The following is a 127,572-nucleotide window of genomic DNA, read 5'->3' as shown; positions in this document are numbered from 1 at the left end:
CGCGGTAAGAGATTCCTCCGTTATCTGCGGAAACCGAACGTATTCTAAAAGGACGTCCCCCCGCACCAACTCCAAATAAGAAGATGCGTTTCACTGTTTCACACAATGACAGCAAAATCTACAGTGTAAGGCACGATGTTTAATTAAGTGAATAGAGTAGGTCTATTGCTCGGCTTGTCTTTATTCATTAATCGCTATTCTCAGAATTCACCTTACAGCCTATGTTTTGGTTACGCAGCAAATGTGCAATTTTACTTTCAACAGGTTCTCTGGTTCTTAGTTATTAACATTTATTGTATGCAGTTGTTAGAAAAAAAATCTAAATATATTTTAGCTGCTTTTCCTTTAAGATTTTAAAGCGCATATTGACCCTCTGACCCGCGTCTGAATGCCCAGTCAATGGGGAAAATATTAAAATGCGGAATATATATATAATATATATAATAATATATATAATATATATATATATATATATATATATATATATATATATATATATATATATATATATATATATATATATATATATATTACAAATCTTAGAAATGTGTAATTTGTAGCCTAAATCGACTCTCTGTTTTCCTACAACAATGACTTCTACATCCTGAAGAGTTTAATCAAACAAGTTCATACAGATAAAAGCTTAAACTGAAGACTAGCCTATAATGTAAAACATTGTGCGTATATTCAATTAGTTTTTAAAATCATCAACATGTTTAATGACAAGTTTACATTTAGGTTGGAAATGAAAATGGGAGTGATATTGGTGACTTCGTTCAAAAATCACAAAAGAACCGAGAGAAGCGATAGTCTATCTTTGTTCCAGATACGTTTACACGGTTACGATTTTCATTAAAAGAAAGACGCATGAATCAGACTCCTGAGACTTAACCTATAACTGTAAATGTTTCTCACGACGGAGCGTAAAGAACGTAAATCAAAAGAACGATTCAATGAACAGACCAAGGCGAAATCGCGTTTGATTCAATCACGGAAACAGTTCGTGATCGGTTTATTTCTTTCCTTTTAAAGATCGGCCGCCGCACTATAGGCTACTCAGGCGAGGCACGTTCTAATTAAAGTGTTAAATATCGTTTCATCTGCCGAAATAATTAGCGATGTTAGTAAAATACTGCTCAAACGAATCATTAGACCCGGTTCTGTCCCGAGCGACGTTTCTTTCAGGAGCACGTGTGAAAACAAGTCACTTAACAGTTCAATTAGATGTCGTGCGTCTTTCATAACACTGCTGAAAAATGTGCTGCGGGTCAGTGATATATTCTGAGCCTGCCTAACAATTGTGAGCCTTCTGAACAGGCCACGCGTTAGAAACCGTAAGGAATTAGCGGTTTAAGCGCACTAAGAGGGTTTAAGCACACTGATATACATACAACGTACACTTACATAACCGTAGAACCCGATCACCCGTAGTCCCTTGAATTCAATCAATTACGGAAGATCTGTTTAAACAGTCGCTTTAAGTGAGACGTGGAGCATTATTTGCCCATGCCTAGAGCGTCGAAGGGGATTTGCATGTTTAAAAGGTAACTCTTTCTAAATAAAACAGACCAGGCTTTCCCACAGAAAATATCACCTGTCCTGGGTGCGAAAAGTTCAATAAACGAAGCACTTAAACGATCGCATTTTACGCTGGTTCTGAACCGTCGGCGCAGGTGTATTTGCATTGTCGGAGAGCAACTTTGCTTTGGTCGTTTAAAAAAAGAAATAAATTAAAAAATCAAGCAAAAGGAAAAGCAAAAACGTAGCCCGATGCAAGTCTGCCTCGGCAGCCACATGGTCAAGTCGTTTCCCGCACAGCAGGGTTCGGCAAAATAGCTTTTATTCCGTTAATTTCTCTCGGTCTGTGCGTCCTTGGGCAGATATTTAAAGCGTGGTTGAAGAAGGCTTGGATGCATTTAACGCGTACGGTCTGATTTTAAAAGCTTTCGCCAGCCACGACCACGGCGATATTATATTACTGAATTAATTTTATAATCATTATTGTATCGACCGACGTTGAAAACCCTAACCGCATGTCTCTGAACTACGCGAGAGGAGCGAAGAACGAAAATTTCCAAATTTACAGGCTTGTTTTTTTTTTTTTCTTTTCGCTGAGGAATTTTGTGACAACGAGCCATTTTATATGTATATAAACGACGGGCCACTTGTCGAGCGTCCTCCCCGCTGACCACGGCTATTAACGTCTTGATCAAAAATCGACTAAATTGAGCTATAACCAAGAAGTAAACAGGTAAGAACGCGAGCAGTTGGGCAAAAGCCGATGCCGCGAAAAAGACGAAATGCGAGGGGTGTAGGTGAGGGTAGAAAACCTCCCCAATAAAACAACACCCTCAGGCATGAAACTCATTTTGCCGACCGCGCTGCGTGCTACATAACAGCCGCGTGGACGTAAACGACAAAACACCGGAGATATCTCGACGTGTTTGAGTAAGAACAGAAGCGTGAGTGACAGCTCTTAAAAATATGGCTCGCGAGCGTCTCGTCATTGCACGTGCTATTGGCGCCCCCGCTCGGGCGGGAAAGTGAGGAGAATTTTCTCTTAAAGGGGAGGACGCGAGGATTTAAGGTGGAATGAAGAAATAGCGCCCAGCGATCTTGACCCCCCCGGTAGACAATGGTCGTAATTTAATAATGAATTAATATTACGTCTACTTCCCCCAAGGCCGAGATGAGCTTCATTTTGGGCGATGGTAAAAAGTTAGCTTTCCGTAAAACTGCAAAATATACTCTTGCTTTGTCGTAAAGGCAGCGTTGGGAAAACGCTCTCTTCTTTCTCGTGTTTTATGTTATAGGCCTTATAAAATGTGATAAAACAAAATAGGTTTTAATAAGGATGAGGTTTCCGAGGGGCGTGCTTGTAAATGTTATATTGTATAAAATATGCTCGGCTGAAATGAGGAAATCGTAGAAACTGAGGTTTGTGTTTTCGGCGTATAATTTATTAAATCTATTTATTTGTTCAATTTTCATACCTGGTGTTTTCTTCTGTTATTTAATTTATTAGGTAATTGACCTATGGGACGCGTTTCGTATCGTGGGCTACTGGTGTGGTTAACTGACTTTGGGCTTCTTGAAGAGAAGACGCTCAACAAAAATTAAGTGAAAACAGTAAATTCCCGATTATTATAATAAGGTCGGCGGGCTTTTGATGGTGATTGTTCTTCTCACAGAATGGGATCATGTGAAGGTTGCTGAAGAGGTGACATTATCCCTCACAGTACTGTGGGGGAAAAAATAAGCATGCAAGTCATTTTAAAGAGCTGAAGAAAATGGCGAGTGATGGAGGAGACGTATAGCATTAATGCTTTCATCCGAGAAGAATAAATAAACTTTGTGTGTGTGTGTGTGTGTTTGGTGTGCAAGTCCTCCAAGTCCTCCAGAAATACAATGGCCTACAGAACAACGTTAATTAAGAATGAAGCCTGGCCTATCTGATATTTTCTATTCCCCTACAGTCCTTGTGGGCCGTTCATCCGAACGTTGGTATCTGCCGGTCAGTGCCTACTATTATTTAATGAAGACAATGCATCAAGGAAGAGGAAAGAGTCGTCACGAGACCGGAAGCTAATGTGTGTGAAATCGATATTTTAACAGTGGTTATTGAGCACTGGAACAAAGCTAAAGAAAGAAAGACTAAATAGATAAATAAATAGAAACGAGTGTAGCAATAAAACATAGCTATATTAAACGGTTCGTGTTAGTATATAAATTCGATTTAATTCATTGCAGCTTATTTACGCAGGATTTAACTTGTCACGCCAATAAAGATCGAGGTGAAGGCCTCAAAATTTAAGTAACGAGGGTGCAAGTTAACGATGCTTTAACGTTTTGAGCACTTAACTGTTTCCGAAACTGTGTATTTAGACATTAGAAGAACTCGTCTATTATCTGTCAAACGGGCGTGGATGTGACTTTTGACCCTGGCCTTTAAAAACCGCAAAATCTACGTTATATCGTTGAATTTTACGCTCTCGACTTCCAATTTAGCGAACAATTTATTTTAATTATCTCCGTAACCGCATATAAGCTGCTTACCAGGCTCTGAATATGTGATTTCGGTTGAGAAACTCTATCTGTTTCCTTCTTAAACACATTGCTAACCTCCAAGACGCTCCAGAAGAGTATATATATATATATATATATATATATATATATATATATATATATATATATATATATATGACCGCATACATTTGCGGATGATTGGTGTTACTATGAGTTCAGATTACCTCATTAAATTATTTACAGTGAATGTTCAACATGCTTTAGAAGACAACATTTAAAATATACAAACGAACCGGCAACAGGATTTTTATTTGAACCATCAATGGGCAGCCAGCCCAAGTCGCTGAACAGGCCTGTGCAGGCAGACGCCCTATATATTGTTTTTAGCGAATGAAAGATAAACATACAAACCACTCAACGAGCTGAACTGCGTAAAGCCCCCCCACATGACGTCCGGTTCACAGCGTATTTCCCGGAAATTTAACCACAGTTTTTTTAGGATGCATTTTTACGTTACCAGTCGCGCCCCAGGTAGATCCCGAGCGCGTTACTTCTCCATCGAGAATAAATTAAATATGGCGTCTCTGCTGCGTAGGGTCAATTAAGCTACAAACTCCTTCATTTATTAAACGTAACAACAATTTGCTAATACGTGCAGGTTTTTGTCAGACTTGTGTATTTAATTTCATAATTGGTTTGTTCAATGCGGTTTTTGTACTTGTCTTTAACTGCGTCTATTCTGAGTCCAGAAAGCAAACGCTTTTTTTTTTTTTTTTTGTGAGCGTCTGACATTCAGGCAATAAATGCGTGAGCAAAATGTAAAATAGCACGCATTCTAACGCTTAAGCTTTTATAAAATGAAAGCCTGCCCTCTGCGTGATTTATCCAGGACCACGTATTAAAAGTGCAGAAAACACGACGAGACGTTGCACCGTAAATTGCAGACAAAGTGCTTTATTGTTTTGAGCAATGCTTATGGAATGGAGTGTATATCGGTTTACATCATAACACATGATACAGCCTCCCCCGTGGTTACTCTGAAAGACAACTTTTATACTTACTCATGTCTGTGAGTGCGATGCAGGTAACCAGCGCTTCCCCATCAGTCCTGTTACCTTCACTACCTAGATTAAACGAGGGGATTTTTTTTTCCTCAGTAAGCACGTGAACCTGCATATTCAAATAAAAACCATCCGTTCGTAAATTCATAAATGTTTAGAAAACAAAAATCGAATTGCTAAAAGTACATTACCCCCCACCGCTTACGTGATGAGTTAACCATCAGTGAACACATTGAGCAAAAATGCTTTTGGCAAATGAAGAACATGGTGGAGGGCTTTTTTTTTTTGATTTGTTTTTTTAAGAAGGCGCAAAGTGAAGCTGTATCTTACTGTAGCACTTTTCACGTTTAGTGAAATTCACATATACATCGCCGCGTGTAAATCCAGTATCAGAAGCTGAAGCGATGCTCTGATGACACGGTCAAAGTCAGCCTCTTTTGTCATGCCCGTGGAGCTGATTTTTGTTGTTGTGAATATTACAACCAATAAAAGACCAGAGTGCGTTTTCATCCCAACGAGAACAATAAAAAAATGCTTCTTTTCCCATTGTGCAACGGTTTCCCAAGGGCACAAGCAGCGCTCAGTTTATTAAGAAAATGAAACACTAACCAAAGACGCTGTAACATCGGTGCCGGATAATACTTCCAGATAAAAATGCTCGGAGAAAGCCTGAACACAATTTACAATTAACACTATAACAAGAGCCACACCTACTCATATCAACAAATTCACAATGCACACTCTTGTCCAAAAGGCTTTGCACATAGAATTAGCCAGTCGAGGAGAAATTGTGATCTTTTCAGTGTCGTGTCGTTTTGAACAGAAGATGCGATGTCTTGAATCCGTTTGAAGCAACAGCACATTTTGAAACATCAAAACACCCCAAAAAAAAAAAAAAAAAAAAATTTTTTTTTTTTTTTTTCAACAACCACCCTTATTAGAAAATAACGTTTTACTTCTGTTCGGAGGGGAGGAAAAAAAAAGTAAAAATAAGGAATTAAATAATTTGGAGTAAAAAGGCACGACTCTTGCACAGTGTATACATTGAAAACACAGTATAAAGCAGGTATGGGACCATCTTAAAAAAATAGACCTGGGATGGGGGTGGGGGTGTAGGGCAGGGGATTTGGGGGAAATAAGCATGGAATATAGACCATCTCTGGACTAAACCAGACCGAACACTAAAAATAATGCAACATGCATCTTTTTCTCCTTTTCCTTTCTTTTTTTTTTTTCTTTTTTTTTTTTTTTTTTAACACAGTACTCGTATGATTTAAAACAGTAACATTCTTCATTTATCAGAACACTTTTACCGAATCACGGAGCGGTGCTTTAAAATTCCGGTGGCTTAAAATTCAATGAAAAAATATGTGCAAGTGATCAAAAAGTCTAAACCAACGTAGGATGAGGCGGCGTTTTTCGCTGAATTAGAAAAGTTAAGAAACAAACGTTAATCTCTAAAGTCATATTACCTGCTTCTAACTCAATGCCATTTACAAAAATTATTCGCCTCTGTTACAGGTATTATGTTTCCCTTGTAAATACCACTGCTGAACCAACAGGATTCCATGAACATTTTGGTTCCATTCATCATGTGCAAAATATACAACGTATTTATCTATTTTGCTGCCAATTTGAACGTTCAATTTTTTTTTGAACAAAACGCACGAGACATATACACAATTTCTTGTTTTAAAATGAATAAAAAAAAAAAAAAATTAAACAAAGCACCCCTTCCCCAAACCTCCGTGGAATACTGAAACAACACAAATCGGTGTGTCCTGGTACGATGCAAGAGGTAAACTATGTTTTTGTCTGTTGAGAACAAGCGTATGCGTGAGAACACGTGAAACGGCAAGGCTGCGTTGAACAGTGCCTCATAGTGCTATCGTTGCAGCTTGTAACAGACCGAGTGATCCTAATAAAAAGTGCAACAGTTTAAGGTGCTGATGGCAACTGAATCACTAATGTAACAGAATTCACTGATGACCGAAGAGAAACCACTGATCCTGCTGCCTCAGTGTCTTCATTCTCCCTCCTGTCAAGTTGCTGCAAAACAAAACTCAACTTAAACAAACTAAAAAAATAAACTAAAAAATAAAAATACCTACGAGAACCTTCGGCCACCGTTTCGGACGCGTTTGCCTCAGAACACTGAAGGAACATGCAAAACAGTCAGATTCGGTTGTCTGTCCACACAAGGCAAGTTAGGGTCCTCCTTTTTGTAAATGGCTCAAAGAGCGTTTCTGGTTAAGTCTGTCCAGAGAATGAAGAGGACCGCGCGAGTAAGGAGAGTTGTCAAGTGCTTCAGGTGCCTCTCCGTGGAGCTGTTGACCCCCGGTGGAGTAAAGCGGAGCGGGGCAGCCGAGGGTTTGCGTGAAGTGAGATCGGCTAGGGATTCGATGAATGATTCAGTGAGAGAACGCTTACAAGTTGCGTTTCGGGCCTCTTTTTTTTTCCTCTCTCTTTTCAGAGGCCTGATTCTACTAACTGAGCCACAGACCAGCACATGAGCTCTCTTTCCTCTCTCCGTCCTCTTCCGCTTTAAAAAGGCAAGAAAAATATCAAATGGAACAAACAAGATTAAGGGGCATGCATAAGAAAGCGGTAAAAAGCCCTATCCCCACCCCACCCCCCGAAAAAAAGTCTGAACTGTTGTCCTTTTCCATCACTCTCATGGTCCCACAAAACAGAAAGACGAGTAAATGAAAATCAAAATGTAAACGAATGGTGGTTGTAGCTGCTGTAGGGGTGCCCCCCTGTGGCAGAGCGGGCGAGCGAGTGTTCAACACCCCTCTGCTGGCGTCCCTCTTCATCCCCCGTGGACTGAGCTCGGCTGCCTCGGACTAGGGCAGAATGGTAGTGATGAAATCATAGAATCTCTTCGAGTACTGCTCTGGGTTCACCGTGGAAATCTCTGCCCCTGCCTAAGATGAAAAAAGCACGAGGTCGATGCCTTGATAAAAGCTATAAAAGGTTTCAGTCATGCATACGCTTCAGAGCATAAATGATGAATGAGATGCTCGGGAGAAATAGGTAAAGCGGTCCTCTGTACCGTACTCCTGGTACAACTAGTATTTTTTTAAAAACGTGTCTTCTATTCAGCCATACACTGACAAAAATCACAAATTCATTTTTCAAGCCGTGTTTTTGGCTTGTCCTGAATCGCTTTTAATAAGCGTTTATATTAGAGCTATTTAGATTGGTTTGGGTAGGTACAAGACAGAGTGGCAAAAGTTATGGACTGCAGCTTAAACCAAATATACAAAACTGTACGTGGTTTAACATCACAAAAGAAAATAAAATTTGTGTTTTTGGAAGTAAAAGTATTTCATATTGTTATATGGTTTATGTTGAATATTGAAAGGACATGCCAGGAAGTCACATCACATATGATTATATTTTATAAGTATTTTTGTTAGCATTCATGTGCATCAGAGTTTTTCATATTACAATTTCTGTTACTTGGTTTATATTTATTGTATTGTGTGTTTTGAGTTACATTTATTTAGTTTATTTGATTATTTTTAAATTGTGTGTGTTTTTGTTTTTGAGTGTATGGATCATATTCATCATGTGGCTTTGTATTTTACAACCTACATTATAATGGTAGTTATTGGTACACTGTAAAGAACAGAGCAGGTTTTGGTAGTTCAAGTACATTGATGTATTAACACTATATAGCTTTGAAGTTATAATGTATACGTTTATATATTAAAGTTACATGATAATAAGATGCATTTAGGCACGAATATGCCATGCACTGATATTGAAAACACTGTAATAGTATTTTAATGGTGAATTATATTTATTATATTACATTGCTAGAATATTAAGAAAAATGACGTTTAAATGTAAAAGTCGAAGAACTCACCCCATGCTTTACTGTCTTGGCTGCATGAGCGGCCTTTTTCTTGGCATCATAATGCTGCAGAATGTCAATAACAGCCATAAAATAGACCTCCTTTCTGGGAGAGTCTGGAGGAAAAACATACATTCATCATTTATGAAAAAAGAACTTGCAACACATTTTCATAATGTGACATATCGCTGAAAAAGTAGGATGGCTCTTAGCTTATACATTAAAAACTGACTGGATTGTGGAAGGCGCCAGAATCGAGGCTAAACTAAACGTTTGACCGTGAAAATTATTTCCACCACCTTCCTACCTTGATGGCATCTCTCAACCAGGAAACGTATTAAATTTTAATAAACGCTTTTATTTTAAAAATGCATGCATGGATGAATTGTTCACAACAACCACAGGGACATGCATGAAGAGAGGAAACGGGGTCAGTTTTGATTTTGTGCTGACTTTAAGGTCTGGTGTACAGTACGTGCGTTTAAAATTGTATTTATCATAAACAGAACCCATTTCAATAAGAGAACGCATATGCTTCCTGCTCCACTCACTGTCATGGCTTTTGATGGCATAGACGTCAATACTAGGGTCGAAGTCTCCCGGTGAGAGTGGTTTAGCGCTGTCCAGAGTGTTACTGGGGCTGTCAGGAGGAGTGCCGATAATGCCTCCATCACTCTCTCCTTCCTCTTCTCCCTCATTATCCTCGCTCTCCACCTCCTCTTGCTCTGCCCTTTCCACATCATGGATCCCAACCAGAAGGCTGTAGTCCATCAACTTCAGCAAAGCAAGGAACTAGACCGAGAGATGAGGGAGGAAAAACAACAACAGATTGATAGTAGGGAAAAAGAGGAAGTGACAAACTGAGTATTCGAGATAAATGAGTCATTGTATCCGTAGCAGGCAGACAGAGCGAAAAAGCTAATTGTTCTGAACCATTTACCTCCACGTCCTTTCGTAGTTTATCGAGGAACATTTTCTTACTCTCTTCATCGATGTATATTTTCTGTCCATCGTTGATGAAATCATTGTCTTTGTATGTGGGGAGTTCTTTAGCCTGGTGGAAAAGAGGGAAACAACATTTGGTGTAGTGTAAAGATGCTCACTTGCCGAGTCTTTTGAGAGCTTATTAACATTATTATTAACATTAAAACGAAATCAGGTTCTGGCATGCTGGTCATGTCATGTAAATATCACAAGGCGCAGCAGGGGGTGCTCTAGTTTCATTAGAAACTTCCAGTCCGGCATGTTTAGCTGCATGTAGTGTCAAGGGACCCTCAAATGAACAAATGAGGCAAACGCCTAACTAGTAGCTGATCTACATTTGTGTTTAGAGATATTCAGAATGGCCTACAAATGAAATGAGCTTTCATATACAGCATAAATGATGCTGCTTTGACGTCACAAAAATCAATATGAACTCAGCTGTAAGTAATTACTCATTATTCAATAATTAAGTAATACATTTTTACGGCTCGCTCGCACTATTTCCTCTAGGGTGATTTAAACCTGCGAAATGAACCGACTCCAGCAATTCTGTGTAATTAGCTCATATGGTATCCTTGCTCCAGACTCCAGTAAAACCTTATTAACGGACTTTAACAACCTCTACCATTTGCAGATTTCCCAACGTTCAAAAGCAAACATACACCTAGCCTATTATTGTGAAATCTAAGGCATAGATAGCCGAAGTGTGCCCTTTTGGTGGGTTAAAGGGCATTAGGAACAATTTGAGGAAAGCACTAGTAACAGTGAATAGACATCTATGCAAAGGCGTTGATGAAACGGTCTGCATACATTAAAGGATAATACACATTCATTTTTTAACCTCTATCCTCTAAACACCTGTCAAATAGATATTTTTCATTTCCTACACTGAATGTCCTGTTTCACAGAAAAGTCACATGATAAAATAAAACTTGTTAATGCCCAATTGAAGGCTTACTGCCTTTTTTTCAAAGAGTGTAAGCAGGCACGGAGCAAAATAAGACATTTTAACCTGCTGGAGGACTAAATCACATAGTATACGCCAGCTTAGTTCATTTGTTTGTTTCTTAATATCATGCGGATGAAAAAAAAAAAACATAGACTTAACCTCAAAAACAAACAAACAACTAAAACGTAGTTAAAATGTTTTCTAGATTGACTGTTAGAATACCATGGCTTGAGATGAGAACTCTAAACCTGAGAAAGAGGATAATCCGATGTGTGTTTAGTGAAAAACGGCTTAAGCTTGTTTTACAAGAGCGTCTGACTAATGTTTAAAGTGGAAAAAGAGTATTTGTGGCTGTGTCTCAATGATACCAGTCGTTGTGAGAATAAAAAAAAGTTACGCATTTAAGCAAAACCAGAACAAAGTAATATTTGATTTGCAAATATTTCAGAGAAAGCTACTTCAAAGTCCACATTTGTACCGGCAAGTACAAGCACGATTTAAAAAAAAAAAGGCTATTCTTAGAAAACTAGCTCTAGAAAATGAGCTCTTCTTTCTACTCCTTTGTTTTTATGTAAAGCTACATTTGGCCTGAAACAGAACAGAAACAGGGTCAACATTTACTCAGACATTCGAGAGAAAAATGGGGAAAAACATTATACGTATGTGGAAAGCACTGTTAATCAAACAACTGCCCGTAAATCTGCGACAGAGATGGGCTGCAAAATTATTATAGCATCATTTCTCTAATCAGAATTTTGGTCTTATTTTTTCAGTAGAAATGTCTACAAACCTTTAACAACAAGAAGAATTTGAAAAATTGCGTCATGCAAGTAAGACTAGTTTTCGGGTTAATCATAATTAATTATATAATATGTAATTTTTTTTGCAGTGTAATCTCTGGAGAAAAAAAATGTGCTTCTAAAAAACTCGAGTGCAGTTCAAAGCTGGTGATTTTTTTCCCCTGTATGCAGCTATGAATGGAGAAAATGTGAGAATTTCCCCTTTGATCCCCTCCAAAAAAAAAAAAAAAGAAAAAGGAAAAAAAAGAAAACCAAAAACAAGGAGGGCTTTACACACCCTAGAAAGTGTCCAAGGATATGCCAGTGATTAGGGTCTATGGCCCTGTGACAGAATAAAAGGATTAAACAGGAGTCGGGTAACCTTATGCCCCTCAGACCACCAGTGGACCACCTGTTATTTTAACTCTGAGCTGCCTTTGGACTGGATTTATACAGAGAACTTTAACTAGGCATAGTAGGATTACTTACTTATATATATATATATATATATATATATATATATATATATATATATATATATATATATATATATATATATATATATATATATATATATATATATATATATACACACACCCATATATACACACGAACACAAACCATGCATGACTAAGCAAACTAATAATAGAGAGACATGTTTAATTACGTACATACGTGACATATTTCTCCTTTGTTACATTCTAGTACCTTGTGAACAGGCACACAGCCCAATCTCTGACATTAAATCATCCGTTTTATTTTCAGTACCAGAGTAGATGCTACTGAAGCTTAGACTCTTGCTTTAATCTCCATAGCTTAAAAAAGCACCATGGACTCTGCTTCACCTTGACATCCTAAGTATAGGATAGATCTACATCTGTGCACCCGATAATCACACAGACGCTCTAAAACCAGCTCGCCTCACTCTCATACGCTCTGCTCCACAGCAAATTAAGGTGCTTGAAGTGACAAACGATTAGCCGCTACAGAAAAAGCGAAGAGACCTGAACTACAATACACTCTACACAAAAAAACAACAACAAAAATCGAAATATTAAAGTCGAAAAATAAAAAACACTGAGGTTGAAACTGACCTTTTCTTTGTCACTTGCCTCTCTGGCAACAGTAGATCCCTACAGAAAAGAAAAATTGAAACGTCAAACCGTATCATAACTGTCATCTGGTTTTGACTTGGCCAGTCATTTTTCATAATCCATACCTTCAGGTCATATTTCTTATACACAGACAACCGGTGACTGAAAACGTTGCGCGTGACTATCATATAAGTCTCATCTCCGTCTACAGTGAGGCGGTACATGCCTAGAAACTGTGGCAGCAGTGTGGTACCATGACATTCCACAATATACTGCGGTGAAAAAAAGACATGAAAAAGACGTTATTCCCTAGCTCAGGAGAAATGTGTGTAAATGTACAAATTACTGGTAAAACATGGGGAATGCTTGAGTGTGTTCGCACCTGGTGGTACTTTTTGAGGATGTTGTGCATCTCAGCCACGTCCTCGCTGCTTATGGTTTTGATGACGTACCTCTTGTCGTAGGACGTGTGGAAGCGAGCACCACTACGACCCTGAGCTTCACTGATGAGGGGCGCGCTGCGGGTCAAAGAGTTCTGCAAACGCACATGGGAAAGAGGTCTTAGCACGCACGATAAACACACAAAGCGATACTTTTTAACACTTATTTCATTCTGTGCTGGGACCGTCTTGCACTCATTTACACACAGAAGTGAGATTTCTTCACCTTCATCACACTGAATTAGAAATGAGTGGAAATTTAAAGCAGAAAACTTGAAACAGCTGTTATTATTTTTTAAATTTGCAAACGTATACTCGTTTTCTTTGAGCGCGCCAATGTTTATAGCAATTGATTAATGGATTTAAAAAGAATCATTTTTTTCCCCTTTTCCACCCAATCTAGCACTGTTACATATGCTAATGTAAAAGGCTGTTCTGAGCCAGAAAATCTGCCTGCACCTGCCCCTTGAACCTGCTGGATTCAATCCAGGAACCAATAATGTCATTATCATGGAAGCATGACCAATGTAGTTCGAAACAAAAACAACTCGATTTGGTTAATCCAATGCAACAAAACTAAGTTCCTATCAATACCGAAGGTGTTCTATATATATATTTTATCTCAGATATATATATTTTTTTAGATTTGAGGTCAGAAGGTTTCGTGTTTTTAGAGGAAGCAGTTAAAGCTCACTAAGACTATACATGTTTGATCAAAAAATACAGAAAAAAAACGAATACTGTGAAATATTACAATCTAAAACGACCATTTTTAAATTTAATATGTACATTTTTAATGTGATGGTAGAACATCATTACTTCAGTTTTCAGTTTCACGTGATCTTTCAGATAACGTTCTAATATGCTGATCTGGTGCTCAAGAAATAATTTCTAATAAAGTTGAAAAGCTATTGTGCTGCTCAATCATTTTTTGCAGAACGTTTGTGAGCAGGTTAAGCAGCAAGCAGTAATCAGTTATGCCATGGTTTAAGTAATTGGTAAAGATGGATGTGAATCTGAAGTTCTAGTTCTGAAAGAGGTTCACAGATCTCATGACTGAGTACTCGTGCGAAAGGTAATGCGAGTTACTAATGATCCGGTGTGCAAATCACTACCGTCATTTCCCTGCCCACAAACACGACAACTGACATGCAGACACTGTGTAATTTCCAACCATTTTCCTCGCCGACTGAAGTGGTCTGCCCTTCTGTCTGTTCCAGTTTATATTTATATATATATATATATATATATATATATATATATATATATATATATATAAAAAGCTCATGGTGGACCCATGATGCACTCAAAAGGACCGGAGGGTCTCTACTCCGTGAGGGTGATTGAAGGACACAGCTGCACCGAGCAGCTCTGACCACTTTACATACATTCCCGAGGTCTGCTACCTCAAGCACATAAACACCCACACGTTTCCCTACCACCTTCCTCGGCTGAAGTATCAGAGCCTCCTTCTGCATGGATTTCCTAACCATATTCAACGAGCGTAGCCATTAAACACTAAGCCAAAAGCAGGATATGAAATTTCTAAAGGTTTCACAGCCTGAGTCATGCAGGTTCGGGCTTGTAGCCGTTCAGCTGACGGCTCGTTCCGCGGGGAAGTATGTGCACAGATGGGCTGAAAATAGTGATGATGAGGCAGAGAATGCAGGGTGGACTGAGGAACCACAACTTTAGGAAGTCATAGCGGGACTACACTAGATCTGTATTACAAAACAGCTTTGTTATTATGCAGGTGGACATTTGACTTGCGGCATAATGTCTGGTCCCGAGTACAGCCCGCATTTGAAAACCAACATGAAAACAAACCAACATGAAAAGCAGTCCTTTAAACTAGCATAATTATATAGGGCAGGGGTTCTCAACCTTTTCTTTTTTTATAGCTGTTATTGACTGTCCACAATCATATTCAAAGGCCTCATGATGACTCTTAGTAGTAATTATAGAATCAAGGGTAAGGATTTCAATATAATTTTTTCTTTTAATCTTAGAGTTTCTATAAAAATTACGGATAATATTATAGAGCATGGCATAGCATTTTTTTCTCCAATGTGGTTATTGGGCTTTTCTTGTTTTATAAACACGCATCGATTAAGCATATAGCAACTTTCAAAAGAACAGAACAAATATACAAACATACATCCTTATAAGTTGGCATTTACAAAAAAAAATTTAACAATAATAATAAACGCATACAAATTTATTATTTAATTAATTACATAAATTACATATTCACAAATTTCTTTCCAATAAGGTGTACATTTTGTTTTACATAATATTTATGCACGGTTCGCAAAGCTATCTAAAGTCTTTAAAGTCTTCCGATACAGTTTGGTTTTTTTTTGCTAATTTAATTTTCAAACTTTTACATAGCACAGGATATTTTGTCAATTCCCTACTGTAAGAATATCAAAACCTAATTTTTGTTTAGTAATATGTAGGGCTGCCCCCTAATAGTCAACCAAAACTGTTTTAGCCACTTAGTTACAGGAATATTGCCATCTGCAAATATGCAATATTAATTTAAAATGCATAGCTATCGAAAACGAAATGTCTACTTTCAAATAAACCAATACAAATGGAAAACAAATATCCACTGTATCGAGATGACGAGTCAGTGTTGACGACTTTGTCTTCATCTCTCACTAAAAAAATTAATGAAATCTTAATATAGCCTCTTTACTGTTTCTTCCTGAAATTCATTATTACTTCTGCTGATGTGCTGTGACAAGCTTTATGCGTGTGCTTGAGCGTTTATAGACTATGTAGGCAATTAAAGGCACATTATAATGATGTTTAATAATAAAGGTGTGATTAGTTGCCAAAAGCTTAAAATGAACAACTTTTAGTTGAGTTTAGTTTAGGGCAGACCTAGTAATATGCATAGCTAAGAACTTCACTTGGACAACTTTAAAGGCAATTTTTTACCAAGATTCTTTTGCACCCTCAGATGCATATTTGTTAAAATAGTTGTATCTCAGCCAAATATTGTCCTAACAATCTATACATCAATGGAAAGCCTATTTATCCAGCAAATAGGTTGTTGCAAAGATGTTTCAATAATAATGCTGATTCGTAATCTCAGAGCTCGCAACAACTTCATCTTTAAAGTTTTATATACATCCCTTGCATGTTTTCTGAGCACCAGTCCCCATACATAAGCTTCCTTAACAATGACTATTCTATTTTGAAGATACCAAGTTATTCACACTTTGAAATTTGCAAAACCAAGCTTGTGCAATACTTCTTTCCTTGATGTAGAGCATAGGAAGCCTAGACAACGGTAAACAGCTCATACTGAACTTCTCTAATCAAGAGCATAAAATGAGCAGCTAATCCTGGGAAGCTGATGTTTTTGCAGACGTGTAAGGTTTACACGCAACCCCTTTTAAACCCACATAAGCAGACAGGGAGCTCTAACCGAGACCCTGAGCTCTTCCTGATCACAGTGAGAAGCGAAAGGCATATCTTCCTCATTAACCAAAATAAAAAATGTTGAGAAAAGCCTTTCCATCTAATGCGCACTGATTGCGAGTATTCTTGCAAAAAAAAAAAAAAAAAAAAGATATTTTCTTCCATGAAAGGGATATAAGGAAAGGAATATGAGGGCAATTAAGAACGTTTGTAAGTGGGAAGCTGAAGGATGCAAGGACAGCGTCGACATTACTGTGTTATTATGGGGAATAATGGTCTTCATTACGACAGCAAATTGAGTGGTTAATGGCTAAATTACCTCTTGGTAATCATGGGCTTTTCTCACAGAGACTTGAATCTCTTTTGCATTGTTTAGTAGTGAGTACACAAGTGTGCTTCAACTGCAGTAATATGCTGTGGTTTTAAGACGCACTAAATGTGACACCATGGATCATTTCTCTCTTTCACAAAGCCTACCTGGAAGTCCTGGTCGTCGATGCTGAACCTCTCTCTCAGATTACGGAAAACAAGAGGGCAATACTCTTTAAACTTAAAATGGCTTGGCATATTCTCTCTGAAAAGCAAAAAAGAAAAGAGGAAAAGTGAAACTCGAGAGCTGTCCAGTTGAATGCAACAAAGAAAAGTCTGTCAGTTAAATAATAACCATGCTTTTTTTGCTGAGGCTTAACTTGGTGTAATTTAAATACTATTGACCTATCAACATTTTAATTTAAAATGAACTGCTTTTTTTAATAAAACATGATTCAGATATGTTCTTGACAGGTTTCATAAGATTCAGATCTCTGATATGATTAAAAGATTAAAACATAAGCACTCACTTGTTGAAAAGGTGGTTGTCCACCTTAATCTTCGAGTAGGCTTTGAAGTCATCAGGCATAAGCATGATGGGGATCTGAACATGGCTCAACTCGTTTATCTAGAGAGGAGGCGGAAGAGAGAGAGGGAGAAAGAGGAGAGAGATTTAGTTACTGGTTACTTGCTCAGGGTTCGGGTCTTCAAATGAGAGTCAAACGTAGTGGTCACCCGATATGGGCATGGAAACGTGTGACCAGCACCAATACCTTAAAAGCAAGGTGGCGTACATAAATATATACATATAACACAATTTAAATAGCAAATGAAATGTAGAAATATGTTGAAAATGAATATACTAATTGAATTATTTGAAAGAATATTTACTCAAAATCTACCTACAAGACTCAACAGCACGTCGGCTTAAATAATTCAAACTGAAATTGCTACCAATCAGAACTACAAATATTCGTTAAAGGGACAGTTCACACAAAAATTTAAATATGATCTGTTTACCCCCAGGGCATCCAAAATGTAGATGACTTTGTTTCTTCAGCAAAACACAAAGAATTGAGTAATGCACTCTATGTATGTGTGTGTGTGTGTGTGTGTATAGAGGTATACATACATAGATCCTTTATTGCAGCTTATAGAAGCAGTCGCTAACTAGGCATCTATGAATATCTATGTATATATTTATATCTTTACCTATGTGCCAGAGCGTTAACTATTGTGCATGATTCGGACATCGTGGTGTATCAGACAAAAAAAAATATTATAAATACAGCTCAGTTTCTTGTACAAACCGATCATTTCATGTCTTAGGCCATCAATGTATTGTCACGAGCTGCAGGGTTTCATTTTTTACTCTCAAACATTGTGTGCCCATTGACTCGCATTATATGACTGACAGACTGCAACGGTTTGAGTTTGTGTTCACATCTCGGATGCCCTGGGGTAAGCAGACAAACATCAAATGTTCATTTGTGGGCGAACTATCTCTTTAACAGCTACAGCAACATTTTTTGACATAATTATTTATGTGACAGTGAACCAATCAAAGCACACAAACAGGAGGTGCTGAGATGTGCTGGGTACAGAAAGCCAGCCGTGTGAGTGATGTGTTCTGCTCATCAGAGGGCGATATCTCTGTGCCACAATGCTCTGCTTTGCTCCGGTCAGGGTCTGAAACAATGCGCTACATTCAACGGTCATCAGTTCCTGCTTTGCACAGTTTGCTCTTGTGAAAACAACACTGCAGCGTTTTTGTAATAAAGCCGTAATAACGGAAATTACTGCTGTACTCAAGAGAAGTGGGAATTTAAAACTCCTGTGGACAGTTTTCATTCCAACAAAGAGATCTGGTGACTCATAGGTTCTTTCCCTCCATTAAAAAAATAAATAAATAACAATAGCGCTAACTAAACTCAAGAGGACTGCAGAAGGCCTTAATTACTGTGATATATTTGTTTGTTTGAGGATGTGCATGCACCAGGATAATTATAAGCAATCAAGCAGGCATGGAGCACCATGGGAGATCAAAGATTTTATTTTTGACACTCGGCAGCAACAGACAATAAATGTACAAAGTATTTGAAAAGTATGAATAAATAAGGATGCACTGAAATGAAAATTGTGGCTGTGGTGGTAGGTATTAGAATCTGATGCAATTTGGTCTAAATAAATTAAAAACACTAAAACTACAGTCAATCGTTGTAAAGTGAATTCAGTCATCACAATATTCTAATTTACAGTATGATTAGGATATGATTTGCCACGGATTAAATCTAACATTGTTATTAAATGACTATAGATGATTTTTAGATGAGCATTAGATAGCGGACAAGATAACCACAAAAAATAATAATAATCGTTTTAAATGCTAGTAAATTTGAGCATCATAAAAGAACAATTATTCGATATACCGTAAAAAGTATGAACATGTACGGTATCATTTAGGTTGGTTAATAACTGGAATATTAGTATATTGTGCATTATTGTAAATAATATGTACATTTGCATGCTTAATATAATTAGAATATTATTAAATTTTAAAAATCCATTAAAATAAATGCATAAACGCATATATAGGGCATGAAAAATTGTGCAACCAAACTGTGATACCTGCTATTCACAGAAGACAACAGTCATTTAGGATTTTAAATAATCAGATCTACTCAGTAAGAAACACCACGTTTAATCAAGGAGAAAGTTACTTAATTTTCACTGAAAAAACATGATAATAAGTGGTCAAAGGTCAAATGTGTTACATTCAGGGAATCCCTGCCTGTCAATCACACCAGCTTCACAGGAAGCTGGAGACAGGTTGTCTTCCTAAGACATGGAGGAGATATTGCATCGACCCACTGCAATGTGACCTCTTAGAGAATGGAGAGCACTGTGATCTCTAGAGACTTTCCTATTGGCTGGTCAAATGCCAGGCTTCTGGATTGAAGGGCGTCTCAGAGCCCGGTTCACTGTGAGTAAGCAGTGCTACCTACTGTCAGAAACGTGATTATATCTCATCTGTTCTGCACGACAGCCTCTTTAAAACATGACATCCCAGAGTCTATTATTTAGCTTCCCTTGTGTACAATTAGCTTGTTCTAACATATTAAAATCTTTCAGTAATGTGAAATTAATTCAATCTGCATTGTGTTATATGATGTATATATAAGTAAAATTCATGATTGATACTTGCTATTTCATATTATTTCATGGTTTCATAGTCAAATGGTTGATGTTTAATCTAAATAAATAAATAAATAAATTTGTAATAAAATAAACATAAGTTATAATAAATAACATTTTATTTAATACATTTTTTCAAGATTAAAGTGCCCCTATTATATGAAAAGTTATGAAAGGTTCTTATTTTGGTTTTGGGAGTCCCCAACAACAGGTTGACATGCATGAAAGATCAAAAACACTTTCATTGTCTTATCATTTAAATTTTCTTAAGTCATTTAACAATTAAATTTCCCGAACCCCTCGTTTGCGAAGCTCCTCTGCGGTGATTGATCCGATTTATCTCATTTTCATTTTTGAGTGCAGTTCCATTTTTTGTACAGCGTCACTGGGGAAGCACCTATTTTACCGCTCCATAAGTGGCACCAAGTGGAAAAGAGTGAATTTGTGGTTTTTATTCAGACCAAGATGAAAATGATAACAAGTGGGCGGGCGGTATTCTAATGTTTCATATTGAGGTCAACGTGAGAGCTTGGGATTTGTTTACGACTCGTTTCAATCATGCGGGATCGACTCTTTTGAGAGATAATATCTTTATACATGGTGCCATTTCAGATTAAAAACTTAATTAGAGCCATGCACAAAAGGACCATTTTCAAAAATCCATAATAGGGGTACTTTAACATTAAATGAGTATTAGACGGGGGCCAAAGATATTCTGAATAAAATATACATATGAGCATGAAAACTTAAATATACTATTATCAATGGATTATTTACAAACTTTTTTTTAACCTTTGACCCAAAAATAAAAACTACTCTCAGGCCATCCAAAAAGTTGATGAGTTTGTTTATTCTTCAAAACACTTTTGGAGAAAGGTAGCGTTAGTCACTTGAGAGCTCACTTCAGAGAACGAGAGCTCAATTCACATCTTGAACAGCTTTAAAGTAATTTTTTTTTCAAAGCTGCATTATTGGAAAAAATATATATACCTAAATCGACCTTTAAAGGGACAGTTGACCCTAAAATTTCATTTCTGTCATAAATTACACAACCTCAAGTCGTTCTTTTTTTAAATTTTTAGGTGAACTATTATTATTCCAATGAGTTTTACTCATCATTGCCGTCAAGAAGACATCAGTGCAGTTCTCTTCTGCTCAATGAGAAACCTGTGGGCCAAACCGAGCAGCCTTTGGGTTACCGAAGCCCTTCACGAGAATGCAAATTGTGAAAGGAAGTCAGGCATTTTAAACAAGGTCACTTGAAACCCTTTAAAACACCTCTCTCCTGACACAAGCAAGTGTAAGGAGGCTGTAATGTATGCTGTGGTTACTGCTTAGTGAGTTCTCATCTTTCACATGGTGGTCAGAAAATTAGACGACTGTTGAGCGCTAAGTATGATTTTTATTTGTAACACTGCGTACAAGTCAATCTCGCATATTAGGTAGAGTTCAACAAAAATGCTATGCTTGGACTGTAAATATGATTCATCTTTTTTTCATACTGTTCAAGGAAATTAAATGTCACATGAGGAAGCCAGCGTTTATGTACATCGGAAGCAAATTTCATAAAAGTTTATGCCCACTCATCACTAAAACTGAAACAAGATTGTGCTGACACAAACCGTTCATCCTTTTTATAGAATAAATGGGCTGTCTGACCAGAAGACACATAACTGCTCTTTGGGCCTCCGCCAGGCAGTTGTACACACTATTTATCAAAGATCAACAGAGCTACAGGCAGAGCGCTGCTGCAAATGACATACAAGCATTCAGAGATGAAGCCACACGAACATGACGCCAAATTACCCACAAACCAAAAGAGTGCAAACCAAATGGGCACAAAAATCTCCATCTCAACACCTTTATGTTCTAAATAACATGTGAAATACTGTGGCACGGTGACACATTAAATCCACTGTTTTCTTCCCCCTGCAGGAGGGGATTAATGCAGTGTTTATTTGAAATGTAATTAAAGCTAAACGGTAATGTGAGGGGTTAAGAGGCAACGGGCGCTTGCAGAAACATGTGCGAGCAGGATGAGGTATGAGCTGTGCTTTCTCGAGGACTAAAGTCTGTCTACTGGCAATGGTGGAGCAACAGCGAGCACAGAGGGAAACTGCTCCCTGTGACCCCCCCCCCTCGTCAGCTACGGCAGGGGGCCCTCTCAGTAGCTAGATACAGCCTATTTTGGAGACCAAACCTAAGCCTTTTAAGGACTCAGTACCACGTGGACAAAAAGGGAACTATGTAGGTTCCTTATTTTATAAAACAAAATATATCTGACACCTTGGTCCATGAATAACCAGGGCTAAAAGAAAAAATGACGCAGATTTCTTCACCGTTTGAATTAGGCTAATTTATTGGAAGTATGTAGTTAATAAATGCAATTTCACAATTTCATAATTTCATTCGGTCCAATGTAGGCTACTGTGATTCGCTGACAGCAAGTGTTGTTATTTTTAATAACACTTAAAATATCATTTGAATTAATTGAAATAGAACAGAAATAAAAAATAAATGCGCAAAATTGAAAATACTAAAGATATTTTGTCTGTGTGTGTGTGTGTGTGTGTGTGTGTGTGCGTGAGAATGTGGGCCTTTTGACCATATAATGGAAATCAATAACTATGTCTGTCTGGTTATCAAAAATAAGAGCCAGAAAGAGAACAAGAAAATCAGGATGGAAAAAAAAAAGGCAACTTTAATTTTAGGTTGAATAATCCCTTTAACACAATTAAACGTGTTCAATTTTATAAATTAATGAAAGAAAATATACTTTACCCTTTCATTTATATGCTACTACACAAAACACATAAATAAGAGCTTATACTGATTTAAAACAAATGTGTCTTCTAAATGAAAAAAGTTAGCAATCAGAGCTGGTAAACTTGATCCAATAAACTACTCAGTGAGCCGGTGACGGAGCGTGAGCAGTTTTAGAGACGTTGCACTGCACAAGATTAGAAACTGTGAGAAACTGGAGTAGACAACATACTCCACTGTCCCAGTTTCCACCTACATGCTAGATCCTTTGAGGATCCAGGGATGGTGGCCTAACGTTTTCAACAAAGCTAGGGGCAGCTGCACAGGATCTCCTCGACTTGTTCTCTCATACTTATATAAATACAAATAAAGCAACTGCTAAAGTCTAGGCCATGTTATAGGTGTTTTAACAGGTTGGCAGTGACGGTTTTTATTTGTTTGAGAACTAAGCACTTATCTCTGTGCACCCATCTCATCGGCCAAGTTTCACACTACCACTTCCTGTTTGTCTCCATGGTAGCGAAGTCAGGTTTTCCGCTACAGAGCTGACAAGCTTGCACTACATCAGTGCAGGAAGCCTAGTTCAGAGAATGCTCATCCTCCTACCAGATGTTTATAAAGCTCTTTGTTTCTAAGCAGTGCAGTCATATCTAGCAGTCTTAGTGGGGTGTTTGGCATTTCGTCCCCGATGTCAACAATGCCTTCATTTATTACATATGTGCCCTAGAGTCGAAAAACAAAAGCAACAGTAAAATCTAACAGGTTAAGATTATATTCTGGCAAATTCAACAAAAGTGTTCATTTGTAAATTTACTCACCGTCATGTCAAACCTGACTTCTGTAGAACACAAAAAAAATACATTTTGAATATTGTTTTAACATTGTGTTCAACAGAAAAAAGGTTTCGGAAAATAAATATGAGTAAAAATAACAAACATTTCAACTAGGGATGCATCGATCTTATACTCAGAATTGATATTGGGTCTGAAACGGTTATTTTTTGCGGATCAGATATTGATCAGACGAGATCTAAATCCAATATTGTGCTTACTATTCTGTTATTGTCGACCCTCACAAAAGGCACAAAAACATTATAAAGCACCATAAAGTTTCTTGACCTACATTTCAAGTGTTCTGAAGCTGTTCGACAGTTCAATGTGTGGTAAAGATGAATATTTAAGTCATTTAATTCAAATTCACATAAGCCCTTCTGTCAGTCATCCTCCGTTCAGCATCCAAACTGCGTGTAGCATTCGGTTACTACAGTCTAAACGATTAAACTCTCTTGAACAGGACTCAATAAGAGATTTAATGCTGTCAAGAGAAATGCTCAATATAGCATCACACAGATTTAATATAATAGGCATCAATATCTATTCCCTGTTAAACTTTTCTATCCAGACTCGAAAGGCTGATGATAGGGTCAAAACAGAGAAGTAAAGAAATTCTACACTGATTAAAAAAAAAAAAAAAAAAAAATCGGCAGATACTCAAAATGTTCATGTATCATTGCATCCCTAACTTCAACACATTACCAGTATCAGCGGACTTCATTTCGAATACCTATTTAGTCTTTAACACAAAGAAAAAGTGTTGCGGAAATCAGGAAGGAATTTATCTAACCAAATTCTCATTCAAATTCTTGAGGAAGGCTAAAGAAAACGCCCTGAAGGTCACAAATGAAGCTATTCATAGTTTGCCCACATGCATTAAAGCCATTTCATTTACGCTGTAAAAAAATAGTTCATCAGCTGCGAATACTGATACTGAGCTGCTATATTAATGACGGTGTTTAAAAATGTCTCGCAATGTTAGTCAGCAAATGCATAGCAACAGCAACAAGAATAACTGTATTAAAAAAAACATATATTGTAGAAGCTTTTAGACAGAGCAGTCACCCGCAATCTATAAGTTTGTTTCAAAGACAGCTTGTGTGTGATTAAAAGGCACATGTTGATCTTTGACTGCTCAAGGTTGAGGTAAATCCGTTATGCAGGTCATTCACCTGTGCTGACCTCACGAATAACAAACTTGCTGTCATGCTAAATTTGTGGAGACGTCATTGGGTAAGCCTCGCACATAAAGAGAATGAAGCGTCTATGAATGAACTAACTATAAATGCCGTTAGATTCGATTTGTCTTTCCTTACGGTACAGATTGAATTGGCTAAGCAGATAAGTAGTGGCATGTTGATTAGCAAATTTCTTTTTGTTGAACCTGATACGCCTACAACAAAGTAAATGGCAAATAGCATCCCACATGCACTTCGGCAGAAATGCGTTTTACTGAGAAGAGCATGTGAAAATGATCTACAGATGTACCGCTAATCAAAGCGTTCTGATCAAGCTTTAAAGACTTTGAAGATCATCAGCATTTGCCTTAGGCGGTTTAAAAATAAAATAGTGTGTCTATTTTCCCAATGCCACAGATCGGCTGCTGTATCTTGCGTATTTTTAGAAGCTCCTTATGCAATCCAGACACAGACAGAGAAACTCTTGGTCAGGGAGGGAGAGTCTGGGAAGCATGGAGGGCTTAACAAAGAGAAAAGTAAGAGATAAAGAGATTAAGAGAGTGAAGACCTGTACGGAGTAAGCAGAAAGGGGAGGACAGAGAAACAGCCACGAGTGACTAAAACTACCACTTCCCACAGTGTTTGGTTTCATAATCATCTAAACTGAATATCCGCCTTATTAGCATTAATTCTCATATCAATTTCTATGCATATACAAATTAGTCTTTAGTACACGCACAAAAACCGACAGCTTGAGAGCACAAAAGCTGAGATGCTCCTTGATACGAGACAGAATAAGGTTACATTATTTTCCCCATTCACTGGTTTGCTAATCAAATTCAAGCACCATGGTCCTTAGTGGTCAAGAGCTGCTGCTTTTCTGTTTAGTAGTCTGAGCTCAGTGAGGGCCTGCAGCTGCATGCATGATTCATTAGCAGTGGAGGCACCACAGAGAGCTGCACCAACTACTCCACCCTCAACTTTCTTGACCACAAGCTGCTTGATATCTAAAATATCCAACACTAAATATCCACTCGCAGTCTACAGAATGTAGTAATGCTGCTTAGCTCCAGTGAGTAGCGGCCAATGTATTTATTAAACTGATGGGGCTGTCACAGATAAGGAGGGATCTGTTCTCTGCTTCTCTCTTGTGATTTTTGGCCTCCCCCTCTCTCCAATTCCATTCCTGCCCTGCAAGACCTGACCTCCACTTTGACCTATGGTACGAAGCACCAAAGCTCTCTGTTGATGTTTACAGCATGCAAAACAACTGAACAAATGGTTGTAATTTAACATTATGAATGTAAAACAACATTGAAGTCAGCATAAAATTTTTTTATTTTATTTTTTAGAAACGCATGAATCTTCAATGCAATGTTTTTGTCAGCTTGTTTTCTTTCCATTAGCAGCTTTTGTATTTCTTTTTTGTAACTGACAAGTGAAATATTCAGATCTGTTAGTCTTACTCTCTTCAGTTTCACAAAAATGTGTCACAAAACAGAAAAAAAAAATATTTTGCTACTTTTGTTACATTGTAACATTATATATATATATATATATATATATATATATATATATATATATATATATATATATATATATATATATATATATACACACACACACACACACACACACACACACACACACACTATATATTAGTAATTTTAATTTAAACGAACAATTAGTTAAATAATAATAAAAACTCAAATGTATTTTTTAAAACTAGGTTAAACAACGGAAACAAATATATATATTTTTGAACATGAACACATACGCATGTGAATTTTCGCATTTCTTTTCATAAATGTTCAGTGTGTTTTTAAAATTATGATGGAATTATTTTTGACAAAATGAAGATGTTCTTTTACAAAAGGCCACGAGTACAATACAAATAGCTACATTATTTTTATGCTTTTTCTACTGGAACATTTTCTTAAATGTCAACCGTCCATGCAGGCTACATTTATCCACTATAAATATACAAATAAATCAGAAAAATTACACTTGAGGATGGTATGCGTGACTGGAAAATAACAAAACTTTAATATGTCTCAGACAACTAAACACGGCTACCATTTGGAAAATGTCACCCGACAGTGTAGAAAAAAGAAGAAACAGAAAACAAGCTGCAACTCATTAAAAGACGTTAAAAGAATGACATTTTAAGACACTTTCGTGTAGAATGCTAAAGGAATGCTGCATGTTTGGTCTGTGACAGTCCATTCACAGAGAAACCTCTAACAAACAGCTAATACACATAAATGCATAGAAATCTGAATGATTTTGTTATCTGTACAGCAAATGCTGCCATTTTTCATCTCAAAACAAAACCCACGCGTACATAAACATGAACCACTTCCAACTGAAATGCGTAGACCTAGAAGAGAAACACATCAGCACAACTTTCCTCACCAAAGACAGACAATAGCGCAAGCAGTAACAGTCAGTAGTCAGCTGAGATGAGTCTTGCTTCAGCTAACCTCTAAGCTTATCATCGCAACCAAAACTTCCAACAGGAAATGATTAGTCACCCACAACTCCACTACTCACACAGATATTATTTTGCAACCTCTTTGCATGCACAACATTTTTTTTTTTTTTTTTACAGAGGCTCGCACTTAAGATCTGTTACTGTATAAGTCTACAATTAAGGTTTTACACTCATTTCCAATAATTTGATCGCGTTTGCAGGGATTTTCTGACAGGCACAGCAACCTTAAGCGAACAATTATTTTTATAAACACTGACAGGTTTTGTTCTCATGCTATAAGAAAAGCATTAATATGCGACTGCAAGAGTCTGAAGAGGCAAAACAGAATGTTGTCCATTAAACTGAAGGTTAGGCAAAATCAAAGCAGACCTCTGATGGTCATGAAGTGCATGTACCCAACAGATGGTGCCAATTGTCGGTTGCGAGACATGCTGAACTTCTTTTTTCTCGTTAACTCTAATGCACTGATCAATAACGGACACAAACAAAGAAAAAAAAACTGTAGATTTCTGACTCACCGAATGATTTATTCCCCACATGAGAACACTGAGGAGAGGGTCGCTGGCACGAAACAGCTTCACTTTTTGAGCCACGAAGTGTTTCTTCTTCGTTTTTGTTTTGCTCGCAAACGATGAGACAGTGTTACCAGCCGAGGCCATTGTTTGTTGTATAACAATAAATTAACTATCACACAGTGACAAGTGTTTTATTCAAGCTAGTGGGGTCCTAACTGTCTCTAAGTAAAATATAATTTGGCATAACGTTCAGTTAGCTAACCGCAGCCAGCTAGCTGTACCAACTTAACTATTAGCTCGCTAGACAGATTAATACCTCGCCAAATGTGCTAAAACAGTCTGCTGTTACATATAACATTAAAGTTAGGAGCAAAAGCCGTATTATTTAAGTTCTCGTCCGTAAACTGCAAAAGCTCCTTAAGACTTCATTAGTAAGCCCTCCTTACTTGCTAACTAGCTAGCCTGCCAAGCCAGTCTCCCCTCGGGAGCTTTTCTTACACTTCGCTCAAAGAAAAAACAAACCAGATACTGACCGATACCTCAGAAAATGAAGAATAAAATGCAATTTGAGCGGCGTCAGTCTAATTTGAGGAAATAAGAGCAGGTGGACAGACTTCCACTGCGGCGCTGCTCCGTTAGCATGCTAACTCACCCCAGCCAGGCTAAGCCAACAACCCTTCAAATGTGTCTCAAGCAAAATCCCACTCCCACTTTCTTTCTTTGTCGTTTGTCTGCCCCGAAAAGGTGTTTGTGTTTAGGCGCAGCCAGTATTCCGAGCGCGGAACGTGTCCGAGTCTGAAGTCGGTGTGAATTTTGTCAGCTTTATTGCTTGAAGTTGGCGTATCCGGCTCATCCGCACTGCTATGCCAGACTGACGGACTGACAGCTACACACACGCGCGAGCGCACGCGCGCATGTACACACACACATACACACACACGCACACGCAAACGCGCGCGCACACGCACACGCTTTGATTTATAAAGCAAATATTTATTTTCATTGAGGTCGAGCTTGATTCAGAGGGAAAAAGGATGAATGGCTGGAAAAGCCGAGCACAAAGAAAATTTGATTTGGCACTAAGGTAAAAAGCGCTGATAGATAGATAGATAGATAGATAGATAGATAGATAGATAGATAGATAGATAGATAGATAGATAGATAGATAGATAGGTGTGCATTTTAACTGTACTTTAGAAACGCATTAACCACCAAATTCCACGGAGCCTCTGGATGTGTTTGTTGTATAGTCTTATGGTACGGATGACTTTGTATGGCGCTGCCTGTTACACCCAGGCGGGATCAGCCTACTGCTGAACATGCTCCTCATTCCAGCAAGCAAACATGGAGTGGGTGGGTGAGTCTGGACATGATTCTCATCCGAAGGTCCTGATCCAGTGACAGCTAATGTCATCTTAGATGGAGGAAATATGAGATCGACACATTTATTTTCCAACAGCATTGTCAACAACGGCATCTGCAAGATTATCGAATGGTCTAATAGCTCAATTTGTTAAATAAAATTGTATTGACATGTAATGAAATGATGACATGAATATGTATTTCTTTAATGCATAGCGCTTTCGGAAAATAACTTTTTAAATCCAAAACTTTAGTTTTAGTGGTTATTACATCTTTTATGGGGATGACGTTTACTGCTGTTTGTGTTACTAGTTATAGAAAAGCTGGGTTACGCTGGGTTCTTGTTGCAGTGTAATTATACATTTAAGTGTGCTTAAATGTGCTTACTACATGGTTATGGTTAGGATTAGGGGTACTTCAATGTAATATTTTACTGTTATAATAGTAAGTACCTGTAACGTGTAACAAGGACACCGTCAAATAAAATGTTATTTCAGATTTTTTTCTTGTGATAATTTATTATTTTGCGTATAATTTAAAAAAACGGTTACGTCAGAGCCACCTAACGGTTCATGACCGACATATTTGAAACAAACAAATAAATAAATGACCAAACGTGTTTGGGAGGGATTTTGCCCCACCTACAGGTGAAATGGAGAATTACACCTGTCACCTAGCAACAGCAGCAAGCTAAACAGAAACCCAAACACACACAGCTTTCAGCGTTGCTGGTATTTTATGTGTTTTTTGGACGTTGCTTATTATTAAATTTTGTAGGAAGCAAATTCTAGACTGTTCAATGATAATATTCATCTTGTTGAAATGCGTTCTGTATTCGTTTTTAAATGTTTTTTTTTTTTTGTATATAGGCTAGATGGGGAAAAAAGTCAAGAAAGAGGCAGAGTCATTCTCGAAAGATGTGGTGAGAGAAATTTTTACCAAGGCTTTCCTGAAACATTTCACAACTTTTCAATAACTTTAATTTACGCCTATTCTTTCAGTTCGACCCTTTACCTATCGAGAGCAAGACAGCAGCGACGGCGGTGCTTATGCTTAGCTCTCCCGAAGAAGAGGTGCTGGCAAAAGCCTGTGAGGCCCTCCACAAATTCGCTGAAAAAGGTAACAGTGTCATCTAATCTCGTAGTCATCGTCTTAAGGTCACTGAGAATTTTGCAGAGGTAAGTGCTCGCTATATTCCCTTGTGTGGTTCTCCTTTATCGATCGATGTGTGTTTCGCTGCTGTGTTGATATTTTTAGGTGATGAGAATAAGAGTTCTTTGATGTGCTTGGGAGCGATTGAACCGCTTTCTCGTCTCATATCTCACGAGGACAAGACTGTGCGCAAGAATGCTGTCATGGCTCTGGGCGTCGTGGCTTCTAACGGTACGTAGGGTATAAAAATAGGAGCTGCTGGTAAATCAAAGGATGCTCGGCAACGGAGTTTTTATTTTAGCTGTCATATTTAAACAGATGAAGTTAAAAAGCGTTTGAAGAAGCTGGATGTAATACCTGCAGTCATCAGCAAACTATCACCTGAGGGTAATGGCACATTTTATCCTTTCATTTTCAATTTTAGTACACACCCACACCCACATATAGATAGATGGAAAGAGAGAAGGACGGATAAATACATAGATAGAAAGAGAGAAAAAAGAGCCTTTATTACTTTACTATTCATTTGACATAAACTTGCTGAACCAAAAAAAAAAAAAAAAAAAAAAAAAATGGGCAGAGCAGCAGTTTAAAAAAAGGCATCATTTGACACTAAATACTGCAATCATGAAAATGCAGATATATGTGAACAAATATATTTTAAAGTACATTAAACAGAAAACCTTTTTATTGTAAAAATTTCACAATATTTCTGCTTGCACTGTATTTTTGATCTTTATTTGATTTGGTTATTAAATAAACTGACTGACTTTATATATATATATATATATATATATATATATATATATATATATATATATATATATATATATATATAAAGTACATAAAGTTTTTTTTAGGATTTATTTTTATTTATTTATTTTTTGTACAAACCTCACCTTTCACTTTCTGTTCCTCAGAGAATGTTGTGGTCCATGAGTTTGCCACTTTGTGTCTGGCATCATTGTCAGTGGACTTTTGCTACAAGGTCCAGATCTTTGAGCACAATGGGCTTGAACCACTCATTCAGCTCTTATACAGCCCGGACCCTGATGTGAAGAAAAATTCAGTGGAGTGCATCTTTAATCTTGTACAAGTAAGACAACAGATGTCCGAGTCGGACAGAAGGTCTGTTGTGAATTAGACTAAAAGGCATCGGTCAGGGTGGTATTTTACAGCACTAACAAAACAAAATTGTTAGACCAAAATTGGATTTGAAATGATTAGCATTTTGAACGATGCCATAGATATTCGATCATCCTTAAAACACAACTCTTTGACTAGCAGAAGGATACAGTTAAAATCAATTATTTGTGCTCTTTTCTTCTTTGTGCACACTCAGGATTTTCAAAATCGAGCAGCCGTACAGCAACTAAATGGACTCCCCCCACTTCTAGAACTGCTACACTCAGAGTTCCCAGTTATTCAACAACTTGCCCTGCGCACCATAGAGAACATCACCACTGACAGTGAAACCCGCCTGGCCTTTAGGAATGGACAGGGCTTTGACAGAATCCTGGAGATCCTTGGGGCCAAAGTAGACTAATTATTCTCCCGTCTGAATTATTCATGAGCACTTTTAGAAACTGCTCCTTAGTCACCTTAATTACAAGCAATCAAACTTTCCATCAAGCAAAAAAATCAAGCAACATGTGATTGAGCAGTAATAGCAGCCGTGTCTTCTCCCCAGGAGTTTAGTGACCTGCACGAGGGGGCTCTCAGGGTTATCTCGAACTGTCTGGAAGACAGCGAGTCCATGCAGCTTATTCAGACGATGGGTGGTCTGGAACAGCTACTACAGTTTGTTGGCACATCCACACTGCCTGAAGCGCAGGCTAATGCAGTTAAAGCCATAGCCAGGATGGCACAGAGCGGTATGGAAAAAAACCCTCAGTTCTCTGTTCTTTTTTGACTAAATTTGCAAAAACAGCTTGTCAATCAATTGATTGAGGAACCTGGAAGAAGATATTATGTGTGTTTTATTAGTCAGACAAGTTTGGACAACATGAACAACATGTGGGTGAGAAAATGTTGAAAGAATCAAAAAATGTTTTAGTGAGAGTACATTAGTACTTTAACGGTGACTGTTATGTAAATGGAGGACATATTAGCAGTTCTTAAGAAGATATATTACTAATATACAAATGAGTGCCTTAATATATATATATATATATATATATATATATATATATATATATATATATATATATATATATATATATATATATATATATTTAAAGGTTGCATTGTCATACATATTTGTACTTTTAGTGCTTTAGGAGGACATTTTTAGAACTTTAAGTCTGCATATTAGTGCCTTAGGGATCTATAGTTGTATTTGGAAATTATTAATACTTTTAATGTCTATATAAGTACCTTAAGAGGACCTATTGTATTTTAAGTACCTTTATAGGACATTAGGAGGACAAATTAGTGTTTAGAGGATACATGTAGGTTTAGCTTTCAGGTGTAGTTCTACAGTGAAATTTATTTTGTCTAATAGTGTCTACTGGTAGAAACTGAAATAAAGCATAGACAGAACAGGATTTTCTTTTACAATACAATTGTATAACAATCCAAGTTTTTTATTGTGTTTTTGCTCTCCATAAAGGTGAGAACAGAAAAATTCTGCGTGAACAAAATGTAGAAAAGACCCTCGCTGACCTTCTCATGCAGGAGAATGAAAGCGTACGCACTGCTGCATGCCAGGCTGTGGGAACAGTGAGCAAAAACCCTTCCAGCAGAGATACGTTCAGAAATCTGGGTAATCTCACTGACATTAAGCATTTTTTTTCCCTTTTTAATTTAATTTGACTTTAGTTTTGTCAAAATGATCACTCTTTTCCTTTCGTGTCATTAAAGCTCTGATGTGTCTGTACATTTCAGATGCGATCAAGCCCATTGAGCAGCTGCTGAACAGTGAAGGAAGTGAACTGAGAATGGCTGCAGCAGAGGCCCTGTCCAGCTTGACCAACGACAGCAATCTCAATGCTTAGTGAGTCAAAACTTGGAAATGCAACAAGATTATGTGGTTAATACAGTATTGCACAACTCTATAGTAATGCACCTTTCTTTTTGATTTTTTCAGTGCTGTACATGATGCAGAGGGTGACAAGCTCTTGGTGCGACAGCTGCGGGACAGCTGCATAGGAGCAGCTGTGTATGCGGCATCAGTCTTGACAAACATGGCATCGCAGGAGGAGCTGCGCAGAAGCATTTTGGCCCATGAAGCTATGCCAGCACTAGTGGAGCTGCTACACTCCACTGATAATAACATACTCATCAGTGCAACGCAGGCTGTGGCTTCACTGGCCTGTGATGCAGAGGCCAGGATGGAGGTAACAGTGCACTACAAGTCAAATTCAAAGGTCTACACAATCGCCACAGCTTATCATCAAACTAAGTGTAGAAAAAATAAACTTTTTTCTGGATCAGTGGGTGTGAAGGATGAATATTGATATTTTTGTACTTTCATGTGCAGTTTCTGATAATAGTTTTTTTTTGCTTGTTGTTTTTTTTAATGCAGTTGAGAAATGTTGGAGGCCTGTCCCCTTTAGTTCAACTGCTCAAATCTGTCAATGCTGAAATTCGGAGAAATGCTTCCTGGGCAATTAATGTGTGTGCAAATGATGAAATAACAGCTCTAGAACTGTGTAATGCTGGGTAAGCATGTTTTATGCTTAATACTCTAAATGTCCCACAATAAAAATCACATTTCAAAGTATATGAATATAATATATGAACATATATCAAAATATATGAACATAATATAGAAGACAACTTTCCATTTCTCAAACTTATGAGCCTTGTATTTAGGGAAAATAAATACATTAATAAAAATATTAAAAATAAATAAATAATTGACTTGCAAAGATTTTAATAGCCTCGAAATGTTTGTAGCATTTGTGAAATTAACTGTTAAAGTAAAAAACAAAAACCAATAGATGGCAGTAAATCCCAAGTATCAGATATATAGATGAGAATGAAGCCTTTTTTGGGAAAAGATTTTGCACTTGTGATTATTTTCTATGACAATTACACATATTTTCCTCCAAACGTTTAATTCCTGCATATGATCACAGTATTCTCATTAACAAATTTCCATTATATTCCAATGACAGTATTTTTGTAATCAATTAAATTTAAATACATTTTTAGATTTTTTTATATTACATTTTTTAGATTTATATGCTTTAATAATAAATCAGCATCTTAACATTTTTCACCATATTATATCAGAATCAAGATAATCAATTTTTTTTTATAAAAAATAATATCACAAAGAAATACTAATATTGATGAAATCCTAATGGTGCTATAATAGGGCTTTTTAATGTATTGAATTCTTAATGTATTTCTTTTGAATTGAGGATGAAATAAGACCAGTGCGTGTTCCTGAGAGACTGATTCAGATGTTTTGGCTGGTTAAGGGCCTCTTCATTGATTGTTCAGTCATTTAGATTTGTTGCTATCAATCTTACAGAGCTCTGGAGATACTCCAGGAAATCAACCTGTCACCAAATCGTAACAACAAATTTAGTGAACTGGCACTACAGAAGCTTCTGGACAATAATCTATCATTGAAGTATAGTCTGACAGGACACCTGTCAGCCAGCGATATAACAACAGATGGCTTCTACGACCCTGGACAGGTCCAAATACGAATGTTTTTCAAGACCCAAAATAAATCCCCACTCCCTGAAGTTGCACACATCAGCCAATCTCTCCTTGCCTTTGCTTTCTTTTCTTCCTTCTACAGATAAGAATGGGTCATCAGGTTCTTACCTTGGAAGAAATATCAAAACAAGTTGTCAACAGACGTCGAGCCACTATAGCAGTGAATGGGAAATCCCCGGATCAGTATGTTAAGGCCAAGGGTCATGTTTTTAAATTACTGCCACATGATTCTGCCCAAACATTGTATCAAACAGCTCTACACATAATAATTTCCTCACTGATTTAGTGCATTAGTAGTCATTTTAATGGCACATTTAATCAAATGCACGCTAAACGCGCTTTTCACTAGTATTTAGATCTCTTTTCGCTTCAGAGAGAAAACAAGCTCTTTGTAGAGAATAAAGACTTTCAGAGCCTGCCCTCTTCCACACCATTAGTTCTACAGCAGCACACTTGAATATTAAATACCTCTGTTGCACAACAGATAGATGTAGATAGATGAATTTCCCCAGGGGAATTCTTTTGCATGCATTGGCTCGGGAATCTGGCCCACAGATCCCACAGGATAAATGGGAATTGTGCCACTGAGGCCCAAGCAACACAATCTATGCTCGGTTCAAGTTAATTACATTCAAAGATTCTAAATTACAAACAGAACATTGCTTGACAGCTTTAAATGTTTGTTTTTGTGTTTGTTCTGATGCACTAATGTTGGGGTTTGTGGATTCAGATCTATCACCCAAATTTGTCAAATGCCAAATTAGCACAAAGGTTATTTGATCTACAGCTCTAGGAAATGTTGTGATGGATTTGCATAGTGAATGTTAACGGCATAGCCCACCCAAAAATTAAAATTCGTTGAAAATGTACTCACCCTCAGGCTCTAAAAGATTTAGATTAGCTTCATCACCTGAAGAAATGTATAGATATATAGCGTTATATGACTTGCTCATAATGGATCCTTTGCATTGAATGGATGGCGTTAGAATCCAAACACCTAATAAAAACGTTACAATAATACACCAGTATAAATCCATAATAATGCTTCCACCAATAAAAGTCTGTTTTGCACTGTTTTAGATTGTGAATGGTGCTTGATCTGTGCATATTTCTTTCATGATTCAGCTACAACTTAAGCCTTCAAAATATTTGAATGATGAATTGGTCTTTTCCAAACATAAAGCCTGTGTATTATTGGGATCTGGACTGTGTTTGGATGCTTACGGCAAACATTTTCTGCAGAGGATCTATTTATGAGCAAGTGATGTAATACGAAACTTCTCCAAATATGATATGATGAATAAACACACTCTTCTACATCTTGGAGGGCCTGAGCAAATTTTCATTACTGGGTGAACTGATCATTTATGGTTTAAAAAAATACAAATTCTTTCCACCTTTTCTGTCAGATTCATTACCAAGGAACCAGATGATCGTAAGCAAGATAGTCCAACAGAAACTACTGCCTCATCTGTTTTGAGCAGCAAAAGGAGCAGCAAAACACCAAGGTGTGTGTGCGTAAGTTGTTTTTACTAAAAGACAGGCTTTTTGTAAACCATCTTTCTCACTCTCATTTCTCTTTCTAAAGTAAAATGAAGGGAAAGGGTCACAAAGACGATGAGAAAAGAAAGGATGAGGATGAGTATAAGCCACAGCCAGAGATGGCGGTGGATGAAGCATGGAGCTTACCGTATGACGCTGCTTTTTATAACCTTGTCAAAGAGGCAGTTAAATCCATCTCACCACTTCAGGATGTGGTCAAAATGTATACGGCTTTGGCCAAGTGAGTTTTTTTTCTTATTGTCATCCCTTATTCCACATTGCTTAAAAACAACAAGTGATGCGATTTTTTTCACAGGTTAGTGTGTGATGCAATGGGCGGCCAGGTTCAGCCAGAGAAGCTTCATGACTTTCTGTGGGAACTACACATAAGCGAGTTGAAATTTGAAGCCTGTTCCAACATCGTTCCCATTGGAAAAATAAAAAAAGGCACCTACTTTCATAGAGCGTTGCTTTACAAGGTAATTTATGCATCCTTATGTGCTCCAGAGACCCTGTGCCATTGGCAGAACCCTTTTTCTTCTTGACTATCTTAAAAATATGGTCTGACAGTATCTTTGTGAAACCCAGGATGTAACCACATATCCAACAATAACAATAATATATTGAAAAGACTAAATCAACCACTAAGGTGATTATTTGCCATCGATTTTAGGTTCTTGCAGACCGAGTTGGGCTGAACTGCAGTCTCGTAAGAGGAGAATACAACCGTGCCTGGAACGAAATCTTCATTACCAGTCCAAAGAAAACTTATGGTTACTCTCAGCCCGAATGTTATATCATAGATCTCATGCATCAACCTGGAAATCTCATGAAAAGCAACTCACCAGCGGCTCTAGCATATCAGACCATTTAATAGCAATATTGTGTTATGTATACACACATACAGACACACGCGTACATATAGTTCAGATTATTAATATTTGTTTTTTTTTACATTCATTTTGATGTTAGGGTCAGCTGGTTAATGCATCACTTTATATTTTATTATAGCCAACTCTGTCAAAAGTGAAATGAATTGAATTCTAATAAAGCATTATGAAAATGATGTGAATTCTGGTCAAATCTCAGTTACATTGCATTATATCCGATTGTAATAAACGGTTGACGTTTCACTCCAGCATGAAGTTCAAAGTCTGAGATGAAATATGATAAGAGCGAAAACGTTCCGATAAGACAAAAAACAAGGAACACAAAAATCACATTTTTAAAAACGTCGACGCGCACGAGGCGGTCGGTTCAGTGACAAGAGGTGCAAAGTTGAATCGGTTTCAGTCAGTCGACCGTGACCCATACAGTCCGAGCAGTGACCGGTTTCCGCTGCTCGAGCTGTGAGGGGGGGAATGCGGACCACTCAGCTCCATTCAGCTTCTTTTCAGTCTTTTGGGGCAGCTTATGTGAACTAATAGTGGAGAAAGTCAGGTCACCGGATGAAATCATACGTCGACAAAAATGTCGCGTTTTCTAATTCGCTTCTCCTCTATCGTTTCCAACGGAGCGACTGTCAAATCAATTTTACCTCATAAGAGGATATTTGTAGGGATTCGGCTGGTGTCTACTTCAACGGGTAGGGATTTGTATCCTCGATATATTGTTTCTACGAATTAAGTACCTCAGGATATTCTTTATATTGTAATTGTATTAAGTGCTATTTAAATTTTGCGCAGTTCGTTATCTTGTAAGTCGGTGCAAAGTGCAGTTATTCTAGTCATGTAGCTCAGAACATGCATGCGTGACCTGATTATTCAAACTGTGTTGGCTTTTGAGAATGGCCTCCAAAATGTCTGTGGTGCATGTTCACATAAATAAGTAAAAAATAAAGAAATGACAATCTTACCATTAACGCTGGAAATGACTCAAAATAAAAAGAAATGCATGTGTACAAGTTTAGACGTAGTATATTTGACCTTATTATATACATTTTAATATTATTACGATATGCTATAATACTGAGAAATCTCTTCAAATTCATGTTTGAGTTGTTTGCAGAAATGATGTCACTGCTTAGCCAATGATGTCATAAACAAACTAACTTTGATCGTTAAAGGGATACTAGAAGACCAATATGATATAATGTCACATTGTTACTAAATAAAACACTATTTTTTTGTTTTGTTTTTTATATTATCCATTATTAAGACTTAAGCTTTGGAACAAAACATATTGCGTTTATGGCTGTTAATACAGGTCTGCAGTCCCTGACCCGCTATGACCAGTCCACAGACTGGCAGAGGAAGCTGACTCCAGAACAGTATGTTGTTACAAGAGAAAAAGGCACAGAGGTGGTAAGTCAACAAAGCAATAATAACGTTTAAAGTAGCTCATTTGGGAACTCCAAAAATCTTCTGGATACTTTGATACATAGACTACATAATAAGTAGCTACACTTTTTTATTTTATAGCCATTCAGTGGTATATACTTGAATCACAATGAGGTTGGCATGTACCACTGTGTTTGCTGTGACTCCCCTCTTTTTAGGTAAGATGTGTTTTTAAGAAAACCTAAATGAAAATACAAATAAAATTGTGTCATTCTCCTCAAAGGCACTTTACATTTATGCAGAGTAACAAAATGACATAAAACGAATATGAAATAAATAATACACATTACAAATCTATTATCATAAATGATCAATTAAAACCCGCAAATTATGAATACGATTTTGCTCCAACAGCTCAGAGGCGAAATATGATTCAGGAACTGGTTGGCCGTCCTTCTGCGAGGCTCATGGGACATGGGAAAAAGACGAGAGTCACGCCAACATCGTCCGTCGCCCTGACAACTCACTCGGTAGCACGGGAACGGAGGTTATCTGCAAACATGTGAGTACAGGACAATAATGTCAGTCCATAACCCTGCTCTGTGTTGTTTGCTAACATGCGATGTAAATAGGAAAAATTCCACTCTTCTTTTCAGCTTGTCGGACACCATTATAACATGTCATTTTATTTTATAGTGTGATGCCCATCTCGGGCACGTCTTTGAAGATGGTCCAGATCCGACTGGCCAGCGTTTCTGCATCAACAGCGTTGCTCTAAACTTTAAACCCAGAGAGAAATAATGTAGAGACATCCAGCAGAAAACTCTGCATTTACAGTTATTCCATGCAAATGAAGAAAACAAATAGCATTTGAATAACATGCTCACTGTGGTATGCTATGAGTTACAGTTTACAATGTTTATGGTGGAAAAAACATTTGGAGATTGTGTTTTATGAAGAGCACTCTTAAAAATGAAGGTTTAATTTTTTTTTTTTTTGCAGCAGCAGCAGTGGCAGTTTAATTAATTATAGAACCTTTCAATGAATAATTCTTAAAAGAACAATTTGTTTTAGTGCAAAGAGCATTTTAAAATTCTGAAGAATTCTTTCCAGTGTAAAGAACCTGTTGGAAAAGATGTTAAAGTATCTTATTGGAACCAGATGGCAATAAAAATCTTTGTGTTTAAGAGTGAGCTTGACTAAACATCTCGCACGAAAGTGTGATTAAGTTCTTGTGCACTGTAATGTTGCATTATATCATGTATTTTTAAATACATTAAAATCAGATGATGCGCACTTTATAACAACAACAACAACAAAAGATTGTAAATCAGGTTGCATTAAAATGAACATTGTCAGAAATGTGTGTTTGTGTGTGTTTGTTGACGGGTTAATGATAAACCTGAGTAGAGGGTCATCATCCTAAACTCTATTTGGCAACACTGGACAGCTGACTTGCTCTCATTAGCAAACTTCCAACAGAGCTGTTTTGGAGGACTGGTTATAAAGAGTTTTAGTGGTTAAAAAAGAAAAAAAGATTTCATGATTCGCTTCTGGCTGCGTTTGTTCTTTATGCTCGCGTGGCTCGGTTTCTGGGAGCCTGCCGAGGCACGAAGAGCGCGCTTTAAACCAACACCACCGAGGCCAAAAAAATCCGAGGCAGAACAGGCTATTGATAAACTAGCTCCGGCTCAGAACTTCAACATTAAGCAGGTACATTTCAACATCCTTCATGTCATAGCAATCAAGTTAATTCGTTTTGGCACACTGAATGAAAAAAACTAATAGTAGGCTACGAGTGAACTTGTATTGTTCATACCGAAAGGCCGTTAATCTTGCCCAGTGCTGTTTCAACAGATGGCAGACCACGCTTTGTGATTTTACACTGATTAAAAACCCATTGTCTCTAGATGGATGGGAAGTGGTATCTTCTTACTGTGGCCTCACGGTGTAAGAATCTCCAGGAGAGCGGCTTCAAGGTGGAGAGCACGACTGTCACTTGGAGTGGGACTAGTGATAGGGTGTCAGTGAGCACTGTGAGGAAACTGTGAGTACTGTTTCAGACACAAGGGGGAGCATTTTACTCACTGGCCAGCTGACGCTTTAGATCTTAAGAGGGCAGAAGTCCTGAGTTGAAAATCACAGATATCACCATACTTCCTTGGTTATTGATTACATTAAGAACTGCAATGCTGGGTATAATTCTAGAACAACAATCTGAACATTGGATAAAGCCAGATTTTAAGGACACCAGACAGTTTAGTGGGTAAAAGTTTATCTCTTTTTATTGCTCTTTTACAGCCATGGAAAAAAATATAAAATAATAATAAATGTTGTTTAAAATCAAGCAAAACATTCGAACATCCCCTCTGTAAAAACCTTCTAATCAAAAAAGTTTGGTGCAGGTGCTACTGAAGTGGAGATGGGCTCAGTTTAGGAGAAAAATAGGAAAACGGCCTTTAAACATATCAATAGTAATCTACAGTGGTGAAAATCTACAGACAAACAGATAAAGCACTTAAAAGTGTTGTTTGTCTAAATCTACATGGAAAGACAGCTTTTTTTTGTCAAGATTCAAGATTTTTTTTGAGGAATTACAAGTTCAGTAAAATGGCAGTAAAAAGCTAATAAATCAATCGTTCTGAAACAGTATGTTGAGTTTTTATGAAATATGACGATGGTATACCATATTGTGAGCGTTTGCCTAATAAACTGCACAGACCATGATTTCTTATGCAACTTTAGGAAAATCCCCTTTGGCAAATTGTATAAGCTCATATAACTACAGCTGATGTTTGCAAAAGCATTGAATGGTCAAGATACAGCTTGCTGTATATTTTTTATGTGAACATTTCCACTTATATTTAAATCAGAAATATATATATATATAATGCTTTTTATTTTGTCTGCTTATCTATTGTGCTTCATCCCAATGTTAGCAATTTTGAATGCTGGGAAATCAAGCAGAGCTACATGAGAACAAATACCCCGGGTCTACTGTTTCTCAAAGGTAGGTATCTGGTGCCAACGGAGCCGCACTGACCAACAGACAATATGTAGAACAGAATAATACAATTAGAGGGTTGAAAGTCATTCAAACCATCTAACAATCAATACATTTCATATCTTCACAAGTCATTTTAAAGACTTAATTAAACAAAAGGTTTGAAAAGCTAAAAAATCCTGAGTAATATTAAATATACAATGGCTTCTCTAAACACTCAGTTCTGATGGCAAGTATGCATTAAAACAGTTTAATAGCTCAAATAGTCGTGCCCCTTACTTATAGGCATATGATTATGACAAGTTTTAGTAAGGGTAAAATTTATAGATATAGATATTTATAAATATAGATATTAAAGATATAGCACTTTCAGTGCTCTGTGATATCATATCTTTTGTAGCATAAATAAACTGCTGCAGAAAATCTAGGTGTAACTGCAGCACTTATTTCAAAAGTAGTGGAGTAAAGAATAGATACTCATTCAGAAATGCAGTGAAGTAGAGAGTAAAAGTTGCTAATGTTTTTGATACCGGAAAAGATACTTTGTAATATAGTATTTAGTCACATTTACTCAAGTACTTTACACCTCTGCTAGAATGGCAGGCTGAAGGGGTCGTTAAAGGAAACTCATGTTATTCACAGCGTTAAACTACTTGGCACAAACCGATTATAAGCTTGCTTTACATTTAAAAGGCTGCTTGGCATTCACTAGAGTTCATCTAAAACGCTCCACCTTCCCCAGCTCCACCTGTTAGTCTAGCTCAGTGTTTAATCTGACTCCAGTTTTAAGTCATCATTAAATTTAGATTGCATTTCTAATTAAGACTGATCATTCCATACTCTCAAGTATTCGTTCATTAGGGACCCAGTGTCACTTAGGGTCCTGCATGACCAGCACCGTTCTCTCAATCACAAAATCGCCAGATCCGAGTTTAGTCAGAGAATGCAGAGTGAAATAATATTAAGTCAGTTGCCACTTACTCACTCATACAATATTTTCCTTAGTCACACAGCTGCAACTTGTCATAGACAGAAATCAAAAGGTCCCACATGTGCTGCATGCTCATTTATTTAAGCCTATTTTTTGACCTATTCTCAACACAGGCTTGTGGTAAGACTCCATAATACCAGGCTCTTATAGTCAAGAAGAAATGCATTGACATTGTCATATCTATTAACGTGCTAAAAGTGTTATTACTTAAATTAATGTAAATTAATTTGAAGGACACTAAAATAAAGTGGTTCTATTGACAAACACATTTGAAACGCACTTAGAATATGTATAACATTGCATATACAGCAACATATTTGCAGATGAGTCTATAAATGTTGCTATATAGATAATATTTTTTATTTTCATCAAGATCACTCAGGTGTCATAAGAGAGCGCCACTAAGTTTGACAACCATATTTATTACTATAATTGCATTTTATTGTTTATAATATAAAACATATTCTTAAACATATGTTCATCTTTGTATTCAGTATTATCAAATTCCTTATGCAGGTAAGAGACCTGCTGAGAATGTGGACATAATGGTGCTCGAGACAGACTACAGCTCCTATGCTACCCTGGTTTTTAAAAGAGCAGGGAAAATTACCATGAAACTGTATGGTAGGTGTTCTAGTGTCTATTTTAAACTTCTCAAGCCCATTCTTTAGTGTCACAACAGCACCATGGTGGAAAAGTGCAGTGTTTTCATCGATTTTATTGTTTCAAAGGACGTTCCAGTGAAGTGCCTGATAATATAGTGGATAAATTTGAGCTTCGTGCAAAGACATTTAATTTGGGATTGGACGTCATTTTCCAGTATCCTGACTATGGTGAGACAATGCACACATTTAACACAGCTGATAAATACTATTTTTATTATTATTATAATTTTAACTCGACACTCTTTTCCAGGGTTTTGCGAGTCCACAGAAAAGGTCCTGGGTAAGCGCTAGTTACATTCGTTTGTTTATACATGGGCTTAATGTTTCATGAACTGCCGTTTACAGAACTACATGTACATTGTGAAGTAATTTAATAACATTCTAAACATCGCACAGCTGATTCTAATGACATATTGACGCACGAGTCATTTTGTAACCGTACCTTTTAATGATTCAAATGAACCGATTCGCTAAGTCAGTAATAGAAAACACTGGCACAACATAAAAAGTGTTCGAATACAGAATCGTAAAATGTTCAACTGATTACTTATTTCACTATGTGCAATAACACGTAAAATTCCAAGCGAAAAGTTCTACGAACTGAATCATGTGAATCGTTTAGCGGAACCGATTCTCTAATAGATCGGATTTTCCCGTGCCGTTGCTTGGTGTTAAAGGCAACATTACGTGATTGGCTGACAAACTTTTTTCATCCTACAAAAAGAGCCAATCCGGCCATTTGTGCGTCTCACGCTTTTATTAGAATCACGTTTTCTGTTTTAAAGGCATGTGTTGCTAAACTTGCATAACTTAAATTAGGTTTTGTAATACAAAGAAACTGTATATTTTGTAATATTTTATTAATATATATTTGCCCAACTACCTAACAGCACTATCTGTCTTTGTCTTTGTCCACCAGATCTAACCTAAGACTGACTGGCCAGCATCTTGTGAGCGCTGTGAGAAAGCTCTGTTCTAAAAATGCACCAATAAAGTTATTTAGTAATTTTCAGGTTTCGTGTGTTTAATTTTAAAGTTTTGTTTTACAAATTACATTTTCTTTTGATCAAGAACAATAGCATCGCATGTCCTTTACCAACAGGTATTGAAGAAAGCACATCGATCTTTTATTTATTTGGGTATTGAAAGTATTGAAAGTGGTGATTTTCCTCAAGCAATTCTGGATGTGACAAAAATAAAAGGCAAAGGCATCTTCATGAAGTTAGCGTGGTTTGTGATGTAACTCTCAAAACAAGACTCTGCCTGCCCACCCCTTTCAGAGTTACACAACACAAGGGGTAAACATGTTATATATGCAACATTCCACAAAATACCCTAAAAAAAGTGCCTCATGGAAAAACATCTAACACAGAAACGAAAGGCTGCACAAGAGCTTAAAACATTTCTGTTTCAAAAGAATGCTGTTCTCTTGAACTTTCTATTCATCAAGGGCTCTTATATTTAGTGTTGAGTTAAGAGACTCTAAGAATGAAAATGCAGCCTTGCCATCACAGGTAAAAAAGAAAAAAAGCGATTTTAAGGTATATTAAAATACAAAACAGTTGCTTTGAATCGTTATATTTTACAGCATTGCTGTAATTTGGTCGAATAAATGCAGCATGGATGAGCAATAATAAAAATGTATTTCATGAAGGCCAAACAGGGACATCAGGGTCATTAAAAGCATCAAAAAATACCCTCAAACACCCACATATACCTGGAAAAAACCACACGCGCATGTTGCAAGTTGTGTAACGGCTGTAATTATCATTCTTGCTGACTTCCAAGGTGGGAGGGACTCAAGGAAGGAGGGTTTGGGGGGAGCTCAAATTTGAGGATAAAATAGGGGCTGCCTTTGTCTCCTCTACACAGCCAACTTTGCCTTTTGAACTGCATACAGAGAGAGAACCTACACTTCTACAGCCATGACGACCGTCGTATTGAAGATGCTGTGCGTTCTGCTCTGTGCAGTATTCGCTTCTGCTGATGTCATGCCCATGACAGACTTCGACCTGGAAAAGGTAAAAATCTAAAATCTAAGGCACTTACCTTGGAGTTTTACAGTAAAATATTAAAGCATCTATGCGTTATCAGTTAGTTTTATGAATATTCTTGGAATATTTAATGCCATTAATGGTTTCATGATGATCCTTACATGGAACCTTTTCATTCTTCATTGTAGAAATATCTTCTTTCGATGATTAATATGTTTTTTACAGTAGGAAATAAGTGAAGGCTCTTTCGGGAACCAAATATGTACTTCTTTGGCACATTTTGAACAGTTCAAGACCATTTTGAAATTGTTTTTTAAGAGCTTTGGTCAAAAATTGTTATTTTCTTTGCAGATGGGAGGAAAGTGGTATCTCATTGGCTTCGCTACAAATGCAAAATGGTTTGCCAGTCACAAGGATGACATGAAGATGGGAACTGCCATGATAGTGCCTACCGAGGCAGGAGACCTTGATCTTAGTTATACCAATCTCAAGTAAGCTCAAGCTAGCTTTAATGTCAATAGAGAAGAGTTTTGATAAATGTTCTCATAATAACAAAATAATAACTTTAATTGCTTCATTGGTTTCTCAGGAGTGATGGTTCCTGCTGGAGAATGACGCACCTTGCCAAGAAAACCGAGACTCCAGGACGTTTTGTCTTCCACAGCCAGCGTAAGTCATCTTGCTTTTTTTTTTTGATTATTGTTGCTTTGGCCTAAATGTACTCGATTGTTTTCAGGTTGGGGAAATGATAACGACATGCGTGTGGTTGATGCCAAGTTTGATGAGTATGCTCTCATTCACACCATCAAGACCAAGGGAGATGTTTCTGAGGTTCTCAACAAACTCTACAGTAAGAGCTCGATTTGTCCAAATACCACAATTTAACTGAAACGTTTGGATGAAAAACACTAAATGTGTCGTTACCAGGTCGTACCACAGAAATCTCTGATGACTTGAAGGAGAAGTTCAGGACGTTTTCTGTGGATTCCGGCATCCTTGAGGAAAACATTGCCATGCTGCCACCAAATGGTACATTGAAAGGTTTTATTAATCGTCAATGTCACTTATATTGGTGAAATTTTTGCTAACTTTATACTTGCTTTTCTACAGGAGAATGCTCAGTGGCCTAAGCATCTCGACCAAAAAAAAGACCAAGAAAGACAGACACCATCAGCTCATCCGATCATTTCACCTAAAACAGATGTGAATGGCCTTCTGTCTGCTTCATTTTCTTTGCATGGAAACAGTTTTTCTTCTTGCCTTACAGTTATGTTGTGCTCATGATGACAAACCTATTTGCGACTACAGAGCTTATTCAATGAATCTCTCAAAACAGCAGACAAAATGGCAAAGTATTACCTAATCCAAATAATGCATAAAAAAAAAAATCAACTCTGTATTGATGCAAGGTTTGTTTTTCCTGTAAATGTCAAACGCCTTTCATGACTGATTTGGCATTCTTGTGAACTAATTTTTATGAACAGCGCTTCCATTTTGTTGGTGGTTTTGTTTACTGCTGTTAGATTAAAATTGGTTTACAAATGACAAATGTTGGTGTGATTTATTCAGATTATCCGTTTGCATTTCATCAAAAAATATAATAAAAAAAACATTTTGGACACAAAATACTGTTTATTACTTCTGTATTTACAAATATTTCATATACACATAACATAACTTTTTTTAGAATCTCTTTATTCCAAATTATACATTTTCAGTATCTGTGTAAAAAATAAAATTTACCCTAAATGTCTCAATAATAATAATAATAATAATAATAATTCATGGGTGAGTTTTACAACAAGCAGACCAAAAGCCAGCTGGACACATTCAAGAAATACACAATCATACTAGAGTCTAAATTAAAATTAATTTAGATTATCCCGACTTTTGGCCTGATTTAATGTCGGCACACTCGGATTAAACCTCTAGATCTGTTGCGAGTTGAGTACGTTTTGCAATATGATTTTTTCATTGGAAATATTACCAAGAAACCATGTCCCACATTATATTAAATTTCCTTATTAAACAACAGCTTATATTAGCAAATTAATGCACCACTGTTGTTTATGCATTTCATTCAGAGAAACAAAATCAAAGATGGGTTTCCCAAAAGCCTATATCTGGTCTGAACAGCAATTTTAGTTTTTTTCCCTCAAATGAAAACAAATTTTAGCAGTCATGGCATTTTCCAGTTCACTTTAATTAGACATTCTGCTCATCTGAAGCTGGTCAATAAAGCATTAGCACCGTAGTTTAATGACAACGGACGTCTCGAAGGCCTTACCCATATACCCAAAATGTTTGCACTTGTAAACACATGTGCACAAACACGCAACAATCACCGAAGCTGTTCAAACATGTTTCGTGTAACATGTAATAAAGGAGTCATAATTCAAATTTATAACCAGATGCTCCAACATAAATCTTCACGGCACGTCATCCACCTTTGATGGATTAGTATCTATTTTTGCATTGGTCAGCTGATCAAGAATGGTTAATTAAACTTAAGAAAAAAACAAAAACTGGTGTCTTTAGAACATAGATGAGCAGTGTAACTTGCAACTGGACACATTAGATGGTTGTTTTTCCTCTCTATTTTCTTGTACTTTCAGCTTGTCTGTACTATCAAGAATCCAAAAGGCCTTGGCTTTCCAAGGGCCACAGCTACATCAGAACAGAGCTTTTCTGATTGCAAAGGTCACATGGGAGGCATTAGGTCTTTATGATGCCTCATTATATGCTGATTCTTCTCCGACGGTCTACGGAAGCCTTTCGAGCAGAAGTCACATCGGTGAGGATAGTCTTTGGTGTGAATGGAGATCACATGCCTCTTGAAACCAGACGCGTCGCCCGTGCTGTAGTTGCAATACTGGCATTGGTACACCCGCCGCTCCCGGTGACCCTTGGACAAACTGGCACCTCCCAAAATTTTCTTACCTCCATGAGCCCCGAGTCCGAAAGTCTTCTTAAGAGACTTTTTGTCAGGAAAGGCCTGCTGCTCCTTGGTGTGCACTGACAAAATATGCCGACTGAGAACAAACGGATCAGCGATTTTGAAATTGCAATGCCTGCACTGGTGTAACTTCTTCGCCTTGTGAGCGGCCGAGTGCTTTTTGAGCTCAGACGGCCGGTGGAAGCCTTTTCCACAGACTTCGCATTTATGTGGATAGTCTTTGGTGTGAACCGAAATGATGTGGCGCTTCAGGTCACTGGAATTGGAGCTTTTGTGGTCACAGTGGGTGCACTGGTGTGTTTTGGCCTCCTCGTGTGTCAGTGCGTGATTTAACAGCTCTTCGGGTTCGGCAAACGTCTGGAAACAGCGGTCGCACTTGTACGGCATCTCTTTGCTATGCTTGGTCTTAATGTGCGTTTTTAAGTTGGACGAGTCGGCCGATTTGTAGTCGCAGTAAAGGCAGGAGTACGGTTTTTCGCCGGTGTGCGTTCTCATGTGTTTTTTCAGCTCTGAAGGATGCCGGAAGCCCTTCCCGCACTCCACGCAGATGTGCGGGAAATTTTTGCTGTGAACGGCGAGGAGGTGTCGGTTTAGAAGTCCTTGTTCTGCCGTCTCGTATTCGCAGAACTTGCATTTGTGCATTTTGGTGGTGGGTGGCGGGATCTGAAGCTTGGATTCTCGGTGGTGGTGCTGCAGACGGTGGGAGAACAGCGCCGCCTGCTGGTGAAACTCTTTACCGCAGACTTCACACTCAAATGGGGCTTTACTGCTGAGGGTGTGGATCTCCATGTGGTTGTGGAGATTGGCTTTTTTGTTAGTGGTGAAATCACAGTCCGTGCACTGGTATTTCTTTCGGTTTACAACATCCTGATGGTGATTCTTGGCGTGGCGCTTGAGGAAACCGCGCGACTTGAACTTCTTCCCACATAGCATGCAAGGGTACACTGTAAGAGGCTGCCCGTAGGGTCCAATTATGATTGCTGAAGTTCAAAAAGGAAACCAAAATAATTATTATATATATGCTTTTAAAATAAGGCCTAATTTCTATCCTTTACCCCAACATGTGAAGGGGTAGGGGTGTCTTGGTAGGGATAAGGGGAAGGTAGCAATATGGCCGCTAATTTTTGGCATTAAAGAAAAGTAATCATTATGCTTATGTGTTTATACTTACGGTCATGATATTCAAAGAAATGTTTGTGAAAAAAATGCTAAAGTTTGTTAACGATAAACATTAACTGACTGCACGATTAGTGGAAGCTAGAAGACATATGATGACATGTAACAGTGTAGTAGTGTGTCCCATTTCTAAGGGGAATTAGGTGAAGGGGTTTAAAATAGAATTGGGATTGGGCCTAAGTCTCTTTTACTCAAAGCATTTAATCAAAAATACAGTAAAAAAAAAAAAAAAAAAAAAAACAACAAAAAAAAAACAGTAATGTTATAAAATAAAATTTTCAAAATTACATTCGTTTTTTTAAATAAAAATAAATGTAACAAATATTAAATAAAATGGGATGTATATAATTAAACCTATGAAAATCTCATCATGTTTAAAATGAAGAAAGGATATACCTGTCTGAATGTGACGAAGTTCAGAGCGTTTTTTGCTCTTGTTTTTGCTTCGCTGGCGGCCGAGTCTCTCGATCATATCAGAAGACTCATCTACATGCAGTAAAGCACTCGCTGCTCCATTCCTGTTCTCACAGCTTTCACTCTCCTCCCCACCTGACACACATTACACCATATTTAAAGGCTATAATGAGAAGTGATCTTGCATTGCAAATTAAAGAGACATGTGGATAACAAAATGTTCGATTAAACTATAACTCATCTCAGTGAAGAATTTGGGTTTTGACATGAAGTCAATAAGAAAACCTCTCAATTTATCAATTTAAATAAATTACCATCAATTTCACTTCGGAGACAATTAAGGAGAATAATTGTAAATAAGCATATTTCTTTATATATAACCCACAGATTGCAATAAATAGCGATTGTGGAAAAAGCTGCACAATGCAACTTTTGAATATAAAAAAAAAACGTGTGTGTTTGACTAACTGTAAGCAGCTGCCCAAGCCACAGGCATGAAGTCTTTGCTGAGCGATGCACTGTCAATTGTCCGTTGAGCATTTCCAGGGTCCTCACCCCCCACAACCACTTCCATGTACACCTCATCTGTGATTTTAGCCACATCTGTTTGAGGAAAAAACCCAAAACCAAACATAGTATCATTAGAAGAAAACACTTTCACAACAAACCAACAGTAACAGGACTTACTGATGTCATCCTGGTTTTGACTGGCTTCATGCATTGACATGTAAACCATCTTTTCTCTTATCGGCATTCCAGAGGAATCCACCAGCTCCACGGTTTCATCTACATCAATTTCAGAGTCTCCTATGTCAACAGTGCCTCCTGTAAATTATCCATAAATCTATAAACACCAAATATATACAGTGCCCTCCATTAATATTGGCACCCTTGGCGGCTGTGAAAATAAATCTGCATTGTTGAAAGAAAAAAAAGAAAAAAAAAAAGAGGGGTCAGGTCAGAGGACTGAGACAGCCATGACAAAAACTTCACTTTGTGTGTAGCGACTTTTTTTGTGTTGATTTGATGTTTGTTTTGGATCATTGTCCTGATGGAAGATCCAACCATGGCCCATTATAAGTTTTCTAACAGAGGTAGACAGCTTTAGATTTTTTAATCTGTTGATATATGAGAGAATCGATGATGCCATACGTCTAAACAAGATGCCCAAAAGCAGGCCAACAACATTAAAGACCCAGCTGTATATTTAACCGTGGGCATGGGCTACTTTTTAATCCTGTATTAAACCAATCTGGTGGGTTTGCTGCCAAAAGTCAGTGCCCTTTGAAGTTTCAGTCATATCTGACTACTGAATATGCTAGAGTTTGTTTTTGGATGAGCTAGAAGAATTTTTCTTGAAACCCTTCCAAACAAAGTGTGATGTGGGGGCTGTTTGATTGTTATTATTTTTGAACACTACGACAATTAAAAACATTTTAGTTGATTAATTATTGCCTTGATTGTGGAATTTTCTCTTCTCTTACAGCCACTTTTTATTTTATGAAGCACAACAACCTTGTCCCGCACATCAGAAACATATTCTTTGCTTTCAATTTTTGTGATGGATGATTAAGAGAATATGACGGTGTTCCTCACATTTATAATCCTGCAAAACAGAAAGTCATGGCCAGACAATTTCATGCTAGTTACTAGTAACAAATAGCTAAAAAAAAAAAAAATGTAAATATGAATGGAAATTACTCCAGAGATATTTTTACTCATAAGAATGTCTAGGGGTGCCAATAACTGGCCAACGCGTATTGAAGAAAACACATTTCTTTCAATTGTTTCACTTCAATTAAAGAAAATTAGGATTTCTTTTCAAATGAAAGCTCGAAAAGATCAACGATGCAGATTTACTTCCGCAGCTGCCTTTGTTTATGTTTGCCAACAGTGAACGGACTACACACTAAAATAAAATGTCTTTGAAATAAATTATGTAATGAAGATCAACATTGCACTGCAGACCTAAGGACAGTACCCAACATACCCAAGTCTTCCTCCTCTGGGTGTGCCTTGATGATGTACACTTTGATGACCTCCTGACCCTCATCATCCTTCTCCACATCATCTGGGTCTTCTAAAGTGCCCTCAATAGTAACTTTAGCATCCTCATCAGAAACCACTTTTCCAGCCTCATCCACTGAAATAAGACAAGCAGATGGTGACAAACAAGCAACAACAACGCTCTTGCATTCTGCATATTGTATCATTAAATGGTGTAAAGAATAAAGCAATAATCATGCTTTATGTTTACCACATCTTTAACACAATGTGGAAGCTTTAAACTGCTTTAAACAGTAATTTGAGGAAAAACACTTGTTTAAAAAAATCGTTAAGTTTTGTTCATTTTTTTAATTAATAAAAAAATTATCATGATCTGAGAAAAAAAAAATCTTTCAACAAGATGTGTCAAATAGTAACATTTGGGTGATATTTTGAGGACAAAAAAACCAACCAAACAAACAAAAATCATTGTCTATAGTCTATTGTCTATGTAGCTATGCACGAAGCACAAAGGTTTGTTTCTGCTGGTCAACACAGCAATGGATAAACAAACCCAGTGCGAAATTTACACAAGGAAATCTTTTACCATCATTTGGAATCCTTTTAAAATGACTAGATCTTACTGGATTCAAGTGCCAAACAACCGTTCATACCGTTGTCAAGCAACACAGAAACTTTCTGAACAATGACTCATTAATACCCACAGATCCTTTCCAACAAATGTTGTGTTCTGATGGGCTAAATCCACTCACAAGAGATCATGAGGTAGTCTCCACAGGTGTCAGGATCCTCCTGTACCTGAGCGTCAGTCACCACATCAACCTGCAGTCCTTCCTCCTCCAGAGCCACATCATCGGGCGACATCACACAGGTCTCCACCGCGATGGTGCCAAGCTCTTCGTCCTCATCTGTGCATGGCACGTACTCCGCCACCACATCCTCGATAGCTTCCTGGATGACCAGCTCCTCATGAGCGAGGTCGTGCACCGCGATCTTCTCACCCTCCACGTCAGACACCAGAACCGACTCCTGCAGTTCTACCACCACCTCGTCGTCTTCTCCATCGCCCTCTTCATGTAGAAGAACCCAGAAATTCACATAAGTCTCAACACACTCATAAAGCAGCAATCTGAAGGGCTTCATCAGTCGCTGCTTGTTTACCTGTCCCATGGAATATGATCTTGGGCTCATGGGAATGGAGAGAGAGAGCCGTTACATCTTCATCCATTGTCTCCGCCGGTCATCTGCATAATATAAGACCTATGGGAACAACATGCAAAAGGAGATAAAGACGTCAGATCAGAATGCAGACATGAAAGTATAATTTGTGCAAGATTCACTGCATAAATCAGCATTATATAATACTTTGTTAGAACTGTCTTGCAATAGGATTAAACGATAAATTAGAATTTTACATAACATTTTAAAAGAAAGTGATAAAATACCAGATTAAAAATATTTAGTTCTGCTTATGCAGTACACTTTTATATCCTAATCACTTAATGTGTTGATATATTGCAGAAAAATATATATTTTAGGATATTAAAGTATTTAATTTAAATTTGATAACACAGTTAAATGCCAGCTTTTGCATATCTCTAAACTAATATCCGCCCTATATCATAATATTGTGATGCCTAAACTCACTAGCAACATTTTAAACCATTTCAGTTAATGATTTAGTTATCTACCCAAATGCACAGTACACACACATACATTATGTAAACAAAAACTTTAATTTTGTATGCGATTAATCATTTGACAGCACCAGTTTTATGTTTTTTTGACAAAACTGTGATGAATGTTACTAGTTGTTAATATCAGTTATAGGCCATAACATGAAAATAAACAGAAAATGTAACTTTATATTGCATAAAAGAAAACATAATGTCTTGGAACGGAACTCATTAAATGTAATATTTTTAAATAGCCAAATTATTAATACATCTATGTACACGACTGTGACAAGTGAGTATTTCTGAAAGCAAATTTATTTTCCAAGCTACAGAGCTAAAATAACTACACAATAAGAATGACCTTATTATACTTTCAGTACAGCAGCTGTAAGGCAAACAAGCTTTCATGAATCCCATAATCTGATACTGTAATGTAGAGTTGAGGCTTCTATTCCCATAGGTGACGGTCAGAAGGGCGTAGCACGACGCCCGCCCACTCTTATAAATAACCGGACACGCCCCCTTCCGCGATCATCGCCATTTTGAATAAATTAAAATAATTTGTCAAATCTCATAAATGTACACTTAAACGCACGAACAATGACGCTAAATATGAGCTGCAACACAGTTATAGTTTGCGTAAAGCATCTAAACGTCTACGTGAAGCAGCAGACGGATCAGTCAAGCGGGTCTTGAGAGGCTCGTCTCCGCGGCCTACTCTAGGCCTCTGAAGGCCGCGGCTCGGTGCTAACAAAGGCCTACGCGCCATTGCAACGACGTTAATCTCTCAAACAGATAAACGCGCATTTCACGCGCGCTCCAAAATATCGCAGCAGACGCTAATGCTAACAAATATAAACGTTCGTACTGCGTTAAGCACGGCGGCCTACCTTTCGTAATTTTTTTGTTTTGTTTCCAAGGCCGTACGGGTTTCCGTCTCCCACCCCCAGACTCGGGCAGAGCGCAGACGGGGCTCTTGTGTGAGCAGGGCGGGCCGCCGCGGAGCGCGGAGGGGAGGGGCCGAGTCTGATGCGCTCCGCGGCGCTGCAGCCTCCAGCTCCGCCGGAGATTACGCCGCCTTCGGAGGCGCACGTCACTGCCTCGGAGCCGCAGGAAAATGCGGAAGGAGTCTCAGACAGGTGGCCGCGGTCCGGCTCTTTTGGCAGGCCCGCGAACGCTATTTTCTCTGCGCGCTGGCGGTTTTAAAACCAGGCCGCGTCGAGTAAAACCCAAACGAATGATTTTGCTGTTGTTTGGAAGTCGCTCGCGAGGGAGTATCTGTGGGCTTTATTTTGAGGTCGCGTGAAAGGCGTATGATGCGGAATGATTAGCGAGCTCGGGATATTAGCCAGTTATGGATTTATGCATAGAAAATTGTTTAAATGACCATAAAGTCGTATTAGGAGAATTGTTTTGGTTGAATATATTTGCTGAGTAGCAGATTTACAGAGTTTAGTGCGTGCGCGGTTACTGACCCAATGTTTTGACGTTTTTATTCTTGTCTTTTTATAATAAACATTGGAACACGTCAGTTTGATCTAACATTAGGTACAGGCCAACAATCTTTTTTTTTCTTTTTAATAATTATTAACATTTATTAAAAAAACTAGCAAATATATAGATAAACAATAAGCAAAAATAATAACAGCTTATCAAATACATTATATTAATAATACTTGGATTTAATACTCGGGACTTAGCTAAGCGATGTGATAATCAGGTTGAGTTTATTGTTCTCCTTACACCATAAAATACTATTAACTCAGGTTAATATAAAGTATAATGCAGCAAAACTGTTAAGACAACTGCTGCTCATTCAAAAGATTTTACTACATGCTTATAGATTACCTTCATACTTTTAATATATTTGTTCAGGATATTAAAATTTAATTCAAAGGTGTAGAAACCAGTCTGTTGTGACCTATACCCCCCCACTTATAAACAATCATTATATATCGACTCATTGATAACCCTGCATGCCATACTGCAATAAGATTTGTAGAGCATTTTTACAACTGAAGAACAGACTTAATAGTAACTTTAGTGGTTAAAATGAAGCACCCTTTTCAGAAAACAGCACACAAACAGTTTGATCCAAAAGGTTTTTATTAGTCATCACTGAAAGATGTTGACAATATCTTTGTCAAGCCAAGGAATATTGTTTTCATTGCATTTCTCATATAAATGACACCAATCCTTCCACAGAGGATGGTGAACATCTTAAAATACAAGGGCCAGTGCGTTCCTATCAAAAAGAGCCTTTCCCTTCACTCTGCGCTGACGATGAAACGCGCTGGCCTGTGCACGAGTGTGTATGAAAATGATTTAATAATTATGTCCGGCAGAGAGACAGTGCGAGCCATTGAAAGAATGTGGTCACTCCTCAATCATCGTCGACTGTGGGTGTGATGGTCACCCCTCTCCTGATCTGACCCCATCCGATCAAACTAGGGAAGAGAAACAAGTCAATGACTGCACAAACTGCATTCATGAAAAGAGGAGATGTATAAATAAAACATGTTTCTGATCTTAATGTGCATGATTCATTGGTGCAAATTATTCCACATAACGAACTTAATGTGCTCACCGCCAATGTTTCTCCACTCTGCGACTCAAGGCGATCTTCTCCCCCACCTCTGTGCACACAGGGTTAGTAAGCACGATCTTGGCCAAATCAGCTTTCACTGCGCTCACACGGCCTCCTGTTGACAGCGAGCCAATGTTTACCATCAGCACCTCATTCTTCGACAACTTCTGAACCTGTTGGTCAAAATATGAAAATCAGTATGATAATCCAAAACTAATAAGCATTCAAAATAATACAAAAGTACAGTGAAATCAAAGCATCAGCGGTGTTAAATCAATTAATTGCAATAAATCATATTCAAAATAAAGGTGTTTGTTTTTGCAATATTTGGCCAAGATTTAAAAATCGAATCTGTGGGTGCAAAATTTTTTGAAAATTGCATTTAGAGATCTTAGCAGAACATATAGAAAATATCTTCACGAAACATGATCTTTACTTAATATCTCAATGATTTTTGGCATAAAGAAAAACTCATAATTTTAACCCATACAAGGTATTTTAGGCTATTACTACAAATATACCTGTGCTACGTATGACTGGTTTTGTGGTCCATGGTCACATGTCTCTATGCATTTATATACAAGTCTACATATTAACATGCATAGTACAGACACATTCTGTAAACAAATCTGTATTTTGGATGCAATTTGTTGCGATTAATAGATTTGACAGCACTATTATTATATAAAAAAAAAACAAAACCTAATATGTGCATTACTTCCTACATATAAGCTACAATTCAAAACGTATTTTGTGGTGTAAGAAAAAACCCCCCATCAGCTTCAACATCAATACACAACTCCAACACAAACCGATTCTGAAAATGTCTTAATCAAATGCAATGTAAGACTCCAGCGACATTTGTCCGCATCAAATGTAACAAAGTCAATCAAGTTTATCAGCCATTCGGCAGTTCTCTTCTAACTGCACTTGCAATGAAAAATAACTATTAATCTTAAATCTTTTTTAACTCTTTTTAAAGAATGTACACAAAGCATTTTTTTTTTCAAGCTTTGCATTGTAAACTATCTGTCTCGGTAAGGCTATCAGCGTCACTCACATTAAATCTTATTTAACATTATACGCACATAAACAGCAGGCGAGTTATTTTTTTCTGTGGGAGTTCTGGCTTCTTGGCTGACAAATGACTCGATGCATGACATAAGAAGCACCAAAAACCCAAAATCGGGGCGCTCTCATGAAATATATTTTTGTTCCAAAAACCCATTGATCTGCTTCACGTGATGTGACATGTGATAACCCCCCGAAGGCGTATAGGTTAGTTTCACAACAAATATATCCTATTTACAGATTTTCAAAATAACGACCACTGATGGCAGATGGAGTATTCTGACAATGTCCTTTTCTGGCCCATAACAGTGTTATCTTATTTGGCAGTCAATGGGACAGTCACAAGCCTCCTGGGTTTCATTCAAAATATCTTACGTTCTGAAGACAAACAAAGCTTTATACAGGTTTGGAATGATTTTCATTTTGGGGTGGAATAACCCTTTAAAAGTGGACTACATGAAACAAACTCGGATCATTCTAAATAATGGTGAAAAACAAACAGAGTTACCATTTGTTTTAATACTACTACTACAAAATCTTTACCTTGGCTGCCTTCTTGTCACCCTCAGTGCGCACACCAAGCAGCCTTCTTAAAAGGAAGTACGAGATCTCAAGCTCTGTGAAGATTTCAGGAAGAGCCCCCACAGCTCCGAGGACCTGGCCCACCATACGATCTGCTCTGCACAGTGTAGGGTCAATCTTGGTGCCAACACCTGCAACATAGAATGTGTGCAACATACAATAAATAAAATCAATGTAACAATAACAAACAACTACAAGACTGTGAGAAGTCTGCATACCAATAAGGCCACCAGGAGCAGCATACTGGAGGTCATTATGTTCAGCAAACAGGGAGACAATTTTGGAGAAGATAGGTTTGCACATTAGTTTCCCTTCATGGTCCTTAGAAACAATACCTGGTCTGACCTCAATCTCCTGTCCAACCTTGAACCAAAATATACACAGAAGAACAGCATGAAAAGATGTACAGAAATAGCAACGGCAAAGCAGAAGCCTGATAGTCTGACAATGAAAGTGCTTTAGGAATTGTGGGACTGCGGAAAAATGCTTGGCATAAATTGGATCAAATCAAAAGTTACCTTCAGGACTCCTTTGAGGATACTTCCTCCAGCTACACCACCTTTCAGGTCATCTACTTCACAGCCAGGCTTATTGACATCAAATGACCTGATTACTGTGAGGGGGAAAAAAAGAACATAGTAGCTCATCAAAACTTTGCTACAGAGCACAGCGAGTCCTCTCGAGTAATATTGAAGGTCTCTTACCAATAAGGCGAGGCTCAGAGGTGAAGTCGCGGACAGGCACGGGGATCTTATTTACAATGTACTCGCAGACAACCTCGATGTTGTACTTGAGCTGGGCTGAGATAGGGATGATTGGAGCTCCCTCTGCTACTGTGCCTGGTGAAAAATAAATCACACAGAGAGACACTATTATAATGTGGACAGTTTATCCATCAGTCTGTACAGAATACAGTATTTGTTGGAGGTCTTGACAGACATATTCACTTTCATTATATGTTTAAAAAAAAGATTTATTTAGAATTAGATCAAATGCAATAGTAAAGATTTTATGAATGTTACAGTAGATATCTATTTCAAATAAATACAATTGTATAATAACAATAACGAGAAGAAATGTTTCTTGATCTAAGAAAATCTGCTTAATCTTTTGACATTTAAGAGGTCATGACATGCTGGAAGTTTAGAACTCAAAACTCTCTCGTCAGTCTAAAAACAGATATTATTGAAGCTGTCTGCCAAAACCACAGGTTCTGGAACGTGCCGCTTAATGACATAATAGTGTGACTAAACTCTGCATCTTCAGAAGATCAACACCTGTTTTTACCAAATTTTAAAACCATCCATTTCCAGCTAACATTTGAGCCCTGTTGAATGGATTCTTAAATAGCGCTGATTGACCAAAGTGTTTATGCGCTCAACGGATATGACTGTGATTGGCTCCGATGATCATCAGATGCTCCTGAGTGTCTACACTTTTGACAACACTTGCTTCTACAGCGCTGCCCACTGATTCACACACGTAGCGTAAATAACGAGACGCCTACGTAGGTCTACACAAAAAGCAAACTTAAAGTCCAAAACATCTCTCCTTTCTTGATTTCATTTCACCCTGGAGTAGTTAAAGACGGCACTATTCAATGAAGGATTGAGTAATGCATTTTTAACCTGCAGGCTGTCAAACACGCACAACTGTTAGCTAGTGAGTGTCTACTTCAGAGTCTACAACCCTACAGCCGCCTAATGCATCTTAATTATGATGTTTTTGATGTGAAAATCTTAACATTATAAGTGGAGATCACTTCAAAGACAAGGAGGTAAGTTCAAATGCAGTTCAAAATTAATAAAAAAAAAAAAAGAAAACCAACATTAACATCTGAACAGTAGCATGTACACTTCTCTCCGTTTCTTATTTGGCAATGATACGGTTATGGTCACCTGTTCAACTACCAGCAAATCCATAACAATTCAGAACAGCATGAAAGCTAAAACTCTTACCCTGCACAAAAGCCAGGATCTGTTCATACTGCTCCTTGGCCTGACTCTCTTTCACCAAATCGATTTTATTCTGCAGAATCAGTATGTGTTTGAGCTTCATGATCTCAATGGCAGCCAAATGCTCTGACGTCTGTGGCTGAGGGCATGATTCATTGCCAGCTGAAAGAGTAAAAGAAGGTCATTAGATAGTACAACACGCTAACAGCTGTGTTCATTACTTGCAAGACAAAAACCACTACAGGTTGCAAGGTAAATACTCACCGATTAGGAGCAGCGCAGCATCCATGACAGCGGCTCCGTTTAACATGGTGGCCATCAAAATGTCGTGACCCGGGCAATCCACGAACGAGACATGTCTAAAAAGACGAAGAATAAGGATTTATGGGGAAACTAATGCTCGCTATGTGGACCACTGTACAAGGACTGAACGTGGAGATGGAATTCAGAAAGAAATAACATCGATCCAGCTGTTGTCGAAGTGGGGCACAGCAGTGGCAAAAAAGCCTTTTATAAAGTGGCACCAAATGTCAATTCCTCTAAATCTTTCTTCTTCAGACTTGCCACAATTTGGTTTAGCAAAACCTTGCCATAGAGAAAAACAGTTCAGCGGATGACATCAAAAGCCGCTATTGTGAACTTGCTGCTCCCCTTCAAGAGCAACACACACACACACACACACACACACACACACACACACACACACACACACACACACACACACCAGACAAAACCATTGTCGCTTTGCATTGCATCAGCTAAAAGCCATCGACTCTGGATGTGACAAAACGACTGTTGCAAACCCATTTGCAAGCTCACATGATTTACTGCATATACTTCATGCATTTTTGTAGGTTTACTATACCTTTATACTACTGTAAAAAAAGCCTACCAAAGCCATGCATACCAGATAATTATTTTATTAAAATGGTATAAATATATTAGATTAACTAACATACCTGACTAATTTAAAGTTGCCTTTGGTGCCAGGAATGTCTGTGGGGAACTCATCAGGTGTGCTGCTGCCACAGGACCTGTAACACTCCGGCCGTGGACAACTCGGATCATCCAGTTTATACACCTAAATATTTAATTGAATATAAAACATAAACATAATTTGGTCAATGCATCAGAAATAACACTTCACATTTATTTAGAAGAAATACCTTGTAACAACCTCACTTAGAGGAAAAAAACCAAAACATTTTTTCCTAAAAAGGGAAGCTGTTTTTTGTTGTTGCAAGCTTAAATTGAATCAAATCATTGCTACTGTTAGCTTCTGACTCAGAGTGTAGCTTGCAATAATGATTTTGAGAGAGATTAGCCACCAACGCGATTACCTTAGCATTAGCATATCCCAACTTGATTGTAATGTTTCTCTCAAGCTCGTTTTTGAATCTGACAGTGTGAACTCCAGAGATGGCTTTCACCACTGTTGATTTTCCGTGGGCTACATGACCAATAGTTCCTACAGACAAATAAAAAGGCATTATGAATTGCTTTCAAACTATTTTCACACGAAAAGAGGCACAAAACTGTAAAATGAAATCTCACCTATGTTTATTGTGGCTTGTCTGCTGATGATCTCTTGGGACAGAGGAGTTAGCTTACTCACATCCTATAAGGCAAAACAAATTTGTTAATGCTAATCGTCAAGAAAAGGGAAATAGGGCAAGCTTTTTCATGTGCAAGTTTAGGGGGAAAAAAAATCAGTAGTGACAAGCGTCAAACCATACTCCAATCTGTTCATGAGTAAAAACTACTAGTTAATAAATAAATACCTCTCCTTTCAGCAAAACTAGTAAAAAGCCTCCCTTATAGAAAAACAAGTTTCCCCCCTCAAAAAAGGAAGCTGTGCTTTGCTGTTGCAAGCTTAAATTGAATCAAATAATTGCTATTGCTAGATTTTAATTAAGAGAGTAGCTTGCAAAAATTGTGAACTTACTTTCAAATAATCAATAAATACGTCACAGTAAGGAAAATTCATGAAAATGGTCTGCAAAGAATACGTTACAACGACTTGACATAAGGGAGCATTACATTAAACGTCAGACGTACAGAATTAATTTAAATAGAAGTACGCAATATTAGTACCTAAATAAAGAAGCAAGTGACAAATTATATTAAACTCAATGACATTTGGGTTTCACAACATTTTCATATAATTTCAACACGGGGTCCTTCTCCATCCCCGAATGAATCATGTGGTGAGCTTTCACCGGCACAGCTAACAAGCACGCCTGCTATCACCAGGCAGTACAAAACCATTTAACTCGAACTATCGATAGATTTAGCGCTTTTAAAACACGTTATACTACAAATACGTACAGAAGATGAAGACTTACTAATGTACTAAGGTCTTGTTTAGAAAGATGAGGCTGACCCAACGTTGTTCCAGACTCGTCGCCCGCCATCTTGATAGAAAAGGAATGGAAGTATGACCAAGCAAACGCCTGACCGTTTTTTACAAACACATGTATGGCATTAAAGCATATCCTGTTAAACTATTTTGAAGTGCTTGATATATAAATATATATGGAGATCTATATTTCACGATTACCTGGCATTAAACCATAAGATAAAATGGATAATTTCAAACTCATGTGTTTAACGGCGCCCTGAGGCATGGGATGATGCAATCAGTTTCTATAAAACCCAGTGAACCCCAAGACGGAGAGGACAGACCAGAAAAAAACATCCTAGATCATAATGAACATAAACAAACCTAAATTGCCAACATGACCAGAATTTACCTAATGTATGATTAACATCTACAAACTCGAAACACGTTGGATTGACGCCGATAAAATCAGGGTCCGTCTTATCATTATGACGTCACACGTTTTGTAGTTTTTAAATCTATCTATCTATCTATCTATCTATCTATCTATCTATCTATCTATCTATCTATCTATCTATCTATCTATCTATCTAATAAGCGTCATAAGTAAATGACTGCCTCATAAAGAGACGTATGTGTAATTAGTCTAAGCATAACATTTTGATGTTCCCATGCAAACACATAGATCAAAGTCAGCTGTTTATTCTGAAAAAAAACAAACAAAAACAAACAAACAAAAAAAAACTTCAATATGGGCAGTGCAGACTTATCTTGTGTATAGCGGTGATTTTTTTTTTCTCCTGCATTTTTTGTAATATGTGTAATACAGTACTCTGAAGAATACTGTTTTAGCAATTTACAACATTGTTGCCCTTGAGGGATCAATAAAGTGAAGGGAAAGGTAGTTTAAAGCCTGCATTGAATCACAGACATCGAAAACAGAATGATTAGCTGTAAGAAAATGTAGAAAAAAGTATTTGCCTTACTATAAATATAATATAATACAAAACAGGAGGTTCCTATGTTCATAAGGATTAATAAGGAAAGTAAAAGTCAAATCTTAACATATACCACAACTTATGTGCCCTAGGTAATTTTGACATCTGTGACAGTGAACTAAAACATTGTGTACATGAAGGCAGAGAATATTGACACACAAACTCCAACATTTCCGTCCGACCGACAAATGTTCGGGAAATGACGTCAGTGCAGACAATAATATGGCGTCTACGATCGCTGTGGAGGCTACAGACAAACAACATTTAGCGATTCAGTCCAAATAACACTGGTTTATTGTCACCCAAAGACGCCAATGGACAGCATATCTCCGTCGATAATGAGATATCACAGTTAATTTCTCTGGTCTTTGTCTAACACCAGCACTCCATGTCCGAAGGACCTCGGGCTCCCTGGTCGAAGCGGGGTTGCGTGGAGTCGCATCGCCGAGGTAAAACCCTTCTGGAATCGTTTCATGTCCTACAAAACGCTGTCCCGCTTAATAACTTATTAATGTTAGATTATTGTAGCCGAAGCGGCAGATTTGTCACATGTGTAGTGGTTGACATTCGTTGGGACGTGTCAGCCGTAATTACTGCCTGTGTCTCTCATGTTGACCTAGTGAGCTCCCTAGGTAGACAGCATGTGTAAGCATCATATTCGCGTTAGGCGTTCGTTAGGATTCAGTGACTATAAATGCTGTCTAGATAGACTTCTCATTAGGTTTCAAGCCACCGCAAGTCCAGTCGCTCGTAGATAGTTATTAAGATTTTAGAAACTAAACAATAGCAACAACTGCGAAATCCAAACATGTTGTTAAGAAACGCATAATACAGTGGGGTTTTTTTGGAATCAGTCAAAAGCAGTTTTTGTGTTTCGTTTACTGAGCGTCTGAACACGAGGTCATTGAAGTTTAGAGGATTTCAAACCCAGTTAGGTTGAACACTACTGAAAACTGAAACATCGCCAATAAATTATGGTTAAACATTTATTATTTAACAGGAAGACAAACATTTCTTTAAACAACTTCCCAGAGAAGTCTATCACAATGTCAGTCAGTAGAAAGCTGCATTTATTTGTTCGAATACAGTACAACTGTTATCGTGAAACATTATAAAAATCTAAAATAACTTAAATAGATTTTTAAAATGTAATTTTCTTGTGATTCAAAGCTGAATATTCTTCATCATTACTATAGTCTTCAGTGTCACATGATCCTACATGAACCACTGTGCATATATATATATATATATATATATATATATATATATATATATATATATGTATGTGTGTGTGTGTGTGTGTGTGTGTGTGTGTGTATATGTAATGCGCGTGTGTGTGTTTGTGAAAGAAGCCATGACTTAAATAGAAAGTTCAAAAGAATACAATTTATTTAAAATATAGTCCTCCATATATAACATTTTTACTAATCATTTTTTATTTGATCAATATTTTTGCTTTCTTTGTCAATATAAGCATTCATCTCTTTCAAACTAAATTGTACTGACTTCATGCTTTTAGTGAGCTTATGATCAGTTTTTAATTGTAAAACAAAATACGACAATGAAACATTTCTTGGAAATTCCATTTATTAGTTTTCTTTTTATGTCTAGAATTTGTGAATGTAACTTTTACACTGTCTTGTGTACAACAAAGTGTCCTTCACATATATACACTTGCTCAGCCTTGTAATTAAAAAAAAAAAAAAAAAAAAAAGCCCCAAGGTTTTTTATTCACCACATCAGGTGTTGCTCTCTGTTTTCTGAATGAGTAACATTTTATGTGTTCTTTTTACTCTTTAGCAGAACATTTTCATGTGTGCGTTAATGTGGAAATGACATACTAACTACACAGAAATTAAAATATACATGTGTATTTATCAGAATGTGGATGTTATCTCTTTTTAGAGCAGGGCAAATATAAGCAGAGGAAATGTGAACGTCCCTTCAGCGCAGTGAAGCCGACAGTTGGCCAGGAGGCCTCTAAAAGGTAATATTACAAAATCACAACCCTTTACTTTTCCACAAGCCACATAACTTGCTAAGGATACAGTGTATTTCATGTCAATTTTATATTTAAAAAATTGGTGTTGTTTTCAAGCCAGGATATCTTACAATAGTCTATCAAATTCTGTCTCCATTTAATTGTAATTGTTTCCTGTTTGCACACAGTCGGACATTAAATTGTTGGTGCATCTTTGGTATTTTAGCCTGTTGGTAATTTTAACATTATTGTAATGATTGGGGCTTGTTCGATTTGTCATTTAGGTGAATATCTTCAGAATTTAATTTCCTACGGACACAAGAGGTACTGTCCTCTGATTGGCTCGGACACCCCCCTGTGACATGCCCGTGGCCAATCAGAGGTGAGTGTGCTGTGTGTGTATATGTGTGCAGTAGAGGGGGAGTGTGTGGGGGAGCTTTGAGAGAGAGTTTGGCTTTCAGCAGCAGAAACTGAAGTGCTGAGGTGTGAAAGTTCTTGAAGTCCTTCCAGGGGCTTTATTAAAGTCTGGCATGTTTTTTTCACTAACTATTATTCACTAAAATACAAATATAGTTGATAAATAGCTTGAGATGCTGTTTAGTTCAATGAGAATGTAATTATGCATAGTTTTATCTTATTTTAAATCAGTTGTTCACCCCCAAATTAAAATCTTATCATTTATGCTACATTCAAAGGTTTGGGGTTGGTATTATTTCTTTTCTTTTTTTTTTCTTTTTTCCTTTTTAATAAGAAATCCCTTATGCTAACCAAAGCTTATTTTATGTCAATTACAGTAAAAACTATAATATTGGGAAATAATACAATTGAAATGTTTTTATTACAATTAGAAAATGTTTTAATTTATTTCTATGATTGCAAAGCTGTATTTTCAGCAGCCAATTACTGTACACTTTCAGTGCTACACAATCCTTCAGAAATCATTGTAATTTTCTGATTTGTGCTCAATAAATATTTCATATTATTTTTAATGTTATAAACAGTTGTGCTTTTTCTTAGAAAAAGAGAGACATTTTTTTCAGGATTTTATGAATAAAAATTTATTTAAAAATAAAAAATCTTTTGTACCATGAATAAATGTCACTTTTGATCAATTGAATGCATCTATGCAACAAAAAACCCCAAAAGACCCAAACTAAACCCAGACTTTTTAATGGTGACTAATTCTTCAAACTTTCATGACATTTACATTAATGTACACAAATTTTAATATTGTGGCCAAAAAAAACACTGAGAAAACTTTAAAAATATCTTCTTCTTTTTTTTTCTTCAAAATGATAGGTTTTCATTTTTGGTCGAACTGTCTGCCACTTTTTCCCATCGTGTTTAATGATTTCAAACTCTGAGACGAGACAAATAGTCTTATTTTTATCGAACACCTGAGAGAAAGCAGTAAAATGTTTGACTCTCCATCACAGTTATGATCTTTCCAACCTTGCAGAGATGACCGGCTGAATTGGAACATATCGACTTGCCTTGACACGTCATTTATACGAGTGTTTGTGTCTCTGCAGGTGCCTAATGGCGGGGGATGTGGAGGTGTACCTGTCCCAAGTGCATGACGGCAGCGTATCGTCGGGCTTCAGAGCCTTGTATGAGGAGCGACTGCTGCTCGATGTCACGCTGCTCATCGAGGAGCACCACTTCCAGGCGCACAAGGCTCTGTTAGCAACGCAAAGCGATTATTTCCGGGTTATGTTCACGGCCGATATGCGGGAACGCGACCAGGATAAGATTCACATGAAGGGGTTGACGGCAGCCGGGTTCGGTCACGTCCTTCGCTTCATGTACTACGGTTCTTTGGAGTTAAGCATGCTCACGGTGCAGGAGATCCTGCAGGCTGCTATGTACGTGCAACTCACCGAGGCTGTAGAGTTCTGTTGCTCCTTTCTGCTGGCCAAGATCTGCTTGGAGAACTGCGCTGAGGTCATGCGCTTGCTGGAAGACTTCAGCGTCGGCGTGGAAGGCGTGCAGGAGCAGCTCGATGCGTTTCTGCTGGACAACTTTGTGCCCTTGATGGCGCGACCGGACTTCCTATCTTATCTGAGCTTGGAGAAGTTGATGGCGTATCTGGATAGTGACCAGCTGAGTCGATTTCCGGAAATTGAGCTTTACGAGGCGGTACAGGCCTGGCTGAGACATGACCGGCGGCGCTGGAGACATACGGATGCGGTTGTGCAGAACCTGCGCTTTTGCCTCATGACTCCTGCCAATATCTTTGAGAAGGTAAAAGTGCTTCCTTTTTCTTTGTGTCATAAGAGAATACACAACAAAAAAGGGATTTTTTTTGCATTCGTTTTGATTACATGTGGTTTTCTGAAAACATTTTATACTATTTTCTATATTTACTATTTTCAAGAAAACTACTGGTCCAACCACAACAAACTATTTTTCTTACCAAATATTTTGAGTTACCATTTTCAAGGTGAAAAGTATAAAAAAAACAAAATGCCATGAATAGTTAATCTGTGTTTTTGGGGAGTTGTACAACATGACCCTTAACAGCCTGAACTAATGAAGCCTTGCCAAATAATCATATTTTACATTTACCTTTTACATTCAGTCATTTTGCAGATGCTTTTATCCAAAGCGACTTTGGATAATCTTAAAGAGGCAAACAGATAGAGTAATACCAACCTCAGGCACTGTTCAAATAGGTAAAATTAACAGGAAATTTCTGTCATAAATTACCCGCACTCATGTTGTTCCAAACCCGTAACACCTTTCTTCATCTTCAGAACCACAAATTATTTTTGATTAAATCCTTGAGCTTTCTTATCCACCAGAGACAGCAAAGCAACTACTAGTAAGAACATTGCATAAAATAGTCCCCGCTGACATCAGTTTTACAAAGCTATGGGAATATTTTTTTATGCTCAAAGAAAACAAAAATAATGACTTAATTTAACAACTTTATTAAAATCTTCTGTGTCAGTCTTCAGCATGCGAGCATGATATTACAACAACACATGCATAGCTTCATGCAATTAAATTATTAGTAGTTGCTTTGCTGTCTGTGGAGGGTAAAAAAGCTCTAGGATTTTTTTGACAGAATTTTTATTTTGGTTTGAATTATGTTACTAAAAGGTTATCCCAAACTACTCAAAGTTTACATTTAAAGAATTGTGTTCTTATAATTGTTCCATTATGATCATTTGCAGTTTTTGTGAAGATAAGAAACTTCATGTCATTGTGTCATGTCATTGACCTCTGTTTCCTTCTCCCTGCACAGGTGAAGACATCAGAGTTCTACCGGTATTCCCGCCAACTGAGACTAGAAGTTGACCAGGCGCTCAGCTACTTCCATCAGGTGAATGAACAACCGCTTGCGGATACCAAGTCCAACCGCATCAGATCGGTGAGACCCCAGACTGCTGTATTCCGTGGAATGATTGGCCACAGCATGGTCAACAGCAAGATCCTCCTCCTCCACCGGCCCAAAGTGTGGTGGGAACTAGAAGGCCCCCAGGTGCCGCTCCGGCCCGACTGCCTGGCCATCGTCAACAACTTTGCTTTCCTGTTGGGTGGTGAAGAACTAGGCCCGGATGGAGAATTCCACGCTTCTTCTAAGGTCTACCGCTACGATCCCAGACAGAACTCCTGGCTCCGCATGGCCGACATGTCCGTTCCCAGATCTGAGTTTGCGGTCGGCGTCATCGGGAAGTATATTTACGCCGTCGCAGGCCGTACTCGAGACGAGACGTTCTATTCTACGGAGCGTTACGACATTGTCGAGGACAAGTGGGAGTTTGTAGACCCGTACCCTGTAAACAAGTACGGTCACGAAGGAACCGTGCTCAACGGAAAGTTGTATATCACTGGCGGCATCACTTCCTCTTCCACCTCGAAACAAGTATGCGTTTTCGACCCAGGGCGAGAGGGAGCGTCCGAACACCGTATGCGGCGAACGCCTATCCTCACCAACTGCTGGGAGAACAAGTCAAAAATGAACTACGCTCGTTGCTTCCACAAGATGATCTCCCACAATGGGAAGTTGTACGTGTTCGGAGGGGTGTGTGTGATACTGCGTGCCTCTTTCGAGTCCCAGGGCTGCCCTTCGACGGAAGTGTACGACCCAGAGACCGACGAGTGGACTATTTTGGCTTCGATGCCTATAGGACGCAGCGGACACGGAGTGGCAGTGTTGGACGAACAGATCATGGTGCTCGGGGGACTTTGCTACAACGGTCATTACAGCGACTCTATCCTCACTTTTGACCCCGAGGAGAACAAATGGAAAGAGGACGAGTATCCCAGGATGCCTTGCAAACTGGATGGACTGCAAGTGTGTAGTTTGCACTTCCCAGAATACGTTCTGGAACACGTGAGACGCTGCAGCTGAGTCTTTGTAACTTCTGGACAGTTTAGGAGACAAACGTTTACAGGTGTGACGAGTAATACTAATACTGTTGAAGCTTTTAAAGTGTAGGCCAGTGCTTATTTAAGAAGAAAACTCCTTTTTAGGCTTTCATTGTAGAAGGAAGGTTTGTTATTTGGTCTGTAAAAACGAATACAGATGACCTTTTTGCTCATACGTCTGACTCATTGCACTGTAATCATCCTGTAGAGCACATAATACTCTTCATGTTTCGCCACATTGTCTTCTATATCCCTTCATTCTCTTCACAGGAAGTCATGTTTTTATGCGTGCGTATTTCCACAACGAGTAGTCTGCTGTGAGCGGTTAGAAAAAACGAAAAGGAGACTAAGTGAAGTGGAGGAACTCGTGACAAAAAAAAAAAAAAAAACAAACTTCCCTGCCCCTTTTTTCTTTGACATTTACTAAACTAAGAATGCATTTGTGCTGATACTAGTGATGTTGTAGTGGATAATGACTGTAATGATTGTAATCTTGACGATGATGTTGACAAGCATTGCACTCGTATAAGGGCGTATATTACTGCTCTACAATAACACCGGTCCTCCACTGCTGACTGCAAAGGGTGAAAAGGGGACGGCAGAGATTAGGGGACACGTAGTTCCCGCTTCTCCAACCTTTATTAGTTGTGCTTATGCTTATTTTCAACTTATTTATTAAAATGGCAAAGCATTGCCTTGATCCAATCCGTGTAATGTAATGAACTGCTTTTTCTGTGTGTGCGTGTGTGCGCGTGTGTGTGTGTGTGTGTGTGTGTGTGTGTGTGTGTGTGTGTGTGCGCGCGAGTGTGTCTCATTTTGTTTCACCAGCAAAGGGCTAAAGCACATATGCATCTTGTGTTTAATGTCTAATGAAACACTAACAGCAGTTTTGTAAGTAAGGCATCCACTATGTATTAAAATCAGTTGTGGTTAAAGGGGTAGTGCACCCATTATATGCATCAGTTTCTCACCCTTGTGTCGTTTCAAGCCAGTTTAAATGAAGATATTTTAAAGATGTATGTTTATTGTTTGTCTGTGCAATGACTCAGTGGGGTCCAAACGAAAGTTGTTTTGTACTCCATTGACTTTTATTGTATGGATAAACAAATTTTTGTTCTGCATTTGGAACAACATATAAATCTTTTCCCTTTTTTTTTTGTTTGGGTAAACTACCCCTTTAAGGTGTTTGCTGTTATGTCATTTCCTGTTATGGACGTCACATGTGATGCTATGTGTTTTTCAGAGTTCCTGGTTGGTTTGTACTTCCTCAAACACTAACTTTGAGCTTTTGTCTCTTTTGTGTGACATTTTCCATCCAAAGTTCATGTACATATAGATGCCAAACTGGTCTGTGAGGGTCAAGATGTAACAATCGGACGCAGCGGTAGATTTTAACCTCGTCTTGTTATCCTTTAGCAGAATAACAGACAATTATTCCACTATTATAATAATAATAATAATCATCCATAGCCCTGTATCTTGTTCTTGAGAGGAGTATAATCAGATTTGCGAACTTGTTTATCAGAATCTGCTGGTTCACTGGTATTTGAAGACTTTGTAATTAATTTCCAGAAATAAATGTTCATACTGTCCAGCTCTGAGTCTTCTAATTGAATACAAGCACCTGCTTCTGTTTTTGGGTTTAGCGTGTATTTGTCTTCTTTAGACATCAGCATCTTATCCTGTGGGTTTATCCCTGTAAGAGGATCCAGCAGCAGGACGGGACGGGTGCCTTTCTAAGCCTTTCTCCACAGTGCGTGTCGCCACGTCTGACAGAAGAGCAACACGCTGCTATATTGAGAAAATACGTTCCTGTAGCTCGGAGTAAAAGCATGCTGGTAGCAATGACATGGTTGTGGGTTCAATTCCCCAGGAACTGTGTGAGCTGATAAAAAATTAGGATTAAAAGTAACTGTTTGCCAAGTGTGTGAAATAGAGGAAAAAAAGTGTGGAAGTTGTTTCGTGGGCAACTTTGGTTAAGGGGCCTAAGGTCTTTTGGGAAGGGGAAGTCCTCTTTTGAAATGAATTATAACAGCATTAACTTTGCTGACTTAAGCCTCATGTGAGATTTTCTTCCTTCCAATAATGAACACAATTTAATTTAATCCTAAATATTAATCTCGCCAGATATACTTAAATAAGAGTTTTGCTATTATAATGTTCTTGTGCAGTATTTTTTTTTATTGAGATAATATGAAATCCACTTCTGCCTCTTAGTACTAAAAGGTATTAATTATGGCGATTATTTATTGTAATCTGATGTCCCCAATGTGGTTAAATATCACAATGTAATTTAATATATCTTTATTGCACCTTGATGTCTTGGAAATGTCACATAATGGAAACCTTACCTGCACCAGTTTCAATTGAACTAACATCTTCATCTTGGACTTTCTGTAGAGAGAACATTTATATACATACATAAATACATTTTTAATATATATATATATATATATATATATATATATATATATATATATATATATATATATATATGTTTTTTCCTCTTTTTTCATGATTCTGCACTGAATTTGACTTTTTAGTCCTAGAAGGTTGACCTTCAGTTTTGGACCACAAAACAACTCTTTATTTATTTATTTTTTTCATATAGCTTTTTGTAAAACCACAGACAAAACATCTGCGTAGCTTAATTTCAGACCTTTCAGATATTTGCACAGCTGCGTCTGTGTTAGATACTGTTTTGGACATTTATTTTTGTAGTCGCTTACGATTTATTTTCTATCCCGGTTTGTTTGACTTCAGTGATATATGATCCGAAGACGCTCTGTTGTCTTGTTTGTCACGGGAGTGTCTCGATTTTCGTGACTGTAATATTTATCTGATCAATGGTTTTGATAAAAAAAAAAAACCCAAACAAAAACCAAACAAACAACAAAAACTAATACTGTGTAATCAAGCAACTGTTCAAGGGTAGATTAGAAATAAGCGAGCATGCTTGTACTTAATGCTAAATAACATCAGAAGATAAAAGACTGAACAGGACACATTATTACACATCGCGAAGATAAAGGTTATGTGTCGACTCTTCTGACATGATAATTATGATGCGATATAGTGTGTTAAATGAAAGGATACCACTTACTGAAGCTAAAAGGCACCTGATTTCCGCTTAGGAAAAAGGGCTGTGATTCTCCCGACGCGCACGTGGCGCCGTGGCTTAGTTGGTTAAAGCGCCTGTCTAGTAAACAGGAGATCCTGGGTTCGAATCCCAGCGGTGCCTTTTGGAGGCATTTCGTTAAGCTCTTACTGTCAGGCTGACTTAACATTAATTATAATGTATTATCCCCCCCCACCCCCACACGAAATGAAATGAAATTTCTCTCAGGTTTGGCCGTTTTAATGCCGGCCTCTGTTTAGGGACACACATGGCTACAAAAAAAGCGATCACCCAGTTTAAAATGTAGCTTACTTAACCCGCAAAATGCAAACCATTTTTCATCATTATGCAATTATGAAAATGGCATAACGGTAACATGTTACCACTGTTTTGATCAACGGAACCTTAAGTAACTTTACGATATACATTGCAATAATGTGTTACATGCACATTATTATCAAATCTCCAAACCCTTGTTAAATATCTGATCCTTGTCAGAAAGTGTAAATAGTGTCGGCTTGTTTCTTTCAACAACATCAGTTTTTTTTTGTATGACATGAAAAGAACTTTTTTTGCAGTGGTGTTTGTGAATTCATAATCAGGTACAGCACGCCCTCTGGTGGCAAACCCTCAAAAGTTATTTCGAGTTTTATTATGCACGCAGCCGGCGCGACGCTTTCATTATTTGACTTTTATAAATTTATTTTCCAAACAGGATCACTGATATAGTGATTAAAAGTTGCCAACTTCGTAAAACTTAGGAAAAGCATTCACCTTAAAAATGCCCTTTCACATCTTTACGCATCTGTCTACAGTATGATTAATTTCATAACCGCTAACATAAAACACATAACTGTAAACACTGTGTGTGTATATTTTTAATTTAAATAGTGATTAATTTGAAAAATAAATAAATAATTGGATTAATAGGACGACCAAGAATTACAGGCATGGCTCTAGAACACCCAATAAATACTACAAATATTATACATCATATCTGCTCACGCCACCATAACCGCATACATTCAACTAAAATAATTTTGCTAACTCACGATGAACTGCATCGAGCGGGTAATTCGACAAACGTGGTGGGCGTTGCTAAAAGCACTGAACGCTGAAATCTTCAGTCTGTGTTCAGCGACATCAGGAATCAGATTTCAGTCTTTTTGTTTCCTCACAGCGAAATAAACCCGAGGCTCAGCTCCGCGGTAAGTGCATGCCGAGTACAAACCAAACCAGTGCAGAACGCGCTGTAAGTTATTGTTCGCGGCGGCATTAAGCGACGCTTCTAATGTTCGTCGTGAACGCTTTTGCTTTGAACGCTCCCGAACCGAGTCGCGTATATTTAAATCACGTGATTCATTCGCCCAACTTCTTTTGAAGGACTGCGGAGCGCGCAGCTCTAAAGTGCCAGGTCGAAATTTTAGCTTTGTTTAATCTCACGTACTTGCAGAATGTAAAAAGAGTTATTGGTGTATTCTACAGGGAGTTAAACGAAAGTCTGTTTTGAATTCTCGTTCACCCACCGTGACGGTTCCCATAACGTTACCACATGCTTCGGTTATTTTTTGAGAACCACGCAGAATAATAACATTCTAGGAACGTTGTGTTTTGTAACAAAACAAAACAGTTCTTTGTAGAACGTTACAGTGGGTTATAGCAACCTAGAACGTTATGTGTTTTATAACCAAAAAAACCCCCACAAAATATATTATAATAGACACTTTACATATTTCGTGTATCAAATGTAATAAATTAATGAGATAATTTCGTCTCAGAAAAATATTAATAACAATGAAAGATGATCACAGCACAAATACACGTTTGTTGTCACGTTTTAGTTAAGAAACACCCAGTAATGACATTATAAAATTGTAGCTTAAAAATATTTGCATTAAGTATAGTATGAGATTAATCTGGCTTTATTATTTTAAGGTTTGTAACTATTTCCATTTACAGTTGTGACAAGGAATAACCGAACTCTGTTTATTTACTTTTTTTTACGAAAAGGCATGCAGTTCCTTAGAATGAAAAATAAAGTTTTTGAATTAAAAAAATAAATAAAGTGAGTTCACTTTGCTTTTCTCTTTATGAACAGATGGCAAATGAAGCAAAACCTTGTCCATGTGATATCGGGGACAAAATCGAATATGGAGGCCTTGGAGAGGAAGTTCAAATCCAGCACATTAAAGCTTATGTGGTGAAGCCTCCAGCGTCAGAAAAGGCCATAATTGTAATTCAAGACATTTTTGGATGGCAGCTCCCAAACACTAGATACATGGCCGATATGCTCTCAGCCAATGGATACATGTAAGTATCTGTTTTATGTTCTTTAAAAATGTGAAAACGGTTGCGGATATCCCTGATCTTGATTCTTTTGCAGCGCTGTATGTCCAGATTTCTTCGTTGGAAAAGACCCATGGAATCCATCTCACGACTGGTCGACATTTCAGCAGTGGCTTGAGGACAAAAAGCCCACAGGCATCAAAAAGTATGAGTTCTAAGTATCTAAATGTTCTTATCTGACACAACCGTGAAAAAACGAGACTATGTAATCCTTTCACCAGGGAAGTGGATGCTGTATTGAAGTATCTGAAGGAGCAGTGCGGTGTGAAGCATGTAGGTGTAGTGGGCTTCTGCTGGGGTGGCGTCGCAACACACTACATTGCTCTTCAGTATCAGGAAATCAAAGCTGGCGTCTCCGTCTATGGTAGTCCATTTATTGTGCCTTCTTGAAAAGATCAAAGACTTGCGTTCAGCAATACAAGAAATTGTAAATATAAACTTTCTGTTTTACAACAGGCATCGTTAGAGAGCGGGAAGACAGGTTTGATCTCAAGAGCCCAACCCTCTTTATCTTTGCTGAAAACGATCAAGTCATTCCAATTGATCAGGTGAGACCAGGTCAAGGACAGGGTTTGAGTTTTTCTACACATGCTATTGTTTTATTAATGCCACGGTAAGGATTATGTTACACGGATATGCTTTATTTAATTTCCTGCACCCACTGAATGCTTCACTTTCAGGCCAAACTGCTCAATTTAAATATAATCCGTCTTTTATAAAAATGTATTTGTAGTATCCTATTATAAATACAGCATAGCATTTAATCTAACTTTTTTTTTCTTTGAATATCAGTTTTAAAAGAATAAGAAATGGGGTTAAATGCATTCTGAATCCTTTGTGTAAATGACTAAACCCGCATCAGGGCTATAAGCTTTGCACAGATAAAGAAACAGTTCTTCCAAAAATGGAGGAATTGAGTGTGAGACCAGTGCTTTGTTCTCTTTTGATCAAGGTGACTACACTAGAGACAAAACTGAAGGAAAAGTGCACTGCCGACTTCCGAGTGAAAATCTTCCCGAAGCAGACACATGGGTTTGTCCATCGCAAGAGAGAAGACATTAACCCAGATGATAAACCTTTCATAGAGGAGGCCAGGACCGATATGATCAACTGGCTAAATAAGTACATGTAAACGGCAATGGGTTAAATTAACCGAGATGATGGTTAAACATTCTCTAATGGCAAAGTCTAATGATAAAATCAATCATTGTGTTGACATTAACGTGTAATGCGCCTACACTTTGCTGTTGTGTGAACGTATTTTTGAACTCCGCTCAAGATTAAGTGACAAGCAACAAAAACAAATCTGAAAACAAAAGTTTAATGATCACTTCAGTACTACATTGAACTGTATCAAATGATAAATAACAGTACGAAGGTTCGACACGTTCCTTTAGAAGTGCTTGAGACCGTTCATTTCAACACAGCTACAAGATACTCAGTCTTCAGGCTCGCCGGGGCCCCTGATGTCGTCAATCTTCAGAATCATCTTGACTACTTGAGTGGCCAGAGAAATCTGCTGTTTCTTTCCAATCAGGGTCTCAATCACATGCTGTTGTTTCATGTCTGCAAAGACAAAGTCAAATTTAAAACGCATTACCAAACCTGATTAAACTGATAGTTTCCATATGCAGCACAGTTGTTTAAAAATGTATAATATGAATAAACGGTCCTCGAGCACCAAATCAGCATGTTCAAATTCTGAATGATCACGTGACACTGTGACAATTTGTTTTCTGTGACTTCAAACAGAAAACGGTAATTGTTTTTCATAATATTACAGTTCCTTTTTTTAACCACAGTATTAAATACAGACTTCAAATATATAAAACCTTTGAACTGTAGTTTATATAAAACTTAAACAGCTTCTTTCTCCCTCACGGCACAAGTACTAAAAATATATTACTTGCTGTATTTTTTAAATTCATGCATCTGTTGGCAATTTCATATCACTAAAAGGTTAAGAAAGTCCATACCATTTGTTGACAAATGTAGGCAGTCAATTCCGAGTGCAGGGTTGCTTTCCTTGACTTGCCGGGCTCTGACCTCTGTCATTGTTTGAATGGGGTTCAAACCACTGTTCTCGGCCAGTGCCATAGGAATGACCTCCAGAGCATCAGCGAACGCTCTCATGGCATACTGTTCCAGAGACGGGCACTGGAATAGAAGCGGAGCATTTTAAACAGACTTAAAAATGCGCCTCAGTTTTGAGAGAAAGAGAGAGTACAGATGACTCTAAAAATAGTATACCTTGTCAGCTGCCTGGTTGACTGCAAGAGCGCAGGAGATCTCTGACGCACCGCCACCGTAGACAATGCGGTTATCCCTCACAAGGTTACGGATGACGCACAGAGCATCATGGAGAGCTCTCTTAGCCTCTTCGATAATCTGAAGGATACAGATGAATATGCAAAGAATTGTAACAGCAACACAAAAACTGATTTAATATATTGAAGGGGGGGAAACATCCCCATTTAGTTTTTAAACGTCTTTACCATTTTGTTCCCGCCGCGGATGAAGATAGTCACAGCTCTGGAGTTCTTGCATTCCTCAATAACCAGCATTCTGTCTTTAGTGGTCCCGAAGCAGATTTCCTTCACAAGCCCAGCACTGCCCAACTTCTCTGGGGTCAGCTCGCAGAATCGGGGTACGATACGTCCTCCAGTAGCAATGGCGATGAGCTGGAAGTGTTTACATAACATCTCAGTCTGTTCATACTTCACACATACTTAAGAAACCTTTCTGTGCTAGAAAGGATGCAAAAAATGGATCAACTGTGACAATAAGGGCATTTATAGTGTTATAAGAGATTTCCACTGAATACCACTTTTGCAACTGATTTCAACATTAATAAGAAATGTTACTTATGCATCAAATATACATTTGATATTTATAAAGAATCACAATATGTATCCAAATACGCAAAACTGTACTAACACATAAAACATTTCCAAATAAATCACTGTTTTCCATACAATAAGTGAAAGAGCAAAATCTTCCCTTCCCAATAGACCTGCACTAAACACGGTTTGGAAAATAGATTTCACAGCGTACTCTTACTATATACTTTTTCAAACAAAAAAAGTCAAGGACTGTAGCTTTAATTGTATGAAAGGCTAATGAAGACTGGATTAATAAAGCTGGAAATTCTAATTGAGCCAAAACCTTTGATCTGTAGCGTTCTGCTGTATGGTTTTTACAAACCTCAATCTCAGGTCCACCGACCCAGCGGACCGCAGGAAGCTCATTCTGCAGGAGTAAGTGATTGGCTTCATCATCAAAGCCCCACTGGCAAATGGCAAGATTAGCCCCATTGTCCTTGACCTTTGGAAGAAAGGTTTTACCAAGAAAAAACACAGAAAGGCTTAAATTCAATTATATGATCAGTGGTAAATATTTCTGATAAAAATCAAACTCAGCTGCAAATGACTCTTTATTTAAAGGGGCTGTCAAAATGAGAAAATGTCATTGTTGCTAGTAAGAAAAGGAAAACCACACAAAAACTGCTATTAACCTCTTAAGACTTTATGTATAAAAATTGTGTCTTTCCATTGTTTAGAACATTAAACAATATATTAAAAAATAATAATTATTATATTTCATCCATAAGTTATGCTTAGTCTTGGTTAAGGACAATTTCCTGAGACGTTTAAAACGATTAAAAAAAAAAAAAAAAAAAAAAAAAAAAAAAATACAGATTTTAAAAACTACAAAACATTATCATATTTCCATAAGAGCGTCACTAAATTAATGTTAGCCATTTTTTTAAAGACAAGGAAAAGGGTGTGATCATGGTGAAACATTCAATCATTTAGTATCTTTGAAAAGGCCTGAATGTGCTCTGTTCAGAACGTACAGATTTAAAACAATAAGTCAAATACATATACTACATCATGATGTACAATATAAAGCACATTAATTCAAATAAGTTAAAACAACAGCAAAATTAATCTATGAAAGCATACAAACAGGATCACACAATATACTGACCTGTCGAATCATTTCCTCAAACTTCTCCTTCTCATACTTCTGCAGAGCTTTGTAGTCCTCCACGGAGGTCACGTCAAGCTTATGCTTGGTTTTGGGCTTGGGGGGCTCAAATGGGCAGGTGAGGATGGCGATTTTTGTGTCTTTCAGTACCTGCATGTACAACATGCATATCAACTTAACACATTATAATTATGCTATGCATGTGCAACCAGCAATGAATATAAATAGTACCTTGGGCATCTGAGGGTGACTGAACTCTTTGTCCACAATGACACCTTTGATGAGCTGAGTGTCCTCTAGTTTACCACCGACCTTTCCTTCAACTTTGATAAGCTCGAAGTCGACATCCTTCCTCTCCATGTCAGCCACTGTGAGGATGGCATTGACTGCGATCTCTGCCATCTGTCTGTGGCACCGGTTGATTCTAATATATAAAAGGAAGTATGAAAAAATTAGTTTCCCAATAACTATTATTATTAAAAAAACAACTAATAGAGACACTCACACTTTGGATCCTAATGTGGTCATGGCTGTCTGAACAAGAGGTTCTGTGTTGTTGGGATCCACTGGGAAACTATCCCCAATTTTGTCGAGCTGCTCAATGGCGATCTTCGCGGCCTGGTCATAACCATCGGCGATCCTGATGGGGTGAATGCCTCTGTCCAACAGCTGCTCGGCCTGCTCTAGAAGAGCCCCAGCCAAAACTACAGGGCCAAACAAACACATTAGATCACAAAAGCTACACAGAGTAAGCAGAAAATGTAGTTCTTAAAAATATACTACTATGTGTGATCATAACGCATTACAGCCCTACAGTAAATATAGCAAAACAAAGATGCAAGCCACTTTTTCCAACTCTTACAGTTAAGTTTTACCGTTTATGAATCAATTCAGCCAATCTCCGGGTCTGGAGATAGCACTTTGAGCTGTAGCTAAAATGGCAATATTGTGATACTACAATTTGAAAGAAATATTTATAATATGTTATAATATATTATCAAATATATATATATATATATGAAAACTGGATTGTAAGAATGAAACTCATTCTTTTAATCTGATTAAGTGTGCATGAAACAATTTACTTTCTATATATATTGTTGCCATTTTAGCCAGGCCCTGGGTAACTTCTGTACATGATACAAACTACTGATACATGTACACATTATTAAACAAACCAGTATAAACAAGCATGCAGGGTGAAGTAGGTAAAGGTTAATTAAAAAGCCAAATTCTGCATACTGTGTCCAGCCAGCTGTTTACATGTTTAATAGTAAGAGGGGTGAGGTGTTAAGGAGACCTAAACTCACCAACAACTCCAGTAGTTCCATCTCCAATTTCATCATCTTGAGACTTGGACAGTTCTACCATGAGCTTGGCGATCTGATGGTCCACATCCATCATGCTGAGGATCGTCGCACCATCATTGGTCACAGTCACCTCACCATCCTTATCCACCATCATCTTGTCAAGTCCTGTAAACAACAATCAGTTGCATTAAGAAAACAGCAAAAGAACGGACCAGCAGGTCTACATGCAGAACTAAGGACTTACCATTTGGCCCAAGTGATGTTTTCAAGGTGTTTGCAACTGCTTTTGCTGCCATGATGTGAGACTGAAATGTGCATGTTTAACATTAAAATATGCTCGTCACAAACAACAAACTTCTTGAAAGGATTAGTGACAAATAATCATAAGTAGTACACAAATAAAGTCAAAGTACAGCAACATCTTATGTATTAAAAATATATTTGTCATGTCCCTGACTGCGCATTATGACTCAACACCGCTAGAGGAAGCACATGGACCCTCCGCTAGTTGACATGAGGCGCATTACTGATTAAGACAATTAAAAGAATACATTCTTTCTATGTCAGACTACCGAAGCACATTGCAATAAATACGTAATCTTGAAACAGGCTGTACCGTTCGGGATTACATATATGATTTAATGCACAGTCAAACGCTCAGAGAGCGAGTTAGCCCGTTAGCTTTTGTACCTTCAGCGCTTCCAGGCCAGTCAAGCGAGATTTCTTGTCCTGGTCTTTTATGATGATGAAAGGCCTCCCATATTCATCGAAGGCGAGGGTCCCAAGTGCGGACATTTTTAATCTCCACCCCGATGAAATGCACAGCTATGTAAAATGATTTTATACTGGAAGTTTGTTCCTCTAGCTGTGCACCTCGCCGCGCGGATCTGCCGGCTGGTTCTGGAAGAATCTCGGGGCGGGACGGCGCAAACCAAGTAGAGTGCGTCGTAACGTCCGCGCCATTTCAAAAATGTTAAAAACGTCGAGTGATTAATGAAGGATTCACTTAAAACCATTCGGTAAATTGTTTAGGAATACAAAAGAAAGAAACATATATATATTTCTACCAAGATTTAAAACTGAAACATAAAATGGTTTATTCCACTCTCGCGATAACACCAACAAGTAACGCGAGTACAGGGGCAGATTTATATCCCATACACATTGACTAAGCACGTTGAGATTTGTGCTCGACTAGGGAATCTTTTAATATATAAATTGTTTATTTCTGCAAGACCATGTGCGAGTTGAGAGTAATGTGGTATCCTGTTCCTCCAGCTCATGCTCATAAGAGCGAACCAGTGCGGGATTCAGCATGTTACTCGGCCGAAGTCGCGGTTAGAGTTCTCATTCCCAAAATTAAGGTAACTTTTATCAACTAAAACTTAAAATTTGTGACCAAAATCGATTTTAAACTCCGGATGGACTAAATACTGTGCTTGGTGAATTTAACACAGGACTGTCAGCTATAAATGTGCATTATTTGGTTTCTTTATCTGATGTAAACAATCACATGACCAGAGATGTTTAATTCCAGTTTGTTCATGGAAGATGTCATATTTAAAACGTAATATGTATGCACATATAATAATGTATTATGATATTACTAATATATGAGTAAGACGGCTCTGTCGCATAGTCAGAATAGCAAGCCATACAAATACATTTATTTTTTGGAATAAGTAACATATTAATTAACTTTAAAATTAAAATACTGTAAATATGATATGTAGGATATGTAAATTAAATATAAAGGCTTGTGTAAGTTAATATCACATTACTCATGTTGGAAAGTACCTTTGAACCATTTAGACTGATATTTATAAATATTTTATAGTAAATTATTATATAATACATGTATTTATAATATCTATAATAAATGTTTTTGTTACAATGTAAAAAAAATATATTTTTAATTGCTTTTCACAACATGCAGAAATGATTTTCAACATTTGAACCTCCTTTATCCAGCTTTTATAGTATGCCGTGTGAAGTTGCTGCTCGCTTCTTGATATTGTATGGCTCTCAGCGCGGTCAGGCTCAGTCTATAGCCGAAGAGATCTGCCAACAATCATCTGAACATGGGCTTACAGCTGATATCAGCTGTTTGAGCAACCAGCACAAGGTGTGTTTCTTGCATATTGCTTTTAACGTATGCCAAATCTTTGACGGTCATTCATCAGAATCGACTGATGCAACTTTCCCATGTTTTCCCAGTACAACTTGGATAGCGAAGTACGGCCAGTTGTTTTTGTGGTTTCCACGACCGGTGATGGTGACCCGCCGGACACAGCTCAGAAGTTTGTAAGAAAGATCAAGAACAAATCTCTGCCACACGACCACTTCTCCCATCTGCGTTATGGACTATTAGGTAAGATGTTCGTACTGTTGTGTAAGCATGAGCTCCACCCATGAGCACTTTTTCATCGCTGTTATGTATGCAGCTTTGGGAGACACAAACTATGCAAATTTCTGCAACGGGGGCAAGACCATTGACGGACGTCTGCAGCAGCTCGGTGCTAAACATTTCTATGCCACTGGGCATGCAGATGACGGCACTGGGTAAGCTTGAATGTTAAGTAATATTAAAAAAAAGCAGATACTCTGATATATTGCCTTGTCAGACTCTATCTTTTTTTTCGTTTCTCCAGACTTGAAGTAGTGGTGGATCCCTGGATTGAGGGACTCTGGGATGCTTTGAAAACAACGTTCTCCAGCATGGCCGCTTCAGATCAACAGCGCGCTGACCTTAGTGACTGTACAAAAGAAAATTATCATAAAAATGCATCCGACCAAGAAAGAAATAAGTCGGATCTAGAAGTTGACCTTCGTCTTTTAAAACTGAGCGAAGCAGACTCACAAAAAGGAAAAGTGATTTCATCTGACAGCAGTGATGCAGAGACTCTTTCTACCACGCTGGTTGCGTCTCTGAAACAGTCGCTGCCACCATTATCAGAGTCCGCTCTTAATGTTCCTGCTCTTCCCGCTTCATATCTGGAGGTCCATTTGGAGCAGGTGCCAACTGAAGGGGTATGATCTTTTTGGAAAATGCAGAGATCAATTCACTCAACATAATCTAAACTTTTTGCATAAATGCTTTGCAGCAGTCAGTGTATACATTTAATTTAGGAACATTATGTTTTTTTTTATGAATAAGGATCATTTAGAAAATGTTTTAGTGTAAATCAGTGGTTGTCTACTAAGGGCCCAGGCCTTCTGGGTGCCTCAACAAACTTCCAATGGATAGATATGTAATTATATAAAAAAAATCTAAATTAATTAAAATGCTACACACACACACACACACACACACACACACACATCAAGATTTTCTTTTCCAGCACTTCAGTTTTTGCTAATGAAGTTAAAACCAAGCAGTGTTTTCAAATTTACAGAAAAATATTAGAGGCCTTTGAGTAATTGTTTTGGACCATGATCATTTGAGTCAAAAAGGTTGTGTTGATAATGTGGGCTAAAATATAATTGTATTAATTGTCTTTATTAAGTCTATAATTCTGCTAATTAACATGCTCCATTCATAGGAGACAGTCTCCTCTGATGAAGGCGGTTATCGTGAGGTGTCCATTTCAAAAGCAGTTCAATTAACCCAAGATAATGCAGTAAAAACGACCATCTTACTGGAGCTTGATATTTCGGTAAGTCCGTATTTAGTCACTTTTCTTTAGGTAACCATGCAGCAGTATTAAAATGCAGGCTGATAAAAATGATTCAGTTACGAATGAATGTCTGATATTACATTTCTATATTATGTAAAGTGAATTTAGGCACCTCAGTATGATAATGTACAGTACAATAAATGGGTATTCATTTAGCTAAAATTTATATTTAACATTATTAGTGTTTTTGGTAACACTTCCTATAAAGCCTGTATTTTTAATACAGTATAAGGGTATTCTTAAGGCATTATAATGAATGTATTATAAATAATTTTATAATATGCTGTCATCTCTTGAATATTCATTAAAAACGCTTTTAATGTGTTAATATGTATTTATTTTTTTATAGCTTAGTATGATAATTTTAGAACACAATGAACACTTTAGTAACAGTGCATTATATTTCTCATTGTTATTATGCATTATATTTAGCCATTTAGGTATGTTACTTTACTTAAAGTGGAGAAATAGCCCTTGTAAGAAATAGTAATACAATACATTTTTTTTCTCAAACAGCCATAAGATATCAGATCCGATGAATGTGTAATATGACATTTGTTTTGAACATAATGTTTTTAATAATATCAGTTTGATTATTTTGATGGTACCCTTTAAACAGCTGTTGATTAGTAACTCTGCAACTACATACTAGAGTATTAGTAGTGTGTCTGATACATATATGCTAACACTTTATTTTGATGGTTCCTTGACAGACATACTAAGTATAGAATACTCAGTCTACTAATACTCTTAAGGTTATATAATAAACATTGAATTTTTTTTCAGTTCACTTTATTCTCAATATTAGCCTCACAGTAAACATTCAAATAACATTCAGCACCTAAACGCTCACAAGGTACTGTGCAGATATACACGATGTACAGAAATAAACAATGTCAAGACATGATAAAGTCCATTATAAATGAAGTTGATATAACAGGGTGTTCATAGTGTTATACTTGTAATTATAAACATACGTATATATTATAATAGTTTTTATGATTGTTCAAGAGATGTTATAACACATAAGATTTTGTTATAATGCTTTAAGCATTCATTTTAATGGCTAAAGAATACACTTATAATGTGTGTGTGTGTATATGTATGTGTGTGTGTGTGTATAAAATACCCAACAACAAAAAAATCAGATATTTTGCTTGTGTTGGAGTTATAATAAATGTTGTTTTCTCCAGGAGCAGAACATTGCTTATCAGCCCGGAGATGCCTTTGATATTCTCTGTCCAAACAGAGCCAGTGAAGTTGAGGAGTTGCTGCTCAGACTGGATCTGCAGACGCAAAAGTCCTGTGCTGTTCAGGTCAACTTGCTTAAAAACAGCAGTAAGAAAGGTATTGCAAACGCTTCTGACGTAATCAGTGAAACCAGGAACATTCTCCTCGCACTGTGCCAGAAAACAGATAATATAATGCATTCCACTCACAAGTCAGAGAACTAGATTCAGATTTGAACAACCAGTAATGTATAAATACATAGCCTTTTTTTTCTTTTACAGCAGCAAAGGTTCCACTTCACATCCCACAGAACGGCTCTTTGGAGTTTATTCTCACCTGGTGTTTGGAGATAAGGAGTGCTCCAAAAAAAGTAATTTTGTGTTATTAACCTTATTTAGCCTGATAGTTGCTGTGCTGTTGGAAGTTCTGAACCTTTGATTTAGCACTAGAGCTACGAAACAAGTGTTTTTGATGTACCGGTGGGGATGATTTATTTAGCTTTCACAGGGCTGTAGTTTGAAGTTCCTGGACAGACCTTGTGCACTGTTCTCTTGTGCTTTCAGGCATTTGTGCGAGCATTGGCGGACTTCACTGAGAACGGTTTAGAGAAAAGAAGACTTCTGGAGCTGTGTAGCAAAGAAGGCTCATCACAGTACAACAGTTTTGTCAGGGACGCCAATGTATGTTTACTGGATCTGCTTCGGGCCTTCCCATCCTGCCTACCTCCACTCAGCCTTCTGTTCGGTCAGTAAACGCACAATCTTCTTGGAAATGTGTGTTTTTTTTCACATCAGCATGTGCAGTTTGCATGTTAAACGTGCCTGATGTTTGGAAGCGTTTGCAGTGATTCTACCACCAGATGGCAGTAAAACAACATTAGATTTCTCCTTTAAAGGCAACTGCGGATATAGCCTCTGAAAACAATGTAATCTTAGCAATAGCTGTTTTCAAAATTTAAACTCACCAATGCATGTCAGGGGACACAAGGAGAATTATGATGAATTCAGCAAATATAAACCTAAACATTATGGCTGTCAGTCGATTAAGATAATGAATCCTGATTATATTTCTTAATTAATTGTATTACATGCCATTAGTCTCTTTTTAAGGGTAAAAAAACGTGCAATTATTGGGTTTTCTGTACTGAGAATGTATATATCAAGATGCAGCATTGCTTGCTCGCACAAAACATACAGATTCTTTTTCTAACCATATCAAAAACGCACAAAATGTGAACCTCCCCACATTATGTACCCCACATTATGTATTATGTAATATTTTTACCAACCTCAAACTTTTGAAGAAGTCTCTTTATTCTCACTAAGGCTTGTTTTCTACATTAATATAAAAGTAATTTATTCCTATTATGGCAAAGCAGCCATTGCTCCAGATCGTTCAGAAATCATTTCAAGTTGGTGCTCATTTCTTGTTATTATCAGCACTGAAAACTTATTGTGTGAACCTTGACTTCTCAAAAGAACTGCATTTAATTAAATCAACTTTACAGAATTGTAATATAAATGAATTTTGCATTATTATAAATGCTATAAGTGACAAAGAAGCAAAAAATACAGACCCAGATACCAGTGGTAGTAAAAGTTTTTAAACACTGCACATAAGAAATCACTGTGTAATTAGCTTTGACATTATTAAACCTTATTTAATCGTACAATCGATGTTATGTGGATATGTTGCTTTGAACATTTCTTGTCCGGGAAATACGGACACGGACATTTCATACAGTAAACCTCTGCTGTGAAATGCAATAAAATTCTCCATCAAGGTGAGAAATATGCTGTCACCTTGATTTTGAAGAACAGCTGGTATTGCTGAAATTATTAATGCACACCATGCTTTAGATATAGAGAACTGCAAGGTAGTCATAATGCAGTGACCCTCGCTGATTTATGCGGATGTGGCCGGTGGATTGTTGCACTGGGTGTGCGTACATGTAAAGTTTTAATCTGTGTGAATATTACCGGATTAACGCGCCGATTCTCCATGGCACAAATCGACAGAGATGCTGGTTCAGCAGCGTTTGACAGCACATTCATTTCATTCCTAAAATCACTCTGCACTGGTGTGTTCTGGCAGTAAGATCATTGTCATCAGTCAAACGGTTTTTCTCTTGACTTTTAGACTTCCCCAACATTAAAGAGCGGTGTTTTTCCACCAAAACACCGTGTGCCTTTTTGATGCATGTGTCGGCACTCATGAGAGGCTGTAATTGCAACAGCTGCTCGCTATATTGAATGTTTGATTGTAATTAATTGTTAATATTGAGGACCTTCAGCATCCGCATATGGTGAGCTTGAAATGAACATTTCAAATTGATTCATCATTTCAGCGAATTGGAGAAAATTATATGTCATTTGCTGACTGATGGAGGGGAATTTTAAACACTTCGTTTGAGTCGTGAAACGACTACCTCTGTAGTTTTCACAAGGAACATAATGTTAAGTGTAAACAACATCTTCAATTTCATTGGAAGCCATAAAATGGTATTAGGATGGAAATTACTGGAAGAAAACAAAATCAAATTCATCTTTTCAAGCCTTTGTTTGGAATATCTGAACAAATTTTAATAGGATACATTTTGAATATTTCAATATTTTTCTATGCGATTATAGTATGTTCTTCCTTCAGCTAGTATCACTGCAAAAGTAGAAAACGGAAATGAAAGAAGAGGTGCCAGAAGCTTCTCTGTCTTCAGAGAAATGATTTTTGCATTAAATACCCTCGCGGTCTTTACACAAGCATAGGAAAACCCTTTTTATTAATGTGTCAATAACCAAGAGCATGATTTCTTCTGTGGTTGGGGACTTTAAGACACAACTTGGAAACTCTAATGTAGAGTGAGTGTGAGTGCCGTATGCTTCAGCAAGTGTGTTAATCACTAATTTTTCTGTCAATATTATCATTTGTATTTACATCAAAATACTGCTTTCGGTTCACATTTTTCTCTTTTTGGCCATTTTTAATTCATCCAATATATAATTTTGCTATATATTTTATTACTGTGAATAATCTGAATTTTCACCTTCTGTAAATTTTCGACGTTGTCTTCTGTGTCGCATGATTAAAAATGATAATAATTAAGCAAAGAATCCTACAAAATTATTAAGTTCAAAAGAACAGCATTTATTTGAAATACACTTTTTGGTAACACATATTTTTACTCTTACATTTGATCAATTTCATGCATCCTTGCTGAACAAAACTATTATTTATTTTAAAACAATTCTTTTTTTTACATTTTTATTAAATCTTACAGAGCCAAACTTTGGATGTATAAATGCGTAAAAAATTTAAATAAAAATAAAAAATGGGGAAACCATGTGAATGCTGGATAGATCAATTATTGACCACTGAATTGGCCCAATATTTCAGTCTAGAATTTATATATATATATATATATATATATATATATATATATATATATATATATATATATATATATATATATATATATATATATATATATATAATTTTTTTTTTTTTTTTTTTTTTACTGTACTTGCTTTAAACATTAAGGCCGTCCTAAAAAGTCAGTAAGTAGTGAAACTGTGTTGTGAATTGAGCTATTCTATTTACCGTCCCTATCTCAAGAGGCTTGGGTAACATTCAGAGTGGGTGATGCCCTAAAAGAGAAACTCAAGACACGGTTGAATAGCCTCAAGGTCACAATGCCATCTTCATCTCTGATCTCTCCTCTGCTTCATTACAGAACATTTGCCAAGGCTTCAGCCCAGAGCCTATTCTGCTGCCAGGTAAGAGACCTTGTTTGAAACACCTGTGCTTTATATTTGGACTCACAAATTAAAGCAGAGACACATCCAGGTTGTTATTTCTGTCTTATCCTCCTTTGATGTTGTGAGGTTTATTATAGACAGACAAGAATTTGATGCATCACTTACTCTTGCTTGATGATACTCCATTTGTTGTGATCAAAGTCAAACACAGAATGCAAAGGATGTCCTTTCAGAACCGCCTGCCACTTTCATTTGTTTTCTGCCTGTCTCCTTTGGCTTGTAAGTGATCTGGCATCTACACTAATGTCTTATGTATAGAACTCTGATGCTGGTAGAATACACAGAAACATTAGGGCTCTGAAATATTAAAGTCCGTTCAGCAGGGGTCCCCAAGGCCCGATAGAGGCAGGCCATTAAGAGAGAGATAATGAGGTCCACCGGCTTGCTCATGTTCAGGGTTGGTTCTGGATTGTTAGCACTTAGTCTCTTATTTTTGTCTCGTTCCTCAGCTCCAGCCTTCAGCACCCTGGGAAAGTTCATTTCGTGTTCAGTGTTGTGGAGTTCCCTGCACGTCCAGAGCATCCGGCGAGGACGGGGTTGTGCACGGGCTGGCTGACTGATCACGTCTCCTCAATCTTGCGGCCCCTTGGGACGGCACCGGCTTCAGAGCGTCTAGGCACATCAGCCCTGCCGAAGGTTAGCACTGTAGGCATTGCACATTAGCAAGCCCGTTCACCTTCGAATTAGCTTTTCACAGTCCCTGGGAGGATTTGGGCTGAATTGGGTTGTTTGATTGAGGTAAAAGCTGGACAGAAATAAGCTCTGGAGAAAGTAGACTAATCCTTGCTGCAGAATAGAACAACAACAACGACGACAACAAAATAGAAGCTTTTGCTTTAGATGCTATCTACAAAATGTATGGAACTGGGGCTGTTATAGTTAAACAGATGTTGTGTGGGATTACAAAATTTAAGAATCTCATCATTGTTAAAAGCAGATTAGATCTAAATGTCTCCTCCAGGTACATGTCAGGCCTCGTCCCAGCAGCACCTTCCACTTACCGGCTGACTCGTCTGTTCCTGTTGTGATGGTGGGTCCTGGGACAGGTGTGGCCCCCTTCATTGGATTTCTTCAACAAAGGTACGTTTGGCAGATTCATGTCACCCTTTCTTTTCGGATGATATTGGCACTGTATAATATTTCATTCTAAAACGTGGCCCTACAAAACAAGTCTTTAAATCGCACAAGGTTTATTTGTAGCAATAGTCAAGAATATACATTGTACTATATGGGTGAAAATTAAGATTTTTCGTTGTGCCAAAAATCATAAGGATGCTTATTTAAGATTAGGTTCCATGAAAAAAAAACAAAAACAAACATATTATATTAATATTTGTAAATAAATGTTAAAATGAAATTTTTTGATTAGTAATATGCATCGCTAAGAACTTTTAGAACATTTAAACCATTTTCTCAGTGTTTAGATTTTTGGCACCCTCGGTTTTCTGATTTTACAAATATTCAAATATTGTCCTGTACTAACAATCCATACATCAATGAAAAGCTTTTATTCCGTTTTCGTTGTATAAACATTTGACCCGTATGACTGTTTTTGTATGCTAGTTAATTATCAAACAAAGCACAAATAGGCCTAAATGTTATACATATAAATATAGTATCATCTGATCATAAAAATGATGTTATATGTGGTGCCCAAAAGTGGCATTTAAGATTTATATTATTTCTAAAATAATAATAAAAAAGTAAATAAAGTAATGATGCTAAAAATTCCATTAAAATTTAAGATATATTTAAAATGTCTTCATTTTAATATTTCACTGTATTACTGTTTTTAATAGTATCTTTTGCCATTTTATGTCACAAACATGGCTGGAAGTTGCAGAATGACTCCACACTCCATAGAGCAATAAGTCTAAACAACCCTTTATTATGCATCTTCAAAAAAAATCAAAAAGGTTTTAAGAGCGGAAGAAGGTTTATTGATTCTCATGTGTAAAAGTAGCATTAGAAACACCTCTAGGGTGATGAGGATAAATCTCAAGAGGTCAAAGGAAGAAGAGAAAGTGTAAATGTGCTATTGACCTGCTCCCTGCCATATTATCTGTAAAGCCTAATAGTGTTTCTGAAGACCCTGGTGTTAAAATGAAGAAGGGCATAAATTCAGGATCTGGTTGTAAAGGTGTCTTGTGGAGGCCTGTCATCTCGGCGTGTGTGATTTATACTCGGTGCCAGGGGCCTATGAAGAGTGACACGCCAGGACTACATATGAATGAAGCCGTCTGCCCTGGTGCAGGGTTGCCTGCTGTGTGTGTACACGAATAGTTTGTAAGTGACACAAAGGCCACAGGTAATCACAGGGGCTAGTGTCCGAGCCGAACGTGCTTGATGAATGTTTCAGACATGTCTGGGGGTCGGGGAGAGTGAGATGAGACATTAATGATGAATGACAAAAGTTGTCCTCAAACACCACATCACCTTCCAAACCATCAAGGTCGAAGCATTCATGCAGCACCGCGTGTTTGGTTTAGCTCCAGGCCATGGATCAATAACAAATTAATTTCTTTTAATGCTTTTGTGCACTGATTAAATGGTTTTGCAAATGTGTCTATCTATAGCTGTATTCCTATTAATAGTATTTTTAATAACAATATTGGATGCTTTCGTTAGTGCTTTCAAATGATTAATCGCATCCAAAATAAAAGCTTTAGTTTACATAATAAATATACACATACATATGTATATATAAAGACTAATATTATTAGTATATGTATATACGCTTATATTGTTATTTTATATCATAGATAAATATTTAATATACAAACAGAACATATTTTTCTTATATACATGTGTGTAATTATATACTTAATAAAAAAAACACATATGTGAATTTTTTTTTATTTCGGATGTGATTAATCATGATTAATCGTTTGACAGCGCTACTTTTCATATAACATTCTACTTTTCAATTCATATTTAATTAATTGATTAATTAACACTGGAGAAGAACTTTACCTCTGGTTTTGTTATCACATTCTTTGTCAAACCTTTTTCTTTTGTGTCGCTAAACAGTCCTTTAACAATAGGAAAAATACCGCAATTATAACAGAAGTTGCCTTCTCATTTGTAGACAATATGACAGCAATTTACACATCTACCATCTCAAGTACAAAAGCCGTTTCCCTGGACACAATCATTCACAATTGTGAGAGAATCGAGAGAGATTAGTCATGGATGTGCAGGTTTACTGCCAATGTGCGCTGTTGAACTTTGTTTCCATGCGGCTCTTAACTTGAGATTCTCCTAAATACAGCTACCTTGATGCCAGCCTTCAATTAAAGATAACGATCACCATTCTGTCAGCAGGACATTGTTTGTGTCACAAAGCTCAGCGTTTCCTCTTTAGGAGCAAACAGCACGGGATGCTTCGATTTCCTCATCTGTAAATCAATGGCAGCAGGCAGACAGCCGGAAATGTATTGTGCTGTGGAGAAAGTAGGAGACTTGGTAAGAATCTCACAAAAGGTCAAAGCCAATTCATCTGTTTGCAGGCTGCCAGTGAGCTTTAGGCAGAAAGGACATGATGCTTCCACGGAATTAACCGACTGCCTTCAAAACGAAAGCAAAATGAAAAGTAGCATTTTGCCGGATTATTATAGAAAGTACATGTGCATTTAACCTTTAATCTGATTTAATGATCAATCAACAAATTAAACTCACTCTTACTACCAAAAATGACTTAAATGTCATATTCATTAGACAAGCAATTTTCTTGTTCTTAATTATTAACATTAGGCAGATGAAACGTAATGTGAACTGCAGCAGCGCTAAACTGCTTACTGCATCATATAGTAACACAAACTATCAGTGTATGAATCATGAATACGAACTTACTAGAATGCAGACAATTTATTTTCCATGCATCTTTTTATGATATGTGTGAGGTCCACTGACAAGTGTCCTCACTAGTGGTAGAGCTCACTAAATTTGTAGTTCATTTGTATAAAGGTAAACGTTCTGTAACTTTGTCGCACGACTCCCATTGCTGGACACTAGGGGTAGGCGATATGACCAAAATTTTCTAGCACGATAATAGTTATATCAAAATGTTTGATACCATGGAAATTTCATAATTCTCTGCACCAGTGGCAATATCACAAAAACCTTATACTAGCTTAAAACTCAAGCTCATTATAGAGAAGTAAACAAATCGGCATTTAAATAATAAACTAATTACAAACAATAGGATAAAAAGCTACAGTAGAACAAACAAATAAGAATTGCTACATACAATGTATGAAGTAATGAATAAATACATTGCAAATTCTGTATTGTATAAATTTAAATATATATATTTTTAGTCTTATTAAAGTTACAAAAGTGATATAGTCAAGAGCTGTGAGAGATTTTCTCAGTTTTGTTGTTTGATTAACATGAATGGCACAGTCAAAATATGACTGCTGTCACTTTAAGAGCTGCCCAGATCCATTATACTGTTACACATGTGCTTTCTTTGTCCACTGTTTGCTTTCACTTCCAACCTAAATTACTGTTTACAAAGATACTTGCAAAGATACTTACTTACCGTCTCTAACATAGTATGCGCATATAGCTAATTAATTAGTTCTTTTTCACTTCTGATTGCCTTTTAACGACTTAACTTATCGTTTAATTGCGTTTCTAAGCATTAGGTAAAAAACCAAGTGATTTTAAGTCTTTAAAAGGCAAATAGAAGCGAAAACATAACTAATTTAGCTATAAACACCTTTAAATAAACCTAGTGCTTAAAAACATGCATGTAAGCAATACACCCTAGCACAGCAACCTCATCTACACGTGTAACCCTGATAAGATATGATTATCTGATTATGGGTCCAGAATCTCTACCAGTCGATAAATTTTAATGACAACATCGCATAGTCCTGGCAACCAATGAACACACATTAGTATCATCAAGTTCACTCACATTTTCTGTAGAAAAAGTAGAAGCATGTTATAAAGGGACATGCAATGCTTGTTCACATCCGCTTATTTGATCATACTTTGCATGCCCTCCGCCGGTTTGGAAAATGTTATTCTGAGCTACTACAATAAGCTTCGATGTCACCGTATGTCCCTTGCTTTCACAATTGTGTGCCTATTCTCAGAGGAAAGTGAGAAGGAGGATTACATAGTATGGTGATTTATAAAGGTGAATGTTCGGAGTAGGCCACTGACTCGCTTTCATTCTTCATATGAAAAGGCGGCAGCTATTGCGTTAGCTCCTATTCTACCCAACTGCAGGCTGTAATTTTTTTTAGGGATGCGTATATGTCGTCCTCGCTGTCGCAGTACAGTTGATTTGTATTCAGGATGGGATCTGGTCTGCATGGTGTTACAAAATGGAATCCAGGTTTTTCATATTGGTACCGGCCCCTCTGGGGCAGCATAAAGCCCCACTAAAGCTAGTTTATTGAAGCCCATTTCCAGATTGGATATTGAACTCCCAGATGCTAATGGCTCTGCTGTGGACCCTCTGTTTGTTCAAATGCCAAACTCAGTTGAGCCAAGCTCTGAGCAGATGGGCGTGACCAAAAGAAGCATCTAAAATGTTAACCCTGTCTCGCAAAATATCATTTCCTGCAGAGAGGGACAGCGGGGAAATGGATATTACAAGCTGTGTTCGGTTATGTGTGTTATTTAAATTTCTCATCAAGACAATGTATAAAGTGATTACCCTCAATGAAAAAACATTTCCCATGCATTCTCGGTTTCATTTACCCTTTAATCAGTGGCTGTAATTGTTTGTGCAACACTGAGAAAGTGTTTTCTACAATCCATAAAGTAGAGTGTTTATTTTAGTGGCTGTATAAGGGGGTGGGGACAAACCACTCAGAGAAATGAATGGGAGAAATCATTAATGTTCAGTTTGGCCACTACAGGAATTGAGGGGTCATTTAGATTTTTGGTAGTTTACTCTAAAACAGGGGTGTGCAAACTGCGGCCTGCAGAATCTCTATTAAAATATATTAAACATGGCTCGCCAAGCATAATTTATAAAATGTGCATTTTTACAATGCCACCACAAGATGACAGCACTAAATTTTAGACCAGATGTAACGGTAAAAAGCGAGAAATAACAATTTGATAACTCATTTGTTTCATTTCTTTTGCGCACAAGAATTCCTGAACGCTCTAAAAGCGGAAGAGCACGGCTAATTTGAACCATTTGAACCACGCGAGCTCAGAATCGTTTATAAGTCATATCTTTTGTAAAAAAAAATATATCTTTGGTTTTGAGACTTTACAGATGTTCTTTATGAACCAAGAGCTTGTAAAACTCTAAAGAGAAAGAACAATTTTAAATGACATCATATGATCCCTTTTACTATTCAAATAAAGCGGAGAAGTATAACTGTGAAGTACTCCCATACTCTATAAGCACTGTCTCTAACACAGTATGCGCATATAGCTAAATTAGTTATTTTTCACTTTTGATTGCCTTTTAACGACTTATCATTTACATGCGTCTTTTTGGTTTTGAACTTTACAGATGTTCTTTATGATTCGCTAAAAAAGAGAAGTGATTTTACATTATTCATGTAGGCATAAAAGCCAACTGACTGTAATGTAAGGGAATTATGAAATATAGGATACAGGCTGCAATTCATGCATTGTATGTTTATGTATGCATTTTGGAGTATAAAGTCACACTTTTGATAAACAACTGATACATTTTAAGACATTATTTAAAAAAATAGTTGCATTTGGGAGGTATAAAGTGGCAGTTTTCTGTTTTAGTTGTGTGAAATAATCGCAATTGATCCTTCACAAAAACCTACACCCGTCTGTCACTGCTGCTTTGTCTGACATCCATGTCGCGCTCTCACCACACATCATGTTCTCACACAGTGAAAAATACATAAAGGGGCAAAGAGAAAACTGACAACATACCGACAGACAAGACAGAGCAGGTTATTTTAGGTATGAAATCGTACTTTAAGTTTGAATTTTAGGTACTTTAGGTATAATTTTAGGTATGTCTTTTAGAAATTCAAACAATGAATACAGTTTTGTGGCTGTTTAGTATGTTGGAACGGCTCACTGTAGCACCTCGATTAAATCATCTCTTCCTCCTCACTATGTATGAATCAGCATTAGAAGGTATCTTGTTTCAACCGCAGAAAGATGTCAATACACATCATTTCTCAAGTTAAATACCACCAATATGAATCTACTTTCCTCTCTGATGTATTGGTCGGACAAAAATGGCAGATTTGGTGGTCTAATCGACAGTCGATCAAACTCCCTGCCACGAGTCAGTTGTGGGTTTTCCTTTTGGTCTTTCTGAATTCAAGGAGAAGTATTTGCATGCTTCCTGCCCACATTGCAGATAGAAAGAAACCGTTTTTTTTACCGATTACACAAAGTAATCATATACCTGGAGTACAAAAAGATGCATGTTCTATTTTATTAACATCAGTCATTAAATAAGCCATTAGTATTCTATTGCCTGGGTGATGCTCAACATGCTTCTAAATTAAATATAAAGGCATCACAACAACAACTGTCTGACAGAACGACTCAAAAGTGAGCGTTTTGCTTTGCTTGCCAGTTGTTCACTGCATGCGATGGGTCACTGAAGCAAGGACCTGAAATGAAAAAGAACAGATTGTAGATGTTTGAAGAGAAGCTCTGTTTTGTTTTCCTGTGGTCATCTCGTCCACACAGTGGCTCATTGGTATTCTAATCGCAATTAAGCTGTACTTTCAGCAGATGGGGAGAGCTTAATGTCTGAAACTCGGCTCACTGCAGTGTTTGAGAGATATCAGCATGATGGAGGGCATCTCACCCTCAAAGTCCTTCGGGTGTTTCTACATTCCACTTCTATTAATGCTTCTGAAAGTTCCAGACCGTGTTCTATTTCTGAATGCTTCATTTAGGTTGGCCGAGATGACTAAAGGAGCAGACGCAGTGGAGTTTGTTTCTGGCCTGTGTAATGCATCTCTAACAGATCTCTTCCTCTATTATCACGTTGGAGTAAAAATGCTGTGGAGTAGACAGTAGGCTGCTTTTTTTCAAGGGCCTGGAGAAGTTTTGATTGTGTTTGTGTGACATCTTCTCTCTTATCTCTGGAGAAGTCTGTCAACCTTTAGCAGGTGCACTGTACAGATAGTGGCCAGTACCTGTATGTCACCTTAGAGTAGGAAATTCTGGGAACACTGCCAGATCTTTTGGAGGACTTGCTCTTAAAGAACACGTCCAGAAAAATATCAAGGTCTTCTCTCTACAAAGAGTGATTTTGTGGGAATATAGCAGGTCAGAGAGTAATTGAACACCACATGGTTGGATTATATGATACATTCATATTTTTGTATTTGTAATTAGTGATCAATTATCAGTGATCAGATTAATCGGCTCAAATTCAAGAATTTTGCCTTTCTTTCATTTCCAAAATATAAGTATATCTGTAGGGGTAACGGCTACAGCAAATTAAGAATTAACAATGGTTGTAATAATAAAATTGTAGTAATATTTTACAGTATTATTGTATTGACTGTATTAATTTTCATCAATTATACCACATCCAAACCTCTGAACGGAAGTGACTATACTGAAGCAAAAGTGTTGTGTTTATAATTTTGTTCAGTGTATATAAAGAAATATTTGAAAAAGTGATTTTCAGCAAGTAATGTGGAACAATTTTAAATTAAGAACAGTGTGTTTTTCAATTCTGTTTTTCCAGTCTTTTCATTGTTATTACAAACATAATAGACTGTGTCAGGCCTATTAGGCTTAATACACAGCCTGATGCACGGTGCTCATTTTTTGACACAAACCATATTTTTTTCCCCCCCAGCTGTTTACATTCACTTATTTACATTAATAACTTGCCAAGAGACATTTTAAGTAAGAAGTACATTTGACCATTTGCACACATTACCATGAGACATAAACACATAAATATGCATGCGAGCATTAGAAAGCAGCTGCCTGTCAGTCAAACAGCTATTGGCTACTGAATTGAGTCTGCACTCAACATTTCCAGACCTATAGAAAGGCTAAGATGTATTGATTTGGTACTAAAATAAAGGTTGTTTTGAAATCCCTAATTGGCATTACTTTGGCCATTGGCCACCCATCTTTATAGATATCAACATGAAAAACTGAATGATTTCAAAAAAGCTTTTAGAAACCATTTCTAAAGTGCTTAGCATTCCATATGTGTTCTATAACTTTTCATTTGACATATACATACATTTAATTTTAATTATTGTTTGACCTGACAGAGAGAAAGAATGTGAAGCGAACGCGGAAGCAACTTTTGGAGAGACGTGGCTCTTTTTTGGATGCCGCCACAAAGACAAAGACTTTCTTTTCAGGTATGTACATCACAAACAAGCAAAAAAAAAATCACTTTCTTAATTTGTATGTCTTGTATTCCAGACAAAGTATCGCAACAGCCTTAAATTTATATAAACTCAAGAAGCAATTGTTTATTATGAGCAGTGTTCAAAAAATATCTTGAAGTGTTTTTCTTGTTGTAAGAATAAACCACACTATATTTTATTAGAAGAACAACAATTAGGCAATGAAACAAATTCAATTTTAAGATATTCTCTTAAAAAAAAGCCTTATTATCTGATGCAATCTTGTGTCCCAAGTAAATTTTCGCTGTTTTGAGAATGTTTAGATATTTTTCAGTGGAAAACAAGAAAAATAATTCTGATTAGGAAAATTGATTTTTGCAGTGCAGCCACATCATTATTCCACCGTCCCCCTCTGCAACCTGCTCATGTTATCTCCATAACCTCAGAGTATTTTTTACTCAATCTGCCAGCTTCTCACAGGCTCTTGGCTTCATCTTCTCTTGGTTGCTATCAGCCAGAGGCTCCTGTTGCACCGTCCTTGAGAGTAATGATTGGGAAAGCAATGAAATTAAAGTACTCCCTCTGAGAGTATGGAGCATATGATACAAGACATTATATAAGATGATTGGGGTCTGGCTCTCCCATAGGCACACAGTCATAACTCATGTGCAAGGTCCTGAGTAATGACATCGGTGCCTGGATTGGTGAGTATTAAGTGTGTGTGTTGTGACGGCGGGGCGGCACACAACATTGTATCAGCACTTGCCTCTACTTGACACAAGAGCTAATAACAACAAGATCAAAGTCAAGGTCCTGAACCTCTGTTTGAATCTCTCCCTCTTTGCCTTCGGTGGTCACGAATATCCAAAGATAGTATTCATTAATGTCTTTATTCATGTCGGTCACAATGTGGTTTCATTTATCATTTTTTTTCCCTCTGCATTGATTAAGACGATCAATAAAATGTGCTTAGTGTTGCTCGGTGTAACACCCTCATTGTCTGCTACGCTTTAATGAGCAAAGTAGAAAGTGCCGGTGGCATTTGAGATGAGGCGGCGACTGAAAACCTGGATTGTAAAACTCAATGTTCACTGAAAAACAAAAGAAAAGAACCCGGCTAGCCATCAGGCAGCCTGCTAAAGAAAACAAGGCGCCTGCAATCAATTTTAATCAAATATGATACTTATGAGTGTTAAAAGGGTGAAATCAGCCTCAATCAGTGTTGTTGAAATAAAGAACACTTGTCTTGCCCCCGTCACCAATGAGCCTCTTTGTTTTTATGGATTTGGATTACATGAGGGGGGAAAGTGGGCGTCTTAGGATCGCTCAAGTCTGTTTTCTTTGTAAACATTCGATACATGTCACTAGAACAGCTCATTTGGACCAGTTAAGATGGATGTGGCTCCCAGATGGCCCGTGCAAACATATGTACTCAAACCCAAGAAACACATGCTATAAATATACTTGATTGTTGATGACAAGGAGTTTCATAACTTAGATGCAAAATTGTTAGCTTTGCTTATTTAAATTGCATATAATGCAGATAACGCTAGCCCACTCACAACTGCTGCTTTTGAATTGCTTTTATTGAGACGCAGAAGGTATTTATGACCACATCAAACAGCTTCTTTTTTTTTTTTTTTAATGCGCACTTCAGCTTCGACAGTCAAAAACTAGCGAAGAAATAGCACAGGTGCTGAGGGAGCTTGAAGTGAAACAACAACTGCGGTCAGATGAGATGTTGTCAGGCCATATGGCAGTAAAAGCAAATTTTTCCTGTCTTGTTAGCCATTACACTGTGTTTTTAGCCTGTGCTCTGTAATTGCATGCAAAAATGCAGTGGTGTGTGATTTAAATCATTTTATATTAAAGTGCAAGTGAAACTACGAGCATGCAATGTCTTAGTTTTGTCGTCAACGTGCAACGTTTTCAGCACAGCACCTATTAAAGTGGCCAAAGTAACATAATAACCCAGATGTGATGCCTGGTAAATCGAAGAACAAAATAAAAAGGAGGAAATCAATAGCTTTTAGGATTTATCTCTATTTAGAATATTTGGTAACTTCAGTGTCTGTACTTACTGAAGGCACAGGTAGTCAAGATTGTTTTAAGTTCGCTTAAATTAAAAGTTGTTATTTTTCTAAAGTCTACTGCAGTGTTTAATGGCTATAGTCAGCAGTTATTAGGAAAAAGAAAACCCCAGAGACATCAGTAGTATTGGCATCAGTGATGCATGCCTAAAAAAAAATCATATTTAATTTATTTCTTTTCTGTTTTGCACCACACTAAGATTTTCTTCTAAACCCTCAAAAGCAGTTTTTCTCTGGATTTGGATAATTGGAAAGCCTGTTTACGTGGTGATTTCTTATTCAGACTACATGTCAATACTCAGGTGTTTGTGATCCATGTAAACATGGCTATTTTCAGATTTTGTGTGCAAACACTTACATCACCCATCGGTTTACACTCTGGTTCTATTTATTATTGTACAATATTTGCTCATTATTTATGCCCCCTCCAAACCTGCATGACACCAAAGAAGAAATGTAATTGTAGACAAGCAGTTACAACTTAGTGAATGATAAAGACGGGTTTACATTTTTATGAAGTTTTTTTTTTTTTGAAGACTCCATTTATTGTAATTGCACGGAAAGTGAAGTGACCGGTACAAAATTCCTCCTTTTTTATTTAACAGAAAACAAAATCATGCAGGTTTGGAACAACATGAGAGTATTTTTTTCAATAAACATTTCCTTTAAGGCAATAAAAAGTTGCTTTTGCCAAGTGAGCGTTCGAGAAAAGCAGAGCAATCAATTGCAAAAGAGAGTCGAACCTTGAGTTTGACCCTGTCAGTAACCCTTCTCTCATTTTTGTTGAAATAGCACCCAAACTTTTGTTAGAGGTTAAAATAAAAGCTGTTACAGGAGCAATTTACAACAGCAGCCTTGAGGTCTTCTAAACGTTCTTGCCAGATGGATGAGGGGGATGAAAATTTGAGTTTTCGAATGCAATACACTAATGAGCTCCATTGTTGTTACCTCACTGAGGGAAAATCTGAGAGGATCTAATTTGCCATTTGTACCACTGGTATGTTCTAATGCACAAGTTTAGTTTAACCACCGCAAAAACATCCACTGACTGATGAAATAACAGTGAAATGGGGTAATAAGTGCATTACTGCTTTTCTTCTAGAGAGGAGCTGGAGAGATTTGCACAAAATGGAACCCTGAGCCATTTGATCGTGTGCTTCTCCAGAGATGAGCCTGATGCAGCGGGAACCGCTAACAGACCAACATATGTCCAGCATAACTTGCGTCTCCATGCTAAAAATGTTACCGGCATCCTCCTCAAGGACAAGGGCTATCTCTATGTCTGTGGGTGGGTACACTGTATAAATGGTTTGACTTTGTTTTCCATGTCTACCGTCGCATTTTGTTCACAAGGAATATCTCACGATTTTACAGGGATGCAAAGAACATGGCAAAGGATGTGAACGACACGCTACTGGAGATAGTAGGAAATGAACTTCAAATCGATAAACTGGATGCTATGAAGACAGTAGCAGGATTTCGTGAGGAGAAGCGATATCTACAGGACATCTGGAGTTGAGAAAGCACATATAAAGAACACAAAGTCTTGTATTTAGACAGATATGCAAGCTACTTTTTGGCCATTTTAGTTCATATCCACAAAACAGGTGCTATTAGGTGATAGCCAAATTCATTTAAGCAACTGCCTTTCAACTGCCTTAAGTCTCAAGGCCTTTTCCCTCCTTTTCAAGTTTTTTAAAAGCTTTTAGTAAATTATCTGAAGGTACGGTTAAAAATGCTTGGATTAGATGTGTTTGCTCAGAACGTCTGACTGTGCCTTTTATGCAATTATTAAAGAGGAGCCCCGCATAACCGTTTCATTCTTTGAGGAACGTTTCTGTATGTTTAGATACAGCATAAAATATGCATAATGCATCAGACTCTGAAGGCAGGAGGATGCTAGACATGAGAAACCAAAACATGACAGACTGGATGGGAAAACTGTCAGAAGCTGCCAAATCCAGGATCATCTGCAGCATTTCCGTGTTTTTCAATTCCAACAGTTTTTTTTAAGATTAGAGAGGATACTCTAGAGTCATCCATTTTTTCTTCCCCCCCAAAAAAAACATTTTGATATTTAGGTTTGAAATTCATCTCCGATTCCCACAGCAATTACACCGGTCTAGAGAGTTAGTGAATCTATTGTTACACCTCAATATTTTGTTAAACCTGTCAGGATGAGAAAACATTTTAATTTTTAAGACTTGAACATAATATCTGTACTCTCTGTAATTAGTTCAAAATAAAATGCATACTAGAAAAGGTGGTAATTTTATGGCAAGGGCTGTGTAATAATTCTTCATAAATGTCTAATATAGCGTCTAAAAATGAAGGTTGAAGCACTGATGTCACATGGACTATTTTAATAATATCTTTACTGCCTTTCTGGGCCTTGATAGTGTGCATTATGTTGCTGTCTATAAAGGGTCAGAAAGCTATATCTTAATTTGTGTTCAAAGAGGAACAAAGATCATGTCGCTTAGGAACAATATCAAGTGCATAAATTACATAAGTCTAAACTTAAAACATATTTTTTCTACACATATAGTCATATTTGTCTTGAGATCGTAGTTCTTTCCCTCACTAAAGTCGTCAAGTACACAGATTTATACGTTCCTTTTTGATCGAATCCTTTTTTGCTTCAAATAAAAAAATCGCAATGATGTGATTCACATCATAGCTGCTCTGCTGAGTTCATGGCTTATACAACTCTTTAATAAAATGTTAAAACATTGTCATGGGAAACCTTAATGAAAAAACGGCATTGCTGATGAAGTCATAGCTGCTGAACAAGCGGGTGGCGATTAACGCAACTAGCAGCTTGTAGCATCTCACTTATTGAATGCCTGTCATTATTGCAAACAATCAGCCAGTCATTGCCAAATAAGCCTTCTCAGGTACTTATTTGGTGACACTGACCAGCTGACTGTGGGTTATCTCTTTCTTTGGCTAAACATCAGTTGCGTGACATTTCATCTTCTGTATTCCCTAAGTTGGTGGCATTAATCATCATCTTTATGACCTTTCTTTACATGCATCTTAGACCACTTTTGTCTCAAGTGTTATTGCATAAAGAACAGACTTGAGTTTTCTGTCTGTGCTGCTGATGCCTGGTAAACACTGATTGTGCACGAGGACTCTCAAAGGCGATGTTTCACGTCAGCACTCCGGAGGGTCAGCAGGCTAATGAGACAGTGTAATCACGGAAGAATAATTACAGAATCCCTCACCTCATGAGGTTATGAAGTTATGAACACAACCCCTTCAGGATTTCGCATCAGTTGTGAATTAGGGATCCTACGGATTATAAATGTTGTCTCAGAGCGAGAAAAGCGTTTCCAGCTTTCAGTCTTAACAGCAATGAGTAACGACGGAGCTGTGATTTGGGACGGTCATGAATTTATAAGTGTGGCTCTTAAAATTTAAAACAAGCACTTGAGATTTTATGGGAACAATGAAATTGCAATTGACTAGAAGCAGTGAATGATGCTTTTATAGAGAAAAATACTAACAAAACTATAGTAATCGTGTTTCCAAAAGACGCAGTTAATTGGATAAAAATCTGCTTAGGTCACAAAGGATTTTTTAGAGACATGAAATATATATATACCTAATAAAATATGTGTATATGTATATATGTATATACACACATCATTCACTGCTTTTAGTCAATTGCTTATTTTCATTATATGCATCTATCTATCTATCTATCTATCTATCTATCTATCTATCTATCTATATATATATATATATATATATATATATATATATATATATATATATATATATACACACACATATATATATATATATATATATATATATATATATATATATATATGTGTGTGTGTGTGTGTGTGTGTGTGTGTGTGTGTATACGAATATTTATATATATATATGCATAAAAAAAAAGAACGTGATTCAGAAAATGATGACAGAATTGTAATTTTTGTGTGAACTTTCCCTTTATCTAGGGAGCTGATGGAGACACACTTTTGTGTTTGATTTAGCTGACCCGTTTAAAAACAGACAAAGCCAAAAGAGCGAGGGGACATGGAATCATCAGATTTTTGTCTTGTTTTAATGTTTCTATCCCATGAGCCTCTCTGCTTGTTTACGAGTGTTATTTGCATCTGTACTGGGGAACAGCTCTCAGGAGCTGCAAAGGCACATAAATGAATCCCATAATGAATGTGCTGCATTAATGATGGGTTTACTTCTAAATTAGATGCTCTTAATTAAAAAGGTTCAAGGTGCCTTTATGACTGGCGCGCACAGAAGAGAAATGGTAATCTGAATAAATCACAAAGGCCGTAAAGTTGCAGCATGCTGGTGGTTATGATAGATCTCCCTGCTAAGAATGGCTTAAATGAAGCAGAAAGATATGTGTTAGAGGTAATGATTATCATTAGAGGAACCTCCGCTTCATTCCACAGCAGTTTCTCTCATAGCTAGTCCAGGTGTATGATAGTTGACCGTTTCTGGGAAATTTTGTTAGGTTTGACATTTTATTGCCACGGTAAGGGGAAGGGTAATGACATTATCAAGTCTGGCCAGTTCTGAAAAGGCTTTTTAATAAACTCCACAGACCTCTACAAAACTCTTTTCGGTAAAGGGTATAGAGTATAAAGGCTACCCAATAATTATAACAATAAATGTGCTATTTAGTATTAAAAGGAGAGGTCAAATGTCACTATTCCACTGATAATAGCCACCAGTTTTTACAAAGAAAAGGGCTGCAGCTCAACCGTTAGATCTCAGTTATAAATCCAGTCATTGGAAACTGCAAAAATGATTTTTTTTTCTTGTTTCCCTGTAAACTCTTGCAATTTTACCATATCAAATATTAAAAGCTATTAATAAATAATAATAATAATATATTTTGTTTTCAGAAAATAATTAAAAAAATCTTATATAAAATAAAAATAAATTTGCATTGTTTTAACCCCATATCTAACAAAACCTTATGATTAAAATTAAACCAAAGGGTAAAAAAATTAAATCACACTTTAACATCATTCATCATTTTGCAATTCAACTACATATATGTTAAATGATATATATATTTTCTAAAAACAAGACAAAATACGCAAAAGAAAAATTATTTTGCCACACAAGCCTATAAAATCACTTGTGGTAAGTTTCAGTGTTGATATCAATGCATAGATGAGGCATTGGGTTTAGCTCCGTACCACGGTGAGCCTTTCATTTTAAGACCAGAACACAAAGAACACAAAAACATATCAAATGGTTAAAGTTGCTCATCAAAAGCCAAGCTTGAAAGCAAACATGGGAGTCTGGCGTATTTTTTATTTTTTAATCTCAGTAGATGAAATGTACAACACATCCATCTCAGGTATTGCTGTGTAAAACCGGCGATAGGGGAGTCAATTAGTTCTCATAATTACTAAAAGGCCTTCAGTACAAAGCTAATTGATTTTCCATCTAATGAGTGCAGCCGTAATGACCCTGAAATGGTGGTTGTAGGCTTTATATTAAAAAAAAAAACAAAAAAAACTAAGAGGACAGAATGTTTTCTGGGGTGGAGGTTTGGGTTAATGCTCTCATCATCATATATTTCGCTGAGGACGGAGCTTTCAAACCTTCCCATCATCCGTTCAACAATTTTATGGCATAAACTGTAATCAGAAACTTGAATTAAAGTCTTGTATTAATGCTGGTCTAAGTCAGGTTTATAATATAATTGTGCACTGAAATTATTATTGGGAAAATCTGCTACTTTGTTATAGCAGGTTGAAAGAGATACATTTCGGTATAAAGCTAGTTTCTAGAAATTCTAATTAGCTTTTAAAAAATGATACAATACTAACTTAACCATGAGCAAATGAGTCTGGAATACACAAACACCTTTCTGCGGTTTCGTTTATTTTAATCTGACTTATATGTCTGTTGATAATGAAACAAATTTTCCTCACTTCTCAACTTTAAAGTGTTATTTGCAATTTCAAGGTAGGTCACGTCATTTAAATAAATGCGCTCGTGAGACACTCTCAGTCTTTCTAATGTTGTAACCTATTTTTCACTTGATACATATGCATTGTTTTAGTCAAGTCTAAAAACAGAACACCTTTATTGATGTGAAACCAGAGCTGGGGCAACAACATTTATTGATGTTAGCAAGCCGAGTAGTTCAACGCATCACGTTTTAAGAAACAACAAGCTAATGAACCGTTCAGACCCAGACTTAAACCTTAAAATATGGAGATGTATGATGACAATGTAAACAAAGAGTGAATATGTAGAACAATATAAATGTAATGATATAAATGTTATGTTTATACCATTTAAGTTTACTGGGGTCAGAACGATTGTTAATGTTTGTGAAAAAGTTACCAAGGCTGCACTTATTATGCATTTATTAAATACAATCAAAATAACTGGATTGTGAAGTATTATTACAATTTAAAATGTCTCTACACCTACTAATATATTTTAAAATGTAATTTATTCCGGTGCTTGAGGGCAAAATTTTTTAGCATTATTGCTGCACATTTGAAAAAAATTACTAAAAATATGCTAATATTCAAGAAACATTTCTTATTATTATCAATGTTAAAAACAGTGCTGCTTAATATTTTAGTGGAAGCTACGGTGCTATGGTTATGATTTTATATTCTTTCAAAAAACAGTACCGTATAGATTGCTATATTATTTAACATATATTTGTGTCCCTAAATTCCATCATGAACAACAATTTTGCCATTAATTATTTATTAAATATTTATTAAGAATTTGTGTACATTCAATTCTTTTAAAGAATATATAAATAAATAAATGTATATATATATATATATATTATTCAAGATATTTGCTTCAATAACTTCTAAAAAAATGTACAATTCCAAATTACAAAATATGTGTGCATGTGTACTGTGTATATTTATCATGCATATATAAATAAACGCATGCATGTACATATTTACTGAACAATATGTAATGATATATATATATATATAGTAAATATTTTCAAAATATATACTGTATGTGTGCTTTTATATATACATAAGAAATACCCAGTGCTCAAACTTATTATGTAAACAAAAACCTTTATTTTGGATATAATTGTAACAATATATTGTTTATTTTTTGCCTCAAATAAAAAGCAGCACTCGAAAGTATACATGATTTACAAGTAAATCCATTGTTTATATTAAAATACCGGTGGGCTGTAATTCAGTCTTCTGTGAAGTGTAGCTGCTCATGTGTCTTGTATTGAATTGGAAGCGGCAGCGTGTTCAGCTCTAATCCACTGGCTCTGCTGCACATGCATGTAAAGAACGCATTACTCCTGTCTCAGCGCTGTGGCACTCCATCAGCGCCACTGTGATTTATGACACCCAGTCTTTCCAGTTGGCTTTAATCCCACCATTTACTTGCAGGTTTGCGTACAGCCTCGGGTTTTCATCTTATCCGACACACATACAAGAGCGATCCACGCGAACGGGGACCAATCGCTTCTCTAAAACATCCTCTGGTTTGACGTGAAGTCCGCAGAGACTGGGCCTGAATATTATCAGCATCCTTCTCTGTGCATTCGGTGTCTTTAATGATATGAATATGAGAGGAAAAACATCCACTCCCGTAGAGAGAGGCCACGGAGTTTCTATTTAGAGACACGTTTAATTAGTTGTTGACTCTGAGTGTAATGCTCAGCGGCTAGAGATTAGTACACGGGTATATATTGTGAATGTACAGAAGATGGACATTGCATCATTATGCTTCTGGGGTCCACACAAGCGCAGGAAGCTCCAAATAAATAATTATGCATTATTGACTGTTTGCAGAGAGCTAGTGTTGGTTTTGTCTCTGGGCGCTCTTCTGGTGCAATTACGAGACCAACTGTTCACTTTTTTTTTTTTAAGAACATGGGGCATATATATTAACATATTTCTTCCACTAGTGGAAGAAATAAATGAATGGTGTTAAAAATGTCTGTTTGGGTTAGGCCGGCTCTGAATACTACTGAAATGAAGGTAATCTCCCCCTCAAGCCTCTCTAAAACTGTAGAACTTGAACAGATAACATTTTTTTCTTATTTGATGAAAGCTATTTTGGATCCCATTGACTTGTATAGAAAGAAAAAAAAAAAAAAAAACGCTGATACATTTTTCACAAGATGAAAGCTAGCCACTCTCAGGAAAAAAGAGATACATTGGAGTAGTACCTTTTCTATATTGCATCATTCAGGTATAAGTGTTTGGCATAAAATGTACCATTTAAGTACTAATATGTACCTTTAATATATATATGCAGTCTTTAGAAATAAAGTACAAAAGTGTGCTTTGAAAAGATACTACCTTGTGACAGCGTTTTTTTTTACTTTTTGTTCTGAGAGTGCAAAGATTTGGAAAGATAAACTGACAGAATATTAATCTTTGGAGGTGAACTAGCCCAGCTTGGTCTTATTGTTCATATAGAACTCTTTTTACTTAGAATTTACTTAGACACATACAATATGGACACAGACAGCATCTTAAAACTGAGCAGTATTACAGTTACTAAATTTTTATTTAGATTTATTATTCATGTTTTTATTTTATTTGTTCATTTATTATTTATTTTTATTTATTTATTTAATATTTTTCATCAATATAAATACAAAAAGAGGGGAAAAGCCTACAGTGAAAGGTTTTAATTACAATATCACATCATGTAGATAATTTTATGCCAAAAGTGTGAAAATATAAATTCACTGCCACTCTTTAGAATTTAAATGTTATTTAGGTAACATTTTCTTGTGTCATAATACAAAAGGTGTCATAATACAAAATAATTATCTAATTGGTATTGCTATTACACATATAACAGATTCTGCAAGCACCTTTTCAATCACGAATGCAATTCAATTCATCAAAATAGCGGCTGTGCACTTGGATTTTATAATTTATAATGTAAAAAAAAAAAAAAAAAATATATATATATATATATATATATATATATATATATATATATATATATATATATATATATATATATATACACACATATATACATATATATATATATATATATATATATATATATATATATATATATATATATATATATATATACATATATATATATATATATATATATATATATATATATATACACACATATACATATATATACATATACACACGTATATATACACACACACACACACACATATACACACACACACATGTATATATATATATATATATATATATATATATATATATATATATACACACACAAATATATATATATATATATATATATATATATATATATATATATATATATATATATATATATATATATATATATATATATATATATACACATATATACATATATACACACATATGTACACACTCACTGCCACTTTATTAGGTACACCTGTCCAACTGCTAGTTAACGCAAATTTCTAATCAGCCAATCATGTATCATGTCCATTCCTTTATGACCACAGTGTACCCATCTTCTGATAGCTACTTCCAGCAGGATAACACACCAAAAAGCGTAAATCATCTCAGACTGGTTTCTTGAACATGACAGTGAGTTCACTGTAGTCAAATGACCTCCACAGTCAGCAGATCTCAATCCAGTAGAGCACCTTTGGGATGTGGTGGAACGGGAGATTCACATCACGGATGTGCAGCCGACAAATCTGCAGCAACTGCGTGATGCTATCATGTCAACATGGACCAATATCAAAGACAACACAAATAAACACAACATGTAGATTTTATTATGAATGGAAAACAAAATCCAAACCAACATGGCCCTGTGTGAAAAAGTGTTTGTTAAAACATAACTGTGGTTTAATTTCTCTAGCCACACCCAGGCCTGATTACTGCCACACCCGTTCGCAATAAAAAAAATCAGAAAGTGGGCCAACACTTTGTGCGTCAAAATTATAGATTTTTTTCATGCCAAAAATCATTCAACATCTTTCTCAGTATTTAGATTTCTTAGCATCCTCAGATTCCAGATGATCAAATAGTTGTATCTCGGCCAAATATTGTCCAATCCTTCCAAACGTATTTATTCAGCTTTCAGACGATGTAGTTTTTTGTGGTCCCGTAAGTGTTAACACAAACACTCAAGGTCATGTTGACTATCCGTTTAAAGTCAGTTAAAAGAGATGCTGCCTGTAGATATTTTCTCAGTGTTGCTGTAAAAAAAAGGAGTGCATTACGCATTATTTGATATCATATTTTGTCTTTTTTTTATCCGCTGCTTTGGGGACCAAACACCCTGGCCATATTCCTAAATTGAGCAGCTTCATATAATGTGACAGGAAGAGAAAAATAATATTAAACCTTCTTTCTCTCCACGTGTGCTCTGTGGCCATTAGACCCGAGTTTAAGCGTTTCATTGTTGAATCTGGCAATAAAGCGTCTGATGAAGAAGTGAGGAAAATAGCCTCTGGTTCAGACTCACTCGCAGCATCGGTTGCGATTAGGCCATAAGTCCTTATACCGTCTGGGCAGGTGGTGATAACACAGTAATTGCTGACGTTCAGAGGAGCCCTGCTTCCTCATTTTGAAATAATATCAGCTCTGCCATCATTCATTGGTCACCATTCAGTCAAAATAAGATGGATCGGCCAATCATTGCCTCATGCAAGGACATTGTCATCTCAGCGGATGAGGTCAAATGAAATCATAAGAGGATGGTAAAATGGATATAGCCGGCCCCCCGAGTATGAGATTTTTTGATTTTTTATTTTAATCGCGCGTAAGTGCTGTTGGACTTGTTAATACAAAAGAGACCTCAACTGTAAGCTATTTGTATGACGGACTTTCAGAAGTACTGGCATCCCTGGCACATATTGTTATGTGGCTCATATTGGTCGACATGCTAATTTAGCAATTTTCCACAAGGTTGGAAAACAGGTAAATTCACCTTCTCTCGGCGGACAGGCTGACCTACATAATCAGAGGTAAAATTTACACCTCACTGGCTCGCTCTTTCTGCAGGTTAATACAGTCAATGTAGAAAAAAAAAAAAAAAAAAATGAAAAATGCAGCTCGGCATAGCGGCCTCTACCTTCATACATTACACTGAAAATATTCTTCATATAAATGACTTCATATTGACTTTCCATTTCACTGATTTGCTGAAGAAAAACACACATCCACTCAGTGCTCATGTGTGTGCTGCCGCTACATACATTGTATAAAAAAGTATTTGTTGTGAAACTTTCAAGGTCAGTGTAATAAAGTACAGCGCCAATGAAAGGCCTTACAGGAAAGTTGGATTTGCTCAACTAAATGAAGGATGCTAGATTAAACTAATATTTGGTTTCTTTCCTAGTCAGTTTTAGCAACTACAGAGCAATTATGTGATAGTTTTACTGTCACAATCAACAAGATGAGTTAATTAAAGTCAGCAAACCTCAGACAAAATGAATCATATAACAATAAGCACATCATTTTCGCTGCAATTCATGATGGGATGTTGCGCAATCTAAAATTAGCAACATTGTTCAATATGAAATTGGTTTTTTCAGACAGCTGTTTTAGGAGAATTGGGACAGTGTTTGGGGAAATGTTGGTTTAGCATTTGTTTTTAAGTAGATTTAAAGTATTTCTAAACATCTGTGACTCACAAGGTTCTGTATGCTTATGTAAATGATGAAGCCATATGCAAAAACATTATGAAAATGCAACTGGTTTTAACCATATTTTATATGGTTCATTTTTTGCTTTTGGGAGTCCACAACAACATGTTGACATGCATGGTCAAAAACATTTGTCATTGTCTTATAATAGGCATTTATTTTGACCTTACTTGCTCAACGACTCCCAAACGATTCACATTTTCATTTCTTTAAAATGATTAAAAATGACTTGGCTCAATGATTGAGAGTTGACTCTTTCATTTAAGAGACAATAACTTTATGCACGGTGCACTTTAAGATTTAAAGCTTTGCAGGATGTTTTTTTTATTCATTTTCAAAATAGGGGTACTTAAAATATATGTCGAAATACTTTGGATATTTTACTATTTAGTTTTAGTTACCAATAAATAACCCTTGCTGTGAACACCGTAAATAACATTTGATTTCAAAGAATGGTTTTTGACCGCTTAGGGCAACCTTGTAATATCATTAGAGTGTCTTTGAAAGTTTACAAGCCATAAAACAGTGCACGTTAATTAAGTAAATAAACACTTAAGTGCTATGCATTGTAAATTCCTTGCACGAGCTATCATTATGTTGACCTTAGATCTGATCATCTGACATGGAAAGGTTCAGGGACACTGTATTTATGAATACATACAAGGATCTTTTCGACATGATTTAATGATACCTGTCACTTAGAAGACATCTTGTGCTTTAATCATATAGATGGCTGCTCTATAGAAAGATCTAATTATGGCATTCTGAGCATATTGTGAAGAACATTCGTTGTGGATTGAGAAGGATTAAATAGACCATTCATCTAATATTGCTAATTAAGATGAACTTCAGGCTTCTTATACAGTGCAGCATGAGGAAGGGCTTCAAGAACAAAGCTGCAATAATGTGGCTTTATTTAACAAAAGTTAAATTGTACAAAGAGTGAAGTATATTATCATTGGCCGCTTTTTAAAATAAAAATGAATTAAAAAAATGTATATTCTGGGGTGTTTATGACTGTATTTTCAGTTAGGGTTAACCAGTTATTCCATAAAAAAGGCTGGCTTTGTTAAACATACAGATGTTTGTTTGTTTAACCCATATGAAACGTATTTGACTACTGGCAAGTAGATATTTTTCAGTTTAAAGGGTGATTAAATTTATGCACACTTCCAACAAATTCTCACACATCTGAATCTTTCCCGGAAATTATTCACACATTTCAAATGCAAGCCTAGAGGAGTCTGATAGGTTCGACTTCTATATATTTCCATGGCTCTTTTTTTTTTCCCTCTTCATGTTTCTGTAAGTCATTAAGCAGGCAGGCCAGACAGAAACTGGGCCACGATGAACTCTGTCTCAAACACCTCATTATGCAGACAGATGTTTGAGAAGAATTCCTCTCCTAGCACTGATAAGAGCTGGATTTATTTTATCAGAGGGAGGCTGAAGAGTGGGTGAGCCGTGACCTGTTGGGTCCAGTGACGACTTTCCCTCACCTCATGCTCTTCAGTACTGAGGCAGTTTGAGCACTGATCATTTTTACCTTGCATGGCATTCAGCAAGATTCAGAAACTGACCCCCCCCCCCCCACTCCCCAACCCCCAAAAAACCAATTGGCTGAATTTCTATGAATTTCAACTGAACTGGCCACATCTCATAGGAAGTAGAGATGGGAGAGGAATTTATTTCAATTGCAGTTCAACGCAATCAGACAACCAAAGAGTTTCATTAGTTCATAAGAACAGAGAACTTCTTAGATTTATTTACATAATATATGTGTTTGTATTTATTTATTATTTATTTATTATGCATATATTAAAACACAAAAGTATATAAAAATATATTTTCATATAATTAATATTATATATTTGATTAAATATACACATGCATGTGATTGAATAAATTTACAGTATACAAACATACATATATATTATATATATATATATATATATATATATATATATATATATATATATATATATATATATATATATATATATATATAAAATAAAAATAAAACATTTACTTTGGATGTGATTAACACAATTAATCATTTGACAGCAATATATATATATATATATATATATATATATATATATATATATATATAAATATATATATATATATATATATATCACACACACACACATACATATGCATGCACACACACACACATTTTAATACAGAATTTATTTTTATTTTATATTTATTTTTATTTTGTTCCACAAATCCAATCACAATCTCAATTCAGTTCAGCATGATGCACAAGCCTGGTGTCCATCCTTTTAAATATTTAATGTTTTATATTTTTATGTTTAATATTTCAGTCGTATGGAAGTTGAGGTCACATTGATGAAGAAATCTCTGCTGAATCTTCCATTCCGTTTGTATCTAGACAGGTCACATTTCTACACTGTCATGCCTCACTGGAATAAAACGGTGACGAAAAATGTTACATTATAAATCATTTGAAGTCATAATTAATTTAATCAGACTCTGAAGAAAACACAGTTAGATCTACAACACTGAACCTCTCAAAACTGATTCAAAAAGACGAAATATGGTTAAAGACAGCAATTTGAACCATATGGTCTTTTTCAACCTTATAAAATCTAATATGAAACAATGGGTTTTCAAATATGATTGATTATAGATTGAAAAGTGAGCCAATTATATGTGTTAAAATGAAATTCAGCATGGCATCAGCTGTGCCTATTTCTGCACACTGCATAATGATGGCATGATGAAAAACCAAACAAACAGCTTTAATTAAGGTCTGGCACTCAGAGACTTTTAGACTCGTGCTGTCCTTGTTGTATTTACAGCAAGAAAAAAAAAGGAATGACAGGCAATCTTCTCCAAAGCATCAGAAGATTTGTAACTTTCACAATAAAATATTGATAACATTGCAAAACCATTTATTGCCAGCTATAAAAGGACTAGTGCCCTGTGCACGACTTCTACTCTTTAGCCCAATAAAACCTATTCAGTGTTCATCATTATCTATAACACTGATATGAATGTAAACATGAAACCTTTTTTATGTATAATAAACGTTTTGTTTACTGATGCGTGTGTGTGTGTGTGTGTGTGTGTGTGTGTATACAGGTGCAGCTAAAAAAATTTTTAAGACTGTGGAAAAGTTATTGTGAATTTTTGACATAAAAAATTATAATTTAATTATTTCAAATATTTCAGTCAACTTAATATTATACTATACTATACTATATTATACAGATACATTAATCCTTGAATAATAAAAAATGATGTATTATATATATATATATATATATATATATATATATATATATATATATATATATATATATATATATATATATATATATATATTTGAACACGTACATGTGAGTGGTCATGTGCCGATGTACTATGTCCGACAGTCAGTAAATTACAGAAGCTCATAATGAACTAGAAAGTTATTACAGTATGTTTTCATAATACATCAATCTCTTATTTAAAAAAAAAAACCACATGGAATATTCTCAGCTATGAACCCCTTTAAACTCTCTCAGCTTGCAAATTATATAATGTTCCTCTTTACCCAGCCGTTCTTGTCCTTTTGGCAGGTGCTGAGGAGCCTGTCAGCCCAATAAATCCTTTTAGATGCCATTTAGAGGTCAGAACATTAACCTCACCTCACACATTCATGTCTCTGACCCGCAATATGACAGACAAAAAACAAATTACTAGGAACGAAATGAGAGTGGACAGCACAAACGCCACAAACACTACGGCAGGCAGCAAAGCCATTACAGATTACAGGGTACTTTAATTATTCCCTGTGACCCGCTTTCCATGGGCTATGGGTCACCTTGACCCCAGCTGGACTTAAGGCCTTAGGGAAAACAGAAACTTTTGGAACAAGCCAATAAGTAAAAAACAAACAAACAAAAAAACCAAGGAGAAAAAGTTTTTTTTTTACTTTTATGATTATGCAAAGCAATATCATGTGAATTTAATTCAGTGAGAGCACAGTTCCCTAACATTATTTAAAGTAATGCATAATGTATTTGTTTTAAAATGTGTGCACCGCTCAGACAGAGAAAACATTGTTAAACATTAACATTTAAATCACTCTGTAGAGGATAGAGCAGCTGTTACTGAACATTTGAAGAATAGTGTTTGTCTTTAGTCTGGAAAACATCTACATATAAACATCTAAATTAAATTAGTCATTATTTTCTTGAATATCTACAATCTTAAAAATAAAACATTTATGGTTCCGCAAAGCATCTTTAACACCCAAAGAATCTTTCAAATACACAAAATGGTCCTCCTAAGATTCGCACAAAGAAAAAATTTTTTATTTTAAGTATTGTTCATTGAAAGATTCTTTGGGGAACTTAACATTGTTCTTCTATGTTAAGATGTAGATAAGATTTTGAGAAATGTAGCATTGACTCACCAATAGATGCTTTGCAGTGAATGGGTGCCGTCAGTCCAAACAGCTGATAAAAACATCACGATAATCCACATGATACCAATCCATCAATTAACATGAAATGAAAAGCAGCATGTAAAAAACCAATAGATCACATTTTCATTTGAAATTCACCAAAATTCATAAAAGGTTCCTCCTTGTCCTCATACATCGAAATCTGTTTTTACTTGTAAACTATGTATGATCTGTGCATATTTCTCTCCTGATCCAGATGAGAAAGCAATATTATGGACGGATGAATTCAGCTTGAAGTTCACAACATCTTGATTTCTTACAAAGCTTTTTACTTCAGAATGTGTTCACTGAAAGACGTGGATTAATTTGGAGAATTATTATGATCTCTCAATCTGACGGCACCCATTCACTGCGAAGCGTCCACTGGAAACGTCTTAAAATCTCTTCAGATTAAAGTAACCTACAGAATATCTTGGATGTACTGAGGGTGAATTAATTTTTTATTTAAATTGAATTTAAATTATTAATATTCCTGTATCTGGTAGCTGTCTTTAACCTTACCTTTGCTTTGAAATGTAGAAAAATGTTTACAAGCAAAAAGACTGCATTTGTGCCACAAAGCATGCACTTAGAGCAGGAGCATAGTTTGTTAACAGTGATTTGAGCTGTCTTTGGTTCCTTGAGAGCTTAAGAGAAACGGAAATAGCTGGAGTGGCACTTATCATGTACTCTACATTTGTAACAGCAGAGAACAGCAATAACTATCTGTAACGAGCTTTAACGAGCAGCTCTATTTTTCAGCGTCTAACCAACCACCTAAAAACACACTCTAAAACAAGATCTGTCTTATCTACTCCCTTAATCATCACTGATAAATGTGCGTAAGAGACACTTATATGTGGGCTTAATCATTTTAATGACGAAACCTGTTCTCCAGAGTCCTCCAGGCTCTAGTGGCTCATCACTAATTGGATTAATGATTGTTATCTACACCCAAAGTGGACAACAGCAGTTTAATAAATCATCTGGTAATTGTACTAAAGCATAGTATTTTTTGTTTTGTGGGTGATGAAACACTTTATCTCCATTAGAGGGAATCGGAGATAACGGCAAAGTAATGATAAATACACAATAGAAGATAAGCTACATTATAACTGCTGCATTGATAACGATTGTTCATTTCAATCATAGCATGTTTGTATCAATCAATTATTCCTCGCAGTACTGACATTCACTTTTTCAGCAGCTCCTGGAAGTGTTTGACTTTTATATTTTCTCTATTGTTGTGATGACAAAGAATCATTGCGGTGCCGCTTAATATTTTTGCTTAGACTTGGCGCTGTGTACGAATGCTGTTTGCTCTTATCATAAATTCCTTATGATGTACCTCATTTGTGAGTCAATTTGTATAAAACCATAAACGTAAAAGTTTTCTGATCAACACCGGTAGTGTAGATAACGTGACTTTGTCGGTGAGGCACACTTTGGATTAATTGGACTAAGTGATTAAAGTTTGTTAATTGAAAATAGTGAGTAGCTAATCAGGAGGCAGATTTATGAACACGACCTTTGGGTTGCCCTATAAATGAACATTAGCCACATATTTCAATAAATCATCAGGCAGGGGTTACAGCACGTCAGATGTGCAAAATGCACGTCTTCAATCTCACTGACACTTTTAAAGAGAATAGCAAAGAAACAAGTAGAGATGTTTGCCTTGCATTTTTATTTTCTATGATTTTGTTCATAAAAGAGATACAATAGATGGATAAATTTCTTTAACTATATCTATTATTCTCTCTCTCTATATATATATATATATATATATATATGGAATGGTTAGAAGACAATTCATATTTAGTACTATTATTGATTTAACTGCATGAGCACAACTGAAACCAAATTATAACTGCATTGAGCTGAATAAAAACACTATTGCCTTCTGTAGAGTTGCTTTTGGCTAAATTGAAAATATGCAACAATTGATGAACATTGCAATGACAGAGATACTTAAAACTGAATTTATTCAACATTGAGCTAAATTTAGTTGCATTGAGCTGTATATTAACATTATTGTCTTCTGTAGAGCTCCTGTGGTTATAACTAGTGCATTTTTACCACATTCACATTATTTTCCTGTTATTAATCTGAAGCTGCTTTAAAACTTTTATAAAGTTGTACATAGACATACTACAGCTAGCCAACACTAACCATATTTGCACAAGCGTTGTTGAAGTTTGTGGATGCACATCTAAGGACAGATAAGTTTTGCACCTTCACATGTAACTCTTGCAAGCAAAAGGATATTTCAAGGTCTCTTCAGAGAAGTCCTTGACTCAATCAAGTTTATGCAGAAGTGTGAGCTTTAATTACCATCCACATGCAGATTCCAAATTGAATCATGTTTGTTGTCAAGCTCTTAATAAGATCCTAATTAAAAATTCCTCTATAGCATAATCACAGCAGTGGGCCGGTCCATTTAGGTTCAAATTAGGTTATTTTTTTTTTTTTTAGATGTATTTAATTGTAGGGCTCTGAAGTACAAAAGGATCCACAATATAAATAAATAAATTTGCATGCACACACATATTTGACCTTCAAGTATAGATTTTAACTGTACACAAAACATTAAATACTGCACATATATACATTAAATATATAAATGTAATTAAAAAAATGATACTTGGGACATTTAAGACATAGATGTTTCTTCATCAAGATAGAAGTAATTTAACCTTATCACTTGCTCACCATGGGATCCTCTGCGGTGAATGGGTGCCGTCAGAATGAGTTCACTGATGTCTTGTGAAGGACTGTCACTTCTAGCCAGTGAAAAAAGTCCATCCCCTGTTGTCCTCTCACATCAAAATCAATAAACAATACATTTGTTTAAAACTGTGCCTGTGCATTTTCTTCACCTAATTTATATGAGACGGCTTTGTCACTGAAGAAAGCAATATAATAGACATGAGACATTTATTGATTGACTGGTGTCATGTGGATTATTGTTTTTATCAGCTGTTTGAATTCTCATTCTGATGGCACCCATTCACTGCAAAGGTGTGACCCTGGACCACAAAAACAGTCATAATGATAAACTGTTATTTATTTATATATTATCTGAAAGATGAATAAATAGGCTTTTCATACAGTTTATTGTTGGCTTTTGCTACAAACATAACAAGACCGGTTTCGTGGGCCAAGGTCACAGATTTTCATTTTTTGGGTCAACTATCGTTTTAAAAAAGAAACATTGCAGTTCTAGATTATTTTATGTCCTTTTGTATCTTATGACATTCTTCCTTCAGTATTATAACACCACTATTATTCCACAAAGTGCAATCTTGATATGCCATATTGACATAATGAGAAGACTTCAAGGTGAAGCTTTGATTGATTTGACTATTAACGCACAAAAAGTCAGTCTCTATGAAGTCACTGATACCATTTTTAGAAGAGCTGATCGAATCACGCATCTGATGTTCCTTGGTTTGAGCTTTATGGTTGGCCCATTTCGATCAGGGCTGTTAATCACAGCAGGTCAAATTATGATGCATAAAATTAAGGTTTTATTGCCACTAAGGGACAAAGAGAGTAAATTACGTTTCAAAGCCGGTTAAGTGCGTAGAATAACTCTCTGGTGACTGGATGGTGATCATGTATTCCACAATGACAAAAGCATTTATGTCTGTAATAAATACTGCAATCAAAATTCAAGTAAATATTCCTTCTCATATCTTTCAGAAGGATAGTCCAAGAGCAAACAACACAGATGGTTACATAATGAGGACTCTTAATTAAAAAAAATAGACGTGTGACTCTCAATATTTTAAATCTGGCTTTAGTGTCTGGTCTTGGAGTTCACAGCACAGAAAGCAAAGACCTTTACTTCATTAGGTTAAAAAACATCGGTGCACACTCAGTGCAGCTCTGACATTTTAATTTGCAATCCATATGAGATGTAATTCAAAGGAGGCACAAAAACATAGGAACTAGAAACTAAGTTATTATAATTCAAACAATCTCAATTAAAAAAAAAAAACCTTAGAGGCTGGTCTTTTGAAAATGTACAATATATTAATTTTTGGAGAAAAGCAGCAGCATAACTTTATTCAAAACTTCCAATTAGAAGAATATATCTTTAAGCAAGCAAAGCAGGAAATTTAATCAGGCAGTTTCTCATCCACAAAATAGTCTGTGTGTGTGTAGTAGACTGCAAGGTAGACCAAAACACATGAAATTAACTGAAATGAACAGAATCAACTATTTGCAACAAATTATGAAATTGAATTTTTTTGAGTGTACTAAAAATTATAAACTAAAAGAGTTATACTTAGGCTATGAAGTCAAACTCATTTTTTTAACTAGATGCTTATAGTTCCCTGTTGACCAACATACAGTTTTATTCTGGTTCAGGAAGTTTTATAATGGTTTATGCCGTATTTGTGTATATCTGGATTACTGTGATGTTTTTATCAGCTGTTTGAACTCTTTCATTCTGACGGCACCCATTCACTGCAAATGATCCAATGGTGGAGCATAAGTGTCAAATCAAAATCATATGCCTGAAATCAGATGAATGGAATATACATGAATATGGACTGTAATGTCTTTTTTCCACCAGGTGGTACAGTGGTACAATTATTTCTGTTTCCATCGTCAGAAGCTGTGATTGGTACCAAAATAGCAAACTGTATCATACCACTTTTTTGAGACCCTTCTATTGGAGTACCTAGTCCAGTACCTGAAGTGTGAAGCTAGACCGCAAAACATTGATTGGTTGACAGATTGTATCTGCTACAAGGGGAAGCTGTATCTCCTTCACGTCAAGCTGCTCATTAGCGTTGGGCATGTTTACAATGCAACGTATTTTAGAATTTTGTATTTTCACACACATACACTACTCAAGCCTAAAGGTACTGCTGACGATGATAACGCAAGCCAGATCAGGGTGTACCTTCTCAGTTGTGCTGTCGCTCGGTGGAAACAAGGCTTTAGGTAAAACATGAGCTCACAGATGTAACAGTGTGCTGTTTTATTCCAACTGTTACTTCTTACGAGGCTTCCATAAACATTCAGTTCATACGCAGTTACAATTCTACTAAGTTTAATGATGCGGTGCTCAAATTTTTGCAGGAACCCATTATTCCACAACAGGCTACATTTTAACCTAGAACACAGCTGGTGCAACAGTGCCCAGTGCCAAAAAACAACATATGCAACAAACCTTCCTATTCATGCCATTATTTCTTCTAACACTCATTACAGCACAAAATTTCAGTAAAACTGGCTGATGTTGAGGCTGTGTTCAGCAGCATGCATTTGCTGCATGCTCCACTTACGCAGTGAGGCCGTTCGGCACTGAAAATGAATAGTCTCATCCGTCTTCTGCGCTCAGCAAGCCAACCCAGTAATGGAGGCCCAAGGTGCTGCATGGTTGGCCTCACAATCTGTTTTCATTTGGATGCCATTTTATTATATACGTGATGTATCTCCACCTGACGTAAAGTAGAAGACCCAGACACCTTCAGTGCTGTCAAAACTTCAAATGACAGGATGAGGAAAATGAGGACGAATCGATATAAACAAACACAGGAGCTAAAAATAATAAAACATCCACCTGAACAAGCACACCCACAGAGAAGACACCAGAAATCAAGCCCGTGCAGAAATAAAGATGACGCTCTTTTAAAACAAATTATGTGCTCCTGGCCTAATTTGTTGGGTTTCAGAAAGAATTCAAACATTCCTCACATTATTTTCCAGTGTGGTCAATGAAACTCAACTCCTTAGTCTATTACCGCGCTGGCCGCTGGCCAGAATAAATTCGCACAAAGTGAGAAAAGGAGTTTTTCAGATGAAGGAAAGAGGCTGAGCATTACCTGACTGAGAAGGCAAACAAATCACATCTCAGTCCAATTCTTCTCCAGAGACTTCTTTGCCTCTTCACTGCCACATGACCAAAACGAAAGCGCATCAATCTAACGAAGGATGACTGAGGAGTATTGGTCTTGGTGGTACGTGACGTGAGGCTTTGGGTAGGCTTTCATCATGCTGTCTCCTCATCAGGGAAACGTCAATGGGATTCAGCTTTCTACCACCTGCTCTCTCTAACTGAACTGGAGCCTATGGTCAGCAGACTTCTATGAGCACATTCCTCTTAACTGCAATGTGTGTATAAAAAGGCCATTATTAAGCTTCCCATGGAATAATAGTTGAGTCAGCTACATGTACTTCCTCAGAGAAGGGAAGTCTACTGCTGAGAGTGCATCTCAATTTTCTCTGAAAGGTGTCGAATATACTCTCCGGACCACAGATCCAGAGAACCCAGAGGATTTTTTTTTTTATTTGGCGAGGAAAGAGTTGAAAGGCGTGAGAGTGAAAAAGAGAAGTGTGTGACTGTGAAAAAGCAGGGTGGTATAGTTGGCCTGGATGTTGAAGTGATAGTTTACTTAAAAATAAAACTCACCCTCGCTTTTCGTTCTAAACCTACACGACTGTCTTTCTTCTGTGGAACAAAAATAAAATAAAATAAAAACAAAGATACTTAGAAATGGCAGCTAAATAAACAGCACTAATGGTGATAAATATATATAGATGAATATAAAACCTATCTTTGTAACTATTGAAATGCAATCAACAGTGAAAGAGATCTCATTTTGAGCATTTGAGAAACATGTTCATAGGGTGCCGGAGCTATTTTCAAGCTTTATAGCTCTTGAATTGACATTTTTGTCCTGTTTTGCTTCAAATCAGTTTCTTATTCTTATTTAATCGCTGACTGTTTACTTTTTATTATTTAGGCTAGTATTAGTTTTGTTGTGATATTGACACTGGTGACAAGAATTATGAAATTTTCTATGATATCAAAAATTGTGACCTTATTTAAAGCAAAAATAAAATCATGAGATAACATTTTGGTCATATGACCCAGGCCTTGTAGAAAAGATGGAAAAGTGACTTCTGCGTTACCTCAGACTTACAGCTTTAAGAACTGCTTTTAAATTAAGAACAGCATTTTTTTTAAATACAAAAATAAACGTATCTTTTATTCAGCTGCTATATAATTAGTGTGACATTAGCTTGTTTGAATATTTGGAAGACTATTAAATCCTTTACCTTACCATGAAACAATGCTTTCATGAAACTGTCCTTCAGAAAAATCAAAAGCACATAGAAACCTTGAACCAGCAATTACATAATTTCTGCAATAATTAACAATGAAAGTCAAGAAAATTCAATTCTCACACCACTAAAAAAGAGAGTTTATACAGAAATGAATGGGCATTTTCTTTCATTATTAACTTCATCTTTCATACATAAACTATACATTTCCCAGAGGGTGGGTACCAGAATGTATTTTTCTTGCTGTTGTTGTTTTCCCCCCAAGACTCATTTTGACAAAAGTATTTGTACTTAAAACAATATTTGATCTTTTGTAATCCTGTAAAGTTCTTAAGGTTAAACACTGTGTTTACCAGCATCCGGATCATGTTGACAAATTATAATTCTTTTGATGATAATAAAGATAAATACCTGCAGAGGAGGTTAATGGGGCTCCGTGTGTCCTGAACGATATTGCGTTTTTTTTTTGGTTTCCTACGGTTTTGCATCTTATGATCTCCAGCTCCTCTAATGAATGCAGAGTGAAGTCATTCGTCAAAGTGGATGTCTGATGGATCGTCAGGGGTTTATCTTTGCGCTATGTGCCATAGCTGAGAATATTAACAACCAGGCTTGCCTCGCAACACTTCACCGCGACCTTCATTTGCATGTTCTTTGAGGGGCATTCTGGGGATCACTCAGCCGATTCAACATCTCGCTATGTTTTCTTTTCTGAACTCTTGGTAAGTTTAATATAATGATTCTTTGAAGAGCGTGAGCAATCAATAACTCGTCCTAAAGCTCATTTAAAACACTCATGGATTTAATTGGAAGGTTAAAGAGAAAACATTTATCCAGGGAAATGATATCAGTTTCTGTATTACACTCGGGTTTAGATTAATTTTATTATTGGTCTGGGGACAAAGTGGAAAATGAAAATTGATTTTAAGAGATAGAACTTTTCAGAGAACGCTTAGTATTACAGAAATGTCAAAGTCATTCCCACACATGATCAATACATCCTGGTTCAAATGTAGCAGTAGCATTCCACCGGATTATGCTTTCTACGAATGATACATGCGACTAAGTTTTGTATTTTTACCATGGCATTTTTCCTTCTTATTAGGCCGGAATGAGAGTATAGTTCCTAGTCACATCAGCCTAGAAAACCGCAACTTTTAATTTTCCGTCGGGCTGAGTACATGATATAAGTCAAGTTTTAAATAGGAAAATTAGATTGAATGATCTATGCTAAGCTATGCTAAAAGTGCTACTGAATCATAGTAAAAAGCAGGAACAAAACAAATAAACTCAATTTTGTTTAGTGGAGAGATGCAGAAGAACCATTTTAGGTTCGTCAACTTCATCTTGTTTTAATAATAATTTTAATAATCGAAATAATCTTTGATTCATTGATATTAAAGATTCTCCATGGAACCATAGATGCCAGTAAATAATTTTCTTTACTGTATATAATCTTGACTGTTTTAATGCGTGAAAATACCATGATACATTTAGAGCTATGAAACATTCCAAGTTTACATAGTGTTCTCCAAAAACAATGCTACAGCCAGTTATTCTATTTTGAAATGTGCATTCCGTGACAAATCGTCTGTTGTTGTTTTGGTCTGTGATTCCACCCACTTCCAATTCACCCAATAGCATTTGGAGACCCGGGTTGCCAGCTGGCGGAAAACACGGGGTACTGCATTCATTAAAATGCATCAGAGATTGCAGATTCTACCTGACCTAAAAATCTAAAAACCTCTATGACCGGAAGCATTCAAATGCACATTAATGAACAATGTCAGACCCATCGTTCCTGTTGCCTGTCCCCAATCTGGCAACATGAGAGCTAAGTCTAAGAGAAACGGAGTGGGTGAAACAATATTTAGAATTTTGTCTGCAGTACTCAACCGTGACCTGTCAATATTACATACTGCACCTTTAAGAGTCTCATTTGTGTAGTTTTGTTTAACAAAAACAGTTCTAAAGCAACTTGCGATATTGTGTCTAAAATATGTTACTCGATATTAGGTTCTTGAATGTTGAATTGTGTTATAAAAGCAATATCACAAAACCATTCTGCCTCAGCTATTACAATAACTTCTCATAAATGGTTCAAAACCTTCACTGTTATAAATAATGAATAATCAATGAATAATGTTAATACAAGCGCCAAACATGCAGTGTGAAACGAGCATTCCAGATGATCGATTCTGTAGTTTTTATGCACTAAACCAGTCTACATATGGTACAAAAATGATATGTAGATGGGTTTGCTGTTTGGCAGACAGAGAAAAATAGATGATGTCTTGCGGCATGTCAGCGATAATTAAAGTGTGCATTAATTTAACAGCGTTTAGTCATACCATATGCAACGATGGGTTTTCAGAGACGTTATTCTTGAGGGACGAGCCAGATGCTGGATTCATTTCAATTCATTCATTCCTCATCTCTTTCATGTTTAAGTTCTCAATTTGCTTTTTGAGCACCAATCCCTGAAATGTCATAGTGCAGACTGTCAGTACAGTCACTGATTAAACTGCATTATTATGTCTAAAAGAGACAGCACAAGGCTCTTTTGAAACATCACAAATGAGTATCTAATACCCTTCTTAAATTGTCACGAACTGTCAATGCATGCTTTTCAGCATTTAACTACTGTGTGCCTGAAAAAAAGCCAAAAATGTCATAGCAACCAATAAAATATAAACACGTTTTGTGCTGAGAAAAACACTTGTTTAAGTTGGTATTAAAGCAGAAATTCACCGTGATTAATGGAGCTCAATACACATTGAATGAATCTGTAAAGGTGTTTAGAGCACTCTGAGGTGTGCAGATGTTAAAAGCAGTGGATATGACAGGATCCATTTCTCACATGGGGCATGACATGAGTGATGCACTCAAAAACCAGCAGCTACCTTGTCAGCAAAGAGTTTCCACCTGCCTCCATGTTCCAATTTATTTACGGCTAGATACCTAATTGTCTCGATTTAGATGTCAGTGAATGCAACCACTAATTATGTTGTATTCACTAAGGTACCATTCAAAGCAGCTTTAATTTCGACAACTACAAGAAGAAATAACTGCACATTCTCTCAAGAAATATTTGCATGATATTACATCAGATCAAAAAAGTCTTAGAAATAGACGGAAAAAAAGAATAAGTGTATATATATATATATATATATATATATATATATATATATATATATATATATATATATATATATATACAATATATATATACACACACACACACACACACACACACACACACATGCACACATACGTACTTAGAGGCTCTTCATACATAGAGATTAAGGAATACAACAAAACCCTGTTTTTTCAATAAAACTATAATAATTGACACTAGTGAAAATAAAAAAATTAAATGAAAAGGTTGGATGGCTGTATAAATTTAGACCAGCCCATGCTGTATTCATATGTGTTTTCAGCATAGCTTATCACCTTTCACACACGATTCTGCCGAGCTTAAGAATGCAGTGTCCAGTCAGAGGCGGTCATACCAGTCATCGCTGAATTTTGTTCAGACTAAAACATGCTGATTCCCATAATCATAAGCAACAAAAATGTGTAGACGTACATAAAAGTAAGTTTAATTTATCATACATATTACAAGAGGAGTTATGAGTGCTTAAACATTAGCTAAAATGACTGTACATTAATTCACATTAAAACTAATATATATATATATATATATATATATATATATAATATTAAGTATTCAATCGCATTTATGTCTTGCAAGATGCATTAAACTAAGTAAATATATCTGAATACCACTTCAAATGCAAAAAGGCTTTAATGTTTTATATGTAATTA

At 36.7% G+C, this 127,572-nt stretch overlaps 11 protein-coding genes, 1 long non-coding RNA gene and 1 other non-coding gene across 18 annotated transcripts in view; 8 read left to right on the top strand and 5 right to left on the bottom strand.

The window, feature by feature from the left end:
* Positions 1–6,777: 6,777 nt before the first annotated feature.
* On the bottom strand, positions 6,778–28,817 carry pip4k2aa (phosphatidylinositol-5-phosphate 4-kinase, type II, alpha a). The gene is made up of 10 exons (XM_043226368.1): positions 27,918–28,817; positions 17,467–17,564; positions 17,105–17,201; positions 13,138–13,290; positions 12,881–13,027; positions 12,756–12,794; positions 9,890–10,003; positions 9,501–9,741; positions 8,962–9,065; positions 6,778–8,014 (listed from the first exon to the last, which is right to left on the bottom strand). The coding sequence occupies exons 1-10, from the start codon at positions 28,056–28,058 to the stop codon at positions 7,934–7,936; spliced, it is 1,215 nt and encodes a 404-aa protein (XP_043082303.1). The 5' UTR covers positions 28,059–28,817; the 3' UTR covers positions 6,778–7,933.
* A 79-nt stretch (positions 28,818–28,896) lies between these two features.
* On the top strand, positions 28,897–37,713 carry armc3 (armadillo repeat containing 3). The gene is made up of 18 exons (XM_043226360.1): positions 28,897–28,998; positions 30,146–30,198; positions 30,278–30,395; positions 30,534–30,659; positions 30,747–30,815; positions 31,349–31,524; positions 31,771–31,965; positions 32,119–32,302; positions 33,040–33,192; positions 33,315–33,423; positions 33,517–33,766; positions 33,955–34,091; positions 34,912–35,080; positions 35,188–35,288; positions 36,515–36,613; positions 36,694–36,888; positions 36,964–37,126; positions 37,321–37,713. Exons 2-18 carry the CDS (start codon positions 30,151–30,153, stop codon positions 37,519–37,521), a joined length of 2,493 nt encoding a protein of 830 aa, XP_043082295.1. The 5' UTR covers positions 28,897–28,998; positions 30,146–30,150; the 3' UTR covers positions 37,522–37,713.
* Positions 37,714–37,880: 167 nt separating this feature from the next.
* On the top strand, positions 37,881–40,288 carry msrb2 (methionine sulfoxide reductase B2). Its single transcript, XM_043226367.1, has 5 exons — positions 37,881–38,232; positions 38,853–38,950; positions 39,068–39,144; positions 39,341–39,488; positions 39,623–40,288. Exons 1-5 carry the CDS (start codon positions 38,118–38,120, stop codon positions 39,725–39,727), a joined length of 543 nt encoding a protein of 180 aa, XP_043082302.1. The 5' UTR covers positions 37,881–38,117; the 3' UTR covers positions 39,728–40,288.
* A 70-nt stretch (positions 40,289–40,358) lies between these two features.
* On the top strand, positions 40,359–44,598 carry c8g (complement component 8, gamma polypeptide). Its single transcript, XM_043226365.1, has 7 exons — positions 40,359–40,639; positions 40,837–40,973; positions 41,866–41,936; positions 43,438–43,545; positions 43,653–43,754; positions 43,837–43,866; positions 44,506–44,598. The coding sequence occupies exons 1-7, from the start codon at positions 40,469–40,471 to the stop codon at positions 44,514–44,516; spliced, it is 630 nt and encodes a 209-aa protein (XP_043082300.1). The 5' UTR covers positions 40,359–40,468; the 3' UTR covers positions 44,517–44,598.
* An 842-nt stretch (positions 44,599–45,440) lies between these two features.
* On the top strand, positions 45,441–47,129 carry LOC122329791 (lipocalin-like). Its single transcript, XM_043226366.1, has 6 exons — positions 45,441–45,607; positions 45,932–46,071; positions 46,170–46,249; positions 46,317–46,430; positions 46,508–46,609; positions 46,691–47,129. The coding sequence occupies exons 1-6, from the start codon at positions 45,512–45,514 to the stop codon at positions 46,708–46,710; spliced, it is 552 nt and encodes a 183-aa protein (XP_043082301.1). The 5' UTR covers positions 45,441–45,511; the 3' UTR covers positions 46,711–47,129.
* On the bottom strand, positions 46,957–55,149 carry zfx (zinc finger protein X-linked). 2 transcript variants are annotated; one of them, XM_043226362.1, is made up of 8 exons: positions 54,700–55,143; positions 53,295–53,393; positions 52,886–53,203; positions 52,117–52,269; positions 50,814–50,951; positions 50,595–50,729; positions 50,109–50,261; positions 46,957–49,516 (listed from the first exon to the last, which is right to left on the bottom strand). In XM_043226362.1, the coding sequence occupies exons 2-8, from the start codon at positions 53,359–53,361 to the stop codon at positions 48,282–48,284; spliced, it is 2,199 nt and encodes a 732-aa protein (XP_043082297.1). In that variant the 5' UTR covers positions 53,362–53,393; positions 54,700–55,143; the 3' UTR covers positions 46,957–48,281. The 2 variants fall into 2 exon arrangements, with proteins under 2 accessions (XP_043082297.1, XP_043082298.1); XM_043226363.1 differs by lacking the exon at positions 50,814–50,951 and having other exon boundaries at positions 54,700–55,149.
* Positions 55,150–55,897: 748 nt separating this feature from the next.
* Positions 55,898–62,468, bottom strand: eif2s3 (eukaryotic translation initiation factor 2, subunit 3 gamma). Its single transcript, XM_043226364.1, has 12 exons — positions 62,350–62,468; positions 61,559–61,622; positions 61,345–61,472; positions 60,964–61,085; positions 60,269–60,363; positions 60,008–60,166; positions 58,754–58,888; positions 58,568–58,662; positions 58,268–58,412; positions 58,011–58,180; positions 56,397–56,569; positions 55,898–56,256 (listed from the first exon to the last, which is right to left on the bottom strand). Exons 1-12 carry the CDS (start codon positions 62,416–62,418, stop codon positions 56,193–56,195), a joined length of 1,419 nt encoding a protein of 472 aa, XP_043082299.1. The 5' UTR covers positions 62,419–62,468; the 3' UTR covers positions 55,898–56,192.
* Positions 62,469–63,543: 1,075 nt separating this feature from the next.
* Positions 63,544–71,295, top strand: klhl15 (kelch-like family member 15). 2 transcript variants are annotated; one of them, XM_043226829.1, is made up of 5 exons: positions 63,734–63,792; positions 65,249–65,330; positions 65,609–65,706; positions 66,857–67,568; positions 68,575–71,295. In XM_043226829.1, exons 3-5 carry the CDS (start codon positions 65,687–65,689, stop codon positions 69,682–69,684), a joined length of 1,842 nt encoding a protein of 613 aa, XP_043082764.1. In that variant the 5' UTR covers positions 63,734–63,792; positions 65,249–65,330; positions 65,609–65,686; the 3' UTR covers positions 69,685–71,295. The 2 variants fall into 2 exon arrangements, with proteins under 2 accessions (XP_043082763.1, XP_043082764.1); XM_043226828.1 differs by lacking the exon at positions 65,609–65,706 and having other exon boundaries at positions 63,544–63,792.
* Positions 71,296–72,868: 1,573 nt separating this feature from the next.
* trnat-agu lies at positions 72,869–72,942 on the top strand. Its single transcript has one exon. It is a non-coding gene; the product is annotated as a tRNA-Thr (tRNA).
* A 935-nt stretch (positions 72,943–73,877) lies between these two features.
* Positions 73,878–76,381, top strand: cmbl (carboxymethylenebutenolidase homolog (Pseudomonas)). The gene is made up of 6 exons (XM_043226663.1): positions 73,878–74,027; positions 74,918–75,129; positions 75,203–75,310; positions 75,387–75,529; positions 75,622–75,713; positions 76,118–76,381. The coding sequence occupies exons 2-6, from the start codon at positions 74,918–74,920 to the stop codon at positions 76,295–76,297; spliced, it is 735 nt and encodes a 244-aa protein (XP_043082598.1). The 5' UTR covers positions 73,878–74,027; the 3' UTR covers positions 76,298–76,381.
* Positions 76,382–76,470: 89 nt separating this feature from the next.
* On the bottom strand, positions 76,471–81,382 carry cct5 (chaperonin containing TCP1, subunit 5 (epsilon)). The gene is made up of 11 exons (XM_043226662.1): positions 81,156–81,382; positions 80,710–80,770; positions 80,466–80,630; positions 79,661–79,859; positions 79,387–79,579; positions 79,156–79,305; positions 78,370–78,489; positions 77,661–77,846; positions 77,416–77,553; positions 77,142–77,322; positions 76,471–76,731 (listed from the first exon to the last, which is right to left on the bottom strand). The coding sequence occupies exons 1-11, from the start codon at positions 81,258–81,260 to the stop codon at positions 76,604–76,606; spliced, it is 1,626 nt and encodes a 541-aa protein (XP_043082597.1). The 5' UTR covers positions 81,261–81,382; the 3' UTR covers positions 76,471–76,603.
* Positions 81,383–81,705: 323 nt separating this feature from the next.
* Positions 81,706–102,857, top strand: mtrr (5-methyltetrahydrofolate-homocysteine methyltransferase reductase). Of its 3 annotated transcripts, none has more exons than XM_043226774.1 (15): positions 81,706–81,829; positions 82,437–82,590; positions 82,683–82,836; positions 82,910–83,027; positions 83,117–83,495; positions 84,008–84,121; positions 85,336–85,489; positions 85,657–85,742; positions 85,936–86,116; positions 89,100–89,142; positions 89,634–89,820; positions 90,146–90,264; positions 98,412–98,504; positions 101,685–101,870; positions 101,957–102,857. In XM_043226774.1, the coding sequence occupies exons 1-15, from the start codon at positions 81,747–81,749 to the stop codon at positions 102,099–102,101; spliced, it is 2,196 nt and encodes a 731-aa protein (XP_043082709.1). In that variant the 5' UTR covers positions 81,706–81,746; the 3' UTR covers positions 102,102–102,857. The 3 variants fall into 3 exon arrangements, with proteins under 3 accessions (XP_043082709.1, XP_043082708.1, XP_043082710.1); XM_043226773.1 differs by having other exon boundaries at positions 85,654–85,742; XM_043226775.1 differs by lacking the exons at positions 98,412–98,504; positions 101,685–101,870; positions 101,957–102,857 and adding an exon at positions 91,325–91,815 and having other exon boundaries at positions 85,654–85,742.
* Positions 102,858–121,655: 18,798 nt separating this feature from the next.
* The window catches only part of LOC122330204, a 16,387-nt gene continuing 10,470 nt past the window's right edge, over positions 121,656–127,572 (bottom strand). For both annotated transcript variants that reach the window (XR_006247979.1, XR_006247980.1), the window contains exons 3-4: positions 123,089–123,127; positions 121,656–122,161 (exon numbers count right to left, since the gene is read on the bottom strand). This is a non-coding gene — a long non-coding RNA (uncharacterized LOC122330204). The remainder of the gene's footprint in view (positions 122,162–123,088; positions 123,128–127,572) is intronic.

This window comes from Puntigrus tetrazona, chromosome 24, assembly GCF_018831695.1.
Source record: "Puntigrus tetrazona isolate hp1 chromosome 24, ASM1883169v1, whole genome shotgun sequence".
NCBI lineage: Eukaryota > Metazoa > Chordata > Actinopteri > Cypriniformes > Cyprinidae > Puntigrus > Puntigrus tetrazona.
The sequence above is the reverse complement of the archived record's forward strand: the minus strand, read 5'-3'. Positions and strand labels throughout refer to the sequence as shown.

Coding starts and splice junctions, on each gene's coding strand:
- armc3 (XM_043226360.1), top strand. CDS start 30,151: ATGGGGAAAAAAGTCAAGAAAGAGGCAGAGTCATTCTCGAAAGATGTG. Junction 31,525..31,770: donor GCATCTTTAATCTTGTACAA/GTAAGACAACAG, acceptor GTGCACACTCAG/GATTTTCAAAATCGAGCAGC. Junction 35,289..36,514: donor AATGGGAAATCCCCGGATCA/GTATGTTAAGGC, acceptor CTTTTCTGTCAG/ATTCATTACCAAGGAACCAG.
- pip4k2aa (XM_043226368.1), bottom strand. CDS start 28,058: ATGGCCTCGGCTGGTAACACTGTCTCATCGTTTGCGAGCAAAACAAAA. Junction 17,565..27,917: donor TGTGGGGAATAAATCATTCG/GTGAGTCAGAAA, acceptor CCTCCTCTCTAG/ATAAACGAGTTGAGCCATGT. Junction 17,202..17,466: donor GACAACCACCTTTTCAACAA/GTGAGTGCTTAT, acceptor TTTGCTTTTCAG/AGAGAATATGCCAAGCCATT.
- eif2s3 (XM_043226364.1), bottom strand. CDS start 62,418: ATGGCGGGCGACGAGTCTGGAACAACGTTGGGTCAGCCTCATCTTTCT. Junction 61,086..61,344: donor TGGGATATGCTAATGCTAAG/GTAATCGCGTTG, acceptor TTAAATATTTAG/GTGTATAAACTGGATGATCC. Junction 58,413..58,567: donor TCCTCAAAGGAGTCCTGAAG/GTAACTTTTGAT, acceptor TTTTGGTTCAAG/GTTGGACAGGAGATTGAGGT.
- cmbl (XM_043226663.1), top strand. CDS start 74,918: ATGGCAAATGAAGCAAAACCTTGTCCATGTGATATCGGGGACAAAATC. Junction 75,311..75,386: donor AAGCCCACAGGCATCAAAAA/GTATGAGTTCTA, acceptor TCCTTTCACCAG/GGAAGTGGATGCTGTATTGA. Junction 75,530..75,621: donor AGCTGGCGTCTCCGTCTATG/GTAGTCCATTTA, acceptor GTTTTACAACAG/GCATCGTTAGAGAGCGGGAA.
- cct5 (XM_043226662.1), bottom strand. CDS start 81,260: ATGTCCGCACTTGGGACCCTCGCCTTCGATGAATATGGGAGGCCTTTC. Junction 80,631..80,709: donor AACATCACTTGGGCCAAATG/GTAAGTCCTTAG, acceptor TGTTGTTTACAG/GACTTGACAAGATGATGGTG. Junction 77,323..77,415: donor TCAACCAGGCAGCTGACAAG/GTATACTATTTT, acceptor CTTCTATTCCAG/TGCCCGTCTCTGGAACAGTA.
- msrb2 (XM_043226367.1), top strand. CDS start 38,118: ATGTCGCGTTTTCTAATTCGCTTCTCCTCTATCGTTTCCAACGGAGCG. Junction 38,233..38,852: donor GCTGGTGTCTACTTCAACGG/GTAGGGATTTGT, acceptor CTGTTAATACAG/GTCTGCAGTCCCTGACCCGC. Junction 38,951..39,067: donor GAGAAAAAGGCACAGAGGTG/GTAAGTCAACAA, acceptor TTTATTTTATAG/CCATTCAGTGGTATATACTT.
- klhl15 (XM_043226828.1), top strand. CDS start 63,732: ATGTCCGAAGGACCTCGGGCTCCCTGGTCGAAGCGGGGTTGCGTGGAG. Junction 65,331..66,856: donor GGCCAGGAGGCCTCTAAAAG/GTAATATTACAA, acceptor GTGTCTCTGCAG/GTGCCTAATGGCGGGGGATG. Junction 67,569..68,574: donor CTGCCAATATCTTTGAGAAG/GTAAAAGTGCTT, acceptor CTCCCTGCACAG/GTGAAGACATCAGAGTTCTA.
- zfx (XM_043226362.1), bottom strand. CDS start 53,361: ATGGATGAAGATGTAACGGCTCTCTCTCTCCATTCCCATGAGCCCAAG. Junction 53,204..53,294: donor GATCATATTCCATGGGACAG/GTAAACAAGCAG, acceptor TTCTACATGAAG/AGGGCGATGGAGAAGACGAC. Junction 52,270..52,885: donor AGACTACCTCATGATCTCTT/GTGAGTGGATTT, acceptor GTCTTATTTCAG/TGGATGAGGCTGGAAAAGTG.
- c8g (XM_043226365.1), top strand. CDS start 40,469: ATGATTCGCTTCTGGCTGCGTTTGTTCTTTATGCTCGCGTGGCTCGGT. Junction 40,974..41,865: donor GTGAGCACTGTGAGGAAACT/GTGAGTACTGTT, acceptor TCCCAATGTTAG/CAATTTTGAATGCTGGGAAA. Junction 41,937..43,437: donor GGGTCTACTGTTTCTCAAAG/GTAGGTATCTGG, acceptor TTCCTTATGCAG/GTAAGAGACCTGCTGAGAAT.
- LOC122329791 (XM_043226366.1), top strand. CDS start 45,512: ATGACGACCGTCGTATTGAAGATGCTGTGCGTTCTGCTCTGTGCAGTA. Junction 45,608..45,931: donor CAGACTTCGACCTGGAAAAG/GTAAAAATCTAA, acceptor TTTTCTTTGCAG/ATGGGAGGAAAGTGGTATCT. Junction 46,610..46,690: donor TGCCATGCTGCCACCAAATG/GTACATTGAAAG, acceptor GCTTTTCTACAG/GAGAATGCTCAGTGGCCTAA.
- mtrr (XM_043226773.1), top strand. CDS start 81,747: ATGCTCATAAGAGCGAACCAGTGCGGGATTCAGCATGTTACTCGGCCG. Junction 84,122..85,335: donor TACTGGAGCTTGATATTTCG/GTAAGTCCGTAT, acceptor TGTTTTCTCCAG/GAGCAGAACATTGCTTATCA. Junction 98,505..101,684: donor GACAAAGACTTTCTTTTCAG/GTATGTACATCA, acceptor CTTTTCTTCTAG/AGAGGAGCTGGAGAGATTTG.